Genomic DNA, 121,896 nt, shown 5'->3' on the forward strand with positions numbered 1-121,896 from the left:
AATAGTGGAATCAATTACAGCTGTAATTAAGAGTGTGAAATTTCAGTGTTTACTACATCACTGTAAGGAGGACTGATCCCCTCTCAGTTTAAAGTGGAGTAAATCTGCCATCAGGCACCACCAGAAGCTCTCAGATCTGCACAAAGTGGCAGAGCGTCTTGGGTGGTGATAACAGCTCTGTGGTGGTGAGACAAGTCACAAGTAATGTTCCCCAGAGCTCAGTGCTGGGTCCAATTCCGTTCAATATCTTTATCAATGACCTGGTTGAAGGGATCAAGTGCACCCTTAATAAGTTTGTGGATGACACTAAGCTGGGAGAAAGTGTTGATCTGCTTGAAAGTAGGGAGTCTCTTCAAAGGGATCTGAACAGGCTGGATCAATGGGCTGAGGCCAGTGAGGTGAGGTTCAACAAGGCCAGGTGCTGGGTCCTGCACTTCGGACACAACACCACCACGCAACACTCAAGGCTTGGAGAAGAGTGGTTGGAAAGCTGCCTGGCAGAGAAGGACCTGGGGGTGTTGATTGACAGCAGCTGAACCTGAGCCAGCAGTGGCCCAGGTGGCCAAGAAAGCCAATAGTATCTTGGTCTGTATCAGACACAGTGTGGCCAGCAGGAGCAGGGAAGAGATTGTGCCCCTGGACTCGGCACTGGTGAGGCCATACCTTGAATCCTGGGTTCAGTTTTGGGCCCCTCAAAAGGACATTGAGTGGCTGGAGTGCATCCAGAGAAGGGAACGGAGCTGGGGAAGGGGCTGGAGAACAAGGGTTATGAGGTTGTTTAGCCTGGAGGAGAGGAGGCTGAGGGGACACCTTACAACTGTCTGCAACTGCTTGAAAAGAGGTGGTGGCGAGGTAGGTTCTTGTCACCTCTCCCAGGTGGCAGGCAATAGGATGAGAGGAAATGGCCTCAAGCTGCACTAGAGGAGGTTCAGTTTGGACATTAGGAACAAATTCTTGACCAAAAAGTTTCTCAGGCCCTGGCAGAGGCTGCCCAGGGAGGTGGTTGAGTCCCCATTCCTGGAGATGTTTCAAAGACAGGTAGATGAAGTGCTTTAGGGATGTGATTTAACAATGGACAGGTACAGTTGGACTTGATGATCTCAAAGGTCTTTTCCAACGTAGTGATTCTATGATTCCCTGATTCTATGAGACACTGACTTGCCACCAGCAGAAGATCAGACCTTCCTCTGTGTGCTCTTACTGAGCACAGCAGAGCTCAGAAAAGATGTGTAGGAGCAAAGAAAACATCTTTTTGCCTGTTCTCATACCCCTTAGCCTCTTCCAGGAAAAGACCAGGCAGTAGACGATAACAACTCTTTGGGCTGACCTGGGGAGGGCGGGCCTGTGATTGAGTTATAGGTCTCTGGGGACAGCAACAGTTGAAGTCTTTCCAATTAGCACGTTGGATTGGAGTCAAGAGCTGTCAGGGCTTTAATTTACTAACCCATGTCCCTCTCCCTATATATCCATGTGACAGCTCATTCGTTTAAGGTTGATAGAGTGCATGGCTGGCCTCTAACTGTTCTTCCATCCATCTCCCTCCCCAATTTGCTTCCTCAAGAACATTTTCCAAAGGGGAATTTCCACAGCTTGTGGATGCCCAGGTCAATTTATGCCTAACAGTTATTCCTGCTGAAAAACAAACTCTCAAGTCTCTCTGAGTCTATTTCATGCCCTGAGGTGGGGATTTTGGTTGGTGTCCATCACCACAGAGAGGAGACAATGTTATTATGACCCGTGTGTTGAGCAAGCTTTTCTTGAGCTTGTTGGACACCAGTGGAACATAGAAGTTCTGTTGATCTTGTGTGTCCAAGATCAAAATAAAAGCTAACAAAATTCATCTTGGCAAAAGTGTTCCCTGATGCTTTGGCCAAGATGATGGTCTTCCTTGGAAGACAGGTGTGTTGTGTGTTCACCATCAATGTGTTCTGTTTTGGCTGGGCTCTGACCTGTGTCTCATTAGCCAACATCTCCCACTATATTGCAGTATAGTGCAATATATATTATTGTTGGGATAAACATGGAAACTCTTCCCTTTTTTTGAGCAGTTATTAAATGCCAACAACTCCTGAGCCTGAAATGAGTAGTAAATATGGACCAAGGTTCAAGAACACAGCCAAGTGCAAGTCCTCCTGGTAACTTCCTAAGATGCTTTGGCAGCTACAGGTGAACAGCCAAGACCAGTGAATCATTAGCAGATATGCCATGGAAAACCTTCTCTTTGCTCTGACATTTCCTTCCATGTACAACCCTCTCTACATTATAGAATCATAGAACGGTTTGGGTTGGAAGGGACCTCAAAGCCCATCCAGTTCCAACACCCTGCCATGGACAGGGACACATCCCACTGGATCAGGTTGCTCAAAGCCCCATTCAACCTGGCCTTGAACACCTCCACGACTTCTCAGGCATCCTCATTAACGACATCCTCATCAAACATCTCATGGTTTCCTACTCAGGGCTTTCTCTGTGCCTTTCTCTTTAGAGTGCAGTAAATTTCTAGATTACATTAGGCAAGAATAAGCTGATAGGGTCTTATATCCAGAAAAGACCTTTATCAGTTGTTCTTAAAGCACACAAACCTAGACTAGTGGGTCTCATCTGACCTAGCATCCATCCCACGAACTCTGGTTCTGCTTAAATCTCCTCTAATACTGAACTCCCTCAGATGACGTGCCCACTCTTCAGCCAATCATCTACAATGGGGTTCCTCTGGCCAAGTAAACATGTCTGCAATGTAGAAGTCCCCCCATGAGCTGGTGTCCTGGGTTCCCTTTGTAGCCAATGGGGCAAAAGAGGACACAAGCCATCCGGCCTATTTTTGACGTTTACTTAGAAGACAGTCATTGTTAGAAGTAACCACTTTGCTTCCTTGATTAGAAATGGAGGGTGGGAACAAGTTCAGATGATGTGTGGACTGATTTAAAGTCTTGGCAATTTAAAGTTTAAGAACTTCAAATGATGTGAATCCAAACGACTATAATTGCAGCGTAAACAGGAAGGAAATATGCTCCAGCATCATTATGATGCTCATGGAATAAGGAACAAGAATAAAAATACAGAGCCAAGACCACAGGTTCTGCTATAATACAGGCATCACAGGTCACCTTCTCAGCTGGTGGGAACCTGCTGCCTCTTTTAACTTCCATACCCCTTGACCAATGAACCTGAGTAGCAAAAGGAAGCTGGGAGGAGGTAGAACAAGAGCAATGTGAGCCTAAGTTTGAAGATCACTGTAAGATCCCACAGTTTCACAGTGTTGGTGAGGTTTCAAGGGCACAGAGACACCTGTGGTTCCATGGAGAATGACGGGAAGCAAATCCCTTGTGGTCCTTTGTGCTTTTGAATATTTCCTATTCAGCTGTATTACAATAAAATCTACTGTAAACTGAGAGCTGGGAGGGGGAGCAGGGATCAGAAAGCAGCGAGCAAGATCAGTCTTGTTAGTTGTTAGACTGACAAGAGTAATGGAAAGGAGGAGGAGAGGGCATGAGAGAATGCAAAAGCATTAGGCAGAAATTCTGTGAAGCTTATGCAACCTAAAATAAAAAAGGATTTGCACACAGTGCCGTTTAACCTCATGCCCCTGTGACTAATGAATTCTCAATGCTGGGGGATAGAGAAAAAACAAAACACGATGACAACAACAACAAGAAGCAACAGCAACCCACAATTAGCTGGCAAGAAGCAAAAGGACGGTGTTTTCCCCAACCTATTTCACAAAGCTTTTTCAGGAGGGTATCTTAGGGGGCATCAGTGGGATATGGACGGGCTCAGCACAGGACACTAATTCTCAGGCACTGTCTGACTGATAAAGATTTTAATTGGAGTGTTTATGTTTCCAGTCCTCCAGCAACACAGATCTGCTCTGATAATGTGTTTTAAGGGACCAGAGGTAACATTTGGAAGATAAATGTAGTGTCAGCTGCCCATTGGATTACATAGACATTATGGCCCACTGAGGATTCATTATCTGTTGTATTTTGAGAGCTTTTAATGAGTTTTCCATGCGTCCACCTCTGGTTTTATGGAACTTTGCCCATTCCCTCTGCTTTTAGACATCAGACTGGATTATCAAGCCACTTCCCTTGACTGGCGTAGGTGGACTGTCAGATAGGGACATGAGCAGCTGAGTTACACTGAAGACAGGACACTAGAAGTGCTGTTCCTATCACAGCCTGAGTCTAGCAGCTTTCAGCAATAGGGGTACTAACAACGTAAGGGTTTAGGAAGAGAAGGCTCAGAGGAGATCTTATGGTGACCTTCCAGTACCTGAAGGGGGCCTACAGGAAAGCTGGAGAGGGACCATTCATACGGGCTTGTGGTGATAGGATGAGGGGGAATGGGTATAAACTGGAGAGGGGCAGATTTAGACTGGACATTAGGAAGAATTTCTTCACCATGAGAGTGGCGAGACACTGTAACAGGTTGCCATGGGAAGTTGTGGCTGCCCCATCCCTGGAGGTGTTCAAGGCCAGGTTAGATGAAGCCTTGAGCAGCCTGATCTGGTGGGAGGTGTCCCTGCCCCTCTCAGGAGGGTTGGAACTAGATGATGTTTAAGGTCTCTTCCAACCATAACTATTCTATGATTCTATGATCCTATGAAGAGAAGCAGAGCATTCTCAGCTGTGGGAGACAGACCATATCTACAAAGGGAAAGGAATCGCCCTCTACCCATGTGGCCAATGGTATCTCTGACACCATGGATCGGAGGAGGGCAGATGGAAGAAACTCCTAGTTGCACTTCCAACCCCCAATGGAGACATCAAGTTTCAGTCCCTACCTGGTGCCAGTTCTTGTTTGAGGATAAGATTGCCTGGGCAGGGCCCTGTGGTTGTGCTGAAAGCAGCCCTGGAGCCCCCAGCAGTGCTCCTTCAGGGCTCTGTGCTATCTGTCTTGGCCTTAGCAAGGGCAAGACTGTCATTCCCTCCCTGGTAAAACACAGGCAGTGTCCCACACCATTTGTCTTCACTGTCTCCAGTGACTTGATTTGCATGAGAAAGTCGGTTCGACACAGATTTATTTATTGTAAGTCAATGTGGGACACGTTCCAAATTGCCACGTTGACAGCCTGGGAAAACAAGGTCCTGCATTTACCCGAAAAATAAGGACAGGAGAGAAAACGGCTGTACAGGGTCGATTTTCTCTGCCCACTGTCTTTGAGGAGATGCTGCATCTCCAGGTAGAAGAATATTATCCCCCATCTCTAAAAGCCAATTTGCAGCTGCTTCACAGGAGCTTGCTGGATACCTTCTCTCCCACTGGAAAACTTTCAGAGGAGTGAGAAGTTCCTTTGGGTCTTTACAGCTGGATCTCAACAGCAATCTAACAGCAAACAGCTCTAGAGCTCTCCTTTGTCCCTTTGAAAGCCCACATTTGTTTTAGAAAGGAAGAAAACAGAAAGGAATATTGTCCCTTCAGAGGTGATTAGAGATGATGTTTTTTTCCAAGATTTCTGGTCTGTTCTGTTTGCTTCCTTACAGCTTACAAGAACCATCAGACTCATTTGAGTTTGAGAACATGGAGACATGAAATATTTAGAGTTGGCTCTGGCTTTATTTTCAATCTTCCAAAGGCAGCCTGAAAGGAAAAATCACCCTCTTAAGATTTATATGCTCTTTGAATAAGCAGCGAGGAAAGCTTTTAATTGATCACAGCTCATTTAAAGTGAGAGCTGAGCAAAACTGGGGCGGTTGCAAGATAGAGACAATAAAGATACACTACGACATGCCCATGGAAATCGCAGTGTTATTGGCAAGATCCTCTGCTCCTGGAAAATTCTTCCTCCTAGCAAGCTGAGATCCCTTAGAGAGGACTGGAACAGGTTGCCCACAGGAGTCATAGAAGCATCCCTGGAGGTGTTTGAGGCCAGGCTGGAAGATTTTAGATGAGACAATATTTTCTTGTGAGGGTGGTGAAGCCCTGATACAGGTTGTCTAGAGAAATCTTGTTTGTCGAGAGAAAAGCCCCATCCCTGGAGGTGTTCAAGGCCAGGTTGGATGGGACTTTGAACAATCTGGTTCAGTGGGAGGTCTCCCTGCCCATGGCAGGGAGGTTGGAACTGGATGGATTTCAGGGTCCCTTCAACCCAAAGCATTCCATGATTCTATGATTCCATCTGACTCTATCTAACAAATGTGCTGCCCTTTTTATTTGATGCAGTTATAGACGGTTGTGAGTAAGGAGCAGGAAAACCAGCAAAATAATGTCCAGTTTGCATCAATAGGAAGATTTACTTTAATCTAGATGATTATCTGATTTAAACTGCTGCCTGTGAAAGTGCTGGCTGAAGAAGAATGCTAAAAAGAGGATTTTTATAAAGAAAAAAGAGGCTCTTATTTACAACTTGCTCATGTGAAAGCCCTTGGGAGAGTTCACAGTCCTATTCTTCACCACAGTTTGTTTGAGCTGGAGTGGACAGAGATGGTTCTTCACCTCCATCTGGCTGCTAGTCTCCTCCTACAGCTGGGTGCGGTGGTGTGCCTGGTCCTGATGGGTCAAAGCTACTTCTGATGATGGGTTGAACTCTGAAGTCCTTCTGGCATCACTGTCTTAAGTTTTTTCTCAGAAAAGAGATTTATGTAATTTCTTCCCTCTTTTACCCCCTTCCCCACATCTTCTCGTCTCTTCTCCCTTTCATTTCGGGCTGTAATCACCAAATCATGACTGTCCTCACCATTTGTAAATGACCAGCAACCTCCAAAGAAAACAAGCAAGCAGAAATTAGATGTTGTTGACTGTCTTGGACCAAATGTTGTGTGGAGTCTATGTTTTAAAAAGACTTAATTTAATTAAAAGTGGAGGATTGGAGACAGTGTGGTATTCGTGAGTATCAGTTTAGTGTAGCTGATGGCTTCAGCTGAGAATAAAAGTATGGCGATGATGGAAGGCAAATGTCAAAATGTTTCTTTTCAACCTGTCTTATGTTTCACATCACAAATGCCAGAGCCATTTCAAAGCAATACCTTTCAGCTTCTATTTGTCATTTCAAAGTGGAATTTCTCTCCGAGTGGACCGATTTCTTTTTAATAACTTAGAAACACAAGCAAGAAAATTAATTAGGTGGTCAGGGGAAATATTTTGCATTGACCCTAAATGATTGGGTTTTGTTTCTCTGAAAAGGAGGAGGGAAATAGTTGGGCTTCAGCTACGTTGGTTGGGTTTTATTGTTTTTCCAGTAAAACAGGGGCCTGAAAAAGAGTGGTTCCCAAGCTGTGAACCTTGCTCTAAGCCATACGTTTTCTCTTGGTGTTGTGGGTGGAGTACTTTCACCTGATTATAAATAGTCTGTGCTTATAGACAGTAATTGAAAACATAAAGATTTGAGAGAAAAACAGAGAAGAAGAAAAGCTTTCTGAACTTCTTGCCAGCTTTCTGCATGTTGGCAGTCCTTGACTCTGCCTGGGTTTCATCTGGGAGCACATCAGTCCTTAGAAGATGAGCAGGGCTGGTGACAACACTGGGCCAAGGTGCTGGATGTGTAAGGGGTAAGGCAGTGAGCAGAGGGCCTTGAGGTCACTTTAAGGAGTGTGACACCATGTCACTGCCAGCTTGCTCTCTTCCTGCATCAGAGGAAGAAAGAGTTCAGCTCACATAACCTCCTTGAGAAGAGCACTTCACAGAATCATAGAATCATAGAATCATGGAATCATAGAATCATAGAATGGTTTGGGTTGGAAAGGACCTCAAAGCCCACCTGGTTCCAATCCCCTTAACATGGACACGGACACCTCCCTCTGGATCAGGTTGCTCAAAGCCTCATCCAGCCAGGCCTTCAACATCACCAGGGATGGGACACCTATGACTTCTCTCCACAACCTGTGCCAGTGTCTCACCACCCTCACTGTCAAAATTTTTTCCTAATATCTAATCCAAATCTCCACTGTTTCAGCTTAAAACTTGTGCCTATAGCACTTCATCTGATCCCATTTTCCTATTTTTCTCTCCTGGGAATGTTTTACCTTCCTCCCCAAAGAACAAGGCTTTATTGGCCGTTTTGGTCCTGGACTTTGCTTCATCCTTGCTCAGTAAATCACAGCCCAGGATAGACTTCAGTGCTGAGCCACACAGGACCTCACTTAGTCTATAGTCAGGAGCTTGAGGATGTTTAAGTCTTCCTATTGACACCAGATGTGATTATTTTATGACAGCTTTCTAGTGGTGGGCAGGGTTTGAAGCAGGACATTGCATGCTAACGTTGAGAGATGAGAGTGTAAACTTTTCCCCCATTACTTGAATAGGGGGCTGATGGCCCTCATCAGTGGTGGTGGGAAGGTGCAAAGAGAAGATTTCCAGTCATCCCAATCCAAATCTCTTCTGTAAATCTCCCTTGAAGACTCAGATGTACGTTGAGGCTGTTAGCACTGAAATTCAAATAATCTGGGATTTCCTTTCCTGATAAATTTATACTCTCCTGACGGAGGACTCTGTTCTGCATCATGTCAACTCAGAGCTGAATCGATGCTCAACACCTCTCTTATGCCATTATTATATCTATATATATTAAAAAAAGACAAAAGTAAAAATAAAAACCTACAAACCAAGAAATGCCATTAAGCAAACAGTTGTTTCTGCAGCTCCAGAGTTAAAAAGAGGATCTTTGGAGGCGAAAGACCAGCTAAGCAGGCAGAAATTCTTTGCGCTGAGGCTGTGAGCTGCAGTTTTCCACTCTTGCTCTCAGCCTGATTTCTGGGCAGCTGCACCACAAAAAAAAAAAGAGCTTGCAAACTAATCAAGGTATTCTGTAGCCTACTTCTACAGAACAGTTTGGGGAAATTGCTCTTCAGTAGAAAAGAGAAAAAAAATAAGGCATCTTTTTAAATGTGCGTTTTATTTTACAGCATTTCAGAGAGGACAAAAATAGACTTGGGGGAAAGGGGTTGGTGCTAACCCCAAGTGCATATTGACTTCAGTGGAGCCGGTGGATGCACATTCATTTACGGCAACTGAGAAAAAAGGCCTGAGGTTCTCATTATAAAGACAACACTGGATTCTGATTTATTGTTTCCCAGGAATGAAGGGAGGGAGATGGATGGTCAGGCAGTATAAAATCTAGATAAACAGGAGGAGAGAGTCTTCTTGGGTTAACTGTGCTGCTGAAGTTCCAGGAGAAGCAACTTAGCACACAGTCTTCCTTCAGCACTATGACAGAGTAAAGGAGTCATCATAGAATAATAGAGTAGTTTGGGTTGGAAGGAACGTTAAAGAACATCCAGTTCCAACCGCCCTGCCATGGGCAGGGACACCCCACACTGGATCACGTTGCTTAAAGACTCATCCAACCTGGCCTTCAACACCTCCAGGAATGGGGCATCTGTGCCTTCCCTGGGCAACCTGTGCCAAGGCCTCACCAACCTCATGGGAAAATATTTCTTCCTAACATTCTCATCTCAAACTCTCCTTTTTTTTCAGCCTAAAATTGTTCCCCTTATCCCATCCCTGGAATTTCCTAATTAGATATTAGGAAAAATGATAAAGCTGATAAAGAACTTGATATAAGGAAGAATTTCTTCACCATGAGAATGATGAGGCCCTGGCCCAGGTTGCTCAGGAAAGCTGTGGCTGCCCCATCCCTGGAGGTGTTCAAGGCCAGGTTGGATGGGGCTTGGAGCAACCTGATCCAGTGGAAGTTGTCCCTGCCCATGACAGGGGGTTGGAACTGGATAATCTTTAAGGTCCCTTCCAACCCAAACTATTCTACGATTCTATGATTCTATGCTGCCCCGGAACATGTGGGAATCGTAAACCATTTCACAGAAAGGAGTTGTCCTCACCATTGACGCAGGGATTCCCCACTTTAGAAGGAAAACCAAAGCGTATAGACCACATGGTTTAGTCTAGCCAGGCATTATGGTTTGTGCCTGGGAAATGCTGGATTGAACAGCTGCTCTATATGGGGGGCCGGGCTAAGTGAACATAGAGGCAGCTCCTGGCTTTACCATCCAAGTGTGCATCTCGACAAGACTGGAAAACCAATGACAGAATTAAGCAGAAGGAAGAATCTTGTTCTGGGAACTGGAGATTTTAAATATCCCCCAATTAGTCCGGAGTACGGTGCTGGATAATCAGGCTTTCTGATAAGTGGTGCTGTGTAAGGATCAGAGGAAGAAATGTGCATCTTTCCTTTTGAACCTCTGAAAGATCTTTAAGAGTAAAAGGGAGGAGAAGTAGCTCTGCAGATCTCCTGCTGACATCCTTCTCTTCTTCTGTTCAGCTTCCTGGGGTAGTAGAAAATTACCATGGCTGTTCAGCTTCCTGGGGTAGGAAGCTGTGCTTCTGCATCCCTATCCTCCAGCCCAGGGGGGAGATGAACTACAAGGGGTGATATTATAATTGTGATTGGAAGCAAAGAACATTCTCAAATGCTTCTCTGGAGGAAAGTTGTAATAGCACCTAATTTCAAAAGCTGCAAGAGGAGATGTAGGACAATACAGGACTTTCAAAGGATTCTCTCCCTCATTATTGGAGTGGTTATTGGAAACACAAATTGGAAAGTGAGGGTAAGATCTAGGATGTTACGATGCTTAAAAAAAAAGAAAAACAAACATAAAAACTTCCTGGTTGATGAAATGGAAGATTCCCATCTACTAAACTGGAAAGCATTCTCTGAAGTAGTATTATAATGAGTCATTCTCCAGGAGAGGTCTAGCTCCATCGTAGAAGAATTTGCCCCAAAAAAGAAGCTGGACATTGGTTCTGCAGAAAGTACGACGTGCCAAACGGAACAATCATGGTGTGGGGTGCTGTCAGCTACTTACATGCGGGTGATAGCAGATACAGAATCATAGAATCATAGAATCATAGAATCGTTTGGGTTGGAAGGGACCTTAAAGATCATCTAGTTCCAACCCCGCTGCCATGGGTAGGGACACCTCTCACTGGATCAGGCTGTCCAAGACCTCATCCAACCTGGCCTTGAACACCTCCAGGGATGGGGCAGCCACAACTTCTCTGGGCAACCCGTGCTAGTACCTCACCACTCTCATGGTGAAGAAATTCTTCCTTATGTCTATATTACATCCATCCATCGATTCAAGATGAAGAACTCTGGACAGTAAGGATTTAAGAAAAGCAGAATTCAAGAAGGATTTCTCCTAGATAATTCATTACATTAAAAAGTGACGTTTCATCCACAGGGTGGCTGTTAAAATGTTTATAATCACATCATTTTTAAGAGTTATTTGAGGGGAATGAAACAATTTTATTTCAATTAATTTTTGTCTGTGGAAAGTCTCTGCTTCCTTTGAAAATGTTCACTTTTCTTCTCAAAGACTGAACTCAGGGAAGCTTTTTGCCAAAACCTCACAAAACACTGGGTTCAGCGAAAGGTTGATTTTTTTATCCTTGAAAGAACAGAAGATTTTTTGCTTGATTTTTACCTCCATTTTCAGGAAAGAACAAAACATTTGCCAACAACATTCACCTGAAAGGCTGGTAAGGTCAAAGTCTTGGAATATCTTATAAAACTTGGGAGGATTCTCAAAAGTTTCAGTTCAAACCTACCTCTGGGCTGTATTTACATCATTTGAGATAATGAATCGATGGATGATAATGACATCAAGGCACTGAAGAGTCATAAAAAAAAGGCTTTGAAATCTGTGCCAATGTCTGGCTCTCAATTCTCCAAATCATGGAGGCAGCTGTCAGGGGCAGATTTGAATTCTTTCTAATCCAAAAGAAGATCTGAGCACTTCGAAGTGTAACTCATTTCAAAGCCTGGATCTGAATTCTGCTGGAAAGTTCTTCCTTCTATCCAGCAACGCCTTCCAAAAGTGTCAGAGCCACCAGAACATCCAACCAGGACAAGTTGAGAAGAGAAGGCTCCTAGGAGATCTTAAAGCAACCTTCCGGTACCTGAAAGGGTCTACAAGAAAGCTGGGGAGGGACTGTTCATAAAGGCTTGTGGTGATAAGGACGAGGGGCAATGGGTATAAACTGGTGAGGGGCAGATTTAGGTTTGATATAAAGAAGAATTTCTTCACCATGAGAGTGGTGAGGCCCTGGCCCAGGTTGCCCAGGGAAGTCATGGCTGCCCCATCCCTGGAGATGTTCATGGCCAGGTGGGATGTGGCCTTGGGCAGCCTGGTCAGTGGGAGGTGTCCCTGCCCATGGCAAGAGGGGTTGGGACTATATGATCTTTAAGGTCCTTTCCAACTCAAACTATTCTATGATTCTATGATTCTAAGTCCAACCTATGAAACAGAGTTGGGGGGTTTTATTACTTTTCATTGCTGGTTAGCAAAAAGGAGGACAAGATGCATGACAAGAGTAGCGTACACAAGGTTATCTTCTCTGTGATGGTCTTCTAGGTTTTCTTTAATGTCTCCTTGCCACAGCCACTAGGACAGTTAAACTCCGCGATGACTGGAGGCCAGATTGAAGCCAGGCAGGGAACTGATCCTATCAGACCTTTAAGAGGAGATTATTCTTCCCAAATTCAATTGAAAATGAAGGTTGGTTCCTTGCTGTTTTGTATCTTCCCAAGACTTCGTCAAGGAGTAGATTGACCTCTCCCAAGAGCAAAGTTGAGGAGCAGTTGCAATGCTCCTCACCTTACCCTGATGCTGGAGTAATGTGGCCATGGTCAATGCCCAAACAGAAGGACAACCAAGCTCCAGACCTCCATTGCATTGAGCTCTCTGTGACACATTTGCATGTCAGCATACATGTTTCAGGCCTCGCGAATTACAATTGTCCCCGGTAAAAATTCAATTTGGAGTTGATGTCCCCCAGTGTTTTAGTGACCTCTGTCCAGTTCTGCCCTCCCCAGCTCAAGAAAGACAATGAACCACTGGAGAGACTCCAAAGATGATTAGGGGACAGGACTGTCTCTGACAAGGAGAGGCTGAGAGACTTGAGTCTGTTTAACCTGGAGAAGACTCAGAGGGGACCTTATCAATGCTGATAAACATCCAAAGGGTGGGGGGCAGGAGGACTAGGCCAGACTCTTTTCAGTCCAGGGACAGAACAAGGGGCAATGGGTCCTAACTGGAACACAGGAAGTTCTACCTCAGCATGAAGAAATCTCCATCTTTACTGTGTGGATGATGGAGCACCAGAACAGGCTGCCCAGGGAGGCTGCAAAAGTCTCCTTCTCTGGAGATATTCAAAACCCTCCTGGATGTTCTCCTGTGCAACCTGCTCTAGGTGATCCTGCTTTAGCAAGGGGTTAGACTGGATGACCTTCAGAGGTTACAGTCCCAACCATTGCATGATTCTGTGGCTTCCAGTTTGAGAACCTGCTCAGCCAGCTACCCATCTCATGGACTGGAGGTGGAAAGGTGAATTTGTTCTTGCACAATACCTATAAGAGATTATCATGACCAGGAAAAAAACCAAGAACTCCTTGGGGAGGGGTAATGGTGAAGAAGCCCAAGAGAAATGTTGTCTTCTTAGAGTCAGCACTTTTCTGACAGACTGGTGACCCTCCCACATCTTTTCCCTCCATCCCAGAGAAACATATAGTCACCTTTTCAGCTTTGAATAGGAATACCCAAGGAAGTAGTTACTCCAGCCCATTCATCCCAGCCCTTTTGTAACCAAAGGAAAATGGTCAGCTTAGATTCCATGGCATGTTTCTCCACAGCCAAGCTCAAGAGATGGAGAATGTTGCAAACAATGGCCAATGCCAGGACACCTGGAACAGATGAGTCCAGTGGTCTGTCCACTTGCACAAATAAAAGCACTTGCACGGAGATTTGTTTGCCCAGCAAGGATGCTCCTGAACACAAGGAAGTGAAGGGACTGTAACTGGATCAACCTTATACCAGGCTCTTATACAGCTCTGGACGCATCCAAATGCAGCTTCATGTCCTCATCGCTGCACAATCCACCTGATGCTTTCCAGGGAGTGGATACCCACCTCCTGTACCTGTGTGCACCATCAGCAGAGCCTGTTCATGGATTTATATGCAGTGTTTCTGCATAGTGTCAACCTTGCTATGGTCCCACAGGTGGATTTTTTGTCTGTAGGGTGAAGGTGATCAGTTCCTTCCCCACTTCGGACACTGCTCCATGCCCAAGGTCCTCTGTCAACAATAAGGCCAGCCCTTTGCTAGCCACTAAGTGCATTTCTAGCAAGTGCTTGGCCCCAGGGTTGGATGAAAGGAGAGCAGTAGCAGAAGAGCTCTGGAGGTTTGCACTTCCTTTGCCAACATCCTGAAAGACCGCGGCATTCGCAGACACAACACTCTATTATTTATGCCTGAAAGATGGAAAACAGAGCATATTACGCTATCAAAATCCAGAAGCTAAAGTCACTCCCTTTGCAGCCTGCAATCCAAAGCATACATCTAGCCGTATTAGAATGGAGAAGTTTCTTTTCCTGGGGAAATCTCTCCTTCCCTGCTGCTGCGTGGGGACACAGCTTTCTGGCTGCGGCTGCTAACTCTGCAGGCAGAACATCTGCCCATGTTCTCAGGGCAACAAACTCAATCACAATCCAAGCCGATCTTGATTTACATTGTGGCAACTGAGACAGCAATCTGGTCTGCTGTCTTTTGGAAGCGAGGAGTCTGCATATATATCGATTCATGCTATAAATTAGCACCCATAGGGCTGTGGCTTTGCAAATTCCTGTTCCTGTTGAAGCTACTATTTTTCTCCGAGCCCTGCATGGACAGGACACAACACAGCCTTGTTCACTTTTGTAGTGACCTGTTCTGAGGCTGAGACCAGAACAAGCGTCACTTCTTGGCCAAGAAGGCCAACGGCATCTTGGCTTGGATCAGAAATGGGGTCACCAGCAGGTCCAGGGAGGTTATTCTCCCTCTCGGCACTGGTGAGACCGCACCTCAAATACTGTGTTCAGTTCTGGACCCCTCACCACAAGAAGGATGTTGAGGCTCTGGAGAGTGTCCAGAGAAGAGCAACGAAGCTGCTGAGGGGCTGGAGAACAAGTCTTATGAGGAGCGGCTGAGGGACCTGGGGTTGTTTAGTCTGGAGAAGAGGAGGCTGAGGGGAGACCTTATTGCTCTCTACAACTACCTGAAAGGAGGTTGTTGGGAGGAGGGAGCTGGGCTCTTCTCCCAAGTGACTGAGGAAAGGACAAGGGGGAATGGCCTGAAGCTCCGCCAGGGGAGGTTCAGGTTGGATATCAGAAAAAAATTCTTCACAGAAAGAGTCATTGGGAACTGGAACAGCTGCCCAGGGAGGGGGTCGAGTCGCCTTCCCTGGAGGTGTTTAAGGAACGGGTGGATGAAGTGCTGAGGGACATGGTTTAGGGAGTATTAGGAATGGTTGGACTCGATGATCCAGTGGGTCCTTTCCAACCTGGTGATTCTGTGATTCTGTGATTCTAGATTGGATGAGGCTTTGAGCAACTTCAGCCAGTGGGAGGTGTCCCTGTCCATGACAGCAGGGTAGGAACTGGATGGGCTTTAATGTCTCTTCCAATCCAAACCTTTCTGTGATTCTGTGATTCTGAGATTCTGTGATTCTGTGATCTCAGATAAGGTTGTGCCAGGGTCAAACAACTCTGAACATCAAACATGTGCTGCTGCTGTCTTGTTATGTGGACTCACAGCCTTCCAGAAGTGGCATTCATTTGTTATAGAGATTGGCTGCAATTCCAGACCCAGAGGATGAGTTGCATCACCTTCAGATGTTTGCAGTGCAGGTATCTATGCTCTTCAGAGTCTGTGGAGTTAAGAAGTCATGGTCCATGTGACCAGATGTAGCTTGGGACAAGAGGAATTGCATCCCCAAAACACCTCTTTCTCCCCACTGACTCAGAGGGAAATTTCAGTGACTGTTTCCAGCCATCAGCCTTCCACAAGCTGCGAGTTCCATCCTTGTCTTCTGTGTTGACTTATGAAGACAGACCACCAGGCACACTCTTGAGACAAGTCAGGGCAAGACCATGGTGTGTGAGGAAAGAAGAGTCTTGGCAATGAGGCACCTTGCTCCTTATTTGGTCTGCAGACACTGTCAACATCTCCTTTCTTCACTAACAACTGTATGTGCTGACAGCAGTGATGTGAAAGGAAGAGCTCCGGTGAATCCTGGGAAGAATGCTGGTGTCTTCTCCCAAGTAACAAGTGATAGGATGAGAGGAAATGGCCTCAAGTTGTGCCAGGGGAGGTTTAGATTGGATATTAGAAAAGATTTCTTTACCGAAGGAATGGCGAATCACTGGAAGAGGCTGCCCAGGGAAGTGGTGAAGTCACCAGCCCTGGAGGGGTTCAGAAGGCACATAAAACTGGCAGTTCAGGACATGGTTTAGTAGGCACAGTAGTATGGGGCTGATGGTTGGACTGGATGATCTTCTAAGTCTTTTCCAACCTTAATGATTCTATGAGTCTATGATCCTAAGGATAAGGCTTCCAAAACAGCAGGACTGTTGTACGAGTCATGTGTTTGTCTTCCTGCAAAAAGACATTTTTATCAAATGGCTACTTGCCCTCAAGTAATTCGTAAATCCCTGGCACCTGTCCTAAAAACTATTGATTTTTTATAAGCGGGGAAACTGAGGCAGGCTGTGGTAGCAGAAGGAATGATTCCAAGGATGTTAAACAGCGGGTGGCAAAGCAAAGGGATTAAACCTGTATATCTGAATGATTAAACTAGTGTTTTGAGCATTAGAAAATGTACCTTCCTGGATGAGATATTGCTCTCCCTTCAACTTGGGAGATGGAATATCAGCTGCAGCTGTCCTGTCAGCAGCAGTTGTAACAGGAAAGGGAAAAGGAGGAAGATTAAAGGACAGAACCAAAAGCTTGTCCCTTGTGGCATCTTTTACACAACCATTTCCCTTTACAAGGTCCCAAACATCCATTAAGGAAGCTTTTAGGACCAGTCCGGTTTTTGTCTTACAAATGAAACCACGTGCCAAAACGCCAGAAGTGGCAGCAGCAGTAAAACAAACTAAACAGAAAGATTCACTTCCCGACCCCGGCAGCAGCGTGAGGCCACCTTAGCAAATTCTTCACAGGACCATCCATCATCTCACCAAATTACTGCTGCTCTAATTAAAGATTTGGATTTATTTTATGAAATATTGGAAAGAAAAGGTAGTCACTGCCAGAGTGATTAAGGTCTTTGTTGCTATTCATAAGTAGGAATTTCGCTCAATAAGCACCTATGATAAATCATAGAATCATTAGAATGGTTTGGGTTGGAAGGGACAGTAAACCCATCCAGTTCCAAGCCCCCTGCCATAGGCAGGGACACCTCCCACTGGATCAGGTTGCTCAAATCCTCTGTCCTCCTTTCTGTTGCCCTCCTCCAGGAGAAAACAGTGGGGGGAAAAAAGATGAGAACACTGCAGAAAACACCAACGTGTTGTTGTTCCTCACTGTCCCTGGCCAAGTGTCTCTGCTGTATGGGAGCTGTTTTCACTCGTTCCACTGGGTGGTCATGGAGAGCAAGGCCAGTGCTTTTTGTAGGGTGCAAAGGGCCAACCTGAGGCCAAATCATAGAATGGTTTGAGTGGGGAGAGGTCTTGAAGCTCACCCAGTTCAACCACCTGCATGGGCAGGGACACCTCCCACTGGATCAGGGGCTCCAAGCCCCATCCAACCTGGCCTTGAACACCTCCAGGAATGGAGCATCCATGACTTCTCTGGGCAACCTGGGCCAGGGCCCCACCACCCTCACAGGAAAACATTTCTTCCTAAGATCTCATCTCAATCTCCCCTCTTTCAGCTCAAAACTCTTCCCTCTCATCCTGTCCCTGCACTCCCTGATAAAAAGCCCTTCCCCATAAACGATGGAGGGTTGTTCCTGCTCAGGAGCAAAGTAGCCTGATTTTGCATGGGTTGGACCATGGAAGGAGTTTTATTTTAGTACCCTTCTGGTTCAACAGTAGTTTGTAGGAGGGGGTACTCATTTCCCATTTAACTGTGATGCGAAACAGACCTTAAATACCTCCTTTCATGTAAAAAAAATTAAAAAAAAAAGAGTTTGGGAGTGCATTTATTTGCCTCCTTTTCCCCTGAATATCTCCAGCTCCTCCATCTCTATCTCAATCTCCCTTCCTCCTGCAGCAGCTTTGGAGGTGTGTTTCTCTAAACCTTAAATAAAGTCTCAGAAAATCCCATTGCAAAGTGAGGCCTGGCAGAGTTTGGGGTGAGCAATCATCTCCTCTGCAGTGCCTCCCCTCTTCTGACAAACCAACTCTTTAGGTTCTGGTTTATGGAGGTTTTGGGTCCTGGAGGAAATAACAGAATTAGAAATGAGTAGTGTGGTTTGTGTTTCTTTCTTTTAACTGAGCAGGTTTTCATTGGAAAAAAAAATGATAGTGGGAAAAATGTTCACATTTCATCATCAAAACTGAAAACATCCTTCACTCAATGGTAACCTTTGTCAGCTTTCAACAAATATTTTGAGGCATTGAGAGGGTCTGGCACTTTCAATAATGTCAAGACAAGATAGTCCTTTCCCCTTTCATTCCAGCTTCTAATCACATCCTTCCACACCTGCTCCACACCTCCTCAGAGCTGCCTGCACCCTGCTGCTTTCTCCATCCTGACTCCCATTTTCCAACCCTGCTGGCATGTTTGCAGTTTGCCTTTTTTTTTGCTCCTGCTCTTTAGGAGTTCTCACAGAATCAGGGAATGGTTTGGGTTGGAAAGGACCTTAAAGCCCATCCAGTTCCAACCCCCTGTGATGGGCAGGGACACCTCTCACTGGATCCTTGCTCCAAGCCCCATCCAACCTGGCCTTGAACATCTCCAGGGATGGGGCAGCCACAGCTTCTCTGGGCAACCTGGGCCAGGGCCTCACCACCCTCACAGGAAAATGTTTCTTCCTAATATCTTGTCTCAATCTCCCATCTTTCAGCTTAAAAACATTCCCTTTCATCCTATCCCTGCTTTCTCTGACCAAGAGGCCCTCCCCAGCTTTTCTGGAGCCCCTTCAGGTACTGGAAGCTGCTCTAAGGTCTGCCCTGAGTCTTCTCTTCTCCAGGCTAAACAACCCCAACTCTCAGCCTGTCCTCAGAGCGGAGGTGCTCCAGCCCCCGGATCATCTTCCTGGCCCCCTCTAGACTCACTTTAACTGATCCAGGAGTTTTGGCAACTCTTTTTCCAGTGAAATTTTCACTTTGGCAAATATGCATAGCTGGCTTCTTGGGAAGAAGTCAGTGGAGCATTTCCATTTCACTGCTAAGGACTAAAAGTTACTGAGCGCTGATGCCCTTGAAGTTGTGTCTCTTCCTCTGACTTAATATAGAGCCTTTAAGTGAAGTTAAGGTCAAATACTTTCCCTTACAGAACCACTCCCTGTGACAGCCTCACTAATTAGTTGTTATTAACAGTGATAACAGAGCTATCAGATTTAATAGGCAGCAGATTATGGCAATTACGGTGAATTCAGCGGGTATGAGAAGCCAGAGGTTTGGCTCTAGGAATAAATGGGCAGATTTTGTCAGGCAGCACACGCAGAGCAGAGCTCTTGCATGGAAGGGTGCTCCTCAAGGTATGAAATCACAGCTGGGAAGATGTACTCGCCACGGGGACTGAGGGGTGAGGGAGGGTGGATATCATAAATGTATAGACAAATTGGAAAGGGCAGGTTTAGAAATGCCTTTCATTTCTTTTTCTCTAGTGCTATTACTCCGTCGTTCGCTTTCTCTTTACTTCTCTTTGCTCATCTCCTCCAGGAGAAAACAGTGGGAAAAAGAAAGATGAGAAAACTGCAGAAAACACCAACGTGTTGTTGTTTCTCACTGTCCCTGGCCAAGTGTCTCTGCTCTATGGGAGCTGCTTTCACTCGTTCCACTGGGTGGTCATGGAGAGCAAGGCCAGTGCTTTTTGTAGGGTGCAAAGAGCTACCTGAGACCAAATCATAGAATGGTTTGAGTGGGGAGGGGCCTCAAAGCCCATCCAGTTCCAACCCTTGCCATGGGCAGGGGCACCTCCCATTGGACCAGGCTGCTCCAAGCCCCATCCAACCTGGCCTTGAACACCTCCAGGAATGGACCATCCATGACTTCTCTGGGCAACCTGGGCCAGGGCCCCTCCACCCTCACAGGAAAATATTTCTTCTTAAGATCTCATCTCAATCTCCCCTCTTTCAGCTTAAAACTCTTCCCTCTCAAACTATCCCTGCACTCCGTGGTAAAGAGCCCCTCCTCATAAATGATGGAGGGTTGTTCCTGCTCAGGAGCAAAGTAGCCTGAATTTGCATGGGTTGGACCATGGAAGGGGGTTTATTTTAGTACCCTTCTGGTTTAACTGTGGTTTGTGGGAGGGGATGCTCATTTCCCATCTAACTGTGATGTGAAACAGACCCTAAATATCTCCTTTCACGTGAAACAAAGGAGTTTGGGAGTGCATTTATTTGCCTGCTTTTCCCCTGAGTATCTCCAGCTCCTTAATCCCCCTTCCTCGTGCAGCAGCTTTGGGATTGTGTTCCTCAAAATCTTAAATGAAGTCTCAGGAAATCCCATTGCAAAGTCATCCAACTTGGCCTTGAACACCTCCAGGGATGGAGCAGGCAGAACTACTCCGGGCCACCTGGGCCAGTGCCTCCCCACCCTCACAAGAAAACATTTCTTCCTAAGATCTCATCTAAATCTCCCCTCTTTCAGCTTAAAACTGTTCCCTTTCATCCTATCTCTGCACTCCCTGACCAAGAGCCCCTTCCCAGCTTTCCTGTAGACCCTTTAATTAATGAAAAGCTGCTCTAAGTTCCCTCTGGAGCCTTCTCTTCTTCAGGATGAACAACCCCAGCAATCTCAGCCTGGCCTCACTAAGGAAAAAAGTAGTGAACAGGAGTCTGAGGTCCAAGGGCCACCTGACTGGAGAGGTGATGTTGTGGGAGGAACCTCAGAGGTCCCCACAGCTCAGCTCATCCATGATTTTGGCAAGTCAACCTACCTGGTCTTGTCTAATTAACCAGAAATGTGGAAACACATCTGAGTTCCAACCCATCTTTGGTCCCCATGGTGCTTGCAGCCCCTCCAGCAGCAAAGGCATTTCCCTCTGTGTGTGCATTCCCTTTTTCCCTGGTGAATTTTTCTTCATTAAATCAGCCTTTGGGAGCAAACCCAAATACAGCATACCGAAACGGCAGCCCAGCACTCCTCGAGAATGCATTTACCAGAGGCAGCCCAGGCTGCTCTGTTTTCCCCATTATCACCAAAGCTGACAAAGGCATCCTCCTCCAATTTCTGTTACACGCAGATCCTCATCCCCTGCCACTCCCCTCTGTTTCCCTCACCCCTCAAGCAAACGGTTTGGCTGGAAAGATGATCCAGCACCATCAGACCCGGGGGGGCACGGTTGCAGTGATAGTGTCCAAGGGACCACCCCTCTGCTCCACAAAGTTGGACCCCCATGCCACGCTGGGCAAGGCATCCTGTACAAAAGAAGGAGGAAAGGCAAGGAGCTGGGGGGATGCAGATGTGAATCATCCCACGCTTCCACTTTGCACTTGCTTTCTTAATCAAATTCCTGGAGTGTCTAGAGTCTACTATCGAGATCAGAGCCTTGCCAAAGGCCTTGAACACCTCCAGGGATGGGGCAGCCACAACTTCCCTGGGCAACCTCTTCCAGTTTCTCATCACTCTCATCATGAAAAATTTCTTCCTAATGTCTAACCTAAATCTTCCCCTCTCTAATGTAAAGCTGTTCCCCCTTGTCCTATCACTACACGCCTTTGTAAAAAGTCTGTCCCCAGCTTTCTTGTAGCCCCCTTCAGGTTCTTGAAGGCCATTATGAGGTCTCCCTGGAACCTTCTCATGTCCAGGCTGAACAGCCCCAGCTCTCTCATTATAGAATGGTTTGGGTTGGAAGAGACCTTAAAGCTCATCCAGTTCCAGAGACAAATCTTACTGTACTATTAAAAGGGAATTTTTCAATTCCATAAAGAAAGTTTTTTTATTTGCAAAGTACTTCCACAGAAATTGTCCATCAAGGAATGAGGGACTTAAGTTTATAGAAAAACAACATACATGGTTTTTTCCTCTTAGAGTTCAGCTCCTGGCAGCAGACAACTTATATGTATTCGGTGGCAATGGATCTGCTTTGATCAAAGGCTCCACAGTCAGCTGCTTTTGCATTCTTCCACACTGAAGGGTTCAACCCAAGCTGCTTCCAGTGTAAATGAGGAATTATGGGTTTCTCAGTGTTTATGTTTGCTCTCAAGCCTATTTCTCCACTTCGTTTTATGATACGAGATCCTGGCTTTGGGCCACTGTCTTTGCTCTTGGTCTCAACCCACCTTCTGACAGTAATTGAACCCTACACATGCTGATCCAATTCCATTTATCATTCCATCCAAAACAGGAGGCATTGGACACCGTGGAGAAACTGCCGCGTCTGCAAGGGGATAAGGTTATGCCCCATGCCAGAAGATTGTGTCCCAAGGAGAAGCTTTCATCACAGATGCTCCCAAATCCCAACACAAAGGATGAGATAACATTAGCTTAAACTTGCTTTCATGTTCCTTCTTCCCCACATACAACGTATTTTCTACTGGCATCCTATTCCTGAGCTTACTACATCCCTGCTGCCCCATGTGTTGGAAGTACAAATCCATTATTATATACTGCTTATTGTAATGGTGATCATTTTAGTCCTTGGCATAGCTGGAGAGCTCTCTAAGCAGATGGGACTGTCACTGGAGTGTGACCTTCAGCATTTGACCTTGACGGGACCAAATAATGAAAGATGTTAAGTCTAGCACTAAGAACTTCCCATCATTTATTTCCCAAATGCCAAGACTCAAGATTGACATTGATGGAAGATCAGATGCTCTTAGATAACTCAATGCGTTGTGGAAGTCTATGAGTGTCAGAAAGGAAAAGAAAATACAACCCAATAATCCAAGGGAAAATTGAGATTAGTCATGAACCACTGAAAAACAGACTGGTGCTGGAATGAAGAATAACACTGTTTGGAGAAGAGCTGTCATCTAGAGATGGGTGAACTTCATACTCTCGTCCAGCTGAGAAAGCTCAGAGACACGCTAGCAAAGATGTGTGGGAAATATTTCCTATGTCAACCCTCCATACCAGTGAATAAACAGAGAACTTTTGTCCCCAAGGGCTGTCCATCAGCTTTAAGGTCATTCTGCCACCTCTATGATTTACTGAAAGAAAAGCAAGGTTGGAAAGTAAATGCACGGACTTTCCAAGAGGGCCTCCAACCAGAGGGAAGAAGGTTCCTTGCCTCAGGATGCATTTTATGCTGCATTTATGCTCATGCAGACTCTGTCAGGACAGCCTCAATCTGTGTCATATTGTGCAAACACTGCAGGAGAGAAATTTCTTTCTTGGAAAAGATGGGTTTGCTGCATCAAGGGCACCAAACCCACTTTGCAGTGTGGAAGTTATTCAGGCAGCTGCTGCTTCCAGAAATAGGAACAAGGACCTTGCTGCCCAGTGGAAAAGGACCTGGAGGTGCTGGGTAACAGTGGCTGAATATGAGCCAACAACATTTCCAGAGCCAAAAGATCCTGGCTTGGATCAGCCATGGTATGGCCAGCAGGAGGAAGGAAGGGATGATCCATGATGGGGTAATGGTTGACAGCCGTCTGAACACGAGCCAGCAGTGGCCCAGGTGGCCAAGAAGGCCAATGGCATCTTGGCTTGGATCAGAAATGGGGTCACCAGCAGGTCCAGGGAGGTGATTCTCCCTCTGTACTCGGCACTGGTGGGACCACACCTTGAGTACTGTGTTCAGTTCTGGGCCCCTCACCACAAGAAGGATGTTGAGGCTCTGGAGTGTGTCCAGAGAAGACCAACGAAGCTGGTGAGGGGGCTGGAGAAAAAGTCTTATGAGGAGCGGCTGAGGGACCTGGGGTTGTTTAGTCTGAAGAAGAGGAGGCTGAGGGGAGACCTTATTGCTCTCTACAACTACCTGAAAGGAGGTTGTGGAGAGGAGGGAGCTGGGCTCTTCTGCCAAGTGACTGAGGACAGGACAAGGGGGAACAGCCTGAAGCTCCGCCAGGGGAGGTTCAGGTTGGATGTCAGAAAAAAATTCTTCACAGAAAGAGTCATCGGGCACTGGAACAGCTGCCCAGGGAGGGGGTTGAGTCACCTTCCCTGGAGGTATTTAAGGTGGATGAACTGATTAGGGACATGGTTTAAGGGAGTGTTAGGAATGGTTGGACTCGATGATCCAATGGGTCCTTTCCAACCTGGTGTTTCTATGATCCCCTGTACTCAATAGTGGTGAGGCTACAACTTGAATCCTGTGTTCAGTTTTGGATTTCTCACTACCAGAAGGACATTGAGGGGCTGGAGCACACCCAGAGAATGGCAACAGAGCTGCTGAAGAGTCTGGAGATGAAGAGTAGCTGAAGGACCTGGGCCTATTTGTGTGCAGAAGAGGAGGCTGAGGATGATCTCATTGCTCACTACAACTCAGAGGAGGTAAGAGTGAGGTGATTGCTGGTCTCTTCTCCCAAGTAACAAGTGGCAGGATGAGAGGAAATGGCCTCAAGTTGCAACAGGGGAGGTTTAGATTGGATACTAGAAAAAATATCTTTCCTGAAAGAGTGGTGAGGCTGCCCAGAGAAATGGTGGAGTTGCCATCCCTGGAGGTGTTCAGAAGGTATGTAGATATGGCACTTTGTGACATGGTTTTGTAGGCATGGTGGTGTTGGTCTGACAGTTGGACTGGATGATCTTAGAGGTCTTTTCCAAGCTTAATGATTCTATGATTCTATAAATTGACACTGGTAGACAGCTGTTTTCATAGCATCATTATTGTTCCCTAGTATCTCTAATAACTTCATAGGATAAATCATGTGTCATTTGGCGTGTTGAGCATTAAAGGGACTAAGGTGGCATTCAGGACCTCTGAATGAGGATATTTGCCTTCGAAAATCCTCTTGCATTACACAAGTTAATTATTGTATAGCGCAGTTGTAAAACATGGTCACCTCGATTATGCAGCAGGACAGGGGCTGATCTCCTTGTTATGAGAAAAGGTTTGGAAATGAGCATAATAACACCATGTTATTAAGGAAAGGAGAAGGGAAGGAAAGCATTTCAGCAATAAAAATGTCAATCCCTGGTTTATTTAAAAAATACTAAAACAATGAGCTGAAAACAGGAAATTTAGAAAACTCCTTTGATAAATGTCAGTACTTTTAAATTAGGACAAAGGAATTAGAAAAATGGAGGCTTATGTTTAATTCACTTGAAAGCAAATTAAAGGGTTTGGCTTAGGGATGAAAGAGAAAATTAGGTTATTTTCTTTCCCTGAGAGTTACCAAGGCTACTGCAGCCCAGGGAAAGCCACAGTTCAGCACACAGCTTGGCAAGCTGCTATTGACAGAGCTGTTTGCACATCTTAGGTGGATTTAGGAGAAGTAGTTCCATCTCAGGAGTAGAAAGCTGGACCAGACCCTGTGTCACATCCTGGCAAGGACGGCAGTCAGTTGGGTTTGTTTAATCCAGAGATTTTTCCCAAAATAGTTCTTCCTTCCCCCACAATTTGCTAGGAGGTGGTGGTATCTTCACTACAAGAAGGACATTGAGGGGTTGGAGTGTATCCAGAGGAGGGCAACAAATCTGGTGAAAGGTCTTTCGAGGAGTGGCTGAGGGAGCTGGGGTTGTTTATCCTGAAGAAGAGGAGCCTGAGGGAAGACCTCATCACCATCTACAACTGCCTGACAAGAGGTTGTAGCGAGGTGGGTGTTAGTCACAAGTAACAAGTGACAGGATGAGAGGAAATGGCTTCAAGTTGTGCCAGGGGAGGTTTAGATTGGATACTAGGAAAGATGTGTGTACTGAAAGGGTTCTCAGGCACTGGATCCAGTTGCCCAGGGAAGTGATTGAGTCACCATCCCTGGAGGTATCTAAGAGATGGAGAGATGAGGTGCTCAGGAATCTGGTTTAGTAGTGGACAGGTACAGTTTGACTTGATGATCTCAAAGGTCTTTTCCAACCAAGCAACTCTATGGTGAGTGTCAAGCCGCCAGCAGTAGGATATTTGATTTTCGAGGCACTCATGTGCTAGTTAAAGTCACCTTCAACACCTTGATGTGGTGCCTCCAGCCTTTTCACCTGGGCTAAATGCCTGGGTTTAGTCAGGTACCCAGAAATGTTGCTCCTCAGTCTCTGTGTGTACTTCATAGAATCATAGAATAGTTTGGGCTGGAAGGGATCTTAAAGATTATCTATTTCCAACCCTCCCTGTTATGGAGAGGGACACCTCTAACTAGATCAGGCTGACCAAGGCCCCATTTAACCTGGCTTTGATCCGTTTATATCACCATGGCTCAAGCTGGACATGATTTCCAAAAAAGAATTTGCTGCACAAGTGCCTATTTAAGGAAACTTTTACTTTCAGGTTCAGGACTGTGCATTTTATAATGTTTCATCCTGTTTCTGCTTATTCTTGAAGTCTTCTCTGTGATATTCAGCTCCTCTCTCATTTCATGTGGGTTTCTCACTTTGTTGCATCAACAGACGTCATTAGCACTTCATTTGCACCTTGGGGGCCAAAATTCATTGTAAATCTTAAACAAATCAGTTGCAAGACAGACCCAGGAGAAACTCTGCTAATTGATGGGCTCCCCCATCCAGCACTCTTCAATATAATTTCCCTGTTACCACTTCCTTACTTTTGGCATGGTTCCCTCATCAAACTCCTTCTTCTCCCGCTGGAGTATCAAGGTTGTCTCATGACATTGCATCAATTTCTCTTTTAAAACCCAAATAAAGGAGATCTTTTTTTTTCACATGCCCACTTTTTTTCCTACAAATATTTATTTTATCCAAGAAATACCAGATTCGCATGCTACGACCTCTTAGCCATTGCCTATGTCTTTAATGCCGCCTTCCCTCCATCCTATAAAACCCAGCAAACTTTTGAGCAGTAACAAGTATCTCTGATGTCTCTTGTATTACCTTTGTCTTCCAGATGTAAGCCCTGGATTTGCTGACCTCCAGCCCAGAGGCTGCACATTGACTCAGAAGTTTTCTTTCAAAAGAGTCCTTGCCTCCAGATATGAAGTTACGCGTGTTGGTCCTTGGAGGTTTAGTGATGGAGAGTAGCCAGTCCTTCTGATGCAAGCACTTCTTGGGATAGACCTTCCACTGAATTTTCCTCCTGGGCTAAAAAGTCACATATTTTTGGTGAAGGACACAGGGTTCATCTTTTTTTGTCCTGTTTCTGAACATCCTTTTCATGGTATGTGGTATATTCCTGGTTATTTTTGTAGGTCGCCATCCTAAATATTCCTCTTTGCATGCAATGTTTTTCTTAGAGTTCGTGTATTCTGACCCTGAAAGGCAAACCAGAATCTAGTTCGGAAACTCAGCTTATTGCTAAAGTGAAGAAGGACTGGGTTTCTGCAGTCATTGGGTTTATTCACAGCTGATGTGAGGCTGGATGTGTTTTGAGAAGCTATGAGGAATTCTAACACAATCATCGTATCAACAAGGGCAGCTCATCAACAGTGTTTTTTTGAAGCCACCTCAAGGATATTTGCAGAACTGACTTAAAAGTGTGTTACTTTTTGGGGGGAGGCTATCTTTATCCAAATGTTGAGATTTTCCTCATGGTACCAAAGAGTGAGGTCTAGAGACATTTGAGGCATCTTCTCAGTTTTGGAGATCACGATAGGTAGTGTGGAGGAATTCTATGACACCTCATACTGCCTGGTGCACTCTCCCCATGTCTGCCTGGCTTTTTCTGCAACCCCAGCAGCAGGTTCTACAGATTCTCATGTTTCTAGATGGTTTCTTTCTTAGTCTTAATCTCCTCATGCCTCCTGGCCAGCTTTGTCCTGTCCCCTGCGTGTCACAGACCAAGGGTCTGCCACCATTTTCCTGAGAGTCATTTTGAAGCAAGAGACATTTGTGCATGGATGCCGTCCTGGAGTGGATGGATGGATGGATGGATGGATGGATGGATGGATGGAGGTAGGTTCTGACTGTTTACCAACTTCCCTGGGTTACATAAACCCATTAATATCTCAATTATCACTTCACCATTCATTAAAAGAGACAACTGTTTTTCCCTTCCCATGTTTCTGCAGGTTTTTTTTGGATTAGAGACCACCTATTGTCATGGGAGTGTCCATGGTAAGGTGCTCCACAGTGGTTTTCTTGGGGAAGAGAGACAAAAGTTCTCTTGCAGTTTCCATTGTAACTGGTTTCACACTTGCATGTGCATTTCTTTTAATCAGCATATTTTATGTGCCTTCGCTGCCCAGTGATTTCTCCATGGACCTACCCAAACAATTCTTTCTTTCATTGCCTTTGCTAAATCTATTGTCTGGGGCTCTGGGGAGAAGCTTTTTGGGATAGGTCTGACATGAGCAACAACAACGCGTTTTTACACCTGACTCATCAATACCTTGATTTATTTGTAAGGAAAGGTAATGAGTAATTTTAGGAGGGGTGGGTCTATGTGTGTTGAAGGAGTGTTTTTCATTTAACTCCATTAATCTCAGCATCCACCTGGTGATTAGGAGAAAGCCATGATCTGATAAATAAGGCAGCAAGGAACAATGATCCCTCTTTCTTCACGGTATTTCCAGCATGTCTTTTCTGGGTGGCTTTTCTCAACACATGGAGTAACTACAGAAGAGGCAGGAAATGCCTCCCTATTGGGACAAACTCTTGGGGTTGTCTATGCCTGGATTTTCCCTGTCTGTGAACCTCCCCTGCTATATTTCTTTCTTCAAACTTAGAAAGAATTGTTGCTTTTGTAGCACTTATTCCTTGGGAACTTCCACTTGTCTAGAGGGGGAGGTTGTATCTTGTCCTTACCCCAAGAGGAGACAGCAAGGAGGCCTTTGTGTTATGGAATCATGGAATGGTTTGGGTTCGAAGGGACCCCAAAGCCCATCCAGTTCCAACCATCCTGCCATGGGCAGGGACACCTCCCACTGGATCAGGCTGCTCGAGGTCCCATCCAGCCTGGCCTTGAACACCTCCAGGATTGGGGCAGCCACAGCTTCCCTGGGCAACCTGGGCCAGGGCCTCACCACCCTCACTGTGAAGAATTTCTTCCTAGCGTTTCATCTAAATCTCTCCCCTTCCAAGTTAAAGCCATTCCCCCTCATCCTATCACTCCAGGCCCTTGTAAAAAGGCCCTCCCCAGCTTTTCTGTAGACCCTTTCAATACTGGAAGGCCAGTCTTAGGTCTTCTCGGAGCCTTCTCTTCTCCAGGCTGAACAACCCCAACTCTCTCAGCCTGTCCTCGTATCAGAGGTGCTGCAGCCCTCACACCATCTTTGTAGCCTCCTCTGGACCCATTCCAACAGTTCCATCTCCTTCTTATGTTGAGGATCCCAGAACTGGACACAATACTCCAGTTGACGTCGCCAGGTGTTGCCTTCTTCAGCTCTGCAGACAGAAGAGGTTGATGCATCTTCACTAATGTGACCAAAAGGAAGGTTTTCCCGCTCAACAAGGGCGTAAGGCACAGTGCCAGGGAAAGCAAGTCCCTACTTCATCCCCCTGTGTGAAGTGGGACACTGAGCCAAACTCATGTCCATCTTGCTTCCATGCAAGATGTGATGGGGCTCATGCCACCTCTTTTGGTCCAAGAACATCAGAATATCTCATTCCTAAGGGGAAGGCAGACAGTTTCCAAGGAAAATATTTTTTTCGTTTGTTAAAAAACAAAAATTCACATATGTTCCAGTGATATTATTTTTCCCGGGCTACTTCATAAATAGAACACTAAAAAAAAAAAAAAAATCTCCAAAATTATTAAAAATAATAATAAGCAGAAAAATCCAATCATTTCCCCAGTTTCCCAGCAAGATGTTTCAATTGCAGCTCGTTGCAATTTCATTTTGAAATTTGCTTAAAAGTAATCATGCTCTTCTTTAAGAAATAAAAAAAAAACAGCTCAAGAGCAGTGCTTTTTTTACCCCAAATGGGTTTTATTAGCACTCTCTTTTTCCCCACTGAGTAGCAAAGGAAATGCTCATTTTGTATGTGAAATGGCGTTATTAAAGAGATTAATTTATTTACAACTTTCCAATTCTGACCGAGGACTAAAAAAACTTGCTAAATGAACATCCAGAACTGAAACTTTGAAAGGAGAGAAAGGGCAGGGATCACACTTTCCTTTTGATTTGCCAAGAGGGGAAAAAAAAAGAGAAAAGAAAAAGAAGTGTTTTCTCAGCTTCATTATGCTTTATGCATAACACCTACAAATGGTAATGTGAATTATTTCCCGTCTCGGTTTTGCTCATGAAAAATAAGACTGTGCAATTCCTCCTGTTTTCTAAGAGAACTTGCTGGAGGTTTAATGAGGTGATGCCATGAGGAAACACAAGTTAAGAACCCTGAACAGCTCCAGCGAAGAAATCTTCCCAGAGCGTTGAAATACCTGACCCAGCAGCCGAGAAAAGCTCTCGCTGCAGATGTTCAAAAGCACTGATGGAGCTTTCAGCGCGGAAAAAAAATGCCCTGGTGCTTCTCTGAATCATCAGAGGAGCCTTCGTGTGAGAAAGAGAGACAGGGGAGGAAGGAGAAGGAGGAGGAGAAGGAGAAGGAGGAGGAGAAGGAGAAGGAGAAGGAGAAGGAGGAGAAGGAGAAGGAGAAGGAGAAGGAGAAGGAGAAGGAGGAGGAGGAGGAGGAGGAGGAGAAGGAGGAGGAGGAGGAGGAGGAGGAGGAGGAGGAGGAGGAGGAGAAGGAGGAGGAGGAGGAGGAGGAGGAGGAGAAGGAGAAGGAGAAGGAGAAGGAGGAGGAGAAGGAGAAGGAGAAGGAGGAGAAGGAGAAGGAGAAGGAGAAGGAGAAGGAGAAGGAGAAGGAGAAGGAGAAGGAGAAGGAGAAGGAGAAGGAGAAGGAGGAGAAGGAGAAGGAGAAGGAGAAGGAGAAGGAGAAGGAGAAGGAGAAGGAGGAGGAGGAGGAGGAGGAGGAGGAGGAGGAGGAGGAGGAGGAGGAGGAGAAGGAGGAGGAGGAGGAGGAGAAGGAGGAGGAGGAGGAGGAGGAGGAGGAGGAGGAGAAGGAGGAGGAGGAGGAGGAGGAGGAGGAGAAGGAGGAGGAGGAGGAGGAGAAGGAGGAGAAGGAGGAGAAGGAGAAGGAGAAGGAGAAGGAGAAGGAGAAGGAGAAGGAGAAGGAGAAGGAGAAGGAGAAGGAGAAGGAGAAGGAGAAGGAGAAGGAGAAGGGAGAGGAGAGGATACAAAGAATAGAAATGGAAAAGAAGAAAAAAGAAGAAAAAAGGGAAAGGGAAGGGGAGGGAAGGGAAGGGAAGGGAAGGGAAGGGAAGGGAAGGGAAGGGAAGGGAAGGGAAGGGAAGGGAAGGGAAGGGAAGGGAAGGGAAGGGAAGGGAAGGGAAGGGAAGGGAAGGGAAGGGAAGGGAAGGGAAGGGAAGGAAGGGAAGGGAAGGGAAGGGAAGGGAAGGGAAGGGAAGGGAAGGGAAGGGAAGGGAAGGGAAGGGAAGGGAAGGGAAGGGAAGGGAAGGGAAGGGAAGGGAAGGGAAGGGAAGGGAAGGGAAGGGAAGGGAAGGGAAGGGAAGGGAAGGGAAGGGAAGGGAAGGGCAAGTCTGCATTAGGAGGAGGAGCAGAGATGGCTGTGTTTCTAGGGTACTAATCTGGGAATGAGGCTTCTCATTCTGTCAGTCTGTGTATTGGCTGATCCTGAAGACATCTCTTCACATTTCGTGTCTCAGCTACTTCATGCATGAAATGGAAGAAGTGGAAAACGATGTTCACTCATCCTAAAGCTTAAGATGTGGCTTTAGGAGTCACTCTCTGCTGCATGGCTTCCTAAAAGAGAGTCACCCGCTGGGAGATGAGGATAAAAGGTGGGGAAGGCTGGGGTTGGGAGAAACACCAGGGTACAATGGTGAGGGACCTCTTGCAGGGACAGCATGGGGACAGAAGTGTGGGGAGGTGCCTGGATGGTCATGGAGGCACATAGCCTCAATTTACAAAAGTAGTTCTGGATGAGATTCAGAAGGTGATCATATGCATCAAATTAATGGAAAGTATCATGACTGGGAGAGGTGGTAGGATGTGAGCCAAGACTTCAGAGCTGTCTCTGCTAGCAAACAGTCAAGACTGGGCTACAGGGTTTGAGGGTATAAGGGATGCTGGTACTCTCCAGGAGGGCAGTAGGGAAGAAAGAAGACATCCTGGGGCTTGAAGGGGTGAAAGGGGCCATGCCTCTGGATGCTTGAGGCTCGCTCAATATGCAGGGTCATGAGCTGCTCCAGGAATGGGGGGGAAGCCAGCACTCTCCAGGTGCTGCAGGGATTTAGGGATGCTGGCATCCTCCAGGCAGCTGGAAGGGGATGCTTGAGGCTCACCCAAGACACAGCACCACAAGCTGCTCTGGGGAGGTGGGGGATGCCAGCATCCTCCAGGAGGAGAAGACATGAAGGCTGGATGAGGTGAAAAGGGCCATGCCTGAGACCAATGGCATGAGGTCTAACAAGGCCAAATGCTGGGTTCTGCACTTGGGGCACAACAACCCTATGCAGTGCTACAGACTAGGAGAAGTCTGTCTAGAAAGCTGCTTAGAGGAGAAGGACCTGGGGGTGTTGGTTGACAGCCGACTGACCATGAGCCAGCAGTGTGCCCAGGTGGCCAAGAAGGCCAATGGCATCTTGGTTTGGATCAGAAACAGCATGGCCAGCAGGTGCAGGGAGGTGATTCTCCCTCTGTACTCGGCACTGGTGAGACCACACCTTGAGTACTGTGTTCAGTTCTGGGCTCCTCACCACAAGAAGGATGTTGAGGCTCTGGAGTGTGTCCAGAGAAGAGCAACGAAGCTGGTGAAGGGCTGGAGAACAAGTCTTATGAGGAGCGGCTGAGAGAGCTGGGGGTGTTTAGGCCTGGAGAAGAGGAGGCTGAGGGGAGACCTTATTGCTCTCTACAACTACCTGAAAGGAGGTTGTGGAGAGGAGGGAGCTGGCCTCTTCTCCCAAGTGACAGAGGACAGGACAAGGGGTAATGGCCTCATGCTCTGCCAGGGGAGGTTTAGGCTGGATATCAGGAAAAAAATTTACACAGAAAGGGTCATCAGGCACTGGCAGAGGCTGCCCAGGGAAGTGGTGAAGTCCCCATCCCTGGAGGTGTTTAAATTTAGACAGGTAGACAAGGTGTTCAGGGATATGGTTTAGTGGCAGATAGGAATGGTTGGACTCAATGATCCAAGAGGTCTTTTCCAATCTGGTGATTCTATGATTCTATGCCCTGGGATGCTTTGATCTTGCCCAAGATGCAGGACCACAAGATGCTCCAGGGATGTGGGGCGTGCCGGCATCCTCCAGGGGGCTGAGAGAGGATGCTTGAGGCTCAGACGAGACACAGCACCACAAGCTGATCTGGGGATGTGGGGGATGCTGGCATCCTCCAGGAGGAGAAAAAATCCTGAGGCTGGAAGAGGTGAAAAGGGCCATGCCCCGGGATGCTTGGATCTTGCCTAAGATGCTCCGGGGATGGGGGGGTGCAGGGATCCTCCGGGCAGCTGGGAGGGGGTGCCTGGGGCTCAGCCGAGACGCAGTACCACGAGCTGCTCCGGGCTGGGGCAGATTCCCCCGCCTTGGGGACAAGGACCGGGGGCCGGGGAGGAGAGAGGAGGGGGCCGGGCCAGCAAGCTCCTCCCTGCGGGGCCGGGGAGAAGCGGGGGGGGGGGCGGCGGAGGCAGCCGGGGAAGGCAGCGGGAGCTGCCCCGCAGCCAGAAGTTTGCTGCTAGGGGCTAAAAACAAGCAAACAAACAAAAAAAAAGGAAATCATTAAATAAGCCGGTTAGAATCCTAAAAACCTCCTAAGGATCATTCCCCTCCGCAGCTGCCCCGGAGGGATGCAGGTGGAGCGAGGGCAGAGGGAACCCGCGATGCTCAGCCAGCTCGCGGGCAGGACCCGGCTCCGGAGCGGGGCTAAAGCGGTGTCCGTGTGAACGGGAGCCCCGGGAGGGCCGGGCTGGGGCGGCGGGGACGCCTCTCGCCCTGCCCAGCCTGCGCGCATCCTCCGGCACCGCCTGCGCTGGCCGAGCCGAGCCGGGGCCAGTCCGTGGCATCCGAGGAGAGCGGTAGGATGAGGGGCATCCTCTGCTTCTGCACTCTGGTCCTCCTGGGTGAGTAGCGAGGCGGCACCGCGAGGGACACGCAGGCACAACTTCGTGCCGGAGGGTCGCTTGCAGGGACCCCGAGGGACACCCCTATTTCGGCCATCCACGGGGATGGGTGGTTGCCCCTTCCTCAGCATCCCCGGAGCGTGGGAAGCGTGGGAGCATCACCCAGTTCTCTGCTGGCTGGACCCTTCCCCACCGTCGCTCCGGATAGTCCTGTTTGCGGTGAAAAGGGGTGAATTTACCGAAGGAATTAAAGCGCTTCTTGATGGGAAGAAGAGCTTGGAGGGAGATCTTGGAGAGGGAAGGCGGGTTTTGTCAGGCAGCCCCTACAGGGGTGGCGAAGCCGGACAGTGTCGGGGTTTGGGGCTGGTGGGAGAGCACTGGCAGCTCCATCTCCGTGCACCGTGTCCTCAGCACCCATCTGGCCCGAGCGTGTGCGTCTCCAGGTGTCCAGGGGTCTTTGCTGCTGTTCTTTGCACCCCCCTCAAAAAATCGGAGTGTCTTCGGGTCTTTTTTGTTTGCAGCGGGAGCGGGGAGGTGAAGCCCCCCCAGATGCCTCCTCCATCCCTCCGTGAGCTCTCGAGGCAGCCCTTGTCCACAGTCGCGGTTAGGAGATGCCACCGTATCCGCGGGGACTCGGTCTGCAGCACCCTTGCTTTGAGCATCTTGCTCGCATCCCGCTTCACCCCATCTCGGAGCCAACTGTTCTGCTGGGTGCAATTCCCAGGGCTTCCCAAGTCCCTCGGAAAAGCAGTACGTGAAGGAGCTGCATCCTTTTGCCTGGATGCAACCCCGACAGCTCCACTCGGGGTAATTTCCCCCCCCCTCCCAGTGCTTCGTTGAGATAGGAAACCCAAGACTGAGCCCATGCTTCAGTAGACCTGGAAAGGCTTTGAGGAGACAGGGGGTGAGGATGCACCTGTCCTCCTCGGGTGCCCAGTGGGGGAGAAAAAGGTTTTGGGATGTATGGAAGTGCCTGGGACATCTCCACCGGCCCGGCGTTGCCTCCTCCGCACCCTGAGCATCCCAACTGGGAGCCCACCTCCTGGGGAAGACCCCGAGTAGGTTTTTCCTTCGGTGGGGAAGGCTTTGTAAAAGCTCCAGGTAACTCCTCTTGCCGGCTCTCTTTGTCACTAGATGTCAGCAGCAGCAACTCTTAAGTTCCAAAGGCTGGGAGGGGGGGAATTTAGACCCTCCTAGAGGGGCCATCTCCAGCCAGGGAGTGCTTAGAGCCAAGGATTTGGAGGAGCACCAGGACCTGGCCGTGCCCCAGGCTGGAATGGTTGCAACCTCGCAGGGGCTGGAGCTGTGCCCTGAGCTGGGAAAGGTCTCAGCCTCTCTCAGAGCTGGAGATTTTTCCTACAAGGCTCACGAGGCCTCTGGGTGGGAGTCCAGGTCTCTGCAGGATCTGTTTTCCAAGTGGCTCAGATTGACTGCCTCACTGATTGACTGCCTGATTGACTGACTGGTGGACTGATTGATTTTCTCTGGAGAAAGTCGCCTTAAAGAAAAGAGCAAATGGCCAGCTCTCCATTGTCAGCAACGCTCTTGGGAATAGCAGGCAGGTTTAAAGTGCACACTCATAGCCTCTGGTCCGAGCCAGAGCAAAACCATCAGCTAGTATTCACCTTTTGGTCTTCTGATCTTGGACCTCCAGAAGGATTTTTTCATCTCTGAGCTGCCATTTGACCTCTGCATGCTCATCACCATCCTAGCAGATGCCATCCAATCCTGCTCACCGGATATCTTCTAGATGTTTGTGTTATGGATGGATGAGAGCTTCTCCTTCAGAGGAGACCCCTTGCAGGGATTGGAACAGGCTGTCAGGGAAGGTGGTTGAGTTCCCATCCCTGGAGGTGTTTAAAAGATGGATAGATGAGGCGCTCAGGGATATGATTTAGTAGTGGACAGGTACGGTTTGGCTTGATGATCTCAAAGGTCTTTTCTAAACCAGTAATTCTGTGATTCTGTGACTGGAGATACCAGGCTGGAGACAGGATGGCAATTCCCATCTTCATCCATGCTGTCTGCAAACCATGTGTGCTGCAGTGTGAGCACCTTGCTTTTTGTATGTGCATCCCCTAGGCCATTTTTTGGGATGATCCCGGGTGGAGGAGGCAAGGCTTGGATAAATTACAGCTCTCTGAGGTAGAACAAGGCAGCATCACCATTGTCCAGCCTGAATGGGGAGACCATTGCTGTCACTCCATATCCAGGTCCATGGTGGCAGAGGCACGCAGGGTGACCCAAAATTGGCAACCAATACAGTTGAACACATTTTTTTTCCCCACAACCACTTTTCAGCCAGATCATCTCCCTGATCACCCGTAGCCACATAAATACCAGTGCCAGAGGCAAGGACAGAATAGGAGCACACAGCTGGTGACCCAGACATGGCTTGGGGATGTTCATTGCTGTCTCGATGTCTCCTTGTTTGCTTGCACCTGTGGTGTTGGCTGGAAATCCCGTCCCAGTGGTGATGCATTCAGGGAGACTTTGTGGAAAATGAATGCTCTTGAAAGGTGTAATTAAATGTAAAGAATACAGTTATTTTTACAGTGACACTGCGTTACACCTGTAACCAGCCCCCAAAATATTATCCATCTCTTGTGCAGCTTTCAGAGGACCTTCTACTCTTTGCCTTAACGAAATAATAACTAAAGAATGAGCAGGAAAATTTGGGCTACAGTTGAAAGCATCAGTTTGCTGCCAAGTCCTCAGGGGACCAAGAGTCATTTCTGGGCCATTGCGATGGAGGGCACGATCCTAAAATGACATCTGGGCTGTCTTCTATCCACAACTGCTGCCTTTACCTGGCAAGTTTTACTGCGCTTTGTCATTAGCATAATTCCCAGCATATGTTTCCCACGGGCTCTTCATAGATGCAATCAAACACAAGAGAGCATCTGGCAGATTTTTCACCTGGTTTGGGAACTCGGATCCCAAGGGGAGAGCAAAAATCTCTTGAAAAATGCGTCTGTGTGTGTGAGAGAGGGAAATGCTCCTTAAATTAGGGCCTTTGTCAGTTCTGACAGGAGCAATCCGTTATTTGCATCAGTAAGAATGTGATATTTATGTCTCTCCGTATTGGTGCAGAGGAGAAATAAAACTTCTCCCTCAACAGGCTGTCTTCAAACACTCTGCAAATTCCTCCACAAGGATCTCACTGCACCCAGAAAGGATTTTTTTTTTTTTCCCGGAGCTATGGAGCTTTAAACAGTAATTACTGCTGGGTAAAAATTAGTACTAGTTAAATCTAATAATTGCTATTAATTACTGTGACAAGTTTTCATTTTGCTTTTGGAGACAGAAATGTCTCCTCTGCTCTCCTGGCTGTTTTCACTGATTCCTATTGTGCCTAAAATTCCCTTCATCATTTTCACACAAGACTTGTTCATTTTTATAACTTTCCACTTGGTCATTTTTAAACATGACTTTAATGTCGCTAAAGTTTGCTACCTTTCAATAAAAATACTCGGCTACCGAGATACCCGTGATTTCTTTTTCCCTCCAGTGGACTTTATATTCGTTTTGCTTCCCTAGGAAAAAAAAAATGACCTCTTTCTTCTCAACCTAAAGGTGGAAGAGGACAAATTCAAAGGAAGTTCTTCTAAAACAATTTTTTAGAAGGACACATTTCACTGAAATGAAAAAAAAAAGGAACAAAACTATGAAAAGCTTGTTCCTGTCAATCTTCAGTTCAGTGCAGTTCCCTTGTTTCAAATCTATCTGTCAAAATTTCCTCTGGTAACACCTCCTGGCAGAGGACTTCAAGCCTGAATGGACTGATGGTGGCAGCTGTGTGATAGCAGGTGGGGGAGAAGGGCTGAGAAGATATCGCCACCACCCCAGGCGGACTGTGTGCATCTCTTTTGGCTATCACAGCCTTAAAAGAGTCAAATATGGGTGTATTGAGGTGGGTGAAATCAGAATCAGAAATCAGGGCTGAAAGGATGAGTTTGAAGAGATGGATAGGAAGAAGAACCATGGATGAACTTTAGCTCTTGGAGATGGACAAGGAAGAAGTCTGGTGTCAAGAAGTCAAATCAAGTCTGGTGTGACCCAGGGGAAGGTGTATGCAGGCGTGTGTGGGATAGGGTTGTGGTGATCAAGCTAATGGAGGACAATAACTCTGGACTTTCATATGGAGAGCAGAAAGGATTTCCAGAAGCAGAAGCCACCATTTTTTTTTCTTGGATAAGGAGATCTTGGAACTGCTGTAGGGAATAAAAATGAGTGTGCAGGAAGGATAGGTGCCTTTGAAGGTCGCATCTCATTTTGGATGCCCCATCCCTGGAGGTATTCAAGGCCAGGTTGGACGAGCCTTGGGCAGCCTGATCCAGTGGGACGGCCCTGCCCATGGCAGGGGGTTGGAACTGGATGATCTTTAAGGTTCCTTCCAACCCAAACTATTCTATGATTCTATGATTCTATGATTCTGTGATTCTGTGATTCTATGATTTGATCACCTGTGACTCCTCCAAGATTTTGGTCTAATAACGAGTGATGCCACAGCTGGCTGCTGCTAGGCTGTAGTGAGCTTGATAGATGTTAAGATAGGTTGTTATCTTCATGACTCTTTCCAAGCATGTCCCTGCATATTTCAGGAGCTGAGCTCATAAGAAGACCTACTCCAGCTGCTGATCTGCCTTGGAGGTCCTTTGGTCACCCAGCAGTGACACATCTTTCCCTGATGCCGGGCATGGCAGCCATGCAGGGTACAGGGGGTGGCCAGACCTCTTATGTGTCCTCAGAGCTTGGTCATCTCCAGTACCTTCTGGTCCATCTGACTGGAGCTGATGGGGAGACTGGGATTTATCTGCCTGTAGCAGGTGACTTGAAGGAATGAGTGACCCCAGGGATGGAGGCTGAGTAAACCTCTCTGGGCCCCTGGTCCACTGCTTGACTGTCCTCATGGGGAAAAAGTGTTTCCCTGTATCCCATTGGACTAGAGGTTTATTCCCCAGCCCAAAACTGCCTTGGCCACATCTTGTCACTCTTGATTCTCAATCACGGAATGGTTTGGATTGGAAAGGACCTTAAAGCCTATCCAGCTCTGACACCTCCCACTGGACCTGGCTTCAAGCCCCATCCAACCTGGCCTTGAACACCTCCAAGAATGGGGCAGCCACAACTTCCCTGGGCAACCTGGGCCAGTGTCTCACCACCCTCATTGTGAAGAAACTCTTCCTAATGTCTAATCTAAATCTTCCACCCTCCAATTTAAAGCCATTTCCCCTCATCTTATCATCTCTTTCCTCCTCCCATTCATGTGAATCCCTCTTCCTCCCCAAGCAACTTCTCAGTGCACGTGTTCCTCTTTCTGTCCAAAGCCATCTGGGAAGCAGTTTACATGAAAGATGCAGTAAAAACAGTTGTGCCATGGTTTTGATTTATTTAATACAACTGGAACATCCTGTTTGCAGTACCTGCTCTCACTGAGTGCTTTGACAGAGTTATTAGCAGCACTCCAGAAGTTACTGCTGACATAGGAGTTGGGGGGTCGTTTCGACACAAAAGTACCTGCAGCTGCTTTCACATTCATGGGTCCAGTTTATTGATGAGAAAGGAATGGGACAGGTTTTTCTGGTGCTTCTTCCAAAAGCAGGATCAAATTGCTCATCTTTCACACATGGCTGGGCTAAGCCATCTATTTTTTGGCCCCACGGGGGTGGCAGTCCACTTTGGGATGGGTTTTTAAACAGGTCCAGATGCTAAAGGACTCTAAGTTAAGACCTGAGAAACTGGTGGATTTTGCTTTCCTCCTCTCTTCCTGTTACTTGTACACATAATTCGAGTCAAGATTTAACGTTAATGTTTCTTACTGAGCTGCAGGTCTTTAATAGTAAGTGGTCCGTGCTGCAGACTGCCTTGCGAGAGGCATTGCACACACCTGTTTCAGATCTCTTCTGCCTTGAGGGGTTTTAGCCATTAATGGCTACAAAACCCATCAGGAGCAGAGGTGTCTGTGGAAAGAGCTTGGCTTTTCAGACAGGCAGCAGTGGGGAGTGTGTTTGGGAGTCCCTGTCTGCATGATTCGAGGTCTCTGGAGGCTCTGAGCTGATCTGGACCCAGCAAATGCTCAGGACAGGTCTTGGGAGAGCTCCAGGGTGTTTTCAGAGAGGGCAAATTGAACGTAATCTCTGCAAAATAATCAGGCTTTGCTTCAAGTTTTGCATCAAACGAACCTGGCTGATGCCTCTGGAGCAGCCACCTGGGAAATCCCATCATCCCTGATTAATCACAGCAAAGGAAACACAGGGCAGCTCCAGCCTCATGGGAAAGAAGTCTTCACTTGGATGATGACTGTGAATTTTTTGGAGCAAAGCTGGTGTCTGGGCCACCGCTTGTACAGGGATCATGTGGTCCTGTCTGTGAGAGTTTTACACGACCACTCAAATCAATCATAAAGGGTTTTGACTTTCTCGATTCATCTGCTTGTACGTGGCAGTCTGTACTGAATGCTTTGCTCTACTTTTTCTCATCCTACTGCCCATTCTGCGCTCTCCATAAGTACCATACAATCATAGAATCATTTGGGTTGGAAAGGACCTTGAAGATCATCCAGTTCCAACCCCCTGCCATGGGCAGGGACACCTCCCATTGGATCAGGTTGCTCAAAGCCTCATCCAACCCGGCCTAGGACACCTCCAGGGATGGGACAGCCACAGCCTCCGTGGGCAACCTGGGCTAGGACCTCACCACCTTTATCGTGAAAAATTTCTTCCTATCAGCTGATTATAACTGAGCTGATTATAACTAAGCTGATTTCTTCCTATCACCATGATTATAACAGCCTTTTCTTTCTGTCCATTGCTCACCTGCATCACTCCTAACTGGTGCCCAGGACTGCAGACCGGCTCCCCAGGTGTTGGCCGTAGATGCTATCATTTGTCTTTCAGCCAACCCAGCCCCTTCTTCAGCTTTGCCATGGGGAGGAATCATTGCTTCTCGGAGCTACCTGTCTCTGCGACTTTGGATAAACAACTCTTAATAACAGACTAGGTATTTCTTCTGAGATTTTAACTTCCATGTATGCGAAGAAAAATGCATCTCCTCATGACAGCCTTTGTGGTGATACCTCTTGGATTTTATACAGCTGACTTGATTACCTGCAATATGGAAATGGGGAGCGGATGTCTCCTATAGCACCACACATTTTTTTTCCTTTCTTGCTGTCTGTGTTTTCCTTTGATGTTCCCTATGTACAGCAGAAGGCACCTTAAAAAGATGTCACAAGGCGGGAGGTGACATAAATCTACACACACTGAATCTTCTGTAGTAAAGGCTGTAGGTTTAGGATGCTGTTTGCCATCTACTAATGGAGAGGAGAGCAAACCAACACGCTGAATTATTAGACAGGGTATGGAATGAATCAAAGCCACTTGACCTGTTTGTGTAAAGCCTTAGACAAGGCTGAGTTTTCCTAAGTATTTCCTCTGCACAGTGAGGGATTACACTCTCCTTGCAAGGGTTAGTTGATTTATGCTGGGGGGTTCGACACATGAGTTATAACAATTTTACGGTAGGTCTTTTTTTTTCCCCCTCTCTTCCAACGTGTTTGTTTTGTTTCTTCTTCTTGCTGAGAGAGCATAAACCAGCGATGCTGCTTGAGGGACAAACTGCACACCCTGGGGTATCTGTCACACCCACATCATCTTTCCGAGAGGGCACGGATGCAGTCATCTTAGCTGAGCTTTTCTTCCAGTGTGGGAAAAAGTGCTCATGGGGTCATGGCGCTCACAGCCTATCATTACCTTCAAGGTAATGTGAAGGAGTTTTTCTCTGCCTCACAAGGAGCTGGAATGAGGTACAGAGAGGAGAAACTTGAGCTGCCTGTTAGGAATAAACAGGCTGAGAGAGTTAGGGTTGTTCAGCCTGGAGAAGAGAAGACTGTGGGGAGACCTTATAGTGACCTTCCTGTACCTGAAGGGGCTCCAGAAAAGCTGGGGAGGGGCTCTTTATCAGGGAGTGCAAGGATAGGATGAGGGGGCATGATTTTAAGCTGAAAGAGGGAAGATTTAGTTTAGATATTAGTAGGAAATATTTTCCTGTGAGGATAGTGACACACTGGCCCAGGTTGCCCAGAGACGTTGTGGCTGCCCCATCCCTGGAGGTGTTCAAGGCCAGGTTGGATGGGGCTTGGAGCAGCCTGATCCAGTGGGAGGTGTCCCTGCCCATGGCAGAGCGGTTGGAACTGGGTGGGCTTCAAGTTCCCTTCCAACCCAACACATTCTATGATTTGATAATACTATGATTCTATGATAAAAGCTTTACTTTCGATCAGGACAACATCTGATTAGTTAAAGGAAGGGAGTAGAGCTGGTTTCCCTTTAGGGAGCTGCTGAGGGTTTGTTAGGCTTTGCAGGCATTAACAAACCTTAAAGCCATAAGCTTTGCTGCCCCAAAGAACTCCTGAAAGGAGGAACCTTCTCCGAAAGGCAGCCTTAGGGGCCTCTCCTGCTGGTTTGGGAAAAAGATCAGGAATTACATTAAACTTGCAACGCAAGACTTCTCCATCAGGGTCAGAGGGAAGGGAACAGTGAAGAAGGTCCTGAGCTGACTCTGGTCTAGAGGTGGGAAGTGGAGGAGAAAGGTTGGACAGAAGATGTGGATGAACCTTAGTAGGGAATGCAGGAACAGGGAGGAGGAAAGTGTAGAACCCTAAGGGTCTGAGTGCAATTCCGGAGCTGGGGAAGCCCTAAATATTGAATTCCCCCTTCTGCAAAAAGTGACATGAGTCCCTGCAGGGGGAGTAGATGTGAAGTGACAGCTCAGGGACTCATCCATCAGCGTGGAGTGTGGAGGCATACGCACTAGGTAAAGCAGCTTCAGAGTTACCACCCCCCTGGGACTAATGCAAGGAAATTTATCTCCCTCTCCTGATATAGGTTCATTCTTCTTCCCTACAGATCCAGCCAAGCCAGTCCTTAATATGTGCTGGAAAGGCTGTTAGTAATTAAATACCTGACTTAAGGGGGTCCAGATCTCTAGCTGGGTTTGTTATATGCTATCTCATTACCAATAACTATTAATAACATTCCGAAGAGCTGGAGCTAAAAAAGCAAACACACAAATGAACAACAACAACAACAAAACAAATGGAGAAAAGAAATCCAGTGAATTCATAGAATCCTGGAATCATAGAATGGTTTGGGTTGGAACAGATCTTAAAGCCCATACAGTTCCAACGCCCCCCACCCCACAGCAGGGACACATCCCACTGGATCAGGTGACTTCAAAGCCCCATCCAACCTGGCCTTGAACACCTCCAGGGATAGGGCAGCCACAGCTTCTCTGGGCAACCTGGGCCAGGGCCTCTCCACCCTCAGAGCGAAGAATTTCTTCCTGATGTCTAATCTAAATCTTCCCCCTCCCAATTTAAAACCATTCCTACTTGTGCTATCACTCCAGGCCCTTGGAAAAATTCCTTCTCCAGCTTTCCGGGAGCCCCTTTCAGTACTGGAAGCTGCTCTAAGATCTCCCTGCAGCCTTGTCTTCTCCAGGCTGAACAACCCCAACTCTCTCAGCCTGTCCTCAGAGCAGAGATATTCCAGCCTTTGCATCATCTTTGTGGCCTTCTCTGGACCCATTCCATCAGTTCCATCTCCTTCTTATGTTGGGGATTCTGGAACCGGACATAATGCTTGCCCCAGAAGTGCCTAATCCGCAAGATGAATGCTTTCCCATGGGATAAGGAATTATGGTCTTTGTTTGTGGGTGATTCTCAGGTGTAGAAAACGGTACAAACTCATTGAATTGCTGTGTAAAACAAGGATATTTTCACAGTAGCAAAATTGTTGTGAGGCAGAACCAGGTGACGGTGCAGCATTTGACCTGATATGTTTGTGCTCGCGTGAAGCAGCCAACTACGAGCTGGGATCAAAATTTCTCGTCAGTGTATGGGGAACGATGTGACTTTTAGCATCACCTGCTGTGCATACAATCTCCCGAGCTCTGTTTTTTTTGCTACTCAGGCAGGAACTGAATTCAAGTGCAGTAGCTGACTAATCTGCTTTGAAAATCTTCCCGTATTCCCTACATGGGAATCCGTGATCCTGCTTCGCGCCAGGATTAGAGATGGGGGCTGCTAAAGAGAAAGGGCCGAATTCAGTGATGTGCCACAGGGGCTGGAGCAGCCGTGGGGTGTAAAGAAATAAAAGCCTCTGATCGAAGAGCAGGCTGGAAAACGGAAACTCATTCCCCCTGAAACACATTGGGCTTTCGGCACAATTTGTCTTCCAAACAACAGTGACAAATCAGGAATAATAAAAATTGCAATGAAGGAAAGTGGAAAATAAAATGCTTATTAAGGATAATTCTGGGGCAAGAAAAATGAGGACTAAAATAAAGCCCCACGTGTTTCTGTTCTGTTTCACTTGCTTTTATTCAGAAAACAGAAATTGGTCTTCCTGGAGGGACACTGGATAGGAAGAGAAATGGACCTTGTTTCTCACTTGTCTGAGCATCAGACAGGGATGGTGTCTGCAGGAGATGGGTTTCACCCCACCTAGTTTTCACCTGGTCTTCTGAACTTTTCCTTTTAAAATCAGTGGAGAGAGGGTGAGAGGTCCAGAAGGACCCTCAGCCTCTTTATAGATCCCTGGTATCTCCAAGGGCTGTGAAGCGAATCAATTTAACAGTTTTAGACCTTCCCCTGATTTTTAGGTGCTTTAAGTTCAATGAGATGAATCCCATCTAAGCCACCAAGGTTTCTTGTCCTCCAAGAGAGCAACTGGTGAAGAAGGGATCAGTCAAGGAGCTCTTGTTTCAATGCATCAGAATGAAAAAAGATAAGAAAGACGAAGAAAATCATATTAAAACATTATTTAGCACTTTGTTTTTCTACTTGCAAACCGCAAATTTTCTCAGGGAATACATTTTTCCGTGGTTAAAGGAGAAAGAAAGAAATCTAATAGGAAATGTCCAACTGTTTCGTAGAATCATAGAGCCATTAGCTTGGAAAAGACTTCTAAAATCACTGAGTCCAACTGTAAACCTAACACTGCCGAGGCCACCACTAAACAATGCCCCTAAAAACCATCAGGTTTCATGGCCATGACGGCTCTGGTCACAACGAAGACTGGAAGTAGCTGGTGTTGGTGGCTCTGCTGGGGGTCATGGATGCCACATAGATCATATGGTGCTCGGGAGCCTTCAGAGCCATGGAAATTTGATTGACCCACCTATTAAAATCCCTGAAATGGTTTCAGTCATGGCCAACAAGCCATCTCCTGGGCTTTTTTCATAAGCTAGCAAAAGCCAACGACCATTCCCAGACAGTTGGCAAGTGGTTGCTTTGTTCTGAAGGGGAAGGGAGTTTGTTCATATGAATGAGGCAGATGGAGGTCACTTGGACCAGCACCTTGAGTTTGCATAATTATCTAACCTAGGCATAGAGTAATAGAATCACAGAATGGTTTGGGGTGGAAGGGGCCTTAAAGCCCATCCAGTTCCAACCCGCCCCCACATGGCAGGGACACCTCCCACTGGATCAGGCTGCTCAAAGCCCTATACAACCTGGCCTTGAACACCTCCAGGGATGGGGCACCCACAACTTCCCTGGGCAACCTGGGCCAGTGCCTCACCACCCTCATCGTGAAGATTTTTTTCCTAATTTCTAATCTAAATCTTCTCTCTTGCAATTTAAAGCCATTCACTCTCTTCCTATCACTCTGAGCCCTTGTAAAAAGTCCCTCCCCAGTTTCCTGGAGCCCCTTCAGATACTGGAAGGCCACTCTAAGGTCTCCCTGCAGCCTTCTCTTCTCCAGGCTGAACAACTCCAACTCTCTCAGCCTGGCCTCAGAGCAGAGGTGCTCCATACCTTGCATCGTCTTTGTGACCTCCTCTGGACCCATTCCAACAGTTCCATATCCATCTTACATTGGGGATTCCAGAACCGGATACGGGGGTCCAAGTGGGGTCTCATGAGAGCAGAGTAGATGGGCAGAATCACATGAGATACCACCGTTTCACCCCCAGACACTGTCCATTTCTCAGACAGCCTGCGGATGTTTCGGCTTAATCTCTTTCAACCCCCAACACTTACCTTCCTTTCTGTGGCTTCTGGCTCAGGAGGCAGAACACTCACAATGACATGAGATAATATAAAATAAATGATAGCACTGGCTAATTTGTTCGGGAACAGACAAATCCCCTTGTTTCTCGTGCACGTCATTGTGTGCAAACCCACATGCTCGCAGACCTGGCAGGGGGCTGGGGACGCGCATGTGCAAAGAGAGTCCACCAGAAGTTTCTTGCAGAGCCTGTGCAGCCTCTGTATCAACTCTGAAGTGTCCTCTCCAACAAGGCAAAGCCTTTCTTGGCTTGCCATTGCAGTTAGCATGACCTCGTGAAAGATAAGACACCAGAGAAGTCTGAGGAAGCCTGATTTATCCAGAGTTGAAAAGGAAAGAAAGACACAGGAGAGAACATGATCACACTCTATAAATACCTTCAAGGTAACAGTGCAAGGGAAGGAAGAGGATTAGTCACACTTCTGTAAGAAAGGGAGGGGATGAGAGAGAGCAACAGCATGAAGCAGAGAAAGAAAAAGTTTTGAGTATTAGGAACAAAATGTTTAAGTCATTTTTCTTTCTGATTTTTAGCAGAGAAAGAAATTGCAGGGCGTCATTTTGGGCTAGGCTTGGTGAAACAGCTTTTCAGAAGAGTTGTAGGCCATGGGCATGAGGACAAAATGGTGCATAGATGTGTAGGATCTAAAGGTCGAAAGCATGTCTGTGAGCTAAACAAGGGGCCAGCGTAGCCTCCAAGACCGAAACAGTGTCACCAGGTGCAGGGTCGTCTTTGGAATTGAGGGTTTGCTGAAAGGGGGATGACAGTGTTCTTTCATCCCCCTTTTCCCTGCACCCCAGTCATGCTGAAGGTATCATGGAAAGGTGGTGTTGCTCAAACATGGGTCTTAATTGTCATTTTATGGTAGATCTGGGAGGTGACTCGTTGACAGATGATGAGTCTGGGTCAGTCAAGAGGCTTGACTAGCTCTTGGCTCTGCCTGTTGTTAATAGGTGAGGAGGTGGCTTCTCCTCCTCACCATTAAAACAACCTTGCTCTTGATGCCTTAGACCTGGCCTCACCCTTCCACCACCCAGACCCTTCCTGTTCCTAGGACACGGGGCCTCCTGACCCTATCGTATCTGGAAATGGAGGTGAGGAAGGCAGGAGCTTTAGTGCAACCTCCCTGAAGGACTGGCTCCAAGTCAGACTTGGCCAATCATTCTTATTGTCATCTTCCATTATGCTGGGACTCAGAAGTAAACGTTTTCAAAAAAAAATGTGGATAGCTGCTGCCAAGATTTTTCCCTGTCTCCTCAAGCAACTGCCAAGAACTCTTTCTTCTCATAACAAATCAGCTAGCCAAATATAGGTATCCCTGGAGAAAGCCCTTCAGGCTAATAAGAATTAACAAGTTGATTCAACTAAAGGTAAACAAGCTAATTATGCCATTCTTCAGCCTATGGTTCCCTGAGAAAATGAATCTTGTGTCTGTGTGTCAGTCAGTCTGTCCACCCCAAATAATTGTAGGTTAGATAAGTTTGATAAAAGTCTCAGAAGATGCTCAGATCCCACAGACTGATGTGAAAATGGATGTGGGAAAGGGAATGACCTCCTAGTGTTGCCCACTGGGGGAAAAGGTAGTGAAAAGAAAAGGTTCACGTGAAAGGAGGTGTAGAAATCCAAGCTCCTTCCATAGTGCTACTTATTTTTTCCCAGCTAAGCAGTAAAGCGTCTGATGCAGTTCTGGGTGGAGCCAAAGGAATTGCTTCCTGGGACTGTAAAGGCAGCTCCCGCAGCAAGTTCAAGGAGAAGAAGTGAAGTGAGTACTTGATGCTGGTTCAGGACTTTTTGTTGGTTACAGCAGCTTAGCAACACCAAAGGACAAGTATTGTCTTGTGGGTGTTAACCATTGCAAAGTAGCATAGCTGTTGACTCTAATGTGAGGTACCCTTGGTCCTGTGCCATCTATACCTTCTGGGGAGGGCTACGTTTTCCAGAGAAATAGATATTATCACGGAAATTTGCAGAAACTCCCCCAGGTTGGGTTTGCTTGCTGTGGTGTCACCTTGAACGTGCCAAGGATGCAGGAGAACTGCTCAGGTGGCAACAGGTAATGGTCGGTGATGAAGGGAATTGGGGAAAGCATAGGCTGATCTTCAAAGGGTCCATGGTGTAGAGCCTCCCAAGATCAAGTCCACCTCATTGGACAAAGCATGATCAACAGGGAATGCTTGGTTGTAGTAAGACTTTTCATTGGCTTCACCACCCAGTTGAGCATGTGCTGCAGCTCTGCTTGTATCTCCCAAACGCTGTGTGGCTCAGATGTGACACACAGCTCTCTCCATCTCCACCATCTGACGTATTGGGTGTCAAAGGTTAATGGCATGGCACGCAATGGTCGATAGCTGTCAGCTACAATAGATGTTGTGACAGCTTGCAGCGAGGAAGGGACAGGTATTAAGTGAATTGGCTGGTGCTTTCTCTGCTTCAGTGCGTATGATATGTGTGCACCCATCTGAACCTCACTGCTAGTTCCCATCATCCCGTGTCCTGCTGCCTCACAAATTCAGGAGCTGGTCCAGAGGCACAGAGCTTTGGGGCTGCCCCATGGCATTCTTTTGTACAGAAATCGCAAGGTGAAACAGAAGGGGGAAAAAAAGTGAAAGAGAGGGAGGGGGAAAAATGTTCCGTTGTGGTGCTTTTGTTTTCCGACAATGTTGACATTATGTGGAGTAACCAAGTATAAAATCTGCCTACTGTTCGGGAGCTGGTGTGCAGAAAATATGCTATTATCTGAGTCTTTTATGCCTCTTTACCCTGTCTGGATCAGAGGAGATAAATGGGTAGATAGGAGCTGAGGCCCCTATCTTTATTTAAGCTGTCAGGTACCACTACGTTATTTTATGCTGATTGTTATAGAAAGCCTCCAGAAAGAGATATATGTTTCTGTATTCCCCCACGTTTCCTATTTTAATCTATAATTTAATAATAAAAGAGATGTATTTCCCTATATTATTTTTATTTGTAGTGTCAGTGATTCTCTTTCACTCTTATTTTCCAAATAAACATTCGCAGACACAAAGCACTTAAAATATGCACATAATCAATCTTGTCTGTTCTCTTTCGGGTTCCCTTTTGACTATTATTGCAGTCATACTTTAATTTACGAGTTAATGCAAAACCACTTTTAGTATAAAACAGGTTCCCCATGGGGCCGGCAGGCTCGCGGTGAAGGCAGAGGCATGAAGGCATGGCCATTCAAGCACGTTCCCACACCCCTACCATGGCTCACGTATATGAAGTTAAGCACACGTACACATGAAATGAGGCAAAAGCCACGTCTGTCGATGTGAAATAGTTGACAGAGCCAGGAACAGGTTAGAATAGCTTGGCCGGAGAGGTGGTTGATGCCCCATCCTTGGAAACATTCAAAGTCAGGTTGGACAAGGCTCTGAGCAACTCGGTTGAATTGAAGATGTCCATGCTCTCTGCAGGGGAATGGACTGGATGACCTTTAAAGGTCCTTTCCAACCTAAACTGTTCTATGGTTCTATGATGCTAAGCACTCTTAAGTTCTGTCCTCTCGTTGTCTATTGGGTCACCGACGTAGTTTTGACTCCTCCAGGCCAAAGAGTGCCTTGGCACTACGACACAGGAGGTTTCGTAGAGCCAGGGTGTATGGGTAAAGATGTCTGTGCTGGTACAGAAAGGTTTGAACATGTGGACACAGGCAAGCCAGAACACACCTTTTGACCCCTGTGCCACAGATTTTGTCCAGGATTGGTTTATGCGGTAGAACAGATGAATGCCAAGATGCTACCAAAAGCAATGAATGGGCTGACTTCAGTTTTCAAGGAAACTCTTCCCATGAGAAGTTTGCCATTTCCCAAGTATTCCTCGGCATAATGTGGATGCTCTGAGGCCAAGTGACAACTGAGTCAGCAGTCAACAAATGAGAATAGGAGATCTATGGGGCATGGAGCTTTGCTTGAGTAAGTCCACGTTGACCTCCCGCTTCTTCACAAATATTGGTGAGCACAGGAACTCTCTTTATTTCTTCTGGCTGAACTTATATGGGTTTCACTTGTACACACCCCCATGCAGCCAAGTATCCAATAAACTCAACGCTTGTGAAAGGGATTTCTTGGGAAGCAAGTGATCGACAGATCAAAGCATAGGGAGAACACTGATGCCCAAGAATGAAACTTGGGGGCCAGGAGGGACAATGAAGATTCCATTCTGGGTGACTCACTGAAAGTACTCTATTTCTAATGGCAAAGTTTTCAGAAGTAAATTGGTCACTTTGATATCACATCATATTATAAACAGATAGCACAGCAGCACTTGGGAACATCAGTTCTATTGTCTGGAGACTGTAGCTGGGCTGGGCTGTGTGACCAGCCTATATCTCCTAAGATGTACAATGACCACCTGGTGTGCAGAAGTCCTACTTGGGGAGCCCGGCCTTCAAGAGAGAACGGAAACTAAAGCTGTTTGAACAACTCCCAAGCAGCAACTTGGCAGCATTTCAGATTTAAAATAGTGAGACAATTAGTGGATGTAGTTTCAGTCTCGATTATTTCCCTCTTACGGCAGAAAAAGAATCTGTGGAAAACAGGGATAGTTTCATTCATTCCGAGTGTGTGGAAATCATATCCAAAGGGAGATTATCCCAACATTGGCCTAACATCCCTTATTCCTGCTTATCTGAACCCTATGTTACCCAGCACCCAACTCTGTCCAGCATCTTCTCAACTCCTGGCTACAGAAACTATAGTAGGAGTTAAAAGGGTTGTTTGATAGCATTTTTATTCTGTCTGGTCTAAACCCAGCCCATAATATACAAGCCATAGGAGTTAATTTTTTTTAGAAAAAAAAATAGAAAAAAAACCAAACAGGAATTGCTTCTCCTCCCAAGTAAAATTTCCTGAAAGAAAGTATTAGATGAAAAAGCTACCGAGAGTCACTTTGTCTAAAACAGAATCATAGAATCATAGAACCTTAGAATCATAGAATGGTTTGGGTTGGAAGGGACCTTAAAGCTCATCCAGTCCCACCCCCTGCCATGGGTAGGAACACCTCCCACTGGATCAGGCTGCCCAAGGCTCATCCAACCTGGCCTTGAACACCTCCAGAGATGGGGCAGCTACAACTTCTCTGGGCAACCTGGGCCAGGGCCTCACCACCTTCACAGGAAAACATTTCTTCCTAGCATCTCATCTAAATCTCCCCTCTTTCAGCTTAAAACCATTCCCCCTCATCCTACCTGATCAAGAGCCCCTCCTCAGCTTTCCTGTAGCCCTTTTCAGTACTGGAAGCTGGTCTAAGTTCTTGCTGGAGTCTTCTCTTCTCCAGGCTGATCAAACTCAACTCTCTCAGCCTGTCCTTAGATGGGAGGTGCTCCAGCCCTCAGATCATCTGCGTGGCCTCCTTTGGACTCACTCCAACAGCTCCATGTCCTTCCTCAGCTGAGAACTCTGGTACTGAATGCAGTTCAGGTCTCTGCTTTAGGAATTTTTTTTCAGTTGAGTCAATATTGTTTTGTTTAAACCTTTGATCGTGCTGCTGCTGTCAGGTCAACAAGGCTGCAGGATATTTCTCAACCTCTATCACTCTCGTGGTGGTGGTGGGAGGTTTGTTCTTGGTGACCTGCGGGAGTCCAGATTTAGAGGGATTGATGGCACAGACTACCTCCTGCTTTCTCCATAGTGTTCAGAGCAAGGAATGAAGTTTCTTTGCACTGCAGAAAAGCAAGGTTGGAGAGGACGGTTTCCAACCAAAGCTGGAAAGATCCTCTCCCTTCCAGTTCATAACTGATATTTAGATTGGAAGGATGGAAAGACAGAAAGATGGTCAGACCATCTTTTCCAGTACATTTCCCAAGACATAGGAAAACTCTGTGGTGGAAACACATGCTTCCTGCACCCTGTGACACATGGTGACTGTTCCTTTCCATGCTCCATGTTGTCTGGAGCGCAAGCTCAGGCACACACACCCATCCCTGCACACCAGTGCCCTGCGTCCTTCAAGGACACAACCGCAGTGCAAAGTGCAGGATGGGCTCAAGAATAGACTGAAGCTTTATCTTGCACCCTTGTTTCCCAACTTACTGCCCAGCAGTCAGCTGAAGCACAGCTCCGCAGTACTTGAGACCAGGAGGTCACCTTTTGGGGTCCTGATCCATATGGTCCATCCATGTTTCTGGCTCCCAAAGAGGTCCACGTGGTAGTTGGTTTTGGGACTGGCAGCATGGATAATGGGTATGTAAGGACTCAAGAGTAGTCTTAGTCCCACCAAGGACCTTAACCTCTGCTCAGTAACTTATGTCCTTATTTATGTTTTTCTTCCTACACAGATAGGGAAAATAAAGGCATTTTGGCTCCATGTAGGAAATGAATCAAAAGCTTATGAGAAGGAACGACCCAGTTCATTCCCACTGCAAAGTTTTGTCCTCTTCTGTCCCTGGCCACCTCCTTTAGCAGTTCAAGAGAACCAGTTTCTACCTGTGGCTGTGTCACAGGCCCTGAAATGTTGCCTATCTCCCCAAAGCCGCTCCAGTGAACCTCAGAGATCTGATGGAATCAGCAGGTTTGCAAGGAAAAATGAGATTTTTTTTTTTTCCTTCCTGGCTGACTTCCCTCAGCAGCAGCTCCAGCTCTCCAAGGCACATCTCAATTAATTAATACAGTCAAACCTTATTAGAGGCAATTGTTGGCCAGGAATTACCGAGTCCTGAGTTCTCTCTGCTTTTCTCCTTGTTGTTTCTCACTGTTACTTTCCTCCCCACTGCCTTTCTCGTGTCCTGGCAAAGCCTGATGTAGAGTGGGACCTTCTTTAGTGAGCAGTGGAAGTTCAACCTTTCTCCTAGCCCAAAGCCCTGCTGCTGTCAAGGTTCCTGAGTTGATCTCAGCACAGCTTGGCCAGAAACTGTGCAGCCAGCTGAGACTTGGCAGCAGCAGGTTACAATGTCGGGGTCCCAGGGGCTCTTCTGTCACCTCAAACTTGATGTTTGTGGCATAGCAGTGAGCTGTATCTGTGAGAAGAGCGAGAAAGTGACCCAGAAAACCTCTGTGCTGGGGACCACTGCAGCCTGGAAGGGCTGGAAGTCGTCCAGGCAGATTCAGGTTTGATTTGGGAGTCTCTGAGGCTCCTAGACAGGGGAAGGAAGGAAGGAAGGAAGGAAGGAAGGAAGGAAGGAAGGAAGGAAGGAAGGAAGGAAGGAAGGAAGGAAGGAAGGAAGGAAGGAAGGGAGGGAGGGAGGGAGGAAGGGAGGAAGGAAGGAAGGAAGGGAGGAAGGGAGGAAGGAAGGAAGGAAGGGAGGGAGGAAGGAAGGAAGGAAGGAAGGAAGGAAGGAAGGAAGGAAGGGAGGAAGGAAGGAAGGGAGGGAGGAAGGAAGGGAGGAAGGAAGGAAGGAAGGGAGGGAGGAAGGAAGGGAGGGAGGAAGGAAGGGAGGAAGGAAGGAAGGGAGGAAGGAAGGAAGGAAGGAAGGAAGGAAGGAAGGAAGGAAGGAAGGAAGGAAGGAAGGGAGGGAGGGAGGGAGGAAGGGAGGAAGGAAGGAAGGAAGGGAGGGAGGAAGGAAGGAAGGAAGGAAGGAAGGAAGGAAGGAAGGAAGGAAGGAAGGAAGGGAGGAAGGAAGGAAGGGAGGGAGGAAGGAAGGGAGGAAGGAAGGAAGGGAGGGAGGAAGGAAGGGAGGAAGGAAGGAAGGGAGGGAGGAAGGAAGGGAGGGAGGAAGGAAGGGAGGAAGGAAGGAAGGGAGGAAGGAAGGAAGGAAGGAAGGAAGGAAGGAAGGAAGGAAGGAAGGAAGGAAGGGAGGGAGGGAGGGAGGAAGGGAGGAAGGAAGGAAGGAAGGGAGGGAGGAAGGAAGGAAGGAAGGAAGGAAGGAAGGAAGGAAGGAAGGAAGGAAGGGAGGAAGGAAGGAAGGGAGGGAGGAAGGAAGGGAGGAAGGAAGGAAGGGAGGGAGGAAGGAAGGGAGGGAGGAAGGAAGGGAGGAAGGAAGGAAGGGAGGAAGGAAGGAAGGGAGGAAGGAAGGAAGGGAGGAAGGAAGGGAGGGAGGGAGGAAGGAAGGAAGGAAGGAAGGAAGGAAGGAAGGAAGGAAGGAAGGAAGGAAGGGAGGAAGGAAGGGAGGAAGGAAGGAAGGGAGGAAGGAAGGAAGGGAGGAAGGAAGGGAGGGAGGAAGGAAGGAAGGGAGGAAGGAAGGAAGGAAGGAAGGAAGGAAGGAAGGAAGGAAGGAAGGAAGGAAGGAAGGAAGGAAGGGACAAACCCAGCACACTCCAAAGCACACATTGGAGAATAGAAACGGTGTTTGGCTTTGTATCATAGCTACTGCAGAATTCCTCACCTGATTTTTTTTGACACTGGAAAATAGTGGAGTGCAGGCTGGACAGGGTGTAGTCCCCAGCGACAGAGAGAGGAAGGGCTGGGGCAATGCCATGAACTTGGAGGCAGCAAGATCCCCTGCCTGCCCTGCCCGTTGTGAGATGCTGCTTAATTGAGTTCATGTGCTGGGGATGGGGTTTGCTTTCCAGCTTAACAGGAAGAGCTTGGGATACCCCAAGGCAAGGAGGGTCCCCCTACCTCATCTCCCACCCTACAGCTGCCCCATGGCCATGAGTTGGTGATGTAGCAGTGTCTGGGCATGCAGCTCGCAAGAGCCCTGGCTGCCCCTGAGCCTGGGAAATGAGGCTGCAGGTGGCAGAGACATAGTCTGGAGTGTGGTCTCGGATTTGTCCTCAGCAGGGAGCATCTGTTTCCAAAACCAGGCTGACCCCTCTCAAAACACCGTTGGCACAGCAGGAGCTGGGGCTGCTTTGTGTCTGCGGGTAAATGAGAGGCATTCTCCGGGGCTGTCAGAACAGCGCTTTTCAACAGCCTCAAATTATTATTATTATTTTCTTTTAACATGAATGCAAATATGTCAGCCTTTCTAGGTGGTTGCATTAACTACCCAGCACATCACTCAGCACCTCACAATTCTTGTCAAGTACCGGCATGCCTGTCCCATGTTCATTGCAGAGTCTGAATGCCTCTAACTACATCTCATGATGGAAAAAAAGATTCAAGGTAGGACTAAAACAAAATGTCCAGAAGATAATGGCAATTGTTCTCATCCTCACAGGCACTAAATAGCAGGGCAGACACCTGCCAGAGTGGCTGCAGCTTGCACCCAGAGTGACTCAGGGCTACATCATGGTGATACAGACAAAAAATGGGGTCCCATCCTAGATTTTGGTGCATTTGAGTTGAAAAGCCCAGTGGGGCAGTGCCTCCCCCTCTCTGTGTGTGGGAAGAAAAAAAAAAACCCTATCTTCCTCATTTTGTTTCTTCTTGATTGAATAGGAAAAAGTGCTGCAAGTCCATTATTCAAGCTGATCAAACTTAAAATAAATTGACCAACCACCTCCCTCCCCCCTTTTATCACAGAAATGTCTTGATTTGTTTGTTTATTTTCATTGTTTATCTATTATTATGTCCTCTCATATGAGGACAGGCTGAGAGAGTTTGATTTGTTCTGCCAGGGGAAGAGAAGGCTGCAGGGAGACCTTAGAGCAGCTTCTGGTACTGAGAGGAGCTCCTGGGAAGCTGGAGAGGGGCTCTGGATCAGGGAGTGCAGGGACAGGATGAGGGGGAACGGTTTTAAGATGGAAAAGGGGAGGTTGAGATTAGAGATAAGGAAGAAATGTTTTCCTGTCAGGGTGGGGAGGCAGTAGCACAGGTTGTCCAGGGAAGTCGTGGCTGCCCCATCCCTGGAGGTGTTCAAGGCCAGGTTGGATGGGGTTTAGAGGAACCTGATCCAGTGGGAGGTGTCCCTGCCCATGGCAGTGGAGTTGGAACTGGATGGGCTTTGAGGTCCCTTCCAACTCAAATCATTTTATGATTCTATGATTCTACCATCTTCATAAATGCATTAGGCTGTTTCTGTGAGCCTCAGCACATGCCATTCTATTTCAAGGAATGTAACATGCCTTTTTGCCCAAAATATTATCAAATAAGGAATGTGCATCACTCTGCCTTGTAACTCATGGTCAAAGATCATGAGATCACCGCAAGCCTCATCTGTACCTGCTGCACCTCTGGGCAGCCCCAGCATCCTGATGCATTCTTCCTTCTCAATCCTGGCCTTGAGACTCAGCATTTCTCCTTGAAAACTTCTTGAATCAGGTGCTTATAGTAGAATTTTTTTTCTTTTCCTGTCTGTCATGCACAGGGAGAGATGCTAGAAAGCAAAATGCAGAAGGCTGTTGTCCTCTGATTCCTTTTGGGCTGCGAACAGCCCTTCCCTTTCGAAGTATGTCCAGGCTGACTTTTCTTCTCCCACAGCACCTCTGCTGTCCTGTAAAATCCTTCTTCTCTCAGCTGCATGACATTGAGAAGACCTCCTTCAAAGCCCTCACAATATGGAACAACTCAATATATTTCCTAAACAAGTAAAATTTGGAAAGGCAGTTTCCACACCTCTTTATTCCTGGAGGTGTTAAAAAAAAATGTGTAGATGTGGTGATTTTGGACACGGTTTAGTAGGCATGGTGGTGGTGTGTTGATGGTTGGAATGGATGATCTTAGAGGCCTTTCCAACCTTAATGGTTTTATGATTCTATGATTCAAGGCAGAGGAGCTCAGCTGAGAGATTTTTCAATACACAGTAAGAAAAGGTGGTTGAAGAGGCAATTGTGAGGAAGGGAAAGTCGTGACCAACCACCTCTGGTCCTGCTGCTTTTCAAGACCAGTCAAAAAAAAAAATTGTTAAGGATTTGAGCAGAACGCACAGCACACAGACTGGCTCAAAGACGTCGAAACAAGATCAAAACCATTGCTTCAGATGTGGATGAAGACCATGCTGACTGATACGCAGGGAGAGCCGGTTTTAAGTATGCTTTAGCAGTAGTATGTCTAAATGCCTGAGCCTTGATCTTCAGCTACACAAAAAACGAGTTGCAGGCTCCTAAGTCTTTGAGACTTTTTATTTTAATGAAGGGTAAGCACTCCAAAAAATTACAGACCGAACTGGCAAAAGAAATGAAGAAAGCCTGAGACGTTAATTAAAGAACTACAGTCGCTGTTTGTTACTCATTCAGCCATGAAAGCTGTAGAAAGCCCAAACCAAACTTTATATTTGATAACACAGTTATATTTTATAGCTGAAGTAACTTTGGCTGCACTGGCTTATTATCAGCCTTCACAGAACCGTACCTGCCTCTTGGAATCTGTGAACTCTCTTGGTCCCCAGAGGGACAGAGGGCTGGTTCTGGTGACCCTTTTCAAATCAAAGATGTTGTTGCACAGAGAAAGTATCAGGATGTTTGAAAACAAAGGATTCTTTGGCAAGGTTCAGAGTACATGTTTACAGATGAAATTTTCTTAGTTGGCAGCAGAGAAATGTGAATGGGGTAACAGACTGCCAACTTTTAAAAGCAAGGCTGGGAGCTGTAAAGCTGGCTGTATATGGAAAAGCAAGCAGAAGTCACAAAGGAAGAAAGAGCAGTCTCCTGATGTTAAACTTTCAACTTGAACCATTGTAGCATTCAACACTTACAATTCAAAGGAGACTTACAAGAAAGATGTGGACAGACTTTTTAATAGGGCCTGAGGCAATAGGACCAGTGGTAATGGTTTTAAACTAAAAGAGGGGAGACTCAGGCTAGATATGATGGAGAAATCTTTATAGAATCATAGAATCATGGAATCATAGAATAGTTTGTCTTGGGGGGGACCTTAGAGATCATCTACCTCGAATACTGTGTTCAGTTCTGGACCCCTCACCACAAGAAGGATGTTGAGGCTCTGGAGTGTGTCCAGAGAAGAGCAACAAAGCTGGTGAGGGGCTGGAGAACAAGGGTTATGAGGAGCGGCTGAGAGAGCTGGGGTTGTTTAGCCTGGAGAAGAGGAGACTGAGGGGAGACCTTATTACTCTCTACAACTATCTGAAAGGAGGTTGTGGAGAGGAGGGAGCTGGGCTCTTCTCCCAAGGGACAGGGGACAGGACAAGAGGGAATGGCCTGAAGCTCCACCAGGGGAGGTTCAGGTTGGATATCAGAAAAAAATTCTTCACAGAAAGAGTCATCGGGCACTGGAACAGCTGCCCAGGGAGGTGGTCGAGTCACCTTCCCTGGAGGTGTTTAAGGAACGGGTGGATGAAGTGCTGAGGGACATGGTTTAGGGAGTGTTAGGAATGGTTGGACTCGATGATCCAATGGGTACTTTCCAACCTTGTGATTCTGTGATTCTGTGATTCTGTGATCTAGTTCCAGCCCCCCTGCCATGGGCAGGGACACCTCCCACTGGATCAGGCTGCTCAAGGCCCCATTCAACCTCGTCTTGAACACCTCCAGGGATGGAGCAGCCACAACTTCCCTGGACACCATGTTCCCATGTCTCACCACTCTCATGGTGAAGAAATTCTTCCTTATATCAAGCCTAAATCTGCCCTTCTCCAGTTTATACATGTTCCCCTCATTCTACGACTACAAACCTTTGTGAACAGTCACTACAAGCCTTTGTGAACAGTGATGAGGGTTGTGAAACACTGGAGCAAGTTGCCCAAAGAGATGGCAGATGTCCCATCCCTGGAAAGGTTCAAGGTCAGGGTACATGGGGTTCTGAGCAACCTGATCCAGTGGAAGATGTCCCTGCTCACTGTGTGTGGGGGTTGCACTAGATAACCTTTAAAAGTCCCTTCCAACCCAAACTATTCTGTAATTCTAGAACATCCCTTTGGTTGCGCCAAGATCAGGGGAAAGCACCCATCTGTTAAGCCCCAAGAGCCAGGCTTGGAGAGGGAACCTGGAACCAGGTCCCAGTAGCTGCCATGGGGCTTCTGAAGTGGTGGAGTCTCCACCCCTGGAGGTGTTCAAAACCCATGAAGATGTAGCACTTAGAGGCATGGTTTAGGAGGCACAGTGGTGGTGTGTTGATGATTGGACTGGATGTAGAGGTCTTTTCCAACCTTAACAACTCTATGATTCTATGAACTGTATCTCTTATTGCAGGATCCGAGGTGCCAGCAGCCTCTGGCTTTGTGGGTTTTATTTGCTTGCATTTAGGCCTTAATGTGCAAATAGATTATTCTTTGGGTTTGGAATAGTTTGCAATATTCTTCATATGACCCTAAAATGCTGTGTTTGAGAAACGCTGCCATGCAGAATTCTTTGCGAGCTACTGCTCCAGGAGGTTTTTATCTGCTCTGTAAGCAAAGATGGGAACTTTGGTTAGCAGAGGCAATCCATGCAAAACCCAAGTGCTGCGTGTGCAAACTGAGTTAGAATAATGGTTATAGCTCTTGCAGGGCTGTAGCAGGAGCAGATATTCGCTCAGGGAGGTTCGGGTTAGGCAGAGGAACAAATCAGTTGAAAGCAGGGATTCTAAGCTCAGCAACTAAACCAAACTGAAAACCCAAGTGCAGTTAAAGGGCAAAACCGGGTATGGGATGTGGGGATACCTGGGTTTTTTGGGGGGCATCTCAGAGACTCCTCACCCATCTCTTAGCATCGGGGAAAGCATCAAACCCTCGGTCTTAAAAAATGAACTCTTCACACTCCTTTAATAACAAGCAAAAGCTGGGGAGAAGCCACCGTTTTCAAGGTTATAGCCTGGGGGGGGCTGTCAGAGTGTATTTAATGCAGATTTTCTCAGCCATCCAGACATGAGAAACTTAATTACATTTGAAAGGAAAAGGAACATCCCTACACTTCAGCAAAAGGGAAACCCTTTTTAATACAGCTCTGCACCAAGGACCAGTGGCAGTGAGCAGCCCGGGCTTTCGAGCCTTCGTTAAGGCAGTGATGAAGGGGTGGTGAGGGCAAAGGACCTCACGGTTACCCGTTTAAGGGTCTGGGTGTGATGTTCTGTGTGCCCGTGCATGAATGTGACTGCTGGCAGTTTTCTTTGGGGCTGTTTGAGTGTGGGGTCTTGCTCTCCAAGTTGTTTTCTTCTCCATTTGTCCCTAGCTCTCTGTGTCCTGATGGGAAGCAGAGACTGCTCTGGGCTACTCTCTCCTCACATCCGAAAGCAAGCAACTCAATAACCATTACCCGCTTTACATATTTGCAATTTATTCCCTCCTCTCATTTTCACTCTTTTTCCCCTTAAAAGTCTGACCTTAGGGAAGAAAGAGATACTGAAAATTTTACGCATGGTTTATATGGCTACTCTTTATTTTTTCCCCCCTCTAAGTTCATTTTTTCCAAAATCTTGCTGACAACATCGAGTATCCAAAGCCAAATAGTTAAATCATCTAACTCTCTTTTTCCCCCTTTTCCTCTTGCTTGCACAGGAAAAGGCTGTTGGCATCATAAAATATTATTTCGTTTTTCAGTCTTTCCATATTTTTTCTTTATATAAAAATATTTAAGGCAGATTTTGCAGTCTCCTTTGCACAGCGTTTGTTTTGCACATTGTATCAAGTGCCCATCAGTACTGCATTTATATTCCTTTAAAAGTCTAGGAAGGTTTTTCCTCCTGAACAACCTTTCAATGGGGACGGATGACTTTGAATCATAGAATCATAGCGTGGTTTGTGTTGGAAAGGATCTTAAAGACCACTTAGTTCCAAACCCTCTGCCATGGGCAGGGACACCTCCCATTGGATCAGGTTGCTCCAAGCCTCATCCAACCTGGGCTTGAACACCTCCAGGGATGGAGCAGCCACTGCTTCTCTGGGCAGCTTGTGCCGGTGTCTCACCACTCTCAGAGGAAAACATTTCTTCCTCAGTTCTCATGTAGATCTCCGGATGAAAATAGCTGAAATCTGGGTAAGCATCGTGCACTGCTCCCATTTTTGTAGTCTCTCTCAGAGATCTTCCCTTGGTCGCTCCTGCTCACAGGTTGCCGGGTGAGACGCACATTTGAATGGCTGCTGCTATGTAAATCTGGGTCAGAGGGGGTTAAACACCACTTTGTGAGGTCAACGGGTGATTTAAGGACTACAGAGCAAAGGTCTGGCTGGCACAATCCTCCCCTGTGCTCCCAGCTTAACATTATCTGCAGCTTAAAAACTTGCTTACTCAGAGATTTTATCCGGTCCTTCCTGTCTAATAGCCCTTGTGGATGCTCCAGCTTCATCCCACTCAGGCACGTGTCCAATCTAGGAGTCCAGCTTTGCTGCCTTCTCCCGAGTAACGGGTGATAAGATGAGAGGAAATGGCCTCAAGTTATGCCAGAGGAGGGTTGGATTGGATATTAGGAAAAAATTCTTTACTGAAGGAGTGGTGAAGCATCGGAAGCGGCTGCCCAGGGAAGTGGTGGAGGCAGCATACCTAGAGGGGGTTGAAAAATGTGTAGATGTGGCACTATGGGACATGGTTTAGTAGGCATGGTTGATGGTCGGACTTGATAATCTTGGAGATCTTTTCCAACCTTAATGATTCTACGATTCGATTCTATAATTCTATCCGCTTTCTGCACACTTCCAGTCCAAGCTCTAAGGATGGAAAGAGTTAAGGTTGCAATTCGGTTACGGGAGAGCTGGAACAGCAAACCCCAAGCCACTGAACAGAAAACATCAGCCTCCCTGGACTCATCCTTCCTCTGCGGCTGCTGCCCTGACTTTATAAGAAATGAATTGCCAGCAAAAATAAACTCGCGCTCCCCAGAGCAGATGCTGGGGGAAGGAGGGCTTGGTGATGCTGGCAGACTAGGCTCGGTTTGAGAGCAAGCCCGGTCTTGTGCCGCAACCCTGCAGCGTCTTCCCAACCCAGCACGGAGGAAAAATGGATGGACAACAGCTGGAGAGATTAATCCAGCAGGAGGAGAAAATATTTTGAGAAGAAGGAGGAGGAAGGGAGAAGAAAAATGCAAACAAGGAGGGTTGCTAGGATTAGTCTTTGGGGATGTTCATGCCCAGGGTGCTTTTTGATGCTAACTGGGCAGGTGAGTAGAGAAAGAAGATATAAACCTCTATCCTAGAGTAAGAAGGGTTGTGATGTCTTTAATAAGTGAGGAGGGAGAAAAAGCACTGTTATGTGAAGTCCATGGCAGCTGCTCACAGCACAGGGGTCCCGAGTCAATAACTGGGGACAAGAGGGATGGAGGGGCGGTTTTAAAGAGCTCCTTTATATGCCTGGAGTCCAAATAATTCTTAGTCGCCCTGATCAAAGTTGAGGTTGAGCTTTCACCAGTTTCCCCAGGCCAAAGCTAAAGACTTCTCTGCGAATCCACCAGCCCCACGCTGTCCCTCCCCCTCCTACCCCAGCCCAGCAGCTCAGCCCCCACTAAGGTGGACAAACTCATCCTTGCTGGACTCTGCCAGCAAGGATGGAGGTGAAATAATGGAGGAGTCTTGCTCTGCAGATGTTCTCATGGTGGAAATGTGCCCCAGGACCTCATGGCAACACTGGGAAAGACCTTTCGCAGCACATGTGTGCAGGGCTGGATACAATAATTAAGGCTAGGGTGGATATACATTGTTCTTTATAAACTTATGTGGAATTATTTGGTTAGGAGTGGTTTGATTTTCATTCCAGAAGGAGAAATGTTACTATTTTCTTCCTCAAAAAGCTTTGTCAACCTATTTCTGAAGCCTTTAAAATCCATCAGGGAGCAAAGTGCATCATAACAAGTTACTCCTGGTTTCTTCTACAGTTTTCAGCATCATCCTAGGTCTCGCAGGAGATCAAGAGCACCAGCTCCTCCTCCTAGATAACTGATTTTTTCTGGACTCAAAAATCATCTACATTTGCTGACACAAATCGTAGCAACTTTGCAAGACCCCAGCTTTGCAAAGCTCCTTCAGGTAGTGGCATGTGTTTGACAACATGTTTTCCTTTAGTAAGTGAATATGCAAGGAAGTAACTTGTCTTGGGATGAGTACATGGACCTCAAACGGGTCCCAAGGCTGACACTCAGTTATAAGATAACAGAATAAGGGAGGCAGGAAAGGGAGGTGGTCTGGAAAGTCTTAACTGAGCACAAATAATATAAATAAAGCTTAGCTTTATGAGTCTGGAGTTTGTGCTTGAGCAAAGAGCGGCGGTGCAGGACCTATGCATGCTTGGTGAGGGTGGAAGGAAGGCGTGCTTGCTGTCCTGGGATTAATTTAACTCATAGAAATGTGATCCCAGGCAAACCAGTTGATTTCCGATGTCCAGAGGAAAAGAAACAAGAAAAGGGTGAAAAAGTACAAGCCCCAAATACACTCACTAAAGATAATTGCAGTGGTATATAAATAAACATAAGCATATCCACACCCAGACCTCAGATTCCCAGCTAAGTTCTTAGCTCTTCAACCCCTTATTTATGAAGGATCTCTGGTGATTCATGTCTGCTGAAGTTCTGGCTCAACACTTTTAAACGGCCAGCGTTCCTTTAAAAGATAATCAGCACCTCCAAAGGCTTTTCTTCCTCCTAACCATCTCCCCACCAGGATAAAAGATTCCCCTGCATAATAATTGGCCAAAATGGAAATTGTACACGTTTTTCCCTAAGGTATGCACAGCTGAGCATCTGTGGTCTCAGCTGGGAAGTTCGATTTTATTCAGCCTTTCAGCCCGGGTGCTCAATAAAAAATGCAAGAGCGACAACAACAAAAAAAGAAAAATCAAAAATCAAAGGGCAAAGGAAGGTAATATTGCTGCCAGCTAAACAGCTCCTTTTAATCTGGGCTCTGTCCACCTCCTTCTGAGGAGGGGAATGGTGTTGTTATTAATGTCAGATGAGAGGGAGAGATGGGATCCTAGGTGTGTGGAGCTGGAGTGGTTTGAGGAGATAAGATTTAATTCTCAGAGGCGGAAGCTGAAGCTTTGTTGTTGCAGAAGGGGGCGGGGGGGGTTGCGGGGAGGCTGTGGCAAGCAGGAGAGACATTTAAACTTCTCTTGGTATCAAGTAGTACGGGATTGGATCTGTGTGGTCAGCCAGAGGCAGACTCAGTGGAGAAAAAAAAAAAGATAACTACTTCTTTAGGTTTTTGGATGGTTATTTGGTCTGAAATCTTCCTTTCCTTATTGGGAAGAAGTGGTAGCTCCTAATGATGTAGCCCCTGCATCGTTTATGACATTCCAAGGAATGGTTGTAGTGAGGTGAATGCTGGTCTCTTCTCCCAAGTAACAAGTGATAAGGCAAGAGGAAATGGTCTCACCAGAAGAGGGTCAGATTGGATATTAGGGAAGAATTCTTTACTGAAAGAGCAGTGAGACTTTGGAAGAGGCTGCCCAGGGAATTGGTGGAATCTTCTTCCCTGGAGGTGTTCACAAAACATGTAGACGTGACACTTCCAGATATGGTTTAGTAGGCATGGTGGTGCTGGGCTGGTGGTTAAACTGGATGATCTTAGAGGTCTTTTCCAACTTTAATGAATCTGTGATTCTATGATTCTAATCCTTGCCATAGAGGTTTGTTTGGCTCTACTGTTGGTTTTTTGGCAACTCATTAAAACTGAATCCAGGATTCAAGGCATGTCCTCAGCAGCAGCAAGAACAGGGTCATGATCCCTTCCCTGCTCCTTCTGGTCACACTGTGGCTGATCCAAGCCAAGATGCTGTTAGCCTCCTTGGTCACCTGGGCCACTGCTGGCTCATGTTCAGCCGGCTGTTGATCAACACCCCCAGGTCTTTTCCACTGGGCAGCTTTCCAGTCTCACTATCCCATTTAGGTGTGAGTGGTTTGCAACTGTGAACTGCGGCTCAGAATACCCATGTTCTAATCTCTGCTTAGAAATCATACTTTTTATGAGGACTATGTTTTATTGCCATCTGCCACTACCTAAAAGGAGGTTGTAGAGAGGTGGGTGTTGGTCTCTTCTCCCAAGTGATAGGTGATAGGACAAGAGGGAATGGCCTCAAGTTGCTTCAGGAGAAGTTTAGATTGGACATTAGGAAAAATTTCTTCACAGAAAGGGTTTTCAAGCACTGGCTGAGACTTCCCAGGGAGGTGGGTGAATCATCATCCGTGGAGGTGTTTAAAAGGAGGGTAGATGAAGTGCTTAGGGATATGGTTTAGTAGTGGACAGGTACAGTCAGAGCTGATGGTTGGAATAAAGGTCTTTTCCAACCTAGTGATTCTATGAGTCTGCCTCATTCTTGAAGTGATCATCTCTCTTTAGAGAGAGGTGGTGATGTGGAGGGGGACTTCACAGCCTCCTATGCTACAAACACTGGGGTGCCACCACTGTCAGACCCAGAGTGAAATAACAGAGAAGGGAAGTAACTTAGAAGCATAGAATCGTAGAATCATAGAATCATAGAATAGTTTGGGTTGGAAGAGACCTTAAAAACCATCTAGTTCCAACCCCCCTACCTTGGGCAGGGACATCCCACTAGATCAGGCTGCCCAAGGCCCCATCCAACTTGGCCTTGAACACCTTCAGGGATGGGGCAACCACAACTTCTCTGGGCAACCTGGGCCAGTGTCTCACCACTCTTATGGTGAAGAAATTCTTCCTTATGTCTAGTCTAAATTTTCCTCTCTCCAGTTTATATCCATTCCCCTGGTCCTATCGCTACAAGCCTTTGTGAACAGTCCCTCCCCAGCTTTCCTGAAGACCCCCTTCTGGGCTGCGAGCACACACTGACAGCTCATGTTGAGCTTCTAATCGACCAGCACCCCAAGTCCTTCTCTGCAAGGTGGCTCTCAATCACGTCATCCCCCATCGTGTACTGAAAATGGGGATTGCCCTGACCCATGTGCAGGACCTTACACTTGGCCTTGTTGAACCTCATGAGGTTCTCGCAGCCCCACTTCTCCAGCCTGTCCAGGTCCCTCTGGATGACGAACCTGGGCAGGACTGAGCCACCACTCTGTTTCAGAAGCAGGAACAACCCTGTGGATTCCCAGTTCTGTTTGATGCTTATCAACATGCCAGCAGGCTTTTCAGTGAGAGAAACTCAACCTTAATCCTCATTATCTTGATGGGCTCGTATTGAGTTAAGTAGTTGCCAAACACTCGATCAGAAAAGTGCCTCTGAGCTTTGGGGGAGTGAGAAAAAGACCCCAGGATTTCACTGAAGGGAAGGGATGTGAGGTCCCAGAGCAGGCGTCGGTGTGAGACACTGAGAAGCCTCTGGATACCTGAGTGTGTTACATTCAGACATCCCCCTGCATTCATAAAATTGAGGTCAATAACACCATTACTGATGCTAACTATGGCAGCCCCATTTCCCAGAGTGTCAGCTGTAATAAAATAGCTCCCCAAATGTCAGGTTGAGCATAAAGGATATTAGAAGCCTAATGAAGAACATTCATACTTCTAATTGTGAGTAAAATACCAGCGAATGACTGAATACTTTGACGGAGTTGTTTAATAATTAGAGGAGGGTGTGAGAGAGAATTCAACTTGCTGATGAAAATGAAGCAGGGCTTATGATGAGGGGAATAAAGAGCGTCTTTTGCGAAGGCAATTTGAGACGAAATATTGCTGGAAGAGTGCTGTAAAAAATGTCATGGATATGGTCTCAGCATGCATAGTCAACAGGAGGGCGAGCTCGCTTCACTGATTGCCCAGGGAGGAGACTGCCAGAACTAGATGTTGGTGAATAAGCTAAGTTTAAAGAGCAACTTTGTTGTATTTGCTTTTATTTGGGTTTTTTACATCAAAGACCTCGTTTATCTTCTCCTCCAAGCAAAAGGCTGCAAGAGGCAGAGCCATCTTGCTACCTGAGCAGTAAGCAAAACCCAGAGGCTTTGAGGTAGGAACATGAAAGACCGTCTTTGTAACCTTGCTTTGACTTTGACAGTCTCTGGAGATTCTCCCCTTCCCTTGATTACTGCACTTCTCTGAGCGATGCCATCCCTTCGTGCAACTGCACTGAACTGGCGGGAAGATCATAAAATCATAGAAACATTTGGATGGAAAAGACCTTTGAGATCATCCAGTCCAGCCCTAACTGTCCGCTACTAAACCATATCCCTGAGCTCCTCATCTGCCCCTCTTTTAAACACCTCCAGGGATGGGGACTCAACCACCTCCCTGGGCAGCCTCTGCCAGTGTCCCATAACCCTTCTGGTGAAGAAGTTTTTTCCTAATGTCTAATCTGAACCTGCTCTGGTGCAAATTGAGGGCATTCCCAAGATGCTTGACACTGACATTTGGCATTGCAAATATATGGGAAGTTTTCTTTGTCCTATATGGAGATGAGGCACTTTGATCAGCTCCTCTCCTCACTCTGTAGGAGCGATTGCTACCTGCAGTGACTCCATTGTGGATGACATCCACCACAGAATGCCACCACAGAATTATAAAATCACTAAGACTGGAAAAGGCCTCTAAGATCATCCAGTCCAATCATCAGCCCAACGCCACCATACCTACTAAACAGTGTCCTGAAATTCCATGTTTTCTTGCTTTTTGAACCCTTCTAGGTAAGGTGACTCCACCTTGCTCCCTAGGCAGCCTCTTCCAATGCTTCACCACTCTTTCAGTAAATAATTTTTTCCTAATATCCAATCTAAAACTCCCCTGGCACAACTTGAGGCAATTTCTTCTTGTCCCATCACTTCTTACTTGGGAGAAGAGACGAACACCCACTTCACTACAACCTCCTTTCAGGTAGTTGTAGAGAGCAATGAGGTCTCCCCACAGCCTTCTCTTTCCCAGACTAAACAACCCCAGTTCCCTCAGCTGTTCCTCATAACACTTGTTCTCCAGACCCTTCACCATCTCTATTCCCCTTCTCTGGACATGCTCCAACCCCTCAATGTCCTTCTTGCACTGAGGGGCCCAAAACTGAGCCCAGGATTCAAGGTGAGATCTCACCAGTGCTGAGTATACTAGGAATCCCTTCCCTGCTCCTGCTGGCCACACCATCCAAGCCAAGATGCTGTTGGCCTTCTTGGCCACCTGAGGACACTGCTGGCTCATGTTCAGCCAACTGTTAACCAGCACCCTCAGGTCCTTTTCCACTGGGCAGCTTTCCAGCCACGCTTCCTCACCATGATGGGAAAAGTGTGGACAGAAATGACACTACGGATCTGCACAGGGCAAAGAGGATGTTTTGGAGATGTATATGGGCATCATATCAAGATGATCAGATACTGCTGCGATAGAGGTTGATGAATGCCTGTGACAGATAAACAGGAGAAGAGAGAGAAGATCCCAGTAGATTTTAGGGTACAAGTTTCTTACTAGTGTGGTGCTGGCTGGATTTTGGGACAGGAGAACAGGTGCAACAATCCTCTCTTTCTCCATCAGTTGTGCTTATAAAAACTCCCACACCACTTTCAGCATCAGCAGAGTGTGATTGTGGGCATCCTAGCCTTATTCCAGTGGTAATAATTACAACCTACCTCCCCAAATTTCTCCCGTACTCTCAATTAGAAGCAATTTTCTTCTTCACTTCATGACCCAAATGGTTGCCTCAATTAGTTGTTCAACGTTGATTAAACAAGCCAGTTCCTATATGGAAAAGAGTCCGTGGGGATTCAAACGCTGATGGAATGCACAATATTAATAGAAATCAATAGAATTAATGGGTTAATTCTGTGCTAATATAGAGTGCTGAAGGAGAAGTTAGGCTAATGAAAATGTATGTATTCCCTAAACTATTCCATTTGCATCAGATGATTCATCCACAACTGCTTCTTTCAAACAACATTAATGAGATTAAAAGCACATTTACTAAATGTACATGACCAAGGGGGGAAGGGAGCACAAAGTCGCTTTCAGCAAGCTCTACCTTACTAAATTCTCTATGTAAGGTGCTCTCTCTGTATCTGGCTTTTTGCAGTTTAGCTGAGGAGAAGAGGAGAATCAGGGATCTGTTGTGAAAAGGAGGATTTTTCCTTTGAAGGCAAGAAACTCTTTGCTAGTGGTTGCAGGATAATTTGTCTAGATAGGGACCTTTCCGTAGATCTGCCCTGGGTGAGTTACAATGATGGTGAGATGCGAGAAGCTGTAGTTGTTTTGATGCTGTACTAAACCTTGCCTTGAGTTTGCTTTGTTTTTCTTACACTGGATACACCCACCAAAAACCATTTACAGCCCCTGGGTTTCATATTCTGGTGCTGGTTTGTGATTGGAAATGGGTCTCAGTGGCACCAGTAAAATGGGGTAATATTTGTGAATATCTGGGGCTGCAAGAAGAAATGCACATTTTCAATATGTTTGGACATCCCTGGCTATCAGTGTCCAATACCAAGAGGAAATACTGGTGAAGTGAAGTTCGTTTAGATTGGAGAAGAGGTGCAAGGGGAAACGGCCTTGAGCAGCAGAGGAGGTAATCCACCCTTTGCATCATTTTATAAAGGGCAAGAATTCTTGGGCTTTAAACCTGGCAAGGTCAGGAGTTACGAAACTCTCTCTGAGCACTGGGAAAGAGAAACACTGGAGCCCAAGATATCACAGAATTGTGTCAAGCACAAGTTAGACTTGTATCGGTCAGAGCTGAGGTTGGTTGCAGGTTAAAGCCTTCGTTTTTTTGACTCACGTCTTGGGGAACAAGGTTTTAGAACTGCCCGGAGTAAGTTTTTCAGCCTTCTCTTGCCTTTGCAAAACCAAAATGCCCTCCCAACTGGATCTCGGTGACCACAAAAAGAGTTTCCCTGCTGAGGAAAGGAATGAAAGAAACATCCTTCCAACATATGGAGGATTTGGGAACCAAATGGCATTTGAGTAGATGCTGTGACCAGACACTGGAGTCACTGAACACATCAGGGGCTGTATTGCATCTATTACAGAGCATATGCTGTATTCCATGTGTTGTATTCATAGAATCATGGATGTATTCGTTTGGAAAGGACATAGAGATCATTGAGTCCAACTGTACCTGTCCACTACTAAATCATATCCTTAAGCACTTAATCTACCCATCTCTTTAATACCTCCAGGAAAGGTGACTCAACCATTTGCCTGGACAGCCTCTGCCAGGGCCTGAGAACACTTTTGGTGAAGAAATTTTTCCTGATATCTAATCTGAACCTGCCCTGATGCAACATTTCCTCTCACCCTATCACGTGTTACTTGAGAGAAGAGACCAACCTCCAACTCGCTACCACCTCCTTTCAGGCAGTTGTAGCTAGCAATGAGGTTTTCCCTCAGCCTCCTCTTCTCCAGGCTAAACAACCCCAGATCCCTCAGCTGTTCCTCACAAAACTTGTTCTCCAGCCCCTTCACCAGCTTCGTCACCCTCCTCGACATGCTTCAACCCCTCAATGTCCCATCTTGCACATGGGTGTTGCGTATGCGGTATTGCATATGTTGCATAAGACTTTTGCATGGTTGCATGTGCACAACCAAAGAACATTTCAGCTGTGGCCCTGTGTGGTCAGTCTGACAAAAGAGCCTTTTGTAGGCTGCATCCAAAGGCCACCCAGGCAGCTTATGTCTGAGTTGAAAAATGAGGCAAGTGCTTGCTGTGGGGTAGTCTGGCCACTGGCCACAGGGCAACCTCAACCTTAAAACAAAACCCACCAAGCAGGCGGTTATTCTAACTGAGCAGAGCAGGTTGAAAAACCTTTGGAGTTTGTTTCCCCTCCATGGGGATTATTGACAAAACCAGAGGCAAGAAAGACAGTCTCAGCAGCCTGCTGAATTTCTGGCAAGAGAGAAAACGTTTCCGGCTGAAAAGGAGGGTTTTTGGATCCTGAGCTGCATCTGTAGTGCATGCTGGGAGCTGAACTCCAGCTGCAAAAGTCAGAATAGACGCGAGTCAGATTGCAGGACTTGCCACGGTCACAGTTCAGAGGCCACTTTTGTCTTAGTTTGGGGATGTTTGGGTTTTCAATTTAAATATCTAACATCTCTTGGTCCGTGCATCTCCATTGCTCTGTGCAAGGCCAGAGCTTTGGGTGGATAAAAAGAAATGCTTGAATCCACAGCAGTTTGGGAGACAGGGCGTGGAGAGATTATTTCTGGATGTCTCCCCCAAACTGGAAAAGGAAAGAGTTTAGATCAGCCAGACAAAAAGTTGTGTGGCAAACGAGCAGCAACGGCCACTGAGTTTCTCGCTGACGTGGAGCCTGAGGTTGATACATGTCCCACTGCTGCTTCTGCATCCCCTGAGCTCAGAGATTCCCTCTGCCAAGAATCCTGTGCCTTCCTTGGGTTTAAATTTGGGTTGGCAAAAGGGAACACCTTCTAAGTGATGGGCAGCCCTCGCTTCCGAGGAGTGGCACAGCTGTCTATTTCTCTTGGCTTCCCACTGTCTCTAGTTTTCCTTAAATCACCAGCTGAACGAGTCCTCTTATCTCCAAATTACCTCCATTTTCCTCTAAAAGACATCTCTTTCTTTTGACCCTAGACTATCCCAATCCATGCCTAGGAATGAATTCAGTGGTCAGAGCTGCTATCAATATGCAGATTAACTTGTTATTAATGATAATAGATTTTCCTAAAAAATATTTGCCATTTGGAACATTTTTCCTTCCAAGTAGACCTTGCCCAAAGCAAAATGTAAGGAAGAGGTTGTTGCATTTGGAGAAGGGAAATACTGGTTTGATAACCTGAGGAAAGTTCTCCCAAGGGACAGGTGAGAGGAGAAGAAAAATGACCTCAAGCTGCACTAGGGGAGGATCAGGTTGGACATCAGGAAAAAAAAACTTTACCGAAAGGGTCATCAGGCCCTGACAGAGACTGCCCAGGGAGATTGAGGAGTCCCCATCCCTAGAGGTATTTAAAAGATGGGTAGATGACGTACTTAAGGATATGGTTTAGTGGCAGATAGATATGGTTGGACTCGAAGATCTCAAAGGTCTTTTCCATCCTGGTGTTTCTATGATTCTATGAAAACCCCTCCTTTTTGGTCTAAATGAGGTTTCCAGCCAATTCTGCTCTATAGCACGACACCACAGCTACATTTGGGACTAAACACCCCAAACTCATAGCTCTCTTTACGGCACAAGACTCAAGCTTTCTCCTGCTACCAGGGGGTCTCTTATCCTCTCCATGGGTAGCCATGAGACACTGGCTTTACCCAGCCATGTACATACAAAGTCAATACAGTATTTTCTGTAATTTACTAATAGTGACATTGATTTCTTTCTTGACCTATTGTTATTCTGGACCTGAGCACCACTATGTTTTTCACGTAACGAGCTCCATATTCAGACGCTCTTATGTGATGTGGGAACCTCATTTCCAGAAGTGTTTTATAATTTTAGGAGTGCCGCCCAGACTACAAGATCAGGAGAATTCTCTCATCCCTGTGCTCATTCGTCTGCCTTGGCCCTGGCCCAACATTGCATCAAGGCTTCCATACACATCAGGCTCTGCCTTAACCTATACATCAGTGTCCCTCATTGGGCCCCTCATTACAAGGAAGACATTGAGGAACTGGAGCACATCCAGAGAAGAGCAACAAAGCTGGTGAAGGGCCTGGAGAACAAGTCTTGCGATGAGCGGCTGAGGGAAATGGGGTTGTTTAATCTGGAGAAAAATAGGCTGAGGGGAGACCTTATCACTGTCTACAACTGCCTGAAAGGAGGTGTTGGTCTCTTCTCCTAAGTGACAGGCGAAAGGAAATGGCCTCAAGTTGCACCAGGCCAGGTTCAGATTAGATATCTGGAAAAAATTCTTCTCCAAAAGGTTTCTCAGGCACTGGTGGAGGCTGCCCAGGGAAATGGTTGAGTCCCCATCCCTGAAGATATTTGAAAGACGGGTAGATGAAGTGTTTAGGTATATGATTTAGTAGTGGACAGGTACAGTTTTGCTTGATGATCTCAAAGTTCTTTTCCAACCTAGTGATTCTATGATTCCATGGGAAGGAGACCTGGATGCTCAACCTGGAAGGACCCAGGAAGCATGCAGGTCATGATCGAGTGGGAGGTGTCCCTGCCCGCGGTAGTGGGGGTGAAACTAGATCCTTTCCGACCCAAACTGTCCTATAATTCTATGATAATCAGAGCAGAGGCTCTGCAGCAGCCTTTCTTTCCATTGGCAGGGCCAGAGCCCCCCTAGTATAAGTGTTTGTGCCTCTGGAAGAGGAAGAAGAGATGACCAATCACACCAGAATATCATCCAGCCCACTAAAATTACCTCATACTTCCATGCACCACTGACTTCACTGCAGAATCAACACCACCAAAAGTAAGACCAAGGTCTGTGTCTCGTGCGCTGGAGGCATCTGTGACACTGGCAAAAATCCAGAGCCACCAGACCGAACTCCCTGGAACTACTGTGGCTTTAAAGTTGTGTGACTGTGATTAAAACTAGTCCTTACATTAATTCATATTTCACAGGCCTTTCTTCAGATGTTTCACATTGTGAGTCTGCTGGGGAAATTCCAGCTGCGTGCTCCAGATTCCTAGTCTGGTTTATTTTGTCATCTATTCAGTCTCTTGTCACTGTGGCTACTCAGTCAAAGGAGAGGAAAATTATTGTCATTTTCCCCCAGGCTGGTGTAAATCAGCAAAGCTTCAGCAGAGTCGTCTGAGTCATCCTTGTCTTCGCTCAGTTGCGCCGGCTTCTGATTTCATCAAATGGGGATTTCTCTCTAAAGGATCGCTTTGCAGCGCACTGGGAATTTACAGCCAAGTGTACAAAATTCCCAGCTCACAAAAGTGACCTAAAGAGGGACTGGATGAAGGGCAGATGGATGGAGAGGGACAGTGTCTCGTTCACAACTTAAAGAGCCAGTAGACAAGTAAGTTTACAACTTGTATCATTAGAGAGAGGAATGTCTAGTTCAATACTTGGCCCCCAACCATCAGGCTAGACCTGTAGGAGATAAAGAAGGGCACAATGTCCGCAGAGCCCAAGTGAGCTTTGTAGGACAGAGAGAAGTTCAAACCACCTCAAATCTTCTCCCATTAAGTGTGTCCCCAAAAAAAGTGCCCTGCAAGAGCTATAAGAAAACTGGAATTGGACAAAGTACAAACTGATGACTTCAGAGGGGATAACTGTGGTCACTGGTGACACTGAGGCACCTTGAAAAAAGAGTGGATCCGGCTCCAGAAAACAGTTATAGAATCTTAATCATAGAATTGTTAAGGTTGGAAAAGACCTCTATGATCATCCGGTCCAACCATCAGCCCAACACCACTGTGCCTACTAAGCCACGTCCCCAAGTGCCACATCTACACACTTTTTGACCTTCAAGGGTGGTGACTCCACCACTGCCCTGGGCAGCCTCTTCCAACGTTTCACCACTCTTTCAGTAAAGAATTTTATTCTATAATACAATCTAAACCTTCTCTGGTGCAACTTGAGGCCATTTCCTGTCATTGAATCACTTGTTACTTAGGGAAAGAGACCAGCACCCACCTCACTACAATCTACTTTCAGGGAGCTGTGGAGGGTGATGAGGTCTCCCTTCAGACTCCTCCAGGCTAAACAATTCCCCTTGCCTAAGTCTCTCCTCCTAAGGCTTGTGCTCCATACCCTTCACCAGCTTCATTGCTGTTGGACACAATCCAGTTACTCAATGTCCTCTCTTGTAGTGAGGGGCCCAGAACAGAACCCAGGGTTCAAGGTGGGGCCTCACTAGTGCTGAGTATAGGGGGATGATATCTTCCTTACTCCGGTTGGCCATGCCATTTCTGATCCAAGCCAGGATGCTGTTGGCCTTCTTGGTCACCTGGTCCACTGCTGGCTCATGTTCAGTCAAAACCATGCTGAAGTGGTCAAAATCCTCTCAGTGTTTCAGGAGCTTTGTAGTTATTTGATTGGACACTTCTGAACTGGCTCCTTCTTCATAGTATCATAGTATCATAGTATCATAGTATCATAGTATCATAGTATCATAGTATCATAGTATAGTTTGGGTTGGAAGGGACCTTAAAGATCATCCAGTTCCAACCCCCCCACCATGGGCAGGGACACCTCCCACTGGTTCAGGCTGCCCAAGGCCTCATCCAACCCGGCCTTGAACACCTCCAGGGATGGGGCAGCCACAACCTTCCTGGGCAACCTGTTCCAGTGTCTCACCACTCTCATGGTGAAGAAATGTCCTAATGTCCAGTCTAAATCTGCCCCTCTCCAGTTTATACCCATTCGCCCTGTGCTACACCCACAAGGCTTTGTGAATACCCCCTCCACAGCTTTCCTGTAGGCCCTCTTCAGGTACTGGAAGGTCACTGTAAGATCTCCTCTGAGCCTTCTCTTCTCCAGGCTGAACAGGCCCAACTCTATCAGCCTGTCCTCATAGGGAAGGTGCTCCAGCCCTTGGATCATCCTTGTAGCCTCCTCTGGACCCATTCCAACAGCTCCACCTCCTTATGTTGAAGACTCCAGAACTGGACACAATATTCCAGATGAGGTCTCACGAGAGAGGAATAGAGGGGCAGAATCCCCTCCCTCCCTGCTGGCTATGTTTCTTTTGATGCAGCCCAGGATACGGTTGGCCTTCTGGGCTGTGAGCACACGTTGCTGGCTCATGTCGAGCTTCTCATCAACCAGCACCCCTTAGTCCTTCTCCCCAGGGCTGCTCTCAATCACATCATCCCCCATTGTGTACTGAAAACAGGGATTGCCTCAACCCAGGTGCAGGACCTTACGCTTGGCCTTGATGAACCTCATGAGGTACTCAGAGGCCCACTTCTCCAGCCTGGACAGGAGAGCCTGTCCAGGCTGGAGACATCCTGTCCTTTCGGTGTGGCAACTACACCACTAATGTTCTTCAACATTAGAGGGTCTCTGTTCCCCAATGAGCACTCACTGAATCACTGAGTGCCATCAATGGCTCTGCCCTTTGGGATCTGCTCCTGGCCACTTGAGGAAATGACCTTGACTAGGTAAACGTGCCATGCACAGACACCTCTGTACTATGCCTGGACCTAGCTCTGGAGTGCTCCAGGTCTAATCCAAAACCACTAAAAATGAACACTCCATGACTGTCACTTACCTGGCAGTACAACAGGGCTCTCAAAGCTCTCTGTGCAGAAACCAGCATCTCCAAATCCACATTCCAGCTGGAGGCATGGAAAGATTGATGGACTTCCAGTGTCATTGCTAGGAACTAGACCAGAAACCCTCATTTGAGGTTCATGCATTGCATGCAGACCACACCACCCACCAAGCATATGTGCCGCCTCTCCAGAACAGGCTCTGTGTCCTCTCATGAGGCATAAAGCATAAAACGTGATGTTCACTACTGATCCTTTGTGTGTTCTTTAGACATAGAGGGTTTGTGGAGGGAGCTGGTTCAGCAATGCCTGGAGATGAGATGTCTGTGCCCCTCTCTAGGACCATGTGGAAGGCTGTGAAGTGTTTATTTTGAAGATATGAGGACAGTGGGAGGTCGACACAGGTACATTACCCCTCCTAATTTCTGTGGGGGAGGAGAGGGAGAGTGGTCTGAGCTTATTAGAGAAGGTTAAGGTAGAAAAGCCAAGCGGTCAAAACACAGATCCAAGGCTGTCTGTGCAATTTAATTCCTTTCTGCTATGGTCTTTAATTGCATGATTAAAAATATTGATACTATTTCTGGAGAAGATAACAACCTGTAGTGTGGAGGTGTTGAGTAACTGAAGACACAAATCCTCATCATTAGTACACAGAACCATAGAATCATAGAATACCAGGTTGGAAGGGACCTCGGGGATCATCTGGTCCGACCTTTAATGTGATCTATAGTTGAAATGAGATGGCCCAGCACCCTGCCAAGCTGAGCCTTAAAAGTGTCCGGTGTTGAGGAATCCACCACTTCCCTGTGGAGAGGATTCCCTTGTTTAACTGTTCTCATGGTGAAAAACTTTCTTCTGGAATCCAACCAGAATATCCCCAGGAAAAACTTGTCCCCATTAGTCCTTGTCTTTTCCATGTGACTCATCATAAAAATAGAGTCTCCATCCTCTTGGTAGACACCCTATACGTACTACTACATGGTAATTAGGTCTTCTCTGAGCCTTCTCCTCTCAAGGCTGAGCAAACTCTGTTCTCTCAGCCTTACTTCGTATAGGTTTCCCAGTCCTCTGATCATCTCAGGGGCCTTTCTCAAGGACCTCGCCAACCTGTCTTCATATTTTTTGTACAGCAGGGACCAAAACTGGATGCAGCACTCCAAGTGTGGCCTGGCAAGTGCTGAGTAGGGTGGGATCATGACTTCTTTATCTCTGCTGGTGATGCCCTTCTTGATGCACACCAGCATCTTGTTGACCTTTTACACGAGTGAGGTAAATGTGATCAGCTTTGTCTTTAGCTGACCACAGAGTATATGACTCAGAGAGTATATTGGCAGAGAGAGAAGGAATTAGAGGCCATGGTGGGCAGGAAGTCCTTATGATTTTCTAAGAAGGTGTGGCATGCAGGGCTCAAACCCTTCATCTACAAAGAAATGGAAACTCCACCCTGGAGCAGACCATCGTGACTGGAGTGGATGTCAAAATATTGGGGATGGGTCCCCTCCCTGTGTCTGGGAGGGCAGACTTTGCGCTGTTGTATCAATGGAGTAAAGAGCTGTAGAAATTACTTGTAATATTGCATACACCTTCCAGGGACAGAAGTTTTGAGGAATGAAGTTTTTGGGATGATGCGTGGTGCAGTGACTCTCTTATCAAAGTGTTTTCAAGAGGAGTAGTAAAAACATTTAAACCTCACAGAGAAAGCAGTACTAAGAGGTGAGGGAAGAAGCTGGGCCAAATGCAACCCAAAAAGAAGCCAAAAGAAGCACATTTTGGCTAGAAGGGTGATTAACCATTGGAACAAACTACCAGGGTAATAACAGATATCCTTCTCTCTTGAGGTCTCCTATCAATTTGGCCTCTAGTCTGGGAAATATGTTTGAGCCCAAGAAATTACAGGGGTCATTACCACTTTAAGTGGATGCAATCTTTGGCCTGTGCAAGGGAGGAGGTCAGTTCTGACCTTCTGGCCTCTGAACTTGTGAATCATATAGTCCTTTTGCTTTTTGAAGGGCCCCTGCCTCGCTCACACAGGCAGCACTGAAGGAATTAATCAACTACTTGCTGACCACAGTAAAATGAGGATGCTCTGATGGGGATGCAGCCAAGAGCTTCAGACTCTTCCCCTCTTCCACCCATGTTGTCTTTTTACTCCAAATAACCTTATACTAACCCACTTCTAGAAGATGTATATTAGCTCTGTTCTGATCCATGACTGCATTCACCCTTTGTTCATCGAACGTGGACCCTTCATTCCTACAATCCCAGTGCCTGCCCTAATTTACTGCCTCTCCTCGGCCTCATTTTCTCCACAACAGCTGCTGACAACTCAATATGAGACCACACAAGCAAGGGAGCTTGCACTCACACTGACATCCTAATCGTCCCCATCTTCCGCACTTCCAGCAGGATCCTCTTCTGAGATTGTACCAGCTCTTCATGGTTGGGTCTGGAGATAAGGTCATGCCTGTTCTCTCTTGGGTGTCATCTCTCCCTCGTGGTTTCTGTGGTTTTAAATGGCCGTAGCAATCTTCCTTTCCCAAGGGCACTGCTGTCACAACCTTGTTTGGTGATTCCCAATCTTCTTCTGCGTCAGGACCTTTCTTGCTATAAGCAGGGCACAGTGGGCAAACAGGGTAGAAACTTAATTCTTCCTCGGGCACTGGGAACCTCGACTTCATCCACAGCTGAAAAAACATTCTGAAGATGAAAAGCAGCCGCTGCAGCCCTTTACTTTATTGTTTATCCCTGCACACAGCCAGGAACGTTGGCCCCTGACTGCAATAGCACTTGTGAACAAAAATATGACTCTATAAGGTGAAAGGCAACAGAGGAACTGGACCCGACTGGTAGAATTGTCCCTGGCCAGGTCCCAAACTGCTCTAAATTGCTTTTCATCGTGTGATAGAGGAAGAGGGTCCTCACAGTCAGATGCTGGCACAATTCTTTGTTGTCTTCAGCAGAGCAGCGTGGGGCTGAGAAAAGCCTGAATATGCCAAGGGGGGGTGGAAAAAAAAAAGGGGTTATTGAAATAACAAATGCCATTTGAGGAGAGCTGTGATTAGCTGGACTTTGTATAGATAGTTAGGAGGAAAGCTGAATTTTATTGCTTCTGGCTTTTTCAGCTGCCTCTAGTCTATTCGAACTTCTTAACACTTAATATCAGATTAAACATTAAATATTTTTAAAGCAGCCAATTGAAGGCAACAGAGAGCAGGGAAGAGAGACCAAACACCCTGCTACCTACATTGATTAGATAGTAGAAAATGAAATTTCCCTTTAAAGGCTCTGTTTATTTAAGGGTCTGAACTTCACTGATGTGCAATAGAGTTCTTCTAACAGTCCACATGTTCTTGGTAAATCGCCATAAACAATTTCCCTTTAGCTCTTCTCTTGTTCTATCAATCCGAATCGTCTTTCCTCAGCAAGTGATTCTGAATTTCAGGCTTGTTTGCAACCTGGTGACCTCCTCCCACCCCATGTGAAACCTATGAATAATCATTGAAATGGTGTTATAAATAATTGCAGGTGTACTGCAGCCAGTAATTAAATTTTAGAATTCTGCTCCTGTTCCTGGGTAGACTCTCACTTAACAAAGGTAAGAAAAGCCTTTGAGTGAGTTAGTAGACCTTTGTATGGATAAAGTTGGCTTGGATTACAGGATCATTTCTTACAGTGAACTTCTTTGCTTATTTGTGCAGAGACTTAAAACAGATTTCCAGGACAGAAATAAGGGAGAGCGTAAGGAGAAAGTTCAGCAGAAAGGTTCAAACCTTGCTTAATAACTTGTTATTATTTCATTTCCTTTCATCCCCTGGGATCTTTAGGATGTAAGCAACATGTAATTGCCATAAATGCAGGTCTAACTTGAGTGAAGACATCGTGACTTTAGGATGCTGTTTCCTTCCTTTGTGTTTCCGAAGTGTTGCTTTCCACGGGACCCAGAATTTATAGCAGATGAAGCTGCTGATACTTTTCTGCTGTGTGGCATTATGAAAGCCCATCCTTCCTTAAGCAAACTCTGATTCTAGCTGGCTGGCTCCAGATGCTTTATTTAATTCCTGACACAAGCTAGAGGTCTTCTCTTTAATCAGCTTGCTACTTCCCCTGACAATGAAGTTAATGATCCTTGCTTTGGCCACATTTGACACCTGGGACTTACATTTTCATTGCTATCTCTCTTTGTTTCAGTGCAGCTTCAGCGAACATCCTGTTCCCATGTCACCAGGATTAAGTTCCAAGGGTTGTATCCCTCTGATTTCATATGAATATCTACCTGCAGTAGAGCTGGTTGCCCTGCCTAATGCTTTGCTTGATTTCAGGTCACTACTCCAGAAGCTTGGTGGCTTCCTATGGGATTGTGTCACATCTGCAGTCCCATTCTTGCCTTGGATGCTCTAGAGCATCTTGAATGGCATGAAGTGCTCGCATGTGGGCAATCAGCTCATTTAGCAACACAGAAACATAGATACTTACCTCAGATGGGAGCAACCAAATGAATGCCAGAAAGCTACAATCTTTCTTCTTTTGTACAGCCCTCCTATGACAAATAATGAAGTATTTGCCTTTTATTTAATAATGTTCATTATATTCTTCTAACACACTGCCCCCATGGTGTATTGTTTGCCCATTTCTGCCCAGTGGCTCAACTTGGCATCTGTAGGAGAAGCCAGTCTGTCATCTTGGTGGTAGAACAACCCCAAGACGTGGTCAGGACATGGTTTATTAAGCCTGGTAGTGTTGGGCTGATGGTTGGGCTTGATGATCTTGGAGATCTTTTTCAACCTTAATGATTCTATGATTCAGTTTTTCTTCTCGTATTGTTTCCACAGTGTTTCCCTGTTCTGTGGCCCCTGCATTTGGTTTATGCCAAGTTATTACTAACTTGGCTTGATGAAATATCTCGCTCTTCTTCTTATGAAATGTACTTGAAAAGACTTATCAAAGCTGCTTAGGTCTTGCAATGCCCCTTCTTAATTCTCTGTGCTGCGTTCTAAATAATACAAGAGGTACAAACGCTATGCATGCACTGCTGGTAGATCTTTTAACCTAAGTTTGATGAAATTAGCACCTCTCAGCCAGCTTGCAGTCAGCCTCTGATGTTCTGGGCAACGTAGATATATGTGACAACAAACAGTCCTGTGTGTAAAGTTGTATTAATGCATACACTGGAGTTATTATGTGACTCTTGGTATAGACTGTCATTTATTTAGACTAGACATAAGGAAGAATTTCTTCGTCACAAGGGTGGGGAGGCACTGGAACAGGTTGCCCAGGGAAGTTGTGGCTGCCCCATCCCTGGAGGTGTTCAAGGCCAGGTAGGATGGGACTTTGAGCAGCCTGATCCAGTGGGAGGTGTCCCTGCCCATTGCAGAGGGGTTGGAACCCCATGATCTTTAATGTCCTTTCCAACCCAAACTGTTCTATGATTCTATAATCATGCTGATTTGGGATGAGAAGGGTGGATTTCGGCTCCTTCTGGATTGCTCAGCGCATGTCATTACCTGTGAATCCTTGCATTTACAGCCTCAATGTCCTTCTAATGTGGATTTCTGCTTATGTCAGTATAATTCCTCGTGGTTTTGTCTTTTTGCTTTTCCAAAGCAGCCTGCCTTTCCTTTCTGTGACTTCCCACCCTGTGTTTGTCTGTCTCTCCCCACTGGCCGTGTGGTCACGACTAAGCGAGGCACTGTCCTGTAGTTGAGGAATGCATTGGAGTGTTTCTAGAGAGTAACTGCAAGCACTTTTTTTAGGTTCCTCTATGGATTGCGTAACTCCCAATCAGCTCTGTGGTGACTACTGTACTGCATTCAGTTCTGGAGTCCTTAGCACAGTAAGGACATGGATTTGTTGGAGTGAGTCCAGAGGAGGCCACAGAGGTGATCTGAGGGCTGGAGAACCTCTCATTTGAGGACAGGCTAAGAGAGTTTGTCTTGTTCAGTGTGGAGAAGAGAAGACTCTGGAGACCTTAGAGCAGCTTCCAGTGCTTAAAAGGGGCTCCAGGAAAGCTGGGGAGGGTTTCTTGAACAGGTAGTGCAGGGATAGGATGAGGGGGAATGGTTTTAAGTTGAAAGAGGGGAGATTGAGATGAGCTTTTATGAAGAAATGTTTTCCAGTGAGGGTGGTGAGGCCCTGGCAGAGGTTGCTCAGAGAAGTTATGGCTGCCCCGTCCATGGAGGTGTTCAAGGCCAGGTTGGATGGGGCTTTGAGCAACCTGATCTGGTGGGAAGTGTCCCTGCCCATGGCAGGGAGTGGAACTGGGTGATTTTTAAGGTCCCTTCCAACCCAAACCATTCTATGATTCTATGACTACCTCTCTGTAATGACACTGTAATACGCATTATATACCTACAAACATACTTGCATTTAAATACATAATTATATATGTGTAGGTATGTATACATAGCTGCATATCTAAATTTCAGCTGTTGTGCGTCACTGCCCATTCCTAGTTGTCTTTTCATCTCTTCTTCAGCAAGAAACTTCTCCACTTTTTCCAACTTGCCTTCCTCCTCTAATCTCAGTTTCTGCCTTACTCATCCTCGCTTACTCTTTGATCTTGCAACCTTCAGCCTTCATCTTTAATATATAGTGTTGGAAGCAAAAAAGAAAGGTCTACATGAGAAGAAGGGTGATAGATAGACACAATGACCTGGGCTGGTACAGACATGGACACAGTTTTGTCTCTGAACCCAAGGTTATCTGGAAAAGTGCTGCTGGAGAACATATATTGGAGCCCTGTGGTTTTGTTAAGTCAGGAGAAGGATCTCTGTTCTTTGGTTTTAATCATCATTCATCTTCATAAAACTTCAGGGGGGCTTAGCTTTTGTTTGAATGAATTTTGTGACTTCCAGAGAAAACAGAGGCGGGGGAGTATAATTGAGAGCTTGTTTAGTGCCAAATTCCTCTTAAAGCAGGGAATGCAAATCACATAGCAAGTGTTGAATTATATATGATTAAAACTGCTTCAGCCCTTGAAAAGAAAAATAAAAAGGGGCCTTTTTATTCACCAATTAATCATGTTAAAAAAAAAAGAAGTGGATTGAACAAAAATGAACTTAATCACAGAAAAAGGGGTCACAGTTCCTGCTTGACATATGGCTGGGTTCTCTGTTGTAGCAGCGCAGTGCAGAATGCGCTGTCATTTAAATGTTTTAAAGAGGTACATTATGAAGAGAGTTCGTTGATAAATGACCCTTTAAAAGATAAGTGAGATGCTCTCCCTACCAATGAATGCTTGAGGTCTGCACAGTTGTCTTGGACCATCTTGGATGCTCTTGTGTTTTGCAAGCCAGGCAGAGCTGGCAGGTTTTTTTCAGTGCTCAGTTATATGTAATGATGTATAGGATAAATAAGAGTGTGTTGAAACCATCGAAGGCATGATCCAAATTCTGTCTGTTTTCGCTAACAATTATTAGTCTGGGAGTAGTTCAAACTCAACACCTGTGGACTTTTCCTGATACAGACAGTGCCAGAGATCAAACAAAGAAAATGCAATTTTCTCCTGGCTTCTCTGCGGTGAGATTGGTAACCTGCAAAATGTGTCCTGCCCCTGCTGAACCAACAATATTGACATGCTCTTAGGATCGTTTGATGCAGTGGGCATCACGGCTCCCTCGGAGAGCTTGCTGAACTCCATGTACCCTCTGTCTTTGATGGCACTGTGCTCATTTTGCTGTTGGCAGAAGTGGACAAGGGGGACACTACGTGCTCTGCCTTTACATCAAGCTTGCAGAGACGGTGTTTAGTTGAAGTAGGGTATGGAGTGAACAAATGGGCTCAACTTGCCCTTGATCAGCAGCTCCCTGAGCTCTGTCACTGATGGCAGAGGAGGACACAGACCTCCAGCGGGTGCCAAAATACATTTTAAACCAAACAGCCACCTTTCTGCTGCTTGGGTGGCAGAGTGTCGGGGTTTGGTGGTAGCCGGTGGGTAGTTACAGAGCTTCAGTGGCTGTGTTAGAACCTGATGTAGCAGGGAAGAGTTACTCTTCATTATACATGGGGACCGTAGGCCAGATCCATTTGCTGAACAAGGCAGAGGCATTCGTGGATCTGAAAGTTAAATACAAATGGGAAAACATCCTACGATCTCTTCTGAAATGTGGATTTTCTCTGGGGCTTGGTCAGTTTCCCCAACACTGGATTTCCCACTATCAGCAGCAGAGCCCTGTGCTGGGCTTGTAGGCGCGTAATTTCTCTATACTTGATTTCCAGGATAATCCAAATGGCTAAATTTCCCAAATGCCGTGTTCAGCACATGCCCAACCCTGCATTCAGTCTCCAACACCTTGTCTCTCATGGATTAGTGCAGTGGATGCAGGTCTTCCCTGATGCGAGGGCTTTCAAACACATTTACTTTGCTTCCCAAGAGAATCTCTAACCACCAGCCTGCATAATTATCCTCTGCTACTTTTTTTTTTCACAACAGTCTTACCAGGCTTGTTTTTCATTAGCTTTGGCTTTACACACCTTCACGTCGAACACTTCAGTGAAGTCACTGCTGATTAACACCAGCTTAAGTGTGAGAAGAGGGAGATGCCTTGTTCTGGGACTTCACACAGACTTTATTCACCCTTCATTTATGTTTGAGTCTAGCATTGCTGCTTTGATTTTTGAAGTGGTGGTTCTCACTTTACAAGTCACTTTACACCAGCCACAACATCATCAACAACCACAAACGGACAGTGTGGAGGGGATGGGGGTGAGAAGGGACCGCGTATACGAAGCCTAGTGCAGAGAAGGTGGAAGAGCTGTTTCTGACAGATGCTTCTGTAAATGATTCCACTACCGGGGATTAAACGGACCCTCCATAATCTGTTCCACTTTTTAACTTCCCTTACAACATTTTTCTTAATATCTAACTGAATCTCCCTTGCTGCACATTTAATCAAAATTACTTCTCATCTTACATCCCACCAGGGTGGAGGGCTATCTATCACTGTCTGCTTCTGGACCATCTTGTTTACATGTTTGAGTGCTCCGACTTTGTTTCCTTACAGCTTTCTTACTAAACTAAATAAACCCAGGTCTTTCAGCCTTTCCTCAGCCTGAAAAACCACTTATGATTTTAATAAAATTCCTCTGGGATCTTGTCATCTTCTTAAACGCACATTGTCCCGTGAAAATAGTGGACCCAAACTCCAGCTAAAGCCTCACTGGAGCTGAGAAGTGCAGGATAATGATTTCCTATGATAAATATAGAATTATACAGAGCTTTGGGTTGGAAAGGACCTTAAAGCCCACCCAGTTCTAACCCCTCTGCCATAGGCAGGGACACCTCCCGCTGGATTAGACTGCTCAAAGCTCCATCCAGCCTAGCTATAAACACCTCCAGGGATGGGGCAGTCATGACTTTTACCTGGGCCAGGGCCTCGCCACTCTCACAGGAAAAACATTTCTTCCTAGTATCTCATCTCCATGTCCCCTCTTTCAGCTTAAAACCATTCTTTCTTGTCCTATCCCTGATCAAGAGCCCCTCCCCAGCTTTCCTGTAGCCCCTTTCAGTACTGGAAAGCTGCTGTAAGGTCTCCCCAGAGTCTTCTCTTCTCCATGCTGAACAAGCCCAACTCTTTCTAGATTCACTTTAACAGATCCATGTCTTCCCTGTGTTGAGAAATCCAGAACTGAATGCAGTACTCCAGGTGAGGTCTTGTAAGAGAAAAGCAGAGTGGAGTAGGGGGGGCAAAATCTCCCTGGTCCCACTTCTTTTGATGCAGTAGGTCAAAACTTCATTAAACTGGGAAATAAATTCACTGGCGTTGCAAGTGGATCCCAGTAGAGATACAGGAGGCTCTGTCTTGTAAGATCACGAAAAGGAAGAATCTGGTTAAAAAAAAAAAAGAGAAGAAGAAAAAAGGAATAATAAAAGTTTAAGATGTCTTTAATGTGTGCTGTCAAATCCACAGCGCTCAGTGTTTCAGCCTCCAGAAACGCTCCTCTGTTCATGAGACAGAAGTTAAAGAAAGGGCTTAGACTATCTATGGAAATCATGTTTAAAAATAGAAGTGACTGTGGTGTGCCTGCCCCCAGGAACAGCAGGAAAGAAGGGCAAGTCCATTCTTTCAGACTGAGATTAGATCCCAAAGAACTCAACAGGAGTACTCAGAGAAAACATTCCCCTTTGTCTGCCAGTGGAGATGTTTTCTAGACAGTGGCTGGAGTTGTGTTTTCTTTTATGCTGTTTGCTGCCCCTCTTGGTTCTTTGCAAATTGCCCTGACCAGGAAGGCTTTGAGAGTCTGCATTTTCAATGTCTCTGATGGGAGATGTTGCTTGTACAAATATTCCTCTGGGTTTTAACCTGCTTCTGAGACTTTTGACAGGAAAGTGCAGGAATTATTTGAAGGAAATGAGGGCATTGCAGTGCACATAGATGATATCCTGAATGATTGTGCGGGGGATGGAAAAAGGGGAATGCAACAAAAGACTGTAGAAATGGGTCAGGAAATGGAACATGGCAGAAGAAAGCTAATTTAAAATCAGAAATGTGAGATATTTGGGAGAAAGCATAAACGAATTGACATACACACTGACTCTGGCCAAAGCCAGGTGATTACAGAAATGCTGCTTTGACAGATAAAGATTTGCAGAGTTTGGCTCCTGGAATAAAATGACATTACAATTCTTCTTTCTGGAACGTTATGCAGAAGGACTCAAAATGAAACAGAACTGCCAGCTTAGACGAGGAGTCTTAGAAGTCAGAGTGAAGGAAGCAACTACCTGAATTTTGACACGTTATGTCACCCAAAGCTTAACCGCCTTGCCATTAAATCTCTCTGTAAATGGCTAAGGCTAGTGTGACAAAGCTCTTGTTTTCTGGAGAGAGCTCTCTCCTCCTCTGAAGATATTCAAAACCCATCTAGACATGTTCCTGTGCAACCTGCTGTAGGTGAACCTGCTTTGTTAGGGGGCTTGGACTGGATGAGCTCCAGATGTTCCTTCCAAATGTAAACATGTGGTTATTCCTGCACGCTTTGCGGACTCATGGAATGGTTTGGATTGGAAAGAACCTTAAAGATGAGAGGGACTGTTCACAAAGGCTTGTAATGATAGGGCGAGGGACAATGGGTATAAACTGGAGAGGAGCAGATTTAGGCTAGATATAAGGAAGAATTTCTTCACAAAGAGGGTAGTGAGGCACTGGCCCAGGTTGCCCAGACAATTTGTGGCTGCCCCATCCCTGGAGGTGTTCAAGGCCAGGTTGGATGGGGCTTTGGGCAGCCTGATCCAGTGGGAGGTGTCCCTGCCTGTGGCAACGGGGTTGGAACTGGATGATCTTTGACGTCCCTTCCAATATAAATTATTCTATGATCATCCAGTCCCAATGCCCTAACATGGGTAGGCACACCTTCCACAGACCGGTGGCACTGGTTTTCAGAAGTACCCTGGAAATGACATCTTAATGCATAAAAGGATGTCTTTGCTGCAGACCATGTTAGAGTGTTTCGGTAGTGAAGATGGATCCCAACAAAAAATGGACCACAAATTCATTTTTTCCAAAGTAAAAAGCTCATTTATCTACCCGAAAGCTATAGAGTGTTTAGTTTTCATTTTCCAGCTGCATCTGTGCAGTTTGAGTAGTGTGCAAACCAGGAAAATGAAAGTTGAGAACAGGGATAATTCTGAATGTGTTTGAGTATGTTCTTGAAGACTACATGGAGGACAACGTAACACATGCAAATCTGGGTTCCTCTTGTCTCCAGCACAGTAAGGCATAAAATTCCGGAGGCTATGACAAAAAAAAACCAAGACAAGACATTGCAGAAAGTTAACAGTGTCACTGAAAGAAGGCTTGGGAATGACATATCAATTCAAAGCAGAGCTTTCTGTAATTTATAGTTAGCATAGAGAGGCAAAAAATTAGTAGTGCCAAAAATACTACAGCCTGAGGTATTCTATAGGATCTATGAGGTCTTGAAAAGCATATTGCAGTGTTCCTTTTGGAGCATGGAAATGGAGAAAATGGTTAAACATGAAATGTATCAATAATTTCTAGCTGAGAGAGAAAAAAACATTGATGATGGCTTAGATATAGTGGATCTGTTGGATTATCCAGGGTACTCAGACTGCGTTATTAGAGACTCTTCTAGTAAGATATCTTGTAGGAAAGAGTCAATAATTATTTGGCAGACATGGGCTTTCAGAAATGGTCATGTTTTACATCAGTCTGTACTGAATTGACAGGATTTTGCAAGATTTTGAGCAGTTGGTGAATGTCAGAATTCCTCAGTGAGTTGATTTGAAGGAAAGTAGTGTTAAGAGTTAAATTACATCGATATATTTATATACGTGTATAAAATCATTGCAGGCTCTGAAAAAGATCTATATCTTGCTCTGCTGGACTTAAGACTGCCTTTAAGGCACTGATTGTTGCTAGCTGAAATACGGCTCGGAGAGCTGAGGATCAGACTGCCTTGGTTATTCAGATCTGGGCCAGGGAGCTGAGCTTATCTCGAGGCGTAGATAGCCAGATAGATGTATAAAAGCACATGTACAAAATCAAATGATAGCTGAGGAGCATAGTCACTACAGGCTCGATAGCTGATGACCCCAAATGCTGTTGTAGTGACAGCTCAGAATAAGCTGTAAAGTGAGAAAGATTCCTGTTCACGAGGGGGACGTGTAAAGGGCTCACGCTCAGGTTAATGTAGGAAACAGAGACCAAACAAAAAACATTAACGGTATGTTCTCTAATCTCAGCATAGGTCTGCGAGACATTTATTTTAAATATAAATTTCAGAATTATAGAATTGTTTCTGTTGGAAGGGACCTTAGAGATGGTTCAGTTCCAACCTGCTGCCATGGTCAGGGACACCTCCCACTGGATCAGGCTGCTCCAAGCCTCATCCAACCTGGCCTTGAACACCTCCAGGCATTGATGACCCCTTTAGGCAACCTGGGCCAGTGCCTCACCACTCTCACAGGAAAACATTTCCTCCTAAGATCTCATCTCAATCTCCCCTCTTTCAGCTTAAAACCATTCCTCCTTGTCCTGTCCCTTCACTCTCTGATAAAGAGACCCTCCCTAGCTTTCTTGTAGACTCCCTTTAAGTGCTGAAATTCTTGCTGCAGGTTCGGACTGTTGAGGAACCGAAATCGCCACAGCTCTAAGCCCTTTGGGCATCTCACAGCTCAGTGTCTGTAATTAGGGGATGTACACTTATCACGGCTTTGCCTTGAGAAGAGTAAACATAGCCATAAGAAGTACCAGAAATGCCTGTACCAAGAGCTGGAGCACGTAGTGCTTTCTTCCCTCTAAAGATGGGAAAATTGGCCCCTTTGCAATGAACTGAAGCATGTCATCCAAGTGGAGGAGACTGCTGGAAATATCTAACTTGTTGCTAAAGTAATGAATACCACTTTGATTGACTTATTCCTTAGTTCTCCCAATTCCCCCATATAGAGACCTCCATTTGTCTTTGTATGTCTCTACGTGGCCACCCTTGCCCCGTGCTCCCCGCATCTGTTTGTGGAATTCTCCTCTTGTTCCTTACTTCAGACGTATTTCTGGGACAGGGGCATTTTATTTCCTTTCTGAGTGTCAAACCCAGCTGATGACCTCAGTTTCTTGATGGTAGTGCAAGGCAAGTCATCATCATTGCGGTTTTAATTAGTTGCCCAGAGAGGAGGTAAATGCCCCATCCCTGGAAACAGTGAATGTCAGGGTGGATGGGGCTCTGAGCAACCTGATCTGGTTGAAGATGTCCCTGCTCTTTCGAGAAGGGATGAACTGGATGAGCCTTCCAAGCTAAGCCATTCTATGATTTATTTGGTTTTTTTTAAGTCTCCGGCTTCCCGTCTAAAATTGTTCCTTGTCACCGCAATTCAGGATGGTAAGAGTTTTAAAAACCTCCTCCTCCCTCCAATGGGGGGAGGAATTTCTATCTTTAGGGCTTCTATAGCCACATCTTGCTTAGAAAAAGACCTCACCAGGCTGTTGCTTTCACTGCTGCAATGGAGGGCTCTGATGTATCTCACACTCTTCTCAAGGATATCGGAGAGGAAATAAAATGTCACAATGCTGGACAGGGCAAATGGAAGTCACTTATGTGTAGAGCATTACAGCCGATTGCTATCCTTTTCAGATCGCTCGCAGTTTGTCCAAATGCAGCGCCAATCGAAGTGATAATGACTCCTCTTTCAATGGCATCTTTCATTCAACGTATTTTGATGTGCCAGTGAGAGTTGCTTTAAAATGCCAGCAATAAATATGCATTCAAAGCAATACACTTAGTGTCTCAGTGGTGAAGTCCATGTATGTTCCCATCAGCTATAGTTGTGACCGAATAAATGCTAGGCATGAACAATGCTCACTGTGTTTTCCGCAACACACACACATTCTCTTTTTCCTGCTTTCTGCTGAGATCATACTGAGGTATTTCAAGAGATGCTTTCAACCTGTATGCTCCCCACTTTGCACCCACGGCCGGTTATGCTGGGCAACAGCTCTCCAAGAAAATATATGATGGTTTCCCCTCTTAGGAATACAAAGCTCACAGTGTTTTCTTGGGAAGAATAAAGATCATTCTGGCTCGAGGATATTCTTACTGAGCCCCCTTTCTTGGGATGTGCTTCCTACAGCGTATAAAGGTGAAACACCAGCTGACTTAGCAGGAAGGCTTGCAATCAAAGCTCTTGCTCACCATCATCTTTTGGGTGAATAGTAGTGTGTTTGAGCCTCATCCAGCACATAAGGGGATCTCTGCATGAAGAATATGAGAGCTCAGAAAGGGAAACAAAGGCAAGGTGGTATGGTGGAGCAGCCCCAGTCAGTGTTAGACCTAAAAAGGGATCTGTCTTGGGCCTCAAGTTGCTATGCTATGCCTCCACGAGGATCTTTACATACGTACCATGTGGTCAGGACATCTTAAAGCCAAAATTAGGTGGAACTTGTCTTTTTTTAAGTGTCTACTTTAGCTACTTACAGATCTCCTTTAGCGACCTCACAGTCTTTAATGGAATTGCCATTACAGGTCTCTTATCTTCACAGACAAGGAGTTGATATCCAGAGACCCTCAGTTATCCCACAGGATGGGGTACTTATTTTTAGGCACCGCTGTTAAGATCTCAATGATCTCAAGCTCCACTAAATACCATCTCCTGCTGGTGGTAGAGCTTTGAGATGAGGGAAGAACCTGTGCTACTCCAGAAATGGAGGACTGAAGCCCTCTGATATGTCAATATCATAGGGTCATTAAATTTTGGCAAGCACTAAATGTGACGTGGAAGGTGTTCACTGCCAAAACTCGTGTCTTGTTGTACCATATGAGTTTCAGAGTACGCACTTGGGAATATCATCTACCCAGTTTGAGGCTTCATGGACGCTAAAATGTTTTAAGCCTCTTTTCTGGTCAGATGGATGAATCTTACTTGGAATATCTACATAACATTTTGCAACCAGGTCATGTGCTGAGCGTGATGGTCTAATTTCCTTTTGTAAGAATATTGTTTATAGCTGCTTTGATGGTTAGTCTGGCTGAGACAGTCCAGCAGGACCGGGCATTCCAGAGGCAACTTTAGACAACAAAGGCTGAGGCCTTGTCAAAAAGGATGCGTTAGTGTAGGAAAGTAATGATACCTAGGAAGACTTCACCCTCAGTTATCATGAATTCTTATCTCCTGAAGGGTAATGGAGGCATGATGTGGCTTCACCAGATCACGGACACACAGAGGGCTGCGGATTTTCTTCCAACTTGAAAGCTTGCTGGCACAATCCAACAATTAATGCCCAGTAGCATTGTTATATTATTTTCCAGCCAGGTTCTAGTCATTAACTTGATGTAGGACAAATAAAACGCTTCATCTTTTCAGGCTTCATCAAAGTCAGAGTGACACTTGCCTCCTTGGCAAATAGCTAAGGGATCTATAGATTAGGAAGTCTGTCAAATACAAATTAAGGATTATTAAGTTAATCTCAGATGATATCTAGAGCCCAACTCACCAAGTTCTCTTTGGCTTTCATTTAACACTTGTGGCCGTCACATTTCACTCTCACTTTGCATTATAAGTCCCCACAGGACAGAGAAAAGCCTCCTAAAAATGTTTGTGCATCATTTTCTTCCAAGTAACAAGCAATAGGACAAGAAGAAATGGCCTCAAGTTCCACCAGGGGAGATTTAGATTAGATATTAGGAAAAATTTCTTTACTGAAAGAATGATGAAGCACTGGAGAAGGCTGTCCAGGGCAGTGATGGAGTCTCCACCCCTGGAGCTGCTCAAAAAAATGTGTAGATGTGGCACTTTGTGACATGGTTAGGTAAGAACAATGATGTTGGGCTGATAGTTGGACTTGATGACCTTCTAGGTTTTCTCCAGTCTTAATGATTCTATATTTCTATAATTCTATCTGACTTGCATGGATCCATGATGCCAAAGGGCAGGTGAGGTGGTTTGCTTAGTAAAATTCCTACCACAGCAAGGGTCTTGATTTATAAGACATCTCACGTCTTCAGGCTTCTCTGAAGGTATCTAGGTCTCATGTGTGTCTGTGATAAGCAGGAAGGCAGATCAAAAAATGTGGTTTCTTCTGGTTTTGATTCCATACAATGAGTAAATTGTCTTCTACATGGATCAGCTACTAGAGGAGCAGTGACTGTTACTGTATTTATTAGTAGTTCCTCAGTCCCTGTAAAGTCCTCCTTGAAGGCACTGAGAAAATACAGACAAAAGATTACTTATAACCCGAAAGTAAGTGGAGAAAGGTCAGAGCTGTGGGTACGAGGAGTCAGGCAACATATTTTTAATGCTTGCTCAAGACATGCAGTGTGTTGTTGGCCTGAACTTTTTGGCATTGCTTTGACATGCCCACACATTACATCTGGGAGTTGTTCTCAGCACCCCAGTAGTGACAAGGAAGAGTCACTAGTGAAAGAAAATCAGTTTGTGCTGTGGGATTTCGTTATATGTGTGTTATAGAACCATAGAATAGTGTGGGTTCGAAGCGACATTAAAGATCATCTAGTTCCAATGCCACGGGCAGGGACACCTCCCACTGGATCAGGCTGCTCAAAGCCCCATCCAACCTGGCCTTGAACACCTCCAGGGATGGGGCAGCCACAACTTCTCTGGGCAACCTGGGCCAGGGCCTCACCACCCTCATTGTGAAGAAATTCCTCCTTACGTCTAGTCTAAATCTGCTCCTCTCCACTTTATACCCATTCCCCCTCGTCCTATCACTACAAGGTTTTGTGTACAGTCCTTCTCCAGCCTTCTTGTAGCCCCTTTCAGGTGCTGGAAGGTCACTATATCATCTCTGAACCTTCTCTTCTCCAGGCTGAACAATCCCAACTCTCTCAGCGTGTTAGTACGTGTTAAGTTTGTAAATGCATCTAAATCCACAGAGGACTTATACTGTGAGGGTGGTGAGGCCCTGGCCCAGGTTGCCCAGAGAAGCCATAGATGCCCCATCCCTGGAACTGCTCGAGGCCAGGTTGGATGGGGCTTTGAGCAACCTGATCCAGTGGGAGATGTCCCTGCGTGTGGCAGAGGGTTGGAAATGGATGGGCTTTAAGGTCCCTTCCAACACAAACCATTCCATGATTCTATGATAACAACAAATGGTGTCATTCTTCTTGCATGAGCTGCTCTCATCTAACCAAGAAAAACTGTGAGCCAGCCCTCAAAGCATTCATGGTGTTGGAGCACTGAGCATGTACTAAGCTCAGGGCAAGACAGATGGAAAGGAAGTAAACTTCCCCTTGCCTGGAGAGCAGCATTCCAAAGGGGATTGCTAGACACTAGGAAATCCAGATGATAGCTGTGAGTTCTGGACAAGGTGTGTGGGATCTTATGTGAGGGCTGTTCTCAGGCAGGAGGAGGGACCATTGGTATGAAAAAGGTGTTTTTTGGGGCAGTTCTGTTATGCTTCTGCCCAGATCAGGCAGGGTGCAAAGTTTTTGTCCAGTGATACGAACCCATGTGAGTAACATTAGTACAATGCAGACAATGAATCCCTGGTGAAGGTCTGACGCTCTTGCGTGCCTGAAGCACTCCTGAGTGCCTCAAACTCATTGCAAATGGAACCTTTGGAGAGAGGGACACCTGTGAGCCATGACTTCTTGAACTTCTGGAAAAAATCTAAGGTATGTAGATAGAAGGATATTTTAAGTATGAAGCTGGAGGAAAGGCAATCCTCTGCACACTTTACAGCTATTTCAACAGTCAGTGGGAAATGAAGTTTGAGCAGTATACAAGAGTTTGTTTGTTAGGTGATGCTGAGCACTTGGCCGTAAAATCATGATGTGAAAACATAGTATAAACAAGGTTTAGAAGTGACCACCTGCGTTACCCACCTGGGACCATTCACCCACGATTATCGGTTTATGAATACTTGGAAAATACTAGGAATATTTCTTTCATACTATCCCTTCCCAGTATTTTTTCACCCCATGATAACTGTGTGTAATGATTTCTTTCTAACAGCATGGGGTAAGTTGAAAGTTTCTACATATCAGGCAGTTGCCTATTAGCAAGCACCGACATCTGTCCTGCAGGTTTAATTTGACCCGGCCTATTAGGATGCCTCAGCGATGGCCGTTTCTCCCCACTGAACGCAGAGGTATGGTCTGGTGTGCACATGAGGTATAGACCAGCGTTCTGCAGGTGTCTGTCACGTTAGCACGGGGTGCAAATACACTTTGTAGTGTCCTCTTGCAACCATTTATGTGGTCTACGTGTTGGCTGCCAGACTGACCCTGGCATCAAGAGCACCATCCACCTTTGCAGGCATAACAAAGCTTGCAGAGCTTCTCACAGACCATAATGTGTTGCATGTGATGTCTCTGGTCAGCAGAAGACCTCTGCAGTGCAGGAGGTGCATGAGATGGCAGAGCAAAAGGGAGCCCACAGCATGGGGGCACATGAGCACAGGAGGTTCATCCTGAGCATGAGGGGAACAAGAGGCAGGAACCTTCTTTATTTTACTCATTGTGTGAGATTTGGCAGTCCTGATATACAAATAATTATGTAAAAGATGTCATGGAACGGTTTGGATTGGAAGGGACCTTAAAGATCATCCAGCTCCACTCCCCTGACATAGGCAGGGACACCTCCCACTGGATCAGGCTGCTCAAAGCTCCATCCAACCTGGCCTGGAACACCTCCAGGGATGGGGCAGCCACAACTTCTCTGGGCAAACCCAGCCATAGTAATGTCCAACTAAACTAAAGGGGTAATAAACCACTCCTGTTGCTTTGTTGGAGATTTTGGATAGTTATTCTCCTCTTAGCAGCAAATGTTGTGAAATCAAACACCAAACATTCTGGAGTCAACAGCTTGTCATGGAAATATCAGTGTTCATCACTCCCTAGCGCTGTGTGTGAATGGAGGCTGTAAAAGGATTCACACCTAACATACAAAAACTGGAGGAGAGAGGGATATACCTCAAAGCCTCAGGTTGAAAAGCACCATTAGAAATGATGTGACTCATTAAGCATCTGAAGCCCAAGCAGAGAGAGTTCAGGCTGGAGAAGAATTGGCCTTGGGGAGACCTTAGAGCGGCCCTGCAGTATTGAAAGGGGCTTCAGGAAAGCTGGGGAGGGGCTTTTGATCAAGGAGTTCAGGGATAGGACGAGGGGGAATGGTTTTAAGCTGAAAGAGGGGAGATTGAGATGAGATCTTGGGAAGAAATGTTTTTCTGTGAGGGTGATGAGGCACTGGAACAGGTTGCCCACAGAAGTCATGGCTGCTCCCTCCCTGGAGGTGTTCAAGGCCAGGCTGGATGAAGCTTTGAGCAGCCTGATCCAGTGGGAAGTATCCCTGCCCATGGCAAGGGGGGGTTAGAACTGGATGGGCTGTAAGATCCCTTCCAACTCAAACCACTCTGTGCTTCTATTGGTTGGATCAAGAGGTCAGAGTGGCAGGGCCTCTGTGTTGGTGCTCTCCAGGAATTTCATTCACCATTTCAAAACTGGCACATGGGTTCACCTTCACGTTTCTGTACCCCAGGCACAGCTGCATTTCCTTGGTGAAGGAAATGGTCTCTTTGGAGGACAGTCAGGTCCCCTTGTTCAAACGTACTTTGAGACGCCTGAATAAGGAGAACCAAGAGGCCGTTAAGACAGTGGGAAGAATGAGGTTTCTCTTTTACCCCTTCACATTCAGGGTAACTTTGTGTGTCACTGAGGGAAGCAAGAGCAGAGACAGATGTGGAGCACAGCTACAAACAGGATGTGAAAATAAACTCATTACTCCATCTGCCCACTATAAACAGCATGAAATTAGTAGCAAGCTAGGAATAAAATTCAGGACAAACGGTCTTTTAAAGAGAGCAGAGGGAGTTGGAAGGTCTGCTGTTAGAAAAATAGAGGCACAGAAAGCCAAAGCCATGCATGACCTGGTGTGTATCCCAAGCACCCTGGTCCGTCAAGGCCAGAGGTGAAGGAAAATCTTCTGATGAGAGCCAGCAAGATGCTATTTTTGAAGGCAAAACCAGAAAGACCACTCCATCTCAGGGAGAGAAGGCCTTATTTTGCTTTTGTCTCTGCCTGATAAGGAGCATCATCTATTTTATAAGTCATAGGGATTTTTTTTTTTTTCCCTATGAGGCACTCTCTTAATGTTGCATAAAATTACTCTCTCAGGGGTAATGCGAGGAGGAAAACGTGCTGTTATGTTGTCTCAGTTGCAAAGACATCACTAACAATAAAAGCTCCTGAATGATTTGGGGTTTAAGTGACACGATTATGAAATGGGTCATTTGTGACGCCCCACTTCGAGTTGCTTCAAACACCTCTGTCATAAAGCCTGAATGGGAGGTGTTTTATGCCTTTGGCTTGGGCTGTAAATATTCACCCCTGGCCTTTGTTCTGCGAAGCAAGGCTCAGCTTGAGGATATATTTACTTAAAATTTTGCAGGAGAATTTCTCAAATGGTCAATCTGCTTGATTTATTCAAAGTGGGATCCCGAAGTGTTTTACGTCTTTTACAGGCTGGCTGTGTTTATAACCATCCTGGGGAGTATCTTCTGCAATTCATGCAGCGGAGAGGGGGGGAGGAGGGTCGTAATTTCTATTTTAACCTACTTTCCTAACCGTCGACATGACACTGACAAAGTCATCTCTTCTAGAATAAAGCCTGCCATGCTTTATCCTCGTCCAGAGGAGATACTTTGGAGAAAGCCAGTGCAAAATAAGTCAAACACAATTTTTCCCCCTATGGATTGTGCTCTGATATATGCAGGACAAATTTAGTGGTGTCTGAAAGCAGAGACTATGAGCAGCTCTGGCTCGTTTTATAGATCTCAGTGAAACGGCGACCAAGTGATATTTCAAGGAAACTGGTTCCTTGTGTTGGGAGTTCTTCAAGATATGACAGCCCAAGGCAAAGTTTCTTACATGTTGTAAATAGTTTCTCTCCACATTTGGCAGATCCAAACAAGCCTTGAGTGCTAAATAAACCAGATCTGTGAATAAATCGGGGGAGGAGATCTCAAACTGGAGGTGTGGTGAAGTTTGAGATAACGGAAAGTTTGACAATGGCCACGAGGCACTTCAAAATAGTCTGGAGTTTGATGAAAGGTTTTGCATTTGAGATGACATTGGGATATTTGAGGAGGAAACCTTCTGGTGGATTCACCCAAACTTTGTAATAAACGTAATTGAAATATCTGAACTCCAGCTGCTACCTTCTAGTCTAATCAAGAGCAACAGAAGAAGCTCCTTCTTAGCAAACACCCTGCAGCCGCTGAGGGAAGAAAGAAGCGTATACTGGGCTCAAGCGGTGAACAGGGATGGCAGCAGAGGCAGATGAAGAAATTCAGGGGAGGAGAGGCAGCAGGTGAAAGGAGAAAAAGGGGACTTCAAGGAGAGATCAGTAGACTCTTAAAGAGAAGGAAGATCTCATGAAGCCCTTCGAGATCAAAATCGAGGCCCCATATTTCTCCCAAGCTTTTCTAATGTTGTCTGAGTTAAAGGGTATGAAGCTGCTGGAGAGTGTCCAGAAGAGGGTTGTGAAGTTGGTGAAGGGTTTAGAGAGTAAGCCATATAAGGAGCAGCTAAAGTCACTTGGTCTGTTCAGCTTGGAGAGGAGGAGACTGAGGGGACAACTCATTGCAGTCCACATCTTCCTCATGAGGGCAGGAGGAGGAGCAGGAACCGATCTCTCTGATCACCAATGATAGGACCTGAGGGAACGGCAGGAAGATGTGCCAGGGAGGGTTAGGCTGGACATCAGGAGAAGGCTCATCACCCAGAGGGTGGTGGAGCACTGGAACAGCTCCCCAGGGAAGCAGTCACAAAGCCAAGCCTGACAATATTCCAGAAGCATTTGGACAACACCCTTGATACATGATGTGAATGTTGGGGTTGTCCTGTGCAGGGATGGGAGTTGGACACTATGATCCTTGTGGGACCCTTACAATTCAGGATATTCTATGATTCTGTGAACCACCAGTACCAAACCCTAAAGGCGCTCAAAAAACCAGAAGGTGCCTCCACCTTATCTAACCTGTGAAGGATAAGGTATCCTTACCCATCTGGCTCCTGTCCAAAGGGAAGACGAATTCTGCTAGGGACAAGGAGTTCCTTTGGGAAGCATTTGAGAAGCACATCCTTCAAGGTCATGACAGCAGTTTCTGTTTTTATAGCACAGCAGGATCCCAAAATACGTTGTAGTCATGGGGACTGAATCTCTTCTTCCATAAACCAGGCTTCTCTCTTCATCACTCCCTCAGGCCATGGTGCAGTCATGCTTGACTTATGTCAACATGCTCCAAAGCACCGCATCAAATGGAAGTTGTTCTTGTCCTTGACCCCTGTCTCCTCTCCACCACCTGCATGCTACCATGCCCTATAGAGCATGACTGAGCCTCTGGTCCTGCCGTTGCCAGAGGTCAGTGATGCAGCCAGGACCCATCCCCAGGAGCTGGTCTGCAGGTGACCAGCCTGCTTGAGAGAGGCAGAGCATTTCTTAGCATGGAAATGGTCTTCTCCAGGCCATGAGGGCACAGCACCACTGATCACTGCTCAACTAATTTATTGGTGTATATGTAGCAATAAGGTCTTCCACCCATGCTTCTCTCTATCCTCTCAGCACAGAGAACGGAGTACTTTTTATTTTTACAGCTCTGGAGAGAATTTACTAAAGGTTGGAAAAAGCCAAGACAAATCGATGGGAGTCCTGGGGAGGTGGTGACAGCAAAAAAAGGCCAACTTCTGGGACACCTGTGGGCTGACTCCATGTCAAAGCAACCTACATAGAGTCATCCACATATTCAAGAAGGTGTAAGCAGAGTTAAATCATAGAATGGTTTGGGCTAGAAGGGAACTCTAAGCCCATCCGGTTTCAACCCTCCTGCCATGGGCAGGGACACCTCCCACTGGATCAGGCTGCCCATCCAACCTGGCCTTGAAGACCTCCAGGGATGGGGCAGCCACAACTTTTCTGGGCAGCCTGGGTCAAGGCCTCCCCACCTTCATTGTGAAGAATTTACTCCTTGTGTCTAGTCTAAATCTTCCCTTCTCCAATTTAAAGCCATTTCCCCTCATCCTATCACTACATGCCTTTATAAAAAATCCCTCCCCAGCTTTCTTGTACACCCCCATCATTTGTGAGGGGGAGAGACTGGGGTCTCCAACGCTGGCCTGAGAGAAATGAGATAAAGAGGTAAAGGAGGAGAGATTTTTGTGCTCCAAGCAGGAAAGGATGAGCATCAGGAACTGGTCAAGTCTCTGGCACATATGATCATGTGTATTGGGTTTGTGTGGCAAGGTTTTGGTAATGGGGGAGCTACAGATGTGGCTGCTGTGAGAAGTCTCTGGAAGCTTCTCTGGTGTCCAATAGAGCCAATGACAACTGGTTCCAAGGAGGACCCATTGCCGGCCAAGGCCGAGCCCATCAGTGGCAGTAGTAGCACCTCTGAGATAATGTACTTAAGGAGAGGGGAAAGGAACTGCGGTGGAAACAGTGGAGGAAAGAAGAGTGAAATGTGACAGAAACAGCTCTGTAGACACCAAAGTCAGTGAAGAAGGAGGGGGAGGAAGTGTTGCAGGTGCTGGAGCAGAGATTCCCTTGCAGCCCATGGTGTAGACCATGGTAAGGCAGGCTGTCCCCATGCAGCTCATGGAGGTTAACAGTAGAGCAGATATCCACCTGCAGCCTGTGTAGGTCCATGGTGGAGCAAATATCCACCTACAGCTCACGCAAGACCCCACACTGGAGCAGGGGGATGTGCCCAAAGGAGGCTGTGACCCCACGAGAAGCCCATGATTTACCAGGCTCTTGGCAGAACGTGTGGACCCATGGAGAAAGGAATCTGTGTTGGAGGACGTTTTCTTGGCAGGACTTGTGGCCCCATGGGAAGGTCCCACATTGGACCAGTCTGTTCCTGAAGGACTGTGCCCCATGGAAAGGACCCATGCTGGAGCAGGTAATGAAAGACTGCAGCCCATGGGAAGGACTTGCATTCGAGAAGCTTGGAGGACTGTCTCCCATGGGAGGGAGCACCTACTGGAGCAGGGGAAGAGTGTGAGAAGTCCTCCCCCTGAGGAGGAAGGAATGGAAGTGTGATGAACTGACCACAGCCCCCATTCCCCATGTCCCTACACTGCTTGGCAAGGAGAAGGTAGAGAATTTTGGAATGAAGTTGAGACCAGAAAGAAGGGAAGGGTGAGGAAGGAAGATGCTCTAAGATTTATATTTCTCATTACTCTACTCTAATTTGATTGCTAATAAATTAAATTATCTTTCCCTAAGGTCAGTCTGTTTTGCCCGTGATGGTAATCGCTGAGTGATTGTTCGCTGTCCTTATCTCAACCCATGAGCATTTGGTTAAATATTTTCTCTCCTGTCCAGCTAAGGAGGGGATGAAGGAGCAGCTTTGGTGGGCACAAAGTTTGTGCCACAGCTCCTTAACATCCCTCCAAGTTCCCTTCACCCATTCCTGCTCCTCTCTAATGCTGCTGAGCATCACTGCAGCACACTTGAGCTGCCAGTGCATTTCAGCAGCATTGTAGGGGCAATTCTTGGGCAAGAGTGACGAGCTTGGGCATTTGAACAGCCCCAATGACCTCTTGGAAGAGATATGCCTACTTAAAGATTACAGAAGCAGGGTCATGGCTCGTAGAGTGGATGGTGATGAAAGGGAGTTCCATCTTTGCACGTAAAGATGTGTCTAGAGGATGACAAAGCTGGTGAAGGGTCTAGAGAACAAGTCTTATGAAGAGCAGTTGAAGGAACTAGAATCGTTTAGCTTGGAGAAGAGGAGGCTGAGGGGAGACCATATCACTGTCTACCACTGCCTGAAAGGAGGCTGTTGAGAAGTAGGTGTTGGTCTCTTCTCCCAAGTAAAGAGTCATAGGATGAGAGGACATGTCCTCAAGTTGTGCCTGGGGGAGGTCTGGATGTTAGAAAGAATTTCTTTACTGAAAGAGTGGTGAAGCACTGGCAGAAGCAGCCAAGGGAGGTGATGGAGCCACCATCCCTGGAGGGGTTCGGAAAACAATTGTATGTTGCACTTCATGACATGGTTTAGTAGGCATGATGGTGCTGGGCTGACAGCTGGATGGAATGAACTTAGAGGTCTTTTCCAACCTTAATGATTCTAAGATGGACATCCCAGCCTGGTCTAGCTCATGGGAGATATGATTCATTTCCCACTAGGGTTGCACCACCAACCTCACAACCCTTCTCTGATTTTCTTGCAGAAGGTATGGCAGAAGCTGTCAGCTCAAGCAGGGACTGCCTTCAGGCAGGTGAGTCCTGCACCAACGACCCCATCTGCAGTGCCAAATTCAGGACTCTCCGGCAATGCATCGCAGGCAATGGAGCCAACAAATTGGGCCCCGACGCCAAGAACCAGTGCAGAAGCACTGTGACAGCCCTGCTTTCCAGCCAGCTGTACGGCTGCAAGTGCAAACGAGGCATGAAAAAGGAGAAGCACTGCTTGAGTGTCTACTGGAGCATCCACCACACACTGATGGAAGGTCAGTCGAGCAGGATATTTGTTTCTGATCATCTTCCTAAAAGGCAATTACTGCTGGGGCTTTCAGCAGGTCTCCCCACCACCTAAGTGGCTACAAGAAAGGTCACCTCTGTAGTATCCTGTTCCCTCTCAACACCTACTGACACCCATTTTGGGAAAAACAATTCTGAAAAGCCAGGACATCTCCTTCCTTTTTTTTTCTTTTCAAGCTGGTGTCATTTTTAGTGATATTCTCAGTACACCTTGAGTCCTTTTGCTGCTGAAATCATAGAAAATTTGAGTTGGAAGGGACCTTAAAGGTCATCCAGTTCCAACTCCCACTGTTGCTCGAAGTCCCATCCAACCTGGCCTGGAACACCTCCAGGGATGGGGCAGCTAAGACTTCCCTGGGCAACCTCTTCCAGTGCCTCACCACCGTCCTCGTGAATGATTTCCTCCTAATGTCTAACCTAAATCTTTCCTCCTCCAATTTAAAGCCACTCTGCATGGTATGTTTTGCATCTAAGACAGCCAAGACCATGAAAGCCATGAATTTTATAGGAACACGATACAAAATATGAGCAGTGAGGAAAAAATAGTGTGAACTTAAAAAAAAAAATCACTCTCCTGGAGGCTCTCAAATGCACCAGTGTCTTTGGGTTAGTGAAGATTTGGGGCTGGTGACATCAAGTTGGAATTTAAAGTGTTCCCAGAGCCAGTATTTAGTGAGTTTGAATTTTGACATTTTTTAAGAGGTATCATAAAAGCGCACCTCCGCGGCCATAACTCTTCCTTGTCAGGCTGGTGAGTATTTTATGCACCATGAAAATTAAAATGGGGAATAAAACAGAACCTTCCAGCCATGAGCCGCGAAATAGATTAATAAAACACTGCTGGCTGAAAGCTGAAAGGAGAGGTACAAGGGTGATAACACAGGCCAAAAGGCCAAGCAAAACAAAGAGGATGGAGACTATCATGCACGGGCTTGCCAGAAAGGGAACTGCTTGATCAAGTTCCCGGAAAGCTTTCAGGTGCCACAGGGTGCAGAGCATGGTGATATGAACTGACTGGGAAATAAGACACCTCAGCACCCTCCAGGATCAAGTCTTTCCAGTAATTACTTGCCAGGTGAATTTATTTGCGTTGAAGTGAAGCCTGGGGAAGAGGTGGCAATCCAGCCTCTCCATTCATCTTAACAGGCTGCATCGCAACCTCTTCCCCGCTGACCTCTGTGGCCTGAAGCTTTGGACACAGTCCATCTGATAGAGGTGTCAGGAGGACTCTCAGCTCAGGTATCGCCGTTGGAAGAGCAGGGAAAGGATGGCAGGGAGTGATAGAAGCCAGATGTGGGTCTCCAGAGCAGGAGATGAGTGCTGGATGGACTTTTTGCCCAGCAGCTTGAAACCTCCATCTCCAGACTATGAGACGGCTGTTATCAGAGACTACCAAGGCTCTGCGCTGCTTCTCCTCTGCTGTCATGTCCCGATCCCCCCATTTTCACAAGCACTGAGTTCGCTTGCAAGGCAGATTCGCACTCCCAGACCTTTGATTTCCTTGCCTTAATTTCCCTGGGGAAATATATTTCATAATAGTGGTATGTTTCTGAGTCCTTACAGCCATTTAATTGACTGAGAAATGAAGGCGATCCACACGTTCCGTGTAGGGCTTCGTCTCTCAGTCCTCCATACCCAGGAGGCTGTAAAAAGCTTCCTAGAAGCCCTCTTATAAAATCAATTGTGTAAGTGTGTGCTCAGGGGATTTACAAAGCATACTATTTACTCAGCTTCTCTTGAGCGTGCCCGTGTTTAGCCACCTTCCCATTTGGAGACACAATAACATGATGACAAGCCGATAACAATTCTCTGATAAGGCGCTATATCATCAGGACATAAAACTGCTACGCTGGCACATACAAATGGGCCCCTCTTCAGTCAGTAACGATGCAAGATATTTCAGTGGAGGTGTAAAGCTGCCTTGTAATGCACCTGTGGTAATTGCACAGGGCTGTGTACTCCGGGAGCCGTTTCTTCCTGACCGCAGCTGGTGATCAGCATATGCCTGGAGCAGAAGGTTTGATAGTCCTTTCATCCCAGCCAGTACATCTGCTGCTGCTGTCCGTATCCATCGAAATGTCTAATAAAGAAAAAAACGATACCGAGCTGTTTGCTTCAATAATATTCTGCGGTATCCATCAGGATGACGGCGCATTACAGGCCATTGAGCGGATGAAAAGGAAGCATCGATTGAATAAAATCAGCTTCCCAGCAACTTAAAAACGAAGCAGGGAAGTTTCTGCGGGAGTTGTGGGTCATTAGCTCCTTCCCAAGTAAGAAAGGGTGGTTGGCAAGGAGAAGGGCAGAGGTATTAATAAATATAAAAGGCAGGTTTGTGGCCACACACAGAGTTCTGTGCACATCCCTGGTTGTGTCCTACCAACAGGTGAGGACCGTTGACCTAGGGAGGGACATATAGGAGATAGCAAGAACGGTGCTGGAATGTTGATGTGTGGCAGGAAGTACATGATTTGAACTCTATCCACAGGCAAGAGGCTGCTTTACAATCTGGTGTCCTTCATGGCAATCCTTGTAAAGAAACCCAAGACTTGGATTGCAACTCAGCAGTTCTCTGGGAGGCCGTCCTACTCCAAAACTGTGATGTATATTTGAAAAACCGTTACATCCTATGTCTTTCTCTAAATATACGGCTACGCATCAGTTCCTGTAACTCTGAGTATCCATTTAGTTGTGACATCTAGAGCACATGTACTCTTGGACCCACTGAGCAAACTCGCATCGCAACTGTTGAACTTTGTATGTCTTGAACATTCCTCAGGACTCTCAGCTGTCTTCTCACTAACTTCTCTTTTCACACCTCTCTCCAACTTCTCTTTTCATTCAGGTATGAACGTACTGGAGAGTTCCCCTTATGAGCCGTTCATCAGGGGATTTGATTATGTCCGGCTGGCATCTATCACTGCAGGTAGGTGGATGGGGAGACGCTTTAACCTTTACTGGTTCAAACTGGGGGGAACTGACTGTGGGATCAAGAGCTATGGACAAAGCAGTCCTTTGTGGACTCCTTGTGGCATCTTCACAAAGCATTGCACAAGCCTTGCAATCATTTTACCAAGGAGATGCTTATTATTTCTTTGATAAACTGTTGGTAGAAGAACATGTCCTGGGGATAATCACTTATGATTTCCATCCGTTCGCTTTTCCATGTCTGTACAGTGAAGGGCTGAGACTAAGGGACATAGAATCATAGAATAGTCTGGGTTGGAAGGGACAGCCCCCCCTGCCATGGGCAAGGACATCCTGCTGGATCAGGCTGCCCAAGGTCCCATCCAACCTGGCCTTGAACACCTCCAGGGATGGAGCAGCCACAACTTTCCTAGGCAACCTGTTCCAGTGTCTCACCACTCTCATGGGGAAGAAATTCTTCCTTATATCAAGCCTAAATCTGCCCCTCTCCAGTTTATTCCCATTGTCCCTCATCCTATCACCTTTATGAATATAGTCCCTCTCCAGCTTTCTTGTAGCCCTCTTCAGATACTGGAAGGTTGCTTTAAGATCTCCTCAGAGCCTTCTCTTCTCCAGACTGAACTAGCCCAACTCTCTCAAGACTGTCCTAGTACGGAAGGTGCTCCTGCCCTCTCACCTTTGTAGCCCTCCCTTGGACCCATTCCAACAGCTTTTTAAGTTGAGGATTCCCGAACTGGACACAGTACTCCAGATGAGGTCTCACAAGAGAGGAATAGAGAGGCAGATGCTAGGAAGGCCTCTTTCAATGAGCCATGCCAGATGGGCTGATTCTTCATAGCTGGTGGATGGCTTTAGACTGGAATGGCAAAGATTTAGATTACATATTAGGAAGAAATTCCTCACACAGGCATAAGTTGCCCAGAGAAGTTGTGGCTACCCCATCACTGGAGGTGTTCAAAGCCAGGTTGGATGGGGCTTTGAGCAGCCTGATCCAGTGGGAGGTATCCCTGGATGTTGGAACATCCTGGAATTGGAACTGGATGGGCTTTAATGTCCCTTCCAACCCAACCAATCCTGTGATTCTGTGACCTGTGTGGTGCAGACAGCCTGCCGGGCGAGAACTGTGTGGGTATCATTAGGTACAAGAAGGTGTTTCCACATCAGTGGCAGAGTCAAACTCTGCAGGCAAAAAGGTCAGTAGCCCAACCTACTGGTTGATTCCAGCCATGGCCTTTAACCCCATGCCCTGGAGACAACCTCAGGGCTCAGACTCTTGTTCTGCTCTGCCTCATGTAATCCGCTTAATTACGTGAGCAGAGTTGTGTGACACCTTTTAACCCCCTTGAGGTCGTGAACCCTGGGCTCGGCAGTTAAAAGGTCACTGCTGTAGCTCTTAAGCCATCCATCACCAACATCACAGCTGCCACCACAACCAGCGTTCAGCTCTGCTTCTGCACCACAGCCATAGGGAACCTTTACCAATGGTGATTTTTTTACAAAACAACACTCCTGGGAGCAGGTAATTTACTCCGGTACCAAAACAGCAATCGTGTTTATATCTCCTCTGAAATGTGCACCTGATCTGGAGAGGCATCCACAGCTGTAATGCACCCAAGCAAGCACGGAGCAGCACATCCCTGCAGCCGATGGATGTCTGCAGTCCCCATGATGATAAGGCACTTGTTAGGTGCAAATGTCCAGGAGCAAATTAACCCATCAGCCCTTGACAATCTGAGCAGTGAGGTGAAGGGTGTTGCTCCTGGACCTCATGTCTTCTCATTGACTCCACTCGACTGATTTGAGCATGGAAATTGAAGCATGCACAAAGCTGTTTGCCAGGTCATGGCCTTCTTAAATAGAGGTTTTTCCCCCTGTTGCTGAGTCCTACAGGGCTTTTCAGACCAAAGTGAAATGGAGGGATGGGGATTTTTATGCATGGTTAACACCTTGTCAGGTTTTTAAAGGGGAGTAAAATAGGTTGGGCAGCAAAGCTAAAGGGCTCACAGCAGCGGGGATATGCACCAAAGGTCTCAGCATCTATCTAGGGACATGAAGTTTCTTGGTTTAAACTTTTTTTTCCCCCATTTATACTCATTAACTCCTTCTATAACATAAGTTATGACCTGCTGTTCTGTATCTGTAGAGGGTCCAGGATCATTGAATCACACAATAGTTTGGGTTACAGGGGACCTTAAAGCTCATCCAATTCCAATCCCCTGCCATGGGCAGAGACACCTCCCACTGGATCAGGTTGCTCAAAGTCCCATCCAACCTGGCCTTGAACACCTCCAGGGATGAGATGGCCACAACCCCTTTGGGCAATCTGTGCCAGCGCTTCACCACCTTCAAAGGAAAAAATATTTTCCTGATATCTCATCTAAATCTCCCCTCTTTCAGCTTAAAACCATTCCTTCTCATCCTATCCCTGCATACCCTGATCAAGAGCCCCTCTCCAGCTTTCTTGTAGCCTCTTCAGGTACTGGAAGCTGCTCTAAGGTCTCCCTGGAGCCTTCTCTTCTCCAGGCTGAACAACCCCAACTCTCTCAGCCTGGCCTTTTGAAGTGTTCAGAGAGACTGTCAATATTTTAACGCTTGTCAGCAGTCACTGGCTTGTTTTAACTCATGGCCAAAGGTAGGGCTTGAATCTGCATTGGAAATTTATCATTCTGGAGGTTTTTTTCCTCTGAGAAAGATCCTTCTCTGCTGAGGAAAATGTCCTTCCAATGTGCATCAGGTCATGGTCTTAATTCAGAGAGGTGAAAAATGGCTTCAAGCTCGTTTACGCTCTCATGCTTGGAGGACCCTCATATGTCTGATCCACAGGACCTACAGGCTCTACCAGCTCCTATCAGGGACTCTGTAGCTTTTTCCCCCTCTATAAAACAGAGCTCCATCCATCTCTAAAAGAGCCCTTAAATCAGTGTTATACAAATCTTAGAATCATAGAGTGGATTGGGTTGGAAGGGACCTAAAGCTCATCCACTTCCAACCCCCTGCCATGGGCAGGGACACCTCCCACTGGATCAGATTGCTCAAAGCCTCATCCAATCTGGCCTTGAACACCTCCTGGGGTGGGGCAGCCATGACCCCTTTGGGCAATCTGTGCCAGAGCCTCACCACTCTCACAGGAAAAAATATGTTCTTGATATTTCATCTAAATCTCCCCTCTTGCAGCTTAAAACCATTCTTTCTCATTCTGTCCCTGCATACCCTGATCAAGAGCTCCTTCCCACCTTTCCTGAAGCCCCTTTCAGTACTGGAAGCTGCTCTAAGGTGTCCCCAGAGAGCCTTCTCTTCTCCAGGCTGAACAACCCCAACTCTCTCAGCCCACTCTCACATGGGAGATGCTCCAGCCTTCTGATCGTATCTGTGGCCTCCTCTGGACTCTCTCCAACAGATGGTGTGAGATGCCTGAGGGTAGAGTAAAGCTTCATTTTATTAAAGGTAGGAGCTTGGTGGAGCAGATTCTAAGGTGCGAGGTTTGTTGTATGGCCATGGCACCTCTTGGGAAAGGTGAGTATGGAATGGGATTCTGTACAGCCGGGACACAGAAAGCAAATGTGATTGTCACCCTGGTCACTGCCTTCCTGGAGTGGATGCTGGTGTCACTTAGGTGGCTCTGGATGGGAGCAGCATGAGGGTGAAGGTCTTGGTGGTGCTTCTGGCAGATTGGTCAGTGCAAAACCGCATTACCATCTCCCATCTCTCCACAGGGTCTGAGAATGAGGTGACTCAGGTGAACCGGTGTCTGGATGCTGCCAAGGCGTGCAACGTGGACGAGATGTGCCAGCGCCTGCGGACAGAGTATGTCTCTTTCTGCATCCGGCGCGTGGCCCGGGCTGACACCTGCAACCGCTCCAAGTGCCACAAGGCTCTGCGCAAGTTCTTCGATCGCGTGCCACCCGAGTACACCCACGAGCTGCTCTTCTGCCCCTGTGAAGACACAGCTTGTGCTGAGCGCCGGCGGCAGACCATCGTTCCTGCCTGCTCCTATGAGTCCAAGGAGAAGCCCAACTGCCTGGCACCTCTGGATTCCTGCAGGGAAAACTATGTCTGCAGGTAAGATTCACACATTGAGGCGGCCAACGTGGCAAACTGTCCCTTGGACAAGCACAAGAGCAAGTGTAGGACACTTGTAAGAGATCTTATAGTGACCTGGAGATCTTATAGCATCCTTCTATTAACTGGGGGCAACAAGGGGGGGCTACAAGAAAGCTGGAGAGGGGCGGATTTAGGCTTGATATAAGGAAGAATTTCTTCACCATGAGAGTGGTGAGGCCCTGGCCCAGGTTGCCAAGAGAAGTCGTGGCTGCCCCATCCCTGGAGGTGTTCAAGGCCAGGTTGGATGGACCTTGGACAGCCTGATCCAGTGGGAGGTGTCCCTGCCCATGGCAGGGGGGTTGGAACTGGATGGTCTTTAAGGTTCCTTCCAACCCAAACTTTTCTATGATACTGTGACACATCTTCCAGTATTGTTCCAGTCTCTAATTATTATAGGCTTTGAGACTTCCTGGGCTGAACTTTCCCAACCAGTACATCATCCTTAAATTACAGTTAAAGCCTTATGCCTTTTCACAAAGGGAGGTGAGAGCAGCGGGTTTTTCTTGGAAAGATTGACTGGTACAAATATCCTCATCCCTCTGCACTCCAGAAGCGTGGGGAAAGGAGAACAACTGATCTATGTATCTGAAAATGGCTCTGAAAGATGCAAAGCCCCTGAGCCACACCAGCTCTTGCTCAGATTTCAGCTATCTACCCAGGGAATCCGAAACGGACGGGTACTGCCCTCTCCCTAACAAGATGAGTGGGCCCAGCAGGGAAGAAGAGGTTCAAAAGAGAGAGCGTTGCTTCCCAAGAGGCTGGAAACGGTTTCCTGCAAGCAGCACAGCTGTTAATTATCTGTTTCCTTGGTCTCTGAATATATAATATAAAACATCCTCTAGAGACACGGCAGGAGCAAGGGGTTGACGTGTGACCCGGTCAAAGCTAGCAGTGCAGAAACCACAAGGAGAGCCAGAAACAAATCGTGGGACTTTAAAGAAACACTCCAGGGTTAACCCTGCCTGCACTGTTTAGTCCTCCTGCAGCTTCTTCACAGCTGTAACCCTTTGAATCTCTGGAGGGACGGGCTTTACTATTATGAATAATACAAACCCTGCAATCAGTGCTTCCCTCCACTAAATAATGCAGCAAAAATTTGGGCAAGAGGAGTTTGCTTGGTCGTGGCGTAGGAGATCAGGGTTGGTATGGGGCAAACGTGGGAACAAAGAAGAGGAAAAAAGGAGAAGCTGGGGAGAACAGCGGGCAGGCAAATACAAGTTGGAGTGCTGGCGCTGACCAGGAGACAATCAAAAATGCCTGATTGGGAGGAGAAACGTGCTCATTTTTTCTGAGATTTCCCAGGCAGAGCAATCATTTGAGGTACCCAGTTCACAGTTCAGACAGTGCAGGTTGTCATCTAAAAGGCCCTGTCTTCAAGTGTTGGCAGTGTTAGTGCTTGCTTGAGTTTCCTCAGCGGGTCAAATGCCATGTGAGATGCCTTCTTACATGACCACAGGACACCTGTTTAGATGGATCCGAATCTCCGGTAGGTCCTACCTGAAAAGCCTCATGAGGATGTCTTAGATATCCTACAATGTACAGACACCATGAGATGCATTTGTGCCAACAACTGACTCACTCCGAAAGCTTTAGGTGGCAAATATCGGGTTGGCAGCACAATTTACAGAGTTTATCCAATGAAGCCAGCAGGGCTCCCACATATAATGAGCAGTCTGGCAATTTGTCTGCGCGATGCAACTACTTCCCTGCATGGCCCAGACAGTCCCAACAAGCCCTGTGTGTCCCTCAAAGCTGCTTTGTGCTAAGTGGTTTGGTGCTTTGAAGTAGACAATCATGGAATTGCTAGGTTGGAAAAAAGCTTTGAGATCATCAAGTCCAACTGTTCCTGTCCACTACTAAGCCATGAAAAACCTCATCTACCTATCTTTTAAACACCTCCAGGGATGGTGACTCCACCACCTCCCTGGGCAGCTTCTGCCAGGGCCTGAGAACCCTTTCAGTGAATATTTTTTTTCCTCATATCCAATCTAAACCTCCCATAGTGAAACTTGAGGACATTTCCTCTTGTCGTACCATTTGTTTCAAGGAAGAAAAGACCAACATCCACCTCACTACAACATTGTTTAGTAGTAGACAATGAGGTCTCCCCTTAGCCCCTTCTTCTTCAGACTAAACCTTGGTTTTCTCAGCCAATTCCTGTAATCCCTGTGCTGCAGACCCTTCACCAGCTTTGTTGCCCTTCTCTGGACATGCTCCAGCCCCTCAATGTGTTTCCTGTGTTGAGGGACCCAAAGCTGAACACAGTACTCAACATCAGGCCTCATGAATGCTGAGCACAAGGGAATGATGACTTCCCTGCTCCTGATGGTCACGCTGTTTCTGATCCAAGCCAAGATGCCATAGGCTTTCTCTGCCACCTGGGTCACTGCTGGCTCATGTTCAGCCACTGTTCATCAACACCCTCAGGTCTCTTACCACCAGGCAGCTTTCCAGCCACTCTTCCCCAAGCCTGGAGCTGCACGGGGTGGTTGTGACCCAAGTGTAGAAGCTGGCATTCAGCCTTGTTGAACCTCATCCTGTTGGCTGTGAAAGCTGAGGCACAGTGGTCTGAGATGAGAGGTGTAGGTCAAACACCGCTTGCTCCACAGGTTCCAGAGGTTCCATCCTTCTCCTGAGAGTGGATGCTTGCAGCAGAGGACGAGGTAACAGCCCTCATGCTGGGTAGAGCATTTTGTATCCAAGCCTTTGGGCATTTTCCTTAATCTGAGGATGAGCTCGATTACATTTAAACCATAATCTTTAGAGAGAAACTGGACCAGAGTGATTCTCTCTTTCAGCAAATCAGCCTGAAAATGAAGGCTTAGGTCTCACAGGGAAGTTATTACCCAAAAGCCAGATAAAGGCAAGGCAGAGTGAATTCCCTCACTGCTTGCAACAGCTCTTCCCTCAAAAAACAGTTTCACACACCAGAAAACAAACATTTCTTCTAAGACTGGACCTTTCTTGCAGTCTCAGCTTGTAAATCATTAACTACAGCCCCTATTCATGTCTCATCTCAAAGGGATAATACTCACTTTGGGGTTTGTTGGGGCGGGCGAGAGAGTAGTATAAAATGCCATTAATTCAAACTGGTTTAGCAACACCTACAGCAGCAAAGGATTTTGCAAGCTGTAAACACCATCAGTGTGTTGTTATGCCCCTTTTTGCCCCAAATATCTGTGCTAATATGTTCTTTTTTTGTGCTCTCACTCCATCAGGTCACGCTATGCAGAGTTCCAGTTTAATTGCCAGCCCTCCCTGCAGTCCGCGAGCGGCTGCCGGAGGGACAGCTACGCCGCCTGTCTGCTGGCATATACAGGGATCATAGGTAAGTGGCTGCATCCCTCGGTGTCTCTCCCACTCTTCTGGGTTGGAAACATCTCCTCTAGGCAGCTAAAAGCTATGGAGACAGTAAGGTGGAGAGCTGAGATTGAGATCTTGGGGAGATGCTGGGCTTTCTGCAGTGGTTAGAGAAGGAAATAAAGCCACGAGCTTTAGGATAGTTGCAGTGGAGGGAGAAAAACCATGTGCCATGGACTGCTGCAAGAGCCCGGCTTCTCCTTCAGGGAGAAATAGATGCACTGTCCCAGGGCGTCTGCTCTGTCAGGGTTCCCTGGTCCCATCACCAGTGATGCCACTGGAAATCACCATCCATTGGCATCTCGATGACTTCAGGGAATGTCAAATTGAATTTGCAGAGATCCAGCTGGCAGCAGTTAGCCTGAGCACAGCCATAGTCTAAACAGAAGTGCCAATGGACTTGATCTATCCTGACGGATGGGATAGATTGACAGATTTTTGTGACAAAATATACTTCTGGTTTAATCTTTCTTTTGTTGTCTCTGACCATTCTGGAGATGGGGTTTGGCTTTTTCAATGACAGCATGGAAATCTTTACACACATTCACGTACAGGTTTTGAATGTAAATAGTTCCAGGAGCTTCCCATTCCTCAGACCAGTAGCACATTTTAGCTGATGGAAGGCTTTGCTTGTGGTGGGGTGGACAAAGGGCTGCAACACTCCCTCTTCTCCTCCCTGGGAGCAAACCAGACCTGTGACACCAGCATTTGAACAGTTTTCTTGTGCTGCCATCATGGAAAAGATCAGCTGAGACTGAATGCAGAGCAAACCAAGACAGCAGCAAGGAGGGGAGAGCCAAAAAGTTGGTGAATGGTTTAGTGGAGAAGCTGTATGAGGAGCATCTGAAGTCACTTGTTCTGTTCAGCCTGGAGAAGAGGAGACTGGTGGGAGACCTCGTCACAGTTTACTGTTTCTTCACAAGGGGAGGAGGAGGAAGAGCAGGCACTGATCTCTTCTCTTTGGTGACCTATGACAGGACCCAAGGGAATGGCAGGAAGACGTGCCGGGGAGGATTAGGTTGGACATTAGGAAAAGATTCTTCACACAGAGGGTGGTGGAGCACTGGAACAGATCCGCAGAGAAGCAGTCATGGCCCCAAGCCTGACAATATTCCAGAAGCATTTGGACAACCCCCTTGACACACGGTGTGAATGTTGGGGTTGTCCTATGCAGGGACAGGAGTTGGACTCAAAGATCCTTGTTGGGTTTCTTCCAACTCAGGGCATCATGATTCTATGGCCACCATACCTTGAAGTACCAGCCCTACAGTAACACTTCTCTATCCTTCCTGGCAGGCAGTCCCATCACACCCAACTACATTGACAACTCAACTTCCAGCATAGCTCCCTGGTGCACGTGCAATGCCAGTGGCAACCGGCAGGAAGAGTGTGAGAGCTTTCTGCATCTCTTCACCAACAATATCTGTCTCCGTAAGTATCGCTCAGCTCATTGCTCCTCTGGCAGCATTGCCCGCAAACTGGTGAGGCTTCTTGTGAATGAGGATATGGAGATACCCCAGTCCTCAAAAGTCTGTTGGTGTCCAGCTCCCTCTGCTTTCAGCAAAGGAACTCTGAGGACCCTCAGGCATGCATTTGGGTGATCCGTTCAAAGAAGGCTGGAGAAGGGATGTGTATGCTTTTCCTTGGAAACGTTGCTCTGATGCTTTTCTCCATCTCTTTCCCACACAAAGAAAATGCCATTCTGGCCTTTGGCAATGGGACCTACCTGAATGCAGCCATGGCCCCATCCATCCCCCCCACCACACAGATGTACAAGCAGGAGCGAAACTCCAACAGAGCTGTGGCGACCCTCAGAGAGAACATCTTTGAGCACCTCCAGCCCACCAAGGTAGGAGGCGGTTGACTTGGCCTAAAGAGATGCTTGGCTGTGTCCACACCTCCTTCACGCCCTAGAATCCTACGATGGTTTGGGTTAGAAGGGACCTTCCAAGATTATCTAATCCAACTGCCCTGCCAATGGGCAGAGCTCCAGCCCCACTCACCTCAGTTCCCCCTCCCAACTGTGTCATTTCAGCTATGTGCATATATCCAACCTTCCTTCACCTCCCGGAGCCCCTCATTCACCTTCTTCTTCATGTGATGACACCTTCTTCCCCATCATCAAGCTACGTTATCATATCCCTGACTTCCCTCCTGCTTATAGATCACTAGGATGAGAAGAAACAGTCTAACGTTGCACCAGGGAAAGTCTAGATTGGGTACTGGGGAAAATGTCCTTACTGAAAGAGTGGCAAAATGCTGCAAGAGGCTGCCCAGCGAAGCAGTGGAGTCACCGTCCATGGAGGGGTTTGAAAAGCGCGTAGATGTGGCAATTGGAGACATGGTTTAGTGAGCACAGTGCTGCTGGGCTGAGGGTTGGACTTGATGATCTTAGAGGTCTTTTCCAACCATAACGATTCTATGATTTCTTTTCTTTCACGTATGTTAGAGAGATATAGTTTTTTAGAAGTACTGAGAACTTCCATGATCTTTTCAGGAGTGTAGATGAGGAGCCAGGGCCACTGGTTTGGCTACTCATCCTTCTGCAGGGCAGCTGCATGGCTTCAAACAAGCATTTCAGCTGCCTGGGACACAGATTACTCCCTTGTTAGATGAAGATCCTGAAGGTCATAACATTGAGGCTTAACTGACTAAGGTTTGCTAAGCACTGGAAAATCTAATCTAAAAGGTTCTCGTCACCAGCAAATTGTTAGTATGAAAGTAATATTGAACTGAAATTATCTTAAAACAAATAACAGATGAATTTACTGATGATGGCAGCAGCAGGCATTAAATATTTTATTTTTAAATAAAAAGCAATGACCTTGATGTGCCACCCACCAGAGTAATTTTCAGATTGAATTATTTTACTATTAAATAATTAACAGTGACCCTGATTTGCTGAACGTTCAGGTAAGAGAAGCTGTCAGTTAACCAAACTCCAAGGACTGCACGTGGGCTTTGCTCTAAGCTCGATGGTGCCCTCAGGGAGCTTCCACACACACAGGGTTTTTTATGCTTCCTCCTTTTTTCTTTTGCTGCAGAAAAACCCGATTCACCTCCCTCTGCTCTGTCTTCACAGGGCGACAAGTTGGGAGGTGCAGAAATGTGGCTTCAGCTTCCTTCACTGCTTTTCAGGACATGTACAGCATAGGTGTATTTTCAGAGAATCATAGAATCACCAGGTTGGAAAAGACCTCTTGGATCATCAAGTCCATTCCTATCTTCCGCTAAACCATGTCCTTGAGCACCTTGTCTACCCATCTTTTAAATACCTCCAGGGATGGTGACTCCACCACCTCCCTGGACAACCTGTTCATCAGGCTGTAAACTTTGGACCCAGGGGTGATCTGAAGTTGCTCCTACCTGATGCTCCCCAGACCTCAATGCATCCAAATGATGACCTGAGGTCCAGACCTTGCACTGAGAGCTTTATTCTGGTAGCACCAGAGAAGCTGTAAACCTCCTTCACCACTGATGGTCCAGTCCAGATAATCAACTGCTGCTGCCACTGGCAAGTGGGAAGCTGGAGAAAGCAGCTGTAGTCAGGGGTGATCCTACCACACTGCCCATCTCCATGCAACAGCAGTAATTCCCTCTGCTGAAGTGGCAGTCCTGTTGGAAAGTGGGCCCTGCTGACACTGCAGGGGAGACAGGGGAGCTGGGTCTTGACTTAGCACTCAGCTCCAAACTCAGATCCTGTTCAATGTGTATTGAAGCTGGTGACTCTGGACCTGAGAATCATAGAATAGTTTGGGTTGGAAGGGACCTTAAATCTCATCTAGTTCCAAGCCCCCTGCCCCGGGCAGGGACACGTCCCGCTAGATCAGGCTATGATGGACCTATCAGTCCATAGGCTTTCCATCTTCACAGCAGTGCAGCGCCTTGGCTCTAAATCATCTCAGTTATCAAGTACTGAAATGTAACTCTCTAGTAAAGCACATTTTTGGCCATAGATGTCAAGACATTGAAAAAGGGTGAAGTTCACCTGCAGGGTGGAGATGCCCAGGGTGGAAGTCAGTTGCATAATAGCATACTCTGTATTTTGGAGTAACCCACCTGGCTCTAAGCTGCTGTTTAGTGCAATATCTGCCAGCCCTATGGAGGTATCTGCCACCCTATTCAAGGGACTTCTCCACCTGGAGAGACCACTGGGTCAAGCTACCTGCCAGCAGTGGCTCCTTGGGCTGTACGGATCTCCATTGACCAGAGTGGGCAACCAGGCACCTCTCCTCACACAAAGACACTCCCAAACAGTGGTCAAACCTGTGGGCTGCATGCCCAGTGTTGTACCCATAAGGTGACCCAGCTGGATGCCATGGTGCTACCACCACCTTCACCACCATCTAAGCTGACCTCCAGTCTAGAGATGGGGTGTTGAAACTGGCCCTGGACCCCTCAGCACACGTAGGAAGGCTGCACAGTCCCCAAGCCCTAAATCTTCAGAAGGACCGAGGTGGGGAACAACCACATCGCTTACCCTGTGCTGCCTTCTTTCTCTTGCAGGTGGCCGGAGAGGAGAGGCTCCTGCGGGGCTCCACTCGTCTGTCTTCAGGGACATCCAGCCCAGCAGCTCCCTCCCACTGGGCAGCCTCTCTGCTGCAGATGTGGTTTCTCTTCACTCTTGCTGCGCTGAGCCTCTCTGTGATGTGAAGCTGGGTGGCCACATGCCAGGCAGAGACTCTTCGTGTTGGTTTCTTAACAAAACAACCAGAACAGTAACTTTTTCAGGGTGAGGGGGAGGGAGAGAGAGGTGTTAGGAAGGAGAGGTGAGCATGTGGTCATCCCTTCCTCCTCCTCACCCGTCTGCCAATTTATTTGATTTTATACGATCAGCATTGTTGACAACCAGCTCGTTCTTGGTCCTGGCCACCTTTCCAACCCACAGCTTGGTGGTCGTCTCTCCAGCTCTCTATGGATGGGGTCAAGCCGTGAACTATTCCCTTGGAAAACATTGAGAGAGTTGATCCAAGAAATGAGGCTGCAAAGGAAATGCTTTTGCTTGCCTAAACCAAGAGAGGAAAGGCTTTGGATGGATGAGCTGTCAGGAAGTTTCCTGAAGCCCTGACTCATGTTGGGGGGCTCTTGGCAGGACATGTCAAATGATGTGGAGTTCAGACTGTCTCCAGGGTTCCTCAGGACCCAAATGACAGCCCACCTGGTTTGGACTGAAGAAACCAGAGCACAGAGGAAAAGGTGGTTATTTTTATTCACCGGAGAGGATCCTGAAGCACTTGTGGGGTGGATCAATTAACCACATTATGAACGGCCTTCTAGGGATTATCCACCTGCTTGAAACTGTGACCAGCGTGCAACCAGCATGCATCTCCAAGCTGTCACCTACTCCTTGGGCCCTCCTTTCTAGAGAAATATGTCATGTATTGATGGTGTTCAGGAAGAAACACGTGTGTTGCGTTTTGTTTACAGCCGGCTTTCTTCGTGTCCCAACCCTAGCATCTCTACTCACTGGTCCTGTAAAGTGCTCGGGGTAGGTATTGTTTTGTCACATCCAGGCAACCTGAGGCCAATATTGTCCCACTCCAAGCTAACCTTTTTCCATGTGGGATGAACATGTGAGCCTCTGGGCAGGACTAGATGCCAGCCAAACGCAACTACGTTCCCATGTGCTACATGTGCATCCACCTTTGCAGAGAGGCAGAAGATCTTCAGTCAGGGGTTTTCATTAGTTATGCAAGGAAGAGACTGAACAGAAGAAGTTTGTCACTCTGGGAACATAAATATCCAGCCAGTTTTTGGAAAGACCAAGTAATGGATCATGTGGAGTGGATTGCTAAGGTTCCCCTCCTTGAAGAGCTGGTGGAAGAAATTTCTCATGTCTGACTTAGCACGTGAAGGACATTGCCTCCTCCCAAGTGCTACTTCGTCAGCTGGGAGGTGGTTTAAGCTGGGGAAGTGACCCCCTTTACTGAGCTGCAGCCGGAGCCCAGTTGGAGGGTGACGATAAATGTCTTTCTGGTCTCTCGGGGCACAGGAAGGCAGATGCGTGACCTTATGTTAACCTGAGCACCCAGGGTTCATCATTTGAGGAGGTGAGCTGAAGACTCCCAGCGTCTTTTTAGGGGGAGTGAATCCCTTGTTAGCTCAAACCAAGAAAGAAGATGGTAAGGAAGCATGAGAAGGTTTCCCAGGATAAATGCTTACCCAGGCTGACCACCACAGGAGGCACAGCAGCAGGTCCAGATCCTCCCATGGTATTTGGGCTTGGGCTTTGCAACAGCCCATTTATTACTTGGTTTGTGTTCCTTCAAGGAACATCATTAGTTTCTTAGCATTTGAATGCATAGAAAGGCTTGGCAGCAGCAAAGTCCAGTGCTTTCCATCCACATTCCCTGCAGAACCTCTTGCATTCTTTTCTTGCTTCAGATTTTGCTGAGAAACTGCAAGAACTTTCTTGGGTTTTGGTCTAATATGAAACCACTCTCATCTCCAAATGAACACCTGCGGATGTGTAAGACACGCTGAAAAATCTCCTGGCTGTGTCCCATCCAAAGTTCTGTACCTGGAGGTCCTTGGGGCTATAGCACCTGGTTGTCCTAACCCAGGGCTGTGTAAAGGGTCCTGGAAGGCACCAAAATCCAAGTCTGGTTCTCAAGGTGCCAAATCACACCCTGAACAGAACCTTGCATGTGAGATCTTCACTGTGAAGAGCTCACCCAGATCACAAAAGCAGGCAGGGAGGTAGCACTACAGGCAGCCCCTACATCCCTTCGAAATGCCATCGCTGTGCACTGGAACGCTGGGAAGATCTTCCCTGCACCCAAGACATTGGTGTCCTCCAAGAGACCATGGAGCCATTTGTGCACCAAGTGACACAACTACCAGCTGCAGCTCTGCAAGACTTGTGTCCTCTGAGCCACAGGCGAAGAGGGGATTAAACTCTAATGCTCAGTCCTTGAAAGGCAAGGAACTACCTCAACATCATGAGGTCATGCTGTGAACTGCCTTCTTCTGCAGCTTTCCTTTCCAGTCCTGTAGTCATGCCCTGACCTTCACACCTGGCCAGGAGCAAGCCTGTCTCCACCAGCCTTTAGTCTTCTTGCATGGGCTGAGTGTCTGTTTAGGATGGACACACAAGTGTCAGCTGCTTTCCAGGAGTACCCTGTCCTGCAGACTCTTCTCCCATGTCTCTTATAACTTACTGGTGGTGGTGGCGAAAAGCCACTCTGCCATTTCCTTCTCCAATTGAGACCCAGCAAAGATAGACATCTTCTAGGTGGTCAGGATGACTGGCAACCCCACTTCAACTCTCCTGTAAGCCTGGTATGTTGTGAAAAACAGATGTGGGCAACCGTTCTCACAGGATACTGAGGATGGAGAAGGCCTCCAGAGGTTGCCTACTCCATCACCACATCCCACAGCAGGACCAATGATCTGTTTACACTTTCTGGCTGATTTATTTTAAGTTAATTTTAATGATTCCAATGATGGACCTCATCCCCCCTCGCTTAGGATGTTACTTTTCTCTAAGCATCACAAGCCCAAGCAGCTCTCAACTGTGGTGTCTTCTCAAATCCTCAGTTTTGGGAGGGTGGCAGACCAAAGTGCCCTGAGACGGTGGAAGGTGACAGCCCTACCATGGATCATATCACATGAGAAGGTCAAAACCCAGGGGAGCTGTGGCTGCCCCATCCCTGGAGGTGTTCAAGGCCAGGTTGGATGAGGCTTTGAGCAACCTGACCCTGTGGGAGGTGTCCCTGGCAGAGGAGTTGGAACTGGATTGGCTTTAAGGTCCTTTCTAACTCAAGGTCTCTTCTCCCAAGTGATAGGTGATAGGACAAGAGGGAATGGCTTTAAGCTGCGTCAGGGGAAGTTTGGATTGGACATTAGGCAAAATTCCTTCACAGAAAGGGTTCTCGGGCACTGGCAGAGGCTGCCCAGGGAGGTGGTAAAGTCATCATCCCTGGAGGTGTTTAAAAGGCAGGTAGATGAGGTTCTTGGGGACATGATTTAGTAGTGGGCGTGTACGATTGGAGTTGATGATCTCAAAGGTCTTTTCCAACCTAATGATTCTATGACTTCCATAACCCAAACCGTTCTACGATCTGTTGGGTTCCCCGCAAAAATCACGCAGTGAGTTAGTGGAAATGGGTGTCTGCTGGAGGGGTTTCCTACTTCTGCCCTTCGTTGAGGTACCTCAAAAGCATCTGCAGAATTCCGATTACAGGTCTGCTCTCTCATCCTCAGCCTTTGTCCTGTGCTGTGAGTTTGGAAACAGTGTCCTTCTAGCACTCTTCCAGACCAGTCCATGCTCTCCCAGGGGTTCCCTGTGGTCTGGGGATGCTTTGAAATGAAGCGACACTGAGCAACGAGCTTCTTGCCCAGCAGGGAAGAGCCAGGGAGAGTGGGATGTGCAGAATTAAAACAAAATCATCCCAAAACCTGCATGACTTTTTTTCCTGATCATTTCACCCTTTTTGCTAATTTTAATGTCACTTCTTCCTCCAAGCCTGTTCACAAAAGAAAATTTCTGAAAAAAAAAGAAGGTGGCTTTTGCACCATCTTTTGGAAGCAGGAAACCCAATGACGTGTCTCCTCTCGCGAACCACGTGCGTGCACAGGGCATTTCTTTTCCCTTGTGAAAAGTCAGTGACTTTTTTGGATGAAATCTCAGCTCTGCTGAACTCTAAGTCAACCGTGGACATTCATTTTTAAGCCTCTTGACCAACCACCAAAGTCCCAGCAGCTGTTTGTAAAGGCAAAGGGCTGAGTGAGCCAAGAAAGAGAAAGGGAGACAGGGTTTTTTTTAGGAAAAACTCCCTGTTTTGAGGACTTTCATAAGCACAAAGAAGAGTCACGAGAAAGAAAGAACCAGCCAAACTTTTGGTAGCCACTGAACTCTATTTTCTTGGCTGCTCATCACCGTTCCCAGTGGTTTGGCAATCCTGAAAGCTGGTGAAATATTGTGTACGTATAAATACCACATCATCACCAAAGCGAGACTGCAAGAAGGCAGGGAGGGATGGTGGCAGGGAGATGATGCTGGAGCAATAATCCCATGGGTAGCAGAGGGATGCTAAAATCTGTGTGCGCGCATGTAGGGGACTATGGTTGATGTCTGCCTCTACTACTGGGATGTAACTTGTACTTATCTCTTCTGTACATGTCAATATTCAAACATATCCATGAATAAAGCACACATGCATTTTTCCTGACCCTCTCGCTTCTGTCTGTGATGATAGGATGACCATGCCTGGAAGTCCAGGCTGGCGCTGAGTTCACTGATCCCACGCCTGGAAGAAATGGGGGGGGATATTTTGAGGGTATGGGGAGAGTGGTGGGGCTCAGATGCCCTGTGTTTAGCTGGAAACCCAGCTCTGATCTGCTGCCTACCAGCGAGAAAGGGTGGGGGGTGAGAAACTAACGCTGCTGAGATGCCACCAGAGAGACTCATACTGATGCCACCAAGAAGCGCAGCAAGGCAATGGAACAGTTTGCCCAGAGAAGCTGTGGCTGCCCCATCCCTGGAGGTGTTCAAGGCCAGGTTGGGTGGGTCTTGGAACAACCTGATCCAGTGGGAGGTGTCCCTGCCCATGGCAGAGGGTTGGAACTGGATGGGCTTTAAGGTCCCTTCCAAACCAAACTATTCTGTGATTTTATGAACTGGAACACGGACCCATGCAAGCCCTGGGGTGATGTACACAAAGCTTTGGGAACAAATTGGAGACGATTTAGCTCAAAGCTGATGCCAGCACAGGAGGAGAGAGGCCCTGCAAGATGTAGCAGGGATGGAAATAACTGCACTCGCAATTAGTGGCATGTGGAGCCACTACTGCTGAGACGCCACTGTGTAACCCAGATGGGTGGAAATATCTGGGGGTGGCTGGTGCTGCACCATCCTGTGGGGCACAGGAGGAGGGGAGATGGAGGAGGATGGTAGTGG

The 121,896-nt window shown here is 46.8% G+C and overlaps 1 protein-coding gene across 2 annotated transcripts; it reads left to right on the plus strand.

Moving 5' to 3' along the window:
* Positions 1-33,510: 33,510 nt before the first annotated feature.
* Positions 33,511-121,173, plus strand: GFRA4 (GDNF family receptor alpha 4). Of its 2 annotated transcripts, none has more exons than XM_054065981.1 (8): positions 33,511-33,946; positions 101,300-101,575; positions 104,452-104,532; positions 108,248-108,593; positions 111,854-111,963; positions 113,292-113,426; positions 113,687-113,844; positions 116,502-121,173. In XM_054065981.1, the coding sequence occupies exons 1-8, from the start codon at positions 33,907-33,909 to the stop codon at positions 116,646-116,648; spliced, it is 1,293 nt and encodes a 430-aa protein (XP_053921956.1). In that variant the 5' UTR covers positions 33,511-33,906; the 3' UTR covers positions 116,649-121,173. The 2 variants fall into 2 exon arrangements, with proteins under 2 accessions (XP_053921956.1, XP_053921955.1); XM_054065980.1 differs by having other exon boundaries at positions 33,512-33,946; positions 101,297-101,575.
* The last annotated feature ends 723 nt before the right edge of the window (positions 121,174-121,896 follow it).

Source organism: Cuculus canorus, chromosome 4, assembly GCF_017976375.1.
Source record: "Cuculus canorus isolate bCucCan1 chromosome 4, bCucCan1.pri, whole genome shotgun sequence".
Taxonomy (NCBI): Eukaryota; Metazoa; Chordata; class Aves; order Cuculiformes; family Cuculidae; genus Cuculus; species Cuculus canorus.

Bases quoted from the DNA above. Each gene is read 5' to 3' on its own strand.
- GFRA4 (XM_054065980.1), top strand. From the start codon at position 33,907: ATGAGGGGCATCCTCTGCTTCTGCACTCTGGTCCTCCTGG. The intron at 108,594-111,853 runs GTAAGATTCACA...TCACTCCATCAG, and splicing joins AGGGAAAACTATGTCTGCAG to GTCACGCTATGCAGAGTTCC. The intron at 111,964-113,291 runs GTAAGTGGCTGC...CCTTCCTGGCAG, and splicing joins GGCATATACAGGGATCATAG to GCAGTCCCATCACACCCAAC.